The sequence below is a fragment of the Quercus robur genome, chromosome 3 (genome assembly GCF_932294415.1).
Source record: "Quercus robur chromosome 3, dhQueRobu3.1, whole genome shotgun sequence".
Classification (NCBI taxonomy): Eukaryota; Viridiplantae; Streptophyta; class Magnoliopsida; order Fagales; family Fagaceae; genus Quercus; species Quercus robur.
Window position 1 is genome coordinate 30,682,732 of NC_065536.1, and position 144,179 is coordinate 30,826,910.

Consider the following 144,179-nt stretch of genomic DNA (forward strand, 5'->3'; position numbering starts at 1 on the left):
GCACAAAATTCTTTCTTCAATATCTGTGCTTAATTTTGGTAGAATCTTACTTTAGCCACTTATAGTAAAGAATTAAGAAATCATTTTTGTAACTGAACATGCATTTGAATAGAAACTAAAGTGTTCATATATAATATCTCAGCAAAATCTCAAAATTAGCATTTTCTTTGTCCTTTAACATACAGCTAATAATTTGGTTTATAAACAATATGTTTTGTGTAGTTTTTTGGTTGGTATGTATGCCATGTGTTAAAAAAATGCATATATGTTTAGACTTCAATAGGATTTTTTTTTTTTTTCTTTTTTAGTTAGTATGGTTTATTAGGAGTTGTGAAATTGAATTAACCATCTATTGAATGGATAGTGTATAGAGAATATGTGTCTTAAATTAATGAGGTTGAGAAAATTTGTGTTCTAAGGTAGCTTAAACAAAACATAGTTTCTTATCAAACTTTGTGGTCTATATGCATTTATGATTTTTTTTTTTTTAGTTTCTTATCAAGGTTCTAAGATACATTTACTTTGTGCAGTATATAAATGTTGGGGTTGAACGAAATCTACAAAGGTCTATATTCATTCCTCATGAAAGGGACATGATAGGCAAAAAATAAGAAGGGGAAAAAAATTTGGCCGATTGGAAGGTAGCAGGAACAAATCTCACATCATTCAAATTCTTCATTTCTCTGTCTCTCACTTTGTCTCAAAAGGAGGATATTTATTCATCTACCTTAGCTGATGTTGAATCAACATCTTCAAGTGGACTTGGTCGGATTGTTTTAGATTTAGATATTTGAATTAGATTTGGTTTTAATTATGGTATTGGGTTTAAAATAAATTCTGCATTGGGCATTTGTATTAGATTTGGTTTTGTTTTAAATAATTGGGTTAAATTAGTTTTTGGTATCTGCCTACGGTGTTTGTAATTAAATTTGTAAATGAAGATGTGTTGGGTGTTTAGTATGTGGTGAAAGTTTATTTACATATTATTAAAAAAAAAAAATTATTTCTAACAAATGTAAAAAAAAAGGTTCCCGCACATGGTGCAGGTTAAAAGCTAGTAATAATAATAACCTCACTCAAAAATTCAAAGTCGTCTGTGGTATATTCACAAAATAGTGAATAGATGTCATTTTTTAGAAAATAGTTCTAGCACAATTAACATAGTAGGCCTCAAATTAATTTCGATTTAGCATTATTAGATCCCAATTACCTCAATTTCATAATTAATAGGCTCCTAATTAAGATAATCATTACCTAATTATCTTAATTAAAAAATGATTGCACCAATTACTCATGGATAATTAATGTTTGACCATCTAATAAGTGTCAAGCTAACCAAGACCAGCACAATTAAGAAGAATCAGCTATCTGCGAGAGCAGCTATGGAGACCGTAAGAGATAGTCCAAGAAACAAACCTCCTCTGCTCATCAATAAAATTGGCGACCACATTCACCACACAACCTATGGGTACATGGACTGAAACCTAGGCATCGTGGGTGGCATAGGTCTAAAGACTAGTTCAGTTTGAGCTTAAGCTCAAAATTCAAGGGACGAGCAATCAATAGGAGTGAGGGAGAGTCAAGGCCCCATCTTAAGAGAACCAAGGAAACCATCCACAGAGTGTCGGTGCCCCAAAATGCGATGTACAGTGTCATTCGACTCATACCAGATTTCATATTCCCCAATCATGGAAGAGATTTCAATCGAGTTGGGTTTCACGTGTGCCTAACAAGTACTTAGTTTGTCTTGTCATATAATCTCGTTAACGAATTTTATGTAGAGAAGATCCAAAAATAAAATTAACTTTATTTTGAAGTTCAAAAGATGGAATTTAAACATAATTAAATATTTAAATGATGAAATTGACACAATTATACTTTTGGGAAAGAAGTCACAGCAAACTAAGTTACAACAACTCCTGCAAAATAACACAAGAGTCAATGCCTCACTTAGAAACCTGTCTAGACTTATTCTTAAATGAAAAATTCAGTGTCAAGATTAAAATTTTAACCAAATGACCACTTGACATGCGTACATTTTACAAGAGTTGCTACAACTTAAATTTGCTGCAAATCATTTCCCATAATTTAATAAACCAGAAAAATGAACACACAAACACTATATTTATTTCAACGAATCAAAAAAGGCATTTGTTGAAGGAACGAATTTAAGAGTTACGGCCAAATACTGCTTCACAATAAGGTCTAGAGATGACTGATTACGCAATTAGGTCACTGACATTTTCTGCTGTCGACTCAAACAAGCCATGAACACCCGTACAGGTTTACGAATTGTTTTTGACAAAATCATCATAATCCTACACTAGATAGTGTATCATCATAATCCTACTCTTGATAAACTGGTCTTGGCCTTACAGGGTGTATATATGCTAGTGTAGATACTGCCAGCAGCATTTGCAGTGTGCACCTTCACAGCCTTCATGGATTTTGTCATTGGGCTAGTTGATCATTTGCATTAAGTGCAAGGCTGGACTGAGATGCCCAGGTTGCGGCATGCTAATTCTGATTTGAGGAAAAACGAGTTTGGGCCATAGTCGATAAATTCTATATTCAGAACAGAATCTTCAAATAGTACAATCCTAGATTAGTTAAACAATCCATATTGCACTAAGACATACAATAAAAAATTTGATAGTTCACAATATGATAATTCTAGAGCTGGCAACAAAAGGCACAACAGAAGATTAGTGGCTTTATAGTAAACTCTACTTTTTTTTCATTTCATAATTTCTCATCATCGTTTGAAATTTAAAAGAAAACTCACTGTTAATAATGACAATGACAAAATAATCCTGTCATAAATCATCAAATTTACAAATCAGTACCATACAAACATGGTAAAGCTCCGGTAAGGGTAATAGCCTAATAGGATAACTCTTCTTCCCTCATTTAACTAAGGCAGATGCCGCATCATGAACTAACTAGGGTCTAGGCCTCATTGTTTGAAGATGGAGGGGGCATTTAAACCAAATTAGTTGCAGGTGAGATATTATGAGGTTGAATACACAATACATGATTAAGTCCAACAGTACAGATATACCTCACTTAGGATTCCTAAGAACAATGATTACAGAGTCTCCACGAAGAAACATCTTACTGATGAATCTGTCCTTGTTAACTGGATGGGCTTTTTTCTTTCCTTTCCCAGTTTTTGGTACCTATATGGAGGAATACAAATGGTCAGTTGTAGATATGGAATCAGACAGAGTTGTAAATAAAATTATAGGCAAGGCTGAAGCCCGATTTCTATTAAGATATAGTGTGCTGGCACATTAGGTTCCCCAGTCAAATTATCCATAGATTATGGCACAGTGCAACCAAGTGCTTGAATTTAATTAGGGAACCTAAGGTTCTATACCTAAGTTTTTCCCTTCAATTAAGAGGAAAATGTTTTTCAATGAAAATCTTACCTCAGTCCACATTTCCCTGACATTTTCAAGAACCATGTTGCAGTGCCGATCAAATGCTCTGACACGACCCAACAGCTTTTTGTTATTCCGACAATTAATAAGGACCTGTTAGGCGAGAACAATTCAATTTAACACCTACTCAATATATAAACCTGCAATGAGCAAAAACAGACCCTGTAATGATAAGGACATTACCTGTGTGTTGTTTTTAACACTCATCATCAGCACAGAAAGTGGTCCAGTGTTAAATTCCTCTTCCTCATTCTTAACAACCTGCAAAAATAATTTTTGATAAACATTTAAGAAAATGATATTCAAGGTTTCTAGAAGAAATGACAGAGGGTATTGGACGGAACTCAGTATAAGACACACCAATAATGGCAAAAACTTGAAGGTCAATCTTAAAAGCAATAAAAAACAAAAAAGTATCAATTATTTAGCTCTATGGGGAGCTTTCAAACATTCATTAAATAATATGATTATAAAAAGCTCTTAGAAATTGAAGAAAAATTTTACTCACTGTAAAAACCCAATAAAAAGTATTCATTAAATTTGTTCACACTAAAATAAGATTATACAATACGACAACCAAAAGTTGAAAGTTTGTTTTGATAAGCAACAAAGAGTTAAAAGTTTGTTCTGACAAGTAACCAAAAGCCATATTGCCATAACTTGCTTCAGTCAAATTCAGTAGTAAAATTCTTGTAATAGAAATACATATTGTCTTCAAAAGATGTCTTACAAAAAATTTCAGGCTCTATGTATAATGCTGGCCTCTTAATATAAATTACAAGATCATGAAACAGTACGTATTTTCATCTTTTTCTCAAATTCATGTCATGTTTCACCATTCCATACCTAATTAAAGAACCAACATAAGGAAAATTTTCAATCATGGATTATTGATGATTCTCTGATGGATACTTGCAAAATGGGGATAAAGGAGCCGTAATATTTATATGGTACATGAATAACGCCATATGCAAAGTAAAGATGAAAACCTATTAAAACAAAAAATTGTAAAGAATTAAAGATGCACTCAAAAACCACAAAATCATTCAGCTCAAAATTCAAAATAACTTACATCTTCCTCCATTGGCTTGCTGGAAAGAGAACAAAGGAAAAAAAAATTCAGTCAGTGATTAAACTAATAAAAGTTACATTGTAAAACAATTGAGATAATTAAACAAAAAAAAAAGAGAGTTATAGAAATAAAATACCTCATCTTGAAAAATAAATGGAGCTTTTCGAGATTTTCTTAAAGTACCAATGATAAACCTCCTGGAAAGGAATACACCCAACAAAAAATTGATTAGACAGAGTAACAAGTATAACAAAGAACAACATATATACAAAAAGAAATTTTAAAAGAAAATATATAATGCCAAAATAAAAATGTACACCTCAAATCCTTGATTGGAAATGCAAGCTATGTTACATGAACAATTTGGTCTATTGGTCAAAAAAATTTGGCCTAGAAAATATCCCAACAATGAAACATAGAACCTATTCAACAGTTCATGAATATCCTAAGGGTCCATAACCATTCAAATAGCATTTGATAGAACTGATAAAGCCTAGTAGGAAAAGGGTGAAATAAGTTTCTAAAATGAGAAAAGTTGATAAAGTAAAAAATCACCACATAAAACAAACAAGAAATGCATCAAAAGATCTCCTAAGCATACTCTTCAGTTCAGGTCTCCAAATATTTTCAGCATTAACAAACTCAGGAGAACGAAAGTTTTATTGTACACATCATTAGAGGCTAACGAAGATCTCCAATATCCACAAAAATAATAAGAAAGTTTAAAAACATCAAAGCCCGAAAACAATTGATTCATTTTCTGGACATAGAAACTTTTTGTCCTAATGAAAAACAACCGTAATGTTCTGTTTGTTTCGAAATTAACAAATTCTCAAGAATGAATCATTTTCCAAAAAGCATTTTCTAGATAACTATCCCAATTTCCTATGTTTGGTAACAACCTTAAAATGAGTTGGAAAACTTTCATTTTAGTTCCCATATTTAGTTTGGCAGGAAAATTTTAGTGCTACATGGTTTTAAAACATCACACATTGGAGAACACCATCAAACAATCACACTTTAATCAAGTAGGACTAGTAAAACTATGCACATATGCACTAGAATCAAGTAAAAAACATGAAACACTAGCTCAAACTAAAGAAAGAATGTGTGTGTGTGTTAATGTTAAGCCTCTTCAGTTCAGGTCTCCAAATTTTTTCCGCATATAAAATCTCGGAAGAACGAAAGTAATTGTTTATTCATCATCAGAGGCAATATCAACATTTTTAAGTCTAATATTGACTAAATCTCAAAGAAGGGTTAATACAACCATAACTTAGAAACAAACTTAAAGAACATTCCCAATATGCAAGGGTAAGGCCAAAAAATTTCACTTCCCTTCGTTTTCTCAACAAACAAACAGAACAAAATCAAATAAATACAAAATAAATCAAACTGGAAAACAAAGAAACTGATTACCAAAAAAGATGGGAAAAAAAAATGGAAAAACGAGTATGACCCAGAAAATGTCCCTTCAGTTCAGGTCTCCATAAATATTCCTCATGGATTTTCTTTCTCAGAAGAACGAAAGTTTTTCAACTTAGATCATCATCAGAGACAAAATAAACAAACCCACATAATACACATATATATTAAAGATTAACAAAAATACAAACAAAACCCAAGATCTGAAACTACAAAAGAAAGAGAACTAAGAGGGAGTTTACCTGAATAGTTTTAGGGTTTAGGAAGATCTAAGTAGTGTTGTGAGAGGGATGAAAGCGTTTTTATAGGGCGGAACTGCAAAAACCCTAGCCCCTTTCTGCTGAGATTTTATAGTAAGAATTGTGTGTGTGCGGCTTGAACCCTGATTGGGAGCCCACGAATATTGGCCCAAAGTACTTTGGAATAAGGGTCGTTGCTATGGTGGGCCTTTCTGTTGTGTATTATTTATGGTAAATTCTAGGTTTATAGGTTATATATATATATATATATATATATATATTGTCTTTATCTTCTCCTCTTATAATTTTTAAGTTGATAAAAATCTTAATTTAAAAATAATCCAAATTCTAATCATTTTATTATTAATTTATTTTTTACTATTTTCTTACTTAATTTATGAATCTACTTTTTGTTTAATTTTTTTTTTTTTACGAATACTTCTTATAAAAATAGACTTTTATAGTTCTATGACCCTAAACGCTATATATAAGGTTTCTAATAGATATATACTTATTTTACTATTAAAAATGATGGCAGTCTTATTAAGCTATAGACAAAACAAGTCAAACGTTACAAAGTTGCTTTCTAGAGCAAGTTCTTCTCTGTGATGTATATTTTCCTTGTGTTTCTTAATAAAATTCTCAGTCTTACCATCGAAAAAAAAAAAATTTTAACTATCTTACAAATTTTGAAATCTAATCCTTTTATTATTAATTTATTTTTTACTATTTTTTTACTTAAATTATATTACTACACAATTAAAAAAAAAAAAGCAACATCATTTTTTTTTCATTGGATTTCCTCTTCAAACACAGTTACCTTTTTTTTCCTTTGGATTTTCTCTTCACATGCTACTTATTTTTTAGATTTAGATTTCGGCTTCACACTTCCACAAATTTATAGATAAAAAACAACTTCTTATTTGTTCTTATCAATTATTGCTTTATCAATAATTTGTAAATAAAAATAAGAGTAAATTGCAAATTACAACCCTAAAGTTTGGGGGTGATTGGATTTTACACCTTGAAATTTCAAAATTTGGATTTTACCCCCTATAGTTTGGGGTGTTTAGATTTTACCCCCTATATTTTAGGAGTGTTTGGATTTTATTCCCTAAAATTTTGAGGTGTTTGGATTTCACACCCTAAAGTTTCAAAATTTGGGGGTGTAAATTCCAAACAACCCTAAACTGGAGGTAAAATCTAAGTTCTAAAACGTCAAAGTGTAAAATCCAAACACCCCAAATTTCATCTCTATTTTCTCAAAAAAAATTACTTGTCTAAAACCAACTAACAATCACTAGCGTGAAAACTCACAAATTACTATCCCTTCATAGACAATTTCACCCAAACCATTTCCTCTTCTTCGCCAATCTGTTGAGTAGTTTAAAAGCAATAACCAATAGTTAGAATGGCCAACAAGCTCAAACCAAACCATAATAAACTAAATACACCCATGCCACAACCAAAGTCACGTTAATAGACCAAAACCAATAAACACAAAGATATAAAAAGGTAAAGAATTGAAATTGAAATGAATGCATGGATTGAAATGAAGAAAGCAAAACAGAAAGCTCAAACCAAACCATAACTAATTTCATAAAAGCTAGAAAGTTTATTAAGAATCAAATCTAATTATACTAGAAAAGTCCCAATTCAAAATATTCCTAATTTTGTAAATAAATCCTTGAAATCATAACCCAAAAAAATCCCCAATTTCAGTCCAAAAAAATCATGACCATGCAACAAAAAACCCAAAACAAATCAAACCCACAAAAATAAACCCTAGTTTCACAACAAAAATTCAAATGCAATTAAACAAACAAAACCACCCCAATTTGGAATCCATGATTTCAAAATCAAATACCGCAAAAAATAATCAAAACAAAACACAAATCTTGAAAACATAAGAATGAAGACACCCATCGTGAGAGACAAACGAAGAGAGAAAGATCAACCTATAGATCATAAATTCATTAATAGAGAGCCTACAATTAGCTTCAACTATTCATTATAGTAGATCATCGTTCCCCTCCTTTTTGAATTTGTGCTTCTATCAAGTCGCGTGATTGCTCTAGGCTTTGGAATTGAATGAGTTTTGTGGTTGGGTGCACTAGAATGGAGGAGAGTATCATTGGGAAGTTGTAATGAGTTATGTCTTAATGTAGATAACACACTGGTGTGGTCTCCACACTTTCGAATGTTCTACAAAAATGCCATTGAGCTCAGCTTTTTGCATCCAGAAAACACCAAAACATCATTAAGGGTGTAAAATATTTACCCAAACCTTTTTACAACCGAAATAAACACAGCCTAAGATGGAGTTCTTGCAACAAAGAATGAAAATTGCTTGATGGAATTTGAGTAAATGAAGAGATTTGTTGAATATTGCCTTAAATTATTAATTAGATTTAGTTTGTGTTTCCTTGATATGAAAGGAAAAGTTTTTTCTTTGGTGTGGTGATTCTCCTTGATATGGCAAGAAATGGGTACTATTGTTCGAGAAGTAATTGAATATTCTGTCCATCAAAGAAAAATATGTATTATTGCTAAGGGTTTGGTGACTTTTACTTAAGTTTCTTTGTACATGGAGAGTGCAGAAGACTCCTGGAAGAATATAAGTGTGTTTCTTTGAAGAGTAGTTTGGTAGTTTTTTGGGGTTGAAAGATTACCCTTCTTTATATGTTGAGAATTTGTTTGTTCTACGTGTGAAAGAGTTATTGGGTGTATTTGGATTTTGGGTTTATGAGTTAATTTGTATTTATGAGAGGCTTTGTTTGTTTGTTTGTTTTTTTTTTTTTTTTTTTTTTTGGGTTAGATTTGTAAGTGTTGATTAGGGCTATTTTTGGTGGCCCTTGATAAGGCTATCATTCGATATCAGGGTTCAAGGCAGATGTGACAATGCTCCAATCGACAATGTACGTGGTGGAAATCTTAGTGATGTGAGGTCTTTAAAGACGAGCTCATTTGTGATTGAGCCTCCCACAACAAAACATCCAATAACAAAGTGAAAACCGTTTATCTTTGTTGGAAACATGAATAGTAATAAAAATTATTCTAAGACTATAATCAATTTCACATAAATTTTTATAATTATTCTATGCAACATATCGTAATTGGATATTTGTCACTTTTACATAGATTTGTATTTTTTTTTTCTATCACTCATAATTAGTCATGTCGAATGGTTGTGAAAATTGGTGTGAAATGGACTGTGGTCTTAAATTTTTTCAAAAAATGGAGAAGTAAACTTGGCATGATGTGAATTGTGCTAGTTTGCTAATCTGTGAGATATTTTTTGGTTGGGTTCATTAAATATGGTTAAAAATAATAGCGTATATTAACTATTTGGGCAATCTATGTTGCATGAAAATAATATTTTACTTTAAACGTGAATCACGTCAATATTTTTCCTCTAACACTTAATGGCAACAACCATTTTGATACAATACTAGAAGGTTATGAAATAAATTGATAAGCTTTAGGGACCAAATTGACACGCAGTGCAAAGAATGGAGATAATAAATAATTAACCCCAAAATAGTAAATGATTAGCCTAATATCAATGCTCTATTGCCTAGTCTGAAATCTAAATTTTCAAACTCACAATTATATGTAATATTATTAATCCAGATTTTCAATCCTCGGTAACAGTGATAATTCTCTCAAAGAATAAAAAATTAAGGGCAAATAACACTCCCCTACCTTGAAGTTTGGGAAAATGATACTTACCCCCAAACTTAAAGGGAAAAAACATTTTTCCCCTTTGACATTCATTTAACTAAATTCTGTTAAATTGATGTTAAAAACGTTGTGTACTCACCTACCCTTTTGTTAAGAACATATTTCCAAAATTACCCTCCACTTATTCTTAAAAGTTTTACAAAATCCAAAATTTCAACAGTCATGCCTTCTCGCCCATCCTTTCCCGCTTCTTTGAAAACCTAGATTGATGTTGGGGACTTTTATTTACAAATTCATAGTAACACATACACCTCAATTGGTCCCCTACAACCTCCCATCCCATGGCCCAACAATGATTCCACAATGAAGACAAAAAAAGCTGAATAACCAAGTAAATGTTGACAAAGCCCTCAAAATTTCTTGTATTTTAGCATAACTGAGCCATGAATTTTTGGAATTTATGTGTAGATAAATTGTAATGTGCACAAATGGTATAATATTCACACAAAAAAAAAAAAAAAAAAATGTAAAGCTTTAATTTTGTTTGAAAAAAGCTCAATTTTTGTTGTTGTTAATGGGTTTACTTCAAAGTTCAAAGACATTTCCGTTGAATTGTTTGAAAATGCTCAATTTGTTTGTTACACAATACTTTGGATTTTACTCATGCTCTATTATCTTATTTCTTCTGCATTTTTTTTTTCGAAGATTTTATATTCGTTGAATGTCCTAAACCAAAACTTTGAAATTAATATAACTAAAAAATTAGTTTTTTGAGAAGTATTTTAAGTATTTGGAAAAAGCCCAAACTATTTCCCTTGTGTCTATAATGCTTGAAAGGTAATTTGCAATTCAATAAGTGGATGCTACTTGTCAATAATTCGGCCAAAGTGAGGATACTTGGCAGTAAAGAAGTAAATGCAAAAATGAGATTGACAGTAGAAACCAATAGCCATTGACACCTCACCTGACTTGCATGAAGAAAAATAATTGATTTGAACTTCTGGAGTTTCTCTTGTACTTTGAATAATTAAAACTAGCTTAATAAATCTATAAATAGATATCTTGTGTAATGAAAATGTGGTCTAACAAAATTGATTGCAATGAATTAAAAATAGCAACACAACAACACTTTGATAAGCATATATACATGCACCTATGTAAATTATGTCCAATTTACCCATGTCTGACCAACATTTTTGTGTTTATAGGGCACAATGGGGAAGTTTAAGCATGATTTGATTGTGCACTTGAAGGATACATTCTCTATCATTACAGAGGTGGACCCTGATAGGTATTGTCATATGGACATGTTAAATCACATATGTGTAAGTGTGTAATTGGTGATGAACATGAGGGGTACAAGATATTAGTTTGGTATGACATCCCGAGGACAAATGAAAGGTTAGAGATTCACCAATGACATTGACATGGTAACCATGTTTGATTTGTATGCTGGTGTTGTGCTAATACATTTATATGTTGAGTTTGTGAGCATAAATTGTAAAAATTTGACACCTAATGTTGTGTGTGAGGCATCTGGGTCTATGGTAAGCATTGATGATGTAGTGTATTCTGAGGAAGATGATGATATTGACCATGTTCAAGACTCAAGTGATGATAATGCCTTGAGTGATGATAGTGATAAACTTAGTAGTGGAGTTTTTAGTGATGAAGATAATGATGAGGCTAGTAATGGTTATAATGGGAACTGGTCCAACTATGATAGCGAAGACTATGATAGAGAATTAAATGACTTAGATATTGAAAAGAGTCATGTTGAGAAAGGGTTGTACAATTAGCAATATGTCCCAAATGAAAACGAGAAGGTAAGTCTTGAAAAAGGAGTGCTATTCAGGGATGTGTATGAGTTTAAAGCAACATTGAAGGACTGTGATAGGTGAAGGTGTTGAGATTGTGAGATTGAAAAATGAGAGGTCTAGAGTTCGTGCAATTTGTGCTGACATTAGTTGCAACTGGTATGCTTTTGCTTCCCCTACTACTAATGGTATTACATTTTAGATTAAGGTGTACACTAGTGACCAGACTTGTGTTAAAAGTTCAAAAAATACCAATGCCACATCAACATGGATAGCTCAAAAACAAGCTAAATCATTGAAGGCTAGTCCTAAAATGTCTTATGAAAGCATGGGAGAAGCTTTGATGGAAAAGTATGGGGTTGAGGTTGACAAAAGCAGATTGTATAGAGCAAGAAAGAGAGGAAAGAGAGAGGACGTAGGTAGCCACTCTAATAGTTATAAGAAGCTTGCCAAGTATGCTCAACTTGTAAGGCAAACCCCAATCCTAGAAGCTATGTGAAGATGCATTTAGATAGGCTTCATATTACACAAAATCCTACATTCAAGAGGTTCTTTGTGTGCTTTGAAGCTATGAGGAAGGGTTTTGTTGAAGGTTGTAGACCTTTTATAAGACTAGATGGTTGCCACTTGAAAGGAAATTTTGCAGTAAACTTACAGACCAAAAAATGTCCTTGTGGTGTCTGGGAAATTAGTGGCTTGCCTTGCAAGCATGTAGCAAAATGTATCACATACAAAAGGGCGGGCATTCAAGATTATTGTGATCCATTCTACTCCATAAGCATATACATTCAAGCCTATAGCCAAATCCTTCACCCAATGCTTGATATTGATATGTACCTAAGGGTGAGATGGAAACAGGCCAAGACAGCTTCCTCCAAAACGGAAAAAGTTGATTGGTAGACCTAAGAAGAAGAGAAAAAGAGAGAAAGGTGAATGTGCACCAGGGCTACAAGAAGGAAGGAGGTCATGCACTGTGAGGTGTACTTCTTGCAAAGAGTATGGTCACAACAAGAGGACATGCCAGAGAGTTGCAATTGGTAGTGCAGGTAGAAGCAAAGGGAAGAATGGACAAAATGCAAGTTGGTATATGTTTGGTTTAAGAAATTAGCTGTTAGAATTTGTATTTTGATGGAAGAGTGTTTTGTGAATATATTTTGTGTTTTAATTTAGAGCAAAAATAATGTGCAAGAACATCATAAGGGAGGGTCAAGAGTGGTTGAACATAGGCTGATAAGTTGTTTAGATTGCTTGTGGTCAAACAAACTATCATCCAATTTACTATTATATCTCATAATTAGTTGAATTATCACATCTTTGACTTTTATGCTTAATTTTTTATACAATTTTTCCATGTCATGTGCCAAGGAAACAAGTAGGGGTGATCAACGTGGCACACAATCCAGTCAAATAAACATACAAGCATCTTTGGCATCTGACATTTCTAGCAAGGCAAAAAGATTTACACATGGTGTAGTGAGATAGTGACCAAGGAAGAAAGGGAAGACAAGTTTTGAAAACCGACCTTGTAGGAGTGCAAGAATTGCTATTGATTGTTAGACATTTTGACAGCTTTTTTTGTTTGCAAGTGGAGTGCAAACTTGTTTTGGAACCCTTTTTTTTTTTCTTTGGTGTAATGTTGACGACTCTGATTTAAGTCAATTTGCTATAGCCATTTTTCTCAAATTTATTGGCTATAGGATATACTTGTCCAAAGCCGCTATATTTTCCTTTTGCTGCTTTTCTAATTTAACATCATTTGGTAAATCCAATCAAAAAAAAAAAAAAAAAACATAAGTTGGTAAAGAATAAGCTTTTGTGAGTTTGTTCACCAATCAATCAAATTGACTCTGAGTTTTTTATATTGATAAGTGACATTGAAAATTTCAAACTCATTTTTAAACAATAAAAGCTTGAAAGTTTCGGCAAATTGTTTTATTTCATAAATTTTGATCCAAAGTGTTGGTGGGAGGTGCGATTAAAAAATCTAAGAGGATCATCAAACTTTAAAAATATCAATTGAAAAGGTGCTAGAAGAGACTAAACAAATCCACTTAAGCAACATGTTTTATAATATGCTCTTTTCATTTTTTTTTTTTTTTATGTGAATGCTCTTTTTACTAACCATAGTTAAACTTTAGTAAAGATAATTACTAATATTAATAGAAGGGGGGGGGGGGGGAGAGTGTTATTTTTTCCAAATCTCAAGAGAAGGGATCGTTTTTTTTTTTCTTTTAAGTTTCGAGGTGAGTGTTATTTTTCCAAACCTTAAGAGAGGGGAGTGTAATTTGCCTAAAAATTAAAAGGATTTATCTATAATAACCTCTTTTTCTGAATTCTAATATATAGCCATATAATGTGGTATACTCTCCCATCCTTCAATTATATATAAAATTCTGTGACTCCTAATATAAAAAGAAGATATATCTCACAAATACCCCATTTTGCTCACAAACACGCCTACCCATGTGTCCCAGTCATTTTTGGTTTTTGAAGTGTCAAAATGTCCAAGATATGGCCCATATATAGGTTTGCATTCTAAGCATCATTATTTATTTATTTATTAAAACATCATATACTGGTCATGATACAGCTCTTTTATCTTTTATTTATTGTTTTGAATTTTGGTTTGTATTCTAAACATCATTTAATGACCATGAATTCATTTTATTATCTATCATTACTTTTTTTTTTTTTTTGAGAATCTATCTATCATTACTTTTAGATTGATGCATGCTTATCAAAAAATAAATAATGCTTAACAATTCTTCTCCAAAAAAAAAAAAAAAAAAAAAATTGCTTAACAATATTTTTAAAATATACATAAATATTTCATCGCTGTTCGTTTTCTAATTTTTCAATAATTGCATTATTGGCATATCATTCGATAGCAGTGCTTTTTTTATATATATATTCTCTCCCCCCCTCTTTTTTTTTGGCTGAATAAAAGACTACTGAAAAACAGAGGCTACAAAAGAGCCTGGGAAGCTTCCGCCAAGAGTAAATCAACAAAACAGGAGAGCTAAAACCCATATTAAAACTACCAATATACAGGAAACAACATTGTTGGGTTAAAAGATATTCCTACCCCCCACCCCTTCTTCCAACGGAAGCCTTTAGAATAATTAATAGAAGAGTAGCTCTCCAGATCATAAAACTTTCTCTAATCTCTAGTATGACACCAGGACACAACCTTACAGTAGACAAAACTTGCAAATACAGTGACCAGTTTTGCAGAGTATTGCAGCTCCTAAAAGGAACAAAAACAAATAGATCAACATGCTTACATGAACAAATATGCTTATTCATGTAACTGATACACACACATATATATATATATGTATGTACATATATTTTTTTTCATTTCTTTCTTATAAAATTTCTTTGTTACAAAATTACAGTGGAAGGCCACCAATATGTGTCAGGAAGAAAGAGGATGGCAGTTAGAGAATGCTAACCATGTTCGTGCATCCCTTATTTATAATAAGAACGTGAATATCAGAAACCAACGAATTTTCCCTAATCCAAAGAAAAGGCTCCATTGCAATACCTGCACAACTCAAAAACAAACAGATGATTATTATGATTATTGTTGATCTAAGATCACATGGAATGATAAATAATAACTGTCAAATTTGATAATTAAGATTATGTGCTGCTAGAATTGATACGCAATCCAGCAACCAGGATTAATCATTGATTGTTAGAGAAAGATAATTTTCTAAGACAAAAAGGTCTCAAACCTAGAATACTCAACAATTATGGAAACTATTTCATCAAAAACAAAAAACAATTATGGAACTAGACTCTTCGCGCACAATGGAGTGTGATCAGAGACCTCTTTTTAATTTTTTTAAATTAAAATTTATCATTTTTTCTTTTAGGGTTCCTAAGAAATTGGGTTATTTCAGATTATTTTATTGGTTAGTTTTGGCAATTGAGTTTCCGTTTGATTTTTTTTTTTTTTTTTTTTTCCAAAAAAAGATAAAAATAATAGAAAAGGTTATGAATTGGTGGTCTTTTTTTTGGGTAAGAACTCTTAACATGTAGGTAAGAAACATTTAAATTCAAATGATGAAAAATAACATAAATGAGAGTGGTGAAGTCGTGTGAACGAGGGTTCTGCTTCCAATTTTGTCTTTTAATCATTTTTTAAAATCTTTTTTTGTTCTAAATTTGTATTTTTTATAAAATCAATTTGAGCTAAAAAGTAGGGGCATATTTGGAAATAATGAAAAGTGAACACCAAGAGTCCTATTCCAATTATATCCATATATTTCAGTCAAAAAATTATATACATATATAGAAAGATTGTCATTTGGGATTTTTCTGAAAAGAAAATCTCTCTTTTCTGGAAAAAAAAAATTATGCAACACAATAATTTGAGTTTTGTGAGATACTTTTTGTCAACCGAAACAGGTGGAAAGAAACTTATCTTCAATTTAAATCAGGCCATGTCGCCATGATATTCATGCCTTTTTTATTACTTATATTTTTCCTAGTTACCTTGAAAATAATTAACACCAAGGGAAGCATATAATAAAATGGGCTACCTGTTGCTGAACTTCTCAACAGCATCAGAGGCATAAAGAACTGTTTCGTTGGCTTTCTCTAGAACCATATAAAGCTCCTTCCCTTTTGTAATACGAGCAATAACCCAAGCATTGTTTTTAGCTCTAATGCAAACTTCCAAATCTTTCTCTTGACCTGCATTATCATGTTCCATTCTACCTTTTTCCAAATCAACTTCTTCTCTAACCTTACTTAAGGCAAGCAAAGATTCCTGCAACAGTACAACACTTGAATAAACAGCCTAGTTAAGGTTTAAAATCATCTCACAAGAAATCAGCTGACCAGCAATAGGGTTTAAGCAGACAAGTAAGCATTCTCCATCTGAAATTATGTCATCAAGTTCCACGCTAATGCCCTAACATTAGACCACATGCAAAGCTAAAGGTTTGACTAATAGGTGAGACCTAGAGTTTAACCAATGTATAATTGTCAATGAATAATTTTAGATGCAATTATGGATGGGCACTAAATGATAAGATTAGTCCCATCACTAAGTAACCCTGTCTAAGCTCATACAGCAACCACAAGTTTTAGTCCCTAGGCAGCAGCAGTAAGTCTCACCAACATGGCCCTGGAGGCCTCAATTCAGATTTCATTTTCGCTCTAAAACTCACTAACATTTGACATTAACCTAGTATCACTTTTATTATTACTCCCAAACATCTTGCAATCACATGACATCACAATAATAACAACCAGTTCCACCAGTATCATCAGTCCCCAGACAGCATGATTACTTCAGCATGACACTGCAGGCAAGTATATATATACAACATTGGCCTTCAGGGTTCAGGCTAACTCATGGATATCTAGCAATTATATATTATCATAATCAACGTTAGTGCCATCATCATCATAAATAAATATATAATAATATTAAGTAATAAGCTTTATTGATATCAAAAAAGGGACACCCTAGTACACAGGGAGTGTATAGGGGTCAACAAATCAAGTACAAAAATTACAATAATCAAGAAAATCAAGAAAAAGAAGAGAATGATTGGTTTCGCAAAGCAGACAACCAATCCAATAAAGTTCTAAAGAAAAATAACTTGATGTTTGGTATGGATCTCTCATTATCTTCAAAACACCTACATTTCTTTCCCTCCAAAGACACCACATTAAACAATGGAGAATAATTATCCATATATGACCATTTCAATGACGACCGAACTGGCCTTGCTAGCAAGCTAGGAGCCCCACAACTGACTTTGGCATAACCCAACTTACTCCAAATAAACCCAAAATCATAGATTACAAATCCATAGCAACCATAGGCCACATATCATCATCATCCTATTTATACTATATTGACAATGTTAATGATGGTGACGTTAAAAAAGAAAAGAAAAAAGATAGAAAGTAATTGACACCCAAGGAATTATCGAGAAAATCAATAAGCTAAATTTATTCTCGAGCATCATTTTTATTCATTCGACTCAGTTAAAGAAGCAAATAGCTCAACTAAAGGTTGTCTAACAATGTTTCTTCCAAACATGGGTAATAAAGACAGAGGAGAAAAGTTCCAAAACAAACGAAAATGCTTCTCATTGGCTCAAATCTCAAAGCAAGAGATATTATTATCCTGAGGAAAGACCCAAAACATACCAAACAGAGGAAGAGATTTCACAACAATTACCATTCTGTAGGTTGCCATTACTTTTGACCTAAAAAGATATAATAAGAAGAAAAAAAATCCAATTATCTGTAGGCTACCATCGCCTTTTGATCTAAAAATATATAATAAAAAATATCCAATCAATTATCTAAAAATCCAATTGTCTGTAGGCTAAATCGCCTTCTGAATTTAAAATATATAATGAGAAAATGATTTGTATGGGAGAAAAGTTTTGAAAGAGGAAAATTTTCAGCCCAGGCTAGGGTACAAAGGCCCTATCACATGTGCATCCACTAAATTCCTTTAATTTTATTAAAAAAGGAAGACAGCAAACCAGCAGCTAATACTTCTTCATGCCATTGGAAATGATATGATACTAAGGCTGCGTTTGTTTCGCCTGAAAACACTTTCAGGAAATCATTTTACACCCTTGTGTATGTTTGGTAGCTACGGAAAATCAAATACGCTTTGACTGGAAAATAACCACTTTTGAAGCGTAAAATCATTTACGCTTTGATTTTACCTTCAAAGCGTTTCTGGAAAACACACCCGAAGAGAGAGAGTGAGAGCATACACCCAAAGATAGAGAGAGAGCTAGAAGGGAAAGTGAAGAAGACAACCGATCTCGTCGCCGGTATCAAACCCACCCACTGATCTCGTCGCCGGTATCAGACCCACCCACCGATCTCATCGCCGTCGCCTCCTTCAGACCCACTGACCGATCTCGCCATCATCGCCTCCTTCAAACCCACCCACCGATCTCACCGCCATCAGACCCATGTCACTGATCTTGCCTCCGCCGCCTCTAGATCGAACCCACCGTGACCCTCGTTGACGAGCGACCCGCCACCTCTATATCGAACCCAGTCGCCTCTCTCTCTTCCTTCTTCTCTCAATTTGACTGGATTTGATGAATTTTTTTGGTTTGGTTTGATATTATATATTTGTTTGGAAAATGAGAAAATGTGAGCATCAACTAGAAAATGTGTTTTCTATAGTATTTTCAAGAACACAACCAAACACTAAAAAATATTTATCAAAGTATTTTTTAAAATGCCACCAAACACTTGAAAATATTCTCTTTTTCTGAAAATACTTTCACCTGAAAATATTTTACACTTGGAAAACATTTTACATTGAACCAAACGCAGCCTAAATGAGGATTCTGGAAAAACCGAGATGTTAAACAAGAGTCAAGAAAATGTAAAGGACAGCACTCTCAACTCTTCGGGTAGTTCTTCAGGAGACATAAAAGGTGGGATTACCACCTCTAGACAACCACTGAGTGGATGCCTTTGGATTTATGTTTTGTGCATGACATAGTGGGATGGCCACAAGAAGTAGAACATGTATAATTCAAGAAAGATAAAAGGCACCTGAGTGCTATAGAAAACCTTGAATCCATGAGGCAAAGAAACGAGAAGAAAACTCTTTCTACTGAATAATTTGATGGGCAATAGGCTATAACACTCACTTATATAGGAAAACATTAGAGAAGCCCTAGGTTGGCTAGGAAACCTTAATTCTATCAGGCACGAAATAGGCTAAAAAGTAGAGACAAAATTGCTAAAAAAAGACAAAATAGAGAAAATTACAGAAAGCAATACTATTGACTCTAAGAAACGTCCCGAAATGGGGTCCCCGTTGGGACCTTAATTTGACTCTTAAACAAAAGGAAAAATTACCATAAATAGAAAATTTATTAATATGGAAGCTTAAATGAAGGAATCTAGCCGAAAAGTGGTGTAGGTTAGGATCATAAGGCTGTGAATTTTTTAATCCCTATGTCAATTCTCTTAAGGCCACCAAATTTCATGTAAATCAGCTACCAACTCCTAGTATTTCTACTAGTGACTTTTCACCTCCCAAACTTCTTGTGTTGCAACTTATGATAATCCCTCTGCTCAAGGAAAGCTTGGGCTGTCCGTTTAGCATCAGTGCATCTAGATTGTTTCACTGGGGTTGAACAATGAACCAACTCTTGCTACAGAGTTGCAAAAGCTATAACCAGTCCAAAGCAGAGATTAATCATTTTAAAGAAGTATAGCACCTCAAAAAGATCAATCACTTATAGATCAGAAGTCCTCAACATGTTACCAAGCTCATGTAACAGTAGTTTCACCACAATAATTCATTTTGTTAATCTTTGCTCTGGGTATCTACAGCTACAAAAGGAGAATATATTGCAAATCAATGTCATAACGGTCAAGGTATTATGCAGTCTCCATTCGAATTCACAATTGTAGTTTATTTATCCTTTTAACCAAAAAAAAATGGAGCTGGACATGCACCTCACATTTTGATGAGCGTGACTCACTCTGAGACATTAAACATAAGCATCACAATATTCTACTTGAGTCATACCTAGAATCCTTTACCCATAGATACAAACCTTATAAAATGTGAAATGATATAATCCAGGAAGGAAGTGAGAAAGTGTGAGGACCTCAACATTCTCCAAATGATCCTAGAATAATTATAAATAAACCTTTAAAATGATAACACTATTGCTTCAATCAATCTCCTCACATTAATCCCATAATAAAAATCTTGAATGGACGAAACTGTAAAGTAGAAACAAATTATCATCCAATGAGACTGAACTCTAATAAGATAAGGATAATGGGATTTTTCCTCCCTTAAATCATGTAAAGTTGTTGACAAAACATCCTAAAAGAACAAGAAGTAAAAATTAAATTATAAATATGGAAAATAAACATGACTGTAATTTTTATGCTAAAGAAGAGGACCAAGTAAGCATGCTGTCAACAAGCTAAACTATGCTAGGATGCTTTACCTTGGTTAGGGTTGTAACCTTTCCTGGTGGAGAAGCTCTGGATACATCTCTGTCACCATCTACTAGTAAATAGCGATACCCACTGACATGATAAGCATTCTCACCAGCCCATCCTTTCGAAAGTTTTTCTTCAATTTTCAACATCTTAAGTGATGCCTGACAGATTCGGCAAGAAAGAACATAAGATTAGCCACAGACAAGCTTCCAGTCTCTCAATGCAATATGTTGGTTAACCAATTTTTCAAAACCTTAAGCTCATATGAAAGGGGCCCAACAGTGTATTAAGGCCTCCAGGACACTAACACTCCCCCCCCCAAAAAAAAAAACTCTGTACAATGGTAGTTTACTTTCTCAAGGACAAACAATAGAAAGCTGAAAATATATGAGCATAAAGCAGAAAATTATCAATATCTTATAACCAAAAAATATGATCAACATCCAGCAAAAGAGCTCCAGAAATGAGCATCTAACATCAAACTAAAGTGAAAGGTAACTTACTCCAAGTCCAACTGAAGGATTAGTATAGAACTTTTCATTTACCTCACTGCATGTATTGACCTTATTACTTGTTACTCCTTGGGAAATGCACTTTTTTTTTTAAAGTACCATATGCAACCTCATACATTGGTCTTCTTTTCCATTAGGAAATGAAAACTTGATGCTTTGAATTTTTGAAATGCACACTCATTTTGGGACATGCCAGAAAAAAGAAAGAGAGAAAGAATGAAAAATAAAAATAAAAAAAGAGGACAATCGTTTTGGGACAGGTGGAGTAATAGTTCTATCCACCAAGGGAATTTTGGCTTTACATCATTCTCTATTCACAGAATAGTTTAAGGCTTGAAGAGGTATAACTTATTAATTTACGAGCATTTTCCATTTCTTTCCCCACTGCTGTTCTTTTCTGTCTTGTATTCACTTATTCCCTCAATTATGTTTATGTGCAAAGCTTTGCCAATCCCTCAATTATGGTTTACATAGATGAAACCTAAAACCATGTAAATTGTAATGCAAAAAAACATGACCTAAATTTGTTAGTAAAGAATTGGAGTCCGCCATGATCAGAACTTTCTCAGCAAGTGACAACATTTAAATTCTGAGTCAAGAGTTAACAGAAAGTCTTTCTTATGGTGGGAGCAGAATGTTAGATGCTCTGAGGATTGTGAACAATCTATCCTTGACATAAAGTCTTCCTTCTGTACTCTCCTTGATTGGAGTTTAGTTTTGCCATCTTGTTCTTGTTTGTCCCTCCTTGATCTTATTGATCATTGTAATCTAGGTTCTTGATTTTTGCCATTGTAGTACATTTCCAGTGTACTTGGTTGGCTTTTTATTCTTAATTAAATTTCTTCCGTTACTTATCAAAAAAAGAAATGCTCATTCTAGAAATGTCAATTCTCAATGTAGTGCATTTACATTAAACTGCTGAGTAATTCAGGATCATTCTTTCTTTGAACCTACTTTGTGAATGCTAAACAACATCATTCTCTATGTATTCAAGATGTCATATGAGCAAGCAAAACTGATGGGATGATTAGATGTATTTTATGTTTACTAATTACTCATATGTACATGTGTATATATGGATGTATGTAAGTGTGTGCATTCGAGTGTATGTGTATTATTCATATAGGCATTTTAGTCATTTTATAAAAACTCTCACATTTCCCACACGGTGGGTATCTCATGTTAGCATCATTCATGTGGTAATCATATTCCCCAGAAACATTGGAATGTGACATTCTTGGAATGTGTTATGTAATTAAAGAACCAAAGAAGAAAATCCAATCAATTCCTGGAGAATGATGGGAATCTTATCAGGATTCTGCAGACCAAATGGCTCCTCAATGTGTTTTTCATAAGAAATACGAAACAGAAGGAAACTAGTGTTGCTTTCAGTCGTTTATACTTACAATATTTGCTTATTTATAGGGATCTGTAAAAATTAACAACTTTATATTGAATCAACCTAGAATAGCCCCAATATGCCAGGAAAAAGGATGATGAATGTAATTGTTTGTCCCTTCAGACAATGCCCATGAAAACAAAAGCAGACCCAGTGAGACAAAGTGCTAGGGAGGAGGTTGAAAACTCTAAAGGGACACTAGAAAGATCCTAAAGAAACAAACTATACATATTTCAATAAAATAATTATATTCATTGGAACAACAATGTGGCACACTTAAGAAAGTATCACTACACACACACACGCGCACATATATAAATATATATATTATTAATAAGAAAGTATCACTTTATTATCAGAGGACAACAACTCCAATAAGTTAGGGTGGCAATTAAGGCACCAAATTGTTTAGGACAAGAATAAACAGAGGGATTCAGTAGAGGAAAAAAAATTCAGTAAAAACAGGTAGGAAACTAACATTTTCAAGAATTTGCTGCTTCACCACTGAAACACCTTGCTCCCCATTAAGAATGGAGGCAACAGGAACAAGAAGGATTAAGGTAAGGCTCCTATACTGATAAGCGCAGACATACACTCTCTCCTCTGTCTGCTGAAGCCAAATGGTTGGGGTGGCCAAAGTTGAACCGCTAGCTTCTGCACCCCATATGTCAGTGACAAGAAAACCATCTTTGCCTTTGGACCACCTGTCCGGCTGTAAGGGCCTTGCAATGTGATGGCTATTAACTCCACCAGGTGGAGAGGTATCCTGAGAACGAAAATTTTGTTCTGAAACAGAAGCAGACTGGGCCAAGATGGAGCCAGTGGCAACATTAGATGCTGTACTTCCTTTGCGTAAATAGGACCAGGAACTAACTCCAGAGGATAGAGCACGGGGTGTCAACCTCAGAACAGCATATGTAAATAAGTTTATGGTATCAACCTGACAAAAAATTTCATAAAGAAGGTTAGACCAGAAATTCGCCAGTGTTCATTATCAGAAGTCTGTTAACAGGAATGTTGTATGGTTACTAAGCATCTTGTCAACTTTTTGGATTGAATTAAATAGTACATAATATTAATAAAAAAGCATCAAAGATCAAATAGGATTCAAATATCCATACAGGAGAAAGAGTAGTAGACACTAGCAGGTCCTGAAATAAAATCAGCGAGTAGAATTGTGTGTTCCCAGCAAAAGACTCTAGCATCCTGACAAGCGACTGCAAAACAAGATGTACTCATTAGAAATAGGTGAATATAAAAATTCATGAAACTCAATTCATAAGAATATTCACTATAAATCAGTCTCAATGAAATTAAAGAAAATGAATTAACAATTGTTTAGACCCACCTTTCAGATATATATATATATATATAATGGTTGTAGTTTATAGCTAGGTTAAACCTAAATTCTTAAAGCTACACAAAGATGGAGAAACCTAAAAATTTACTCGGGTATTATGGCCCAAAAATTAACATATATTTGAATTCCCATCTAGAAAAAACTACACAATCTTGCACGAGATCAACCACAGATAATTCCCATTTTCCCTTAATCCATATGTGGTACTTCAATACACTCCTTTTTCTTTTTCTTTTTTAAGAAAATGATGGCTTTTATAGATACAAATTATATTTAAGCAAGAGAATGAGATTTAAAACCGTCTAAGTAGTAGCACTATGGTTCTTGAAAGGCGTTCTGATTTAATAATACATGAGTTTAATCAGTTGAAAACAGAATTTTTTTGACAGAATTTCTGCGTTTGAGAATGGTTTTGAGAAGTATGATTTTTTGGTGGAAAATCAGGAAACCAGTCGAAAACATAATTTTTGACAGAATTTCTGCAGTTAAAAAATGATCTTGAAAAAATGATAATTTCAATAACAATCAGACAAATTACTTATGACCTGAAGGAACATGGAATATATAAAAAGACCATTAACACCAGGATTTTTCAATTACTATATAAAAAGATCACAAAACCCATTACTGCAAATGGAATGGTCCTTGATCCAACAGAACGAAAATTGTTCCACCACGCTTATAAATCTGACTTAAAAAGAGTCCAAACCACTAGTAACCAAGCATACCAGAAAACAAATCTTCATAAAAAAAAAGACAAAAAAAGAAAGTCTAGGCAAAGTCCCACACTTACAGCTTCAAACAAAATACTATAGGTTAATCATGAAGATATTTACGGTACATCTGGGTTGGGAATATAGATGAGTATTACAGGGAATATAAGAAAATAAAATGGAATAACTATTCCTATCATTTTTTTGGTAATAACACATGAATAGAACTTTGAATTTGTATTTCATGGTTTGGTACAACATGATAAGATGGTGGAATGGAATCATACACCAATTAAATTTCTTAAAATGCCTGTATAAAATTATTTTTCACTCTTTGTGAGTCTCATTTAACATCTTATTATGTATAAATTGAACAACTGTAGAATTAATATCTATTAATTACAAATGGTATATTTTATTTTAATTATATTAAAAAAATAAAATAGTCTTGCACTATTACGGACACCAGAAAGAGAAAGAGGAGAGCAGCAAAGCTTTTAGGGAGTGGTCACCAACAATGGTTTTTTGGGGTTTTGTCTGTTTCAGTTAATATGCGGGTTAAAAAGTAGCAATTGTGGAATTTTTGGTAAGGAATAATTATTCTTCCGTTTCAATCCTAGGAATAATTATTCCCAGTAATAAAACATAACCCAACAATTGAGTGGCAAATTTGAAGGAATAGCTATTCTATCCTTGAATCTATTCTTGTGTATCAAAGATGCCCTTAGGAATTTCAGTTGCACATGACTAATGAACATAGTTCTTAAAGACAAACCTGAACTTCAATTGCAGCCTCCCGACTTACAGTCAGCATCTGCACAGTTCCACGCTCCTTTAAACAGTCACGGAATGATGGTAGCTGGAGTTTCTTTCCAAGAAGAAAATCTGCCTCAAAAGAGAAAAGTTACAAGGTATGAGATATCGCAACTTCAGCATTACGTGGGTAGCACAAATCCAATGGAGAGCATTTGATACAGCAACTTCAGCATTACCCCAGCAGCAGTTATCCAATAGAGACCGCTTTTGACATGCTGGCAATTAGTGACTTACAATGAAATATTTTGAACCATAGACTAAAGAAATGTAGATATAGGTTAATTTAATAGGCTTATGATTGCATGATAATTTACCACTTAGATAATCCATGATGAAAGGGTACAAATGAGATCGAATTAATCCTCCAGCAGGTTCTTTCTCAATCAATGTTCTAATGGATCCATGAAACATTAGAAACAGAGAGTGAACTTCTTTAAGAACCTTTCGTAATGCATCAATCCGCCATATAGCTTCTGACTCATTCTTCTCCACTACCTTCAATAAAACAGAGCATAACTTAGAACTACTCTTAAGAAACTTCACTAAGCTTATGAGCAGGCATTCAAACATATTTCTGAAAAAATTAAAATAAGATGATACATACTGAGCTCCATATGTTCTTCACAAAAACTAAAAGTCTTTCTTGTGAATTATTCCCTCAAAGACACAAGCATAGAGGCAAATCTTTCATGTTACAGAGTCACATACACAAGCAATGTATGGAGGAAAGATGGCACATACATTCTGACAATGAAAACCTCCAAAGGAAAAATAACAGTTGAATAAGCAACTTCTCAAGCCCTCTTTTCCATAACTAGCAAACAGCTCCTGGTATGCCGTATGACAACATCTTATACTAGATATATAGTTTAAAGGCGTAGATTTAAGTGAAAAATATTAATCAACTAAAGGGGAATAAAAGGGCTAAGGTTTTAAATTAATTTTGTAATGAGGGAGACAAGTCTACAATTTTAGATGCAGATTGTTAAAATAAAATGACGCAGAGCAACACCATAACAGATCTGCATAGAATATGACATATTACCTTCTAAGCATTTTTTTGATAGGTAAATTAAGATGCATATTACCATCAAAGTATGATAATAGTAACTACTTTATCAACCTATTCAGTACACACACACAGATATATGTATATATCTTTTTTCTTTTTTCTTTTTTCTAAAAAGCCACAAAAAAAGGAGATAGCTTACCATAACCATCCAGATATCTGGTTCTGCCTCATAAAAAACATGAGAGTGCCTCTCTGCTTCTATGACCTCACAGGCAGCCTCAGGAGAGAAAATTCTGCATTAAAAAAGAGATGTTGTACCTTTAAATTAACATCAAGAATAATAATAATAAAAGAAACATATTGAAAGTGTTAGGGGTCAAATCAATTTACTTTAGCTTGTAATAGGATTTGAAGGCAAATATACTCGAGTAGGATCATGCCTTTTGCAGAAACAAGTCTCTTACAATTATAATGATTAGAAGACAGTTGTATCATAAAATTGTAATTGCTTCTTTGTAGATAAACTCAAGTAGGTGCAGTAAACTGCTAGGGTATTATGAAAATGGAAGTAAAAAAAAAAAATCTCCAAAACAAGCTTCTCTCATCAAAAAGAAAACAAAGGAAAAAAAAATGGCGTACGCACACGTGCGCGCACGCACAAGATTCTACCGGTTTCTCCATTTATTTTCATTATCTCTATATTGATTGAATTCTGATTTCTCTGCTTACTTCCCCCTTGAATTATCATCATTATCACAGAGACAAAGCAGAAAAGTATAGGTTTAGCTTTATAAACCAGAGGGAGTACTAACCTTGTAAACGTGATAAGTCCTTCGCTCAGCCCTATTACAGAAAGCTGTGCTGAAAAGGGCAAATCAGCAGGAAAGAAAAACAAAATCTTGTCGAGCTCCTGCCCCTCTTGTTGTCCCCTTCTCAAATCAAATATGCAAAATTTTATGCCTTCAGCGGCAGTAGTAGCAGCTGACATCCCCATTCTTTTGTCCACAGTTCATAAACCTTGACAGGGAAAGGGAAGAAAAGAAGAAAATGAATGAGATACAACACAATGAACAGATAATAAAGGATTTATCAAACAATTAAATCAAACCAATAAGTCTAGAGGCAAAAAAAGTTCACAAATGCCAAGTTGACAAGTTGTTATTGCTTATTGTTAGGTAAAAAAAGTGATGTCAATGATGCGCGCCCAGACGAGAACCAGTAAAAAATTGAAACCTCAATTGCTGTGAAAAAATTGTTATGCCTGTAGCATTTCTCTAACAAGATGAAAAATCATGACCAAGATAATTCACCCATATTGGTTATAGTCACTTTTTCAAATTACATCAAACCCAAATCAAATCATATCACATACTTACCATAAAATAAAAGTTGGGTCCTAAAAGCCGTGGTTGTACCAGGTCCCAAATTACACTTTAGATTAAACTCTATATTACCAAAAAAATGATCTCCCCAAACACACACCTGCCTGGGGGGGTGCCTATTTATTAGTAGTAATTTCAAAATTTTAACGCAAAATGACTGATCTAAGCTAAAACTCACAGAGTCATTTTCACAAACAGTTGGAGCAAACTCCAAGTGGCATCTCCACAATTATTACAAGCATATTTGAAAGACTCTATTAAGAACATCCCAATAATTTAGAGTAGGAATTCCCAAATGTACCAGTATGGTTAATTAACAATCATCAGTAAATAGAAAGGAAATGAGAGTTGAAGATGAAAAACGAAAGTAAGTGTTGGAATTTAAAGGGGGATTCTTGAACATACCACAATTTTGAGCCCTCACTGTGTCCGCTGTGAGTTTGAGATTTTGAAGATCTCGAAGGAGGGCAGCCAATTCGGATTCCTAAATTCCAATTGCAAAAAGCTAATTGTGCAAAGAATGATTGAAATTTCGGCGGGAGTAAATGTAAATTGATGGAAGTAACGCCTATTTGCAAAGGTATAGGGAAGTATTTTGTCGTTGCGTTTGCATTGGAGGGGAATTTGAGGTGAGAGAAGAAGTTTCTGAGACTTTGAATAGTAGGTACTACGTCGGTAGATCAGATGGGGGACCCACTTCAGATCAGACGGGTCATCTATTTCCTTTTTTTTTTTTTTTTTTTTTTTTTTTTTTTTTTTTTTTTTTTTTTTTTTTTAACTATATTTTTACAATATTTTCACAATAAATTATAAATATTAAATTGTTTATTTGCTTCATTGGGTCATTTACTCTCCAATTATAAACATTTTATGGATGCCTTTGGTTTTATTTTTTTTTCTACTACTCGTAGGCTAGGCAACTAGTTCATAATTTAGCAAAACATGTTAATGTTTATTCAGCGTGGATGGAGGGTGTTCCTTCACAACTGCATAATATATTTTTAGGTGATTTTGGCTAATTTTTCTTTGAATCAAGTTCTTAAGTTTATTTCTCTAAAAAAAAAAAAGTGGCAAGTTGTTATTAGTAAACAAAAAAAATAATTTCAGTAGTAAATTTAAATTGGAACCAATAATAATTTACTACTATGATTTGTTGTAAAATATTATGGAGTTTACTTTTTTATATCTGAAAGAAAAGATTTTTTTTTTTTAATAGTTAGAAATACTATAAGTTATAATTATTTATGTTGTCAACTTGAATGAAAAGTTTGAAGATATACTCTCTATATGTGTGAAGCCTGTTACATTATCCATAAGCTTATCTTTGTACTTCTTCTTAATGCAGTGAATAGGAAAATTGCCTGTGAATACAGCAACAGTCTTGCAGATTCTGTAAGATGATTAATATCTATATATTGCTTGATAACCCTTTGAATTTGTAGAACTGTTCATAATTTTCAATTTATTAGCTATTTAACTCATAACTCAACAAAAAGAAAAAAAAAAAAAGTACAACAATTAGAAACGTGGTATTCTATGAGAAGTAATCCTTAATGGATGTTATTAGTCACTCTAGTGCATGCCTTGCGGAAGAATAGTTGCCATTGTGTTGAGCATCCATGGACCTTTTTCCATGATAAAAATCAGAAAATAACCCAAAAAAAGAGGGTTGTTAGAATGAAGTTAGGGCCTGATCAGTGAGATGCCTCTTGCAAAAATTGTATCGTAATGTCTGATCTGTGCAATTCTCACCAGTTACTAAATATGGGTATTTTAGAGGTTTGTTAGTTTTGACCATATATTATTTATGTAATTATGTTAGTGAAGACTGTAGTTTTTGATGTCACACTTGTATATCTCTTTCTCTGTCTTCAAACTTTTGTGCTCAATATAGGTAAGGTTCATCCACTATAAGTGAATATTACGTGTGATATCTGAAGCTTATAGCTTGTTGGGATGGATGGGGAGTAGAGTAGCTAGAGGGAGGGAGAGTAAGTTAAATTACCTTATTTGAATATTTTTTAAGGGAGGTGGGGGAGGTTTTAGGAGGGGTTTGGAGGGATTCTATCTACTTCTAACCTCTCATTTTTAATTCCCCAAAATTAGAGAGATTTGGAGGGAGAGTAGACCATAGAAATGCTTGATCAAATGAATTACCAAATCTACTATAATACCCCAATTTTATTTTTATGATTATCACCGTACTTTGTCATTTTTAATATAGAATTTATGTACTATATGTGTGTGCATAGTAAGATGAGAGTAGACAATTTTGTGGTGTTACAAATAGGTGAGAAAATTAAAGTTTTAGTGCATGCAATTTAGTGCAGCAATTAAAATAAATAAATAAAAGAAGAATATGTTTTATTGGCTTATTGGAGACTAAAGAGATAAGCTCAAATGGATTTTAAACTCCAGCCCACTACCCCACCAAGCCCACATCTTTGATGTGATAAAAGATAAGATGGAGGAAAAGATAAATTAGGGTTTTCATAATAAGGGTTTCATTACTAAGGAGGTTAGGAGGTGTATTTTTCCTTAGAGTTAATTGAAGAGGCAACCAACTGTTCCAGGTATGACTTATCATTTGTTAAAATCAGAGAATTAAAAGAGTTAGTGCTGTATAGATTGTTAAAAAGGGGTATTTTCCTAGAATTGTTATTTACACTATTAAATCTTAGATTGCCCGCTGCCCATGATGCGGGTTCTTGAAAGATTCATGGAATTTCAATTCCTAATTCAAGAACACGGCTGTAAAATTTCAATTGTGGTTAATATATATATATATATATATATATATATATATTATAGGATGGCTTTAACGTTGTTTCGTTGGGTATATATATATTAAATCTGTACTTCCTTTTCATTAAGTGCTTTCCCAATCTTTTTCCCCAGGTTATTTGGAGAACCATACACTCCAAGTAACTAAGGACATAAGTAGCATACCATCTTAGTCCATGAGAAGATGTGTGAATGTAGATCCCCTGGAGTTTGCTCACATTTTGTCGAAGTCCAATTTCTCTGATTGATGGATTGATGGCCTTGGTAGTCTTTGCCTAGACTTTGACTAGTCCAAACACCATGAACCATTCGGGTTCAACACTTTCTACAATTGTTTCAACTGGACTTTCAGAATGATTCAAGTGTAATAAGTAATTATGTATAATATGCACAGGTTTTATTCTTTAGGTTCTTAGAAGTTAAAGGTTTTCAAAAGTTATATTTTTAAAGCTTATGTTTTCTAAAGTTTATCGAAAGCATTATTTTTATATCATTGAAAAAGAAACTTCAACTTTTAGACAATGTTTTAAAGAGAAATTTTGAATTTTAAATAACGTTTTGAATGTCCAAATTTCATTTCAAAGATGATTTCTAAACTAAACTATTTTTCGAAAATAATTGAGTTTCAAAAGTAAGTTTTCTAAAAAGATTCTTGTTCTTTAAGTTTGTTTAAAACCAAGTGATTTCAAAGTCATATTCTTATTTTTCAAATGGTATTTTAGATGTTTCTTTTAGCAAATTGGGTTTTCAAACTTACTCAAGAATTGTAAAAAATATTTATATAAACTTTTCAATTCTTATTCATTTCCTAAGAGAGTCAAGCATCCTTTGATTTATGTTCAATTCGATATTGTGATATTCACTATGCCTTTATATTTGGAATAATTGTTAATATTAAGAAAATTATTCTATTTTGCATATGTTTTGTTTTGTGATATGTGACTCAAAATGAATGTTTTTAGAATTGATAAGATAAATGTGTAAATCCACTCATAGGATAGTATGTGAGAATATGTGTTGATCCCTCATCAGTAGGGGTTAGATGTTGGTATCCGCTCATAGGATTGTATGTGAGAATATGTGATGTGTATATGTGACACTATGCTTTGATCAATTATATGTATGTGTTTTCTAATGATTTTTAGATGTGATTACATATGTATTAAGTGATTCATTATATGTTTTGGAATAATTAATTTTGATATCATTGAATGAGCTTGTGAAAAATCAAAATACTCGTGTTTTGCTTGACTCTATTCCGTTATCTATTATGTATAATTACTTATTACATGTGTGGCTCACTCCATCAATTACTGTTTTCAAATTAAAGTGTAGTTGAGAATATAGAACCTTTGGATCGCTTTGTAAAGTGCAAGGTAGAGTGTGGAAGTTGTAGGCGACTTCAATATTACTTGAAGACTTATAGAATTTTAGTTACCTTTATTTTGTAATTCATGTCTTATATAGTGGAAATTATTTCCAATTTGTGGAGTTTAGATTTTGGTAAGAGGTTTTTTTTTAGAGTATTGTTTCTTTGGAGTTTTAATTTATTTTGGATTAATTATGTTTATTGAGTTATATAAGTTCAGCAAGTTAGTCATGCATCTAAATTCATGGCCCATGGAACATAAATTTAGATGCATGACTAACTTGCTAAACTTATACAATTCCATAAACATAATTAATCCAAAATAAATTAAAACTCCAAAAAGCAATACTCTTAAAAAAAACCTCTTACAAAAACCTAAACTCCACAAATTGAAAATAATCTCACTATATAAAACATGAATTACAAAATAAAGGTAACTAAAATTTTTTAAGTCTTCAAGTAAAACTGAAGTCGCCTACAACTTCCACGCTCTACCTTGCACCTTACAAAGCGATCCAAAGGTTCCATACTCCTAACCACACTTTAATCTGAAAACAGTAATTGATGGGGTGAGCCACACATCTAGTAAGTAATTATACAGAATACACAATAAAATAGAGTCAAACAAAACACGAGTTTGATTTCACAATTTCACTCAAAAATATCACATATTGTTTTCCAAACATATAAAGAACCACTTAATACATATATATAATCAAATCTTAAAGTCATTCGGAAACACATACAAATAATTGATTAGAGCACAGTGTCACATATACACATCACATATTCTCACATACAATCCTGTGAGCGGATACCAACATTTAACCCCTACTGGTGAGGTATTAACACATATTCTCACATACAATCCCGTAAGTGGATTTACACATATATCTTATCAATTTTAAAAAAAACACTCATTTTGAGTCACATATCACAAAACAAAATATATACAAAATATAATAATTTTCTTAATATTAACAATTATACCAGATATAGAGACATATTGAATATATCACAATATTGAATTGAAACAGAATCAAAGGATGCTTGACTCCCATAGGGAACGAATAGGAACCGAGGAATTATATAAACATTTTACAATTCTTGAGTAAATCTGAAAGTTTAATTTGCTAAAAGAAACATTTTATAATATCATTTGGAGAATAGGAATATAACTTTGAAATCACTTGGTTTTAACAAACAAATTTAAAGAACAAGAACCGTTTTAGAAAACTTACTTTGAATCTCAATTATTTTATGAAAATGGTTTAGTTTAGAACTCATCTTTTAAATGAGATTCGGACGTTTAAAACGTTATTTAGAATTCAAAGTTTTTCTTTAAAACCTTATTTAAAAGTCGAAATTTTTCTTTCAATAGTGTAAAAATGCTTTTTGATAAACTTTTAAAAATGTAAGCTTAAAAACACAACTTTTGAAAATCTTTAACTTCTAAGAACCTAAAGAACAAAACTTGCGGATGTTATACATAATTACTTACTACACTTGAATCACTCTGAAAGTCCAGCCCAAAAAAACTTCCAAACGGTCTTAAAACACTCTTAAATAGGACCTATAATCAATCATGAAAATATACTTAATATCCTCTACAAAATATAAAGCTTATAGAACTATACAAATAGACTCACTAGGATTAAACTTTGCTGAACTAATAATACTTTTAACACTATATTGAAGTTTCTCTAACCACTAATATTCCCTTGCATTAATTGAAACTCATATTGCCATGAGGAAGGCAGTAGCCAAAATATCATTGACCTAGGATTTAATATAAAACCCCAAAGAAAACGTTAATTCATCCTAACATATATAATCAAAGAAATGTGGCAAAACACTAGCCGAATTTATGCTATACCTCAAAATGACTAGTTACAATTAAAGCTCATTGTAGTTGTTAATAAAGCATAGATCTACCTAGTAAATACTCAATGTGGGACTCATCACACATCCACACACATCACACAATCAATCAAATTGGAGCATCACACCTGATGCCATATTCCCCTTGCACATACAATATTTTGTTGGAGCCCTATAAATTCTCCAAATTGCTTGCCATTAGCAAAATTAAGAAACTTTAGTTTAGCAAATTTAGTAATAATCTTCAATTAAAAAAAAAAAATTTCTAAAACTTTGAGAGAAAGAAAGAGAGACCTGATTCAATAATCTTCTTTTTGATTGTGAATTCAACAAATTACACCCTGTTGCATATACATCGTATGTACAATGTGGAAATCTTGAAATTTTCAGAAGGTTCCAGCAACAGTTAAGCCCTAGAATCTTTAATTGGGGAAATATGATAGTAATTTCAAGGAGGATAGTAAAGTTGCTATAAAATATATCTAGACATTCTGAATTGGGGAAGCAACCAGGGGTATCCATGACTTTTGGAAATTCATCACAATCAAACATATAGAGCCTCCTAAGATTTTGTAAATTAGAGATGTTACTTGGAACATCTTTCATGTTTTTTAAACTTATTGATAACTCACGAAGGTGAGTTAGATATCCTATTGATAAAAGCAACGCTAATCTTTCCATTCCTTGCTCAAGACCTTCATAACCAAAGAGATAACCTTTTAAGAGATTTCAACTGGGGTTTTCTTCGTAAAATTCTAAGACTTTGGCAATCATTGAGATTCTAGTATACAATCTTTTCAAGAAGTCCAACGGACTGATGAACCTCGACTAAATTTATACATTTATAAAGCTGCAACTCTTTTATGTTTGGGGGAATCACTGATAAGTCAGATATTTTTGTAATATTTTTACAACGTGGGAAATCCATATATTTCAATGTTTCGAATTGACACCTTTGCAGAAGAAGAAATTTTCTTTGAAATTTATTAGTAAAAAGAAAACAAAATAAGGCCAAAAATAAAATAAAAATAAAAATAAAGCTAAGAGCATAGATTAAGAAATAATAAATGTTTATGAATTATAATACACACTTTTAAAATAAACGAACATTTGAATTGTCTCTTTATAATTTGTAATACATCAGTTTGTATGTTCAATGTAGTAAAACTTGTAACATCTATAGCACTACACATTTTTTTAAATTTAAAAAAAAAAAAAAACATTTGTCAATAGTTCATTGATTTGCACAATAAATTCTTTTATGGTTATGTGTACATTTTTAAATATTTGTGCACGATTTCATTTAATTTATTGAAAAAAGTTATAGAAATTTTATTTTACCTCGAAATGCATGGTTTGGTTTTAGAAAAAAATAATATGCACCTTAGTTTATTCTCTAAAGGTACTTGTTAACAAAAAAAAAAACCTAATAAGAATTTATAAATGCTATGATTATACCTCGAAATGCTTGTCCAATTCAATGTGGCTCTCTAGCATGTTAAGTGCAACGAGTTTTGTAGGTTTAGAGGTGGATGGCAAGGATGATAAAGTAAATTCATTCCAATCAAGTAACACTAACCCATTGGGAAGAGATTTAAGGTCTTCACAAATTACATTACGAATTGTCAAATATTTGAGACTTTTCATCTTTCCCAATTGCATCTTTCTTGGTTGTGGCAAGGACAATGTTCTACCTCAAATTTCATCTAATCCCTAATTGGACAAAGAATCACATGAATTACGTTTGACAACGGAACATATGATTATTAAATTTAAAACAAAATCATCTTCAACATTAATAAGATAAATCAAACATACTGAGAAAAACTTAATTACATTTGCATTGTGAGAAAAGGGAAAAAGTAAATCAAAAGGACTTATACCGTATCTCCATTTAGTACTTCAAGAGCATCCTTATAACACAATAGCCTTCTATGTTTTTTTGACACTTCTGATTCTTGTCGAGCAATTTCCAAACTCATTTGTCATCTTCCTAGAATAAATTATCTATAAGATATTAATTCTCTTGTTAAAATACGATTTTCTTTTGAAAGTAAGACGGCAACTTTATTAAGAACAAAGAACAAAACTGTTCACCCTCACATGTTATATTCTCTACCCCATGCACATGCTGCTATATTTTCTACTCCAAAGTCTCAAACTTATATTCTCCATCCCATGCACATGTTATATTATTTCATAAAATCTTCTTTAAAATGAAAGAAAGTGCTTTTAAAATATATAAAAAAAAATGATAAAGGTAATTAATATTATCAATTTATATTTCCTGTTAACAGATTCCTTTGACATGGAATAAAGTTTGATTTAAAAGAAAATATATGTTTATTCATTCAGAACCATCGGAATCTAGACTAGTGTGTGTTTGGCATTAATGAAAGTTGCTAGCTTATTTTACTATTCAGCTTATTTTTGCTACTATTTATAGCCCCACTATACTTTTTGGTACTATTTATGGGTCTCACTGTACTATTTCAGCTAACTTTTACCTTTATCTACATTACTTTTGTAAAGTTTTTATTTACAACTATTTTGTATTAACTTTAATTCTGTGCCAAATTTGATTGTAATTTTGTTCAATATTATGTACCCTGTATTTCATGTGGGATTTCATTGTATGGGTTTTGTGTGAGAGAGGGTGTGAAGACTCAAGACTACTTTGAAGATCAAAGGAGTTTTCGCAGGTAGCTCGCTAGAAGACTTCCTGCGAAGTGAAGCCATGTGCTCAGCACATGACAGGAATGAGAAGAGTCATGACAGCTGGTTTTTGCGAGTATTTCGGGGGTAAGACCTTCCTGCGAGATACCTGCGAAATATTCTGTTTTGCTATTTTGGCATATTTGCTCCACAATGTCTTCACCCACACTATATATATATCATCATTACTCACATATTATGAGGAGTGTTTTTTAAAGAGAAAACCCTAGCCATAACCATTGAGAGTTAGAGATTGTCATACCTACAATCCTCTACGTAATCCATTGTGGTTTTCCTCAACTCTTACCTCTCCATATCCAAATCATTGAGAGGTTGATAGCCAAAACACTTACCACACCCATCCTGAGTGTAAAGTGAGGTTTTGGTGCTAGTGGGAATTATTGGAAGAAGCCATTTGTTTAGTGGATGCAATCGAGTTGAATTGCATGATCTAAAGAGCTAGAGAAGACAAGGCTTCATCAAGTCAATTGGTATTAAGCGGGTGCACTTCTTGTGGTTTCATTACCTAAGTGTGATTCTAGACCCTTTTTGAGATAGATCAATCTCAATCGCTTAATGCTTCTCCATACTTTGATGGGAGTAATTATGCTTTTTGGAAAGTCCGTATATGGGCATTTCTATGTTCCATTGATGATAGTGTTTGAGACGCTATCGAGATAGGATGGACTAGGCCGGAGGCCGCTAAATCCACATGGGATAAGGCAGCTCTTGCGGCAGCTAATGCTAATAGCAAGACTTTAAATGCTATTTTTTGTGGTGTTTCTCCTGACGAATTTCACAAGATCTCTCATATTAAAATTGCCAAGGATGCATGGCAAATATTGGAGACGACCTATGAAGGCACCAAAAAGGTGAAGGACACCAAGTCGAAATGCTTACCACACACTTCGAGGAGTTGAAGATGAGTGAAGACGAGTCATTTGACTCATTTTATGGGAAGCTAGATGAAGTGTTGATTGGGAAATTCAACTTGGGAGAAAAGACTGAGGACTCCAAGTTTGTGAGGAAGATTCTACGATCATTGTCGGAGAGTTACGGTGCAAAGGTCATTGCCATCGAAGAGAGCAAAAACCTTGATGAGATTAAAATTACCTATGAGCTATCTCTACCATCTCAAAGGAAGAGCAAATCTCTTGCTCTCAAGACAATCAATGAGAGATTGGAAGCTTAAGAATCCTCGGATGAGGATGAAGTTGAAAAGGATGTGGTGTACCTTGCTAAGAACTTCTGTAAGTTCCTAAAGTTCAAGTGAAATGGAAAGTCTTTTGAGAAGGGCAAATTCTCAAATTTCAAGAAGGACAAGAAATACTTCAAGAAGAAGGATTCAAAAGATTCCTCACCATCTCAAATGGTCACGTGCTTTGAGTGCAAGGGCATGGGCATGTGAAGATAAAATGCCCCACGTATTTGAAAGCAAAGGGTAAAGTCTTTGCAACCACCCTGAGTGACTCGAATGGTTCCAATTCTGATTCGAAATAAAGTTGTAATAGAGAAGGAAATTACTCCGCATTTATGGCCATTGCACCCATAGACTCATTAGAAGATTTAAGCCTTCTAGTGGAAGACGGTGAGCACATCTAATTAGAGTCTATAGGAATTGGGGAAGAATCCGATGATGAAGATGAAGGAACCAAGGAATTGCAAGAACCCTATAATTCTCTTCTTGAGAAAACCGGAGAGTATGCTAGAGTGGCTAAGGTAGCCTTCAAAAAAATGAAGATAGCTAAACAAGACTACAAGAGTATACTCATGTGGTGCAAAGAAACAAAGTGTGAAGTTAAGGCATTGAATGGAGAACTAACCGAAGCCTACTCCAAGATCAAGTTTCTTGGGCTTGAAGTGATTCAAGCTAATGCCAAAGTGGAGCGCGTTGCCTCTAAGAAACTTGATGAAGTGCTTGCACATCAAAAGCCCTTTTCTGACAAAAGCAGCTTAGGATATTCCAGAGAGAGTAGTTCAAGTGCCAATGTGTCAAAGGAGATGAAATTTGTTAAAACCAAGGAACCAATGATAGCGACTCCAAGTGTTGAGAATGTAAAAGTGGAGAAGAAGCCAAATGGAACTTGTATGTTTTTAGATCCCTATAAACTAGATTGTTGAACCTAATTAATTAATCAAGTGAATACTTAGGTTTATTATTCAAATCTAGGTTAAAACAAAACAATCATATCATGTAAAGTAGTGGAAAAATAAAGAACATAATGATATGATGACCCAAGAAAACCAAACCGGTAAAAAACCTGAGAAGGATTTAACCTAGCTATCCTCAAGGTAAAAAGCAAAACCACTATGAAAGAATTAAAGTTTGTACAATAAGACTTAGACCACTAACATCCTATTACTACCTCAAGTAAAAAACTTACTACCATAACCCCATAATAGCTCTGAGTCCATGGACTACTTCTTTCCTTGGCCTTTGCAACACAAGCACCCACACTTGTGATAAAAAAAATACAAACTCTCCTGTTTGTGACTCCAAGACCACCCTTGAAGGTTTAGATTATCAGCACCTTTGATGACTAGAGAAGGCAACAACTTTTACAATATCGGATCTTGAGATTCTTCAAGGAATAGCATCGGTAAAAGATATGAGAGAGTTTTTTGGATACAAAACCCTAGATACAAAAGGGGCACACTCTTCTCTCTCTAAAAAGCCTTGAAAACCTTACCTAGGATTAGCTTATGATGTCCTTTAAATACTGGAAAAAAGGGATTGCGATTTGGGCTTCAAACGGATAAATTATGGCCTTTTTACGTTTGCTGATTTTTGTTGATATGCGACTTTCGATCGATCGAATCTAATTTTCGATCGATCGAGCCTTGCAGAAATTGAATAGTAATTTTCTACAATTATTTGATTCCAAACTTAATTTAACCAAACTTTGAGCAAGTCTAAACCTAGACTAAGTGTTTTAATTATGATTTGCCAACATATACAAAGTGAAGTTCTAATACATTAATTCCTAAAGTCTTAGAACCTAACAAAATTGCTCAAAAGGTTTTAACAAAACCTCAAAATCCATTTATGGCCAAATCCAAGGCTAAAGGGAAATCTCTCCCAAAGCCTCAAAGAGGTCCTCATGTTCAACACTTCTACCACGATTGTGGAGTTCGAGGACACACAAGACCTAACTACTATAAACTTCATGCATTGAAGAAAGCAGATTCTCAAAGGCTAAGAGGACAAGGAAAAGGGAATTGGAATGCCATGCAATCAAAAGGGCGAGAAGCTGATTCTGGTTTTGGTGATATGATGAAGATAATAGATACCATCACTTCTTGTTTGGCAAGCTTCAGCCGAAGGTTTCAGAATCACAGCTCTAGTACCCAATCCTATAGGGATATCACCCCAAACGCACGTGCCGTGTGAGTGAAGAAGGGTACACATGCATAAACATTAAACCATGTCCATGCATCAATTCTTCCTATATGATGTGACTTTGATTGGTTATTTGCTTATGTTTCTCATTTTAGCACGTTTCTTTTCAAGTTTGTTTTGTACTTGTTGTTTTTGTTGATCTTACTTTTCATATTTTGTTTTTGAGTGTGTTGAAAAATTCAAAAATCCACAAAAATTGAAAAATCTCTAAAAGGTTTGATCGCCTGTATTGTGTTTATCACATGAGTTTGGCCTAGTACCTTTGTACTAATGGCGTAGTGCATTTTCAAGCTAAGCTTGTCATGTATGCACATCTATCTTTGTGAGAAAAATCTTGACATCTATGTATGACTATTGTAAATCGATCTTCAAGTTTGTCATGAATGATTAATCAGTGGTCTTAATGGTTTTGATACATGTATAGACTTGTGCCTATATATCTTTCCACTCCTTTATGTTTTTGCTTTATAACTCAATAGATGTCAAATCTTAATAAAAGATAATGAGCTGCAAAAACTGTCGTACATACTAGTATTTGATTAGGAAAAAAGGAAAGTGACTTGTATTGAAATGTATGGTGCCCAAAAAGCCAAAGGCTTACTCTAAAAATTGAAATATCAAAAATTTCAAGCATTAATCTCAAAATGAGATGTATTGTTCATAAATGATCAAAAAGTTATGAGTTGAAAGAAGCCAAAAGTAAAGCTTCCAAGATATATAATCATTTTCTTGTGGGAGGTCATATATGTTCATTTCTATATTTGAGATAGACCACTTGACTTAATTCTAATTGTGTATGACTTGATTGAATTGATCGTTGAAGTTTCACTTTAGACTAAGGACTATTCCACATTTGATACACACACAAAGCACACAAGACTTTTGTTCAATGAATGCTTATTTCATTTGTGTGATTGTACATGTTCAAATATGATGTGTATACTCAATTTCTTGTCGATCAAACCCAAAAAGATTTTTGAGTTTTTTTTTTTTAAAAAATTTTATTATTTTTTTAATGATTTTGAAAGTGTTTTTATGCTTTCGTGTTTTGAGTTTCTGTTCAAATTGCATTTACTCATGTTTTTCATCAAAAACTCCCTCTGGGGCATTTTTGTGAGAAGCTCGCGACTAAACTCTTCCCGCGAAAATGGATTAGGCAAAAAATGAAAACACAAAATTTCAGACAAAAACTCTCGCGACTATTTCGCGAGTAAAGACTACCCGCGAAAATTTTTGTGCTTCAGAGGCATTTTTCGCAAGTAACTTCACGAGAAGCTAACCCGTGAAAAAACACGTGTTTTCAATTTTAAAGGGCTGATGTAGATAGTTTTTCAAACACAATTGTTTTTCCCTCACTTTGCCTCCCCTCAAGCCTCTCTCTATCTAAAACCTATTTTCACTCAAAAACCCAACTAAATCTCAAGTGCAATCATTTCAAAATCATCTCTAAGGCATGTTTATTCAATCTTTTTTATTTATTTCCTTAGATTATGTGGAAAATTCTAGGTTTTGCTTGAGTTGGGTTCATTTTTGAAAAAGGGTTGGAAACTTTAAATTTTGTAATTTTTTTTTAATTTCTTGATTGGGCTTTGTCCCATTTGGTTTTTTATTTTTTTTTATTATTATTTTTTTGTGTGTTTATGTTGGTCCCTTGTGACATTTTAACATGTATTTAGGCAAGATGCACACATGTTCATGCATTGTTTACATGCTAGCTGTGTTGATGCATACCAAGTTTTTGATAAAATGCCCAAATGACATTTTGGTGTTGTTTTGGACTCCAATGAGTACCAAATTTTGGGGATTACCATAATTATACATGTTTATCATGTTTTAATCATTGGGTATGTGTTTTACACACTTTGACCAAAATGTGCTTAGTCATGCTTTGCACATGCATCACATATGCACACTTGATGCACGCACTTGTTCACTTGTCATGTTTTTGCATTTCAATCATGCTAGATTTATGCTCTTACATGTTTAGCTCATACAACATGATTTTGTGACGTTATTTATGTTCCTTTTAGGACTTTTGTGTTTATTTTATGGACTAACTTGGTACTAATCAAGTTTGTGTTATTGTCTTTGTGTTGTTACTCTTGCTTCTTTGCTATGTGACTGTTCTTTTGCAGATGTATCGTCGTTCCTCTCGCGGTAAAGACCATGTGATTGGCCTTATGTCATCCCCTGTATCAAAGAGGACCCAACATTCATCCGATGACTCCAATAGCGAGAGATTCAAGATTCCCTTGGATTCTCACACTTTCTCTAGCATTTTTAAGAATGCACCTACTGTAGTGGAACGGATTGTAAGGTTTGACACCCTAGGATCCACTTTTATCCCTAAGATTTTTGCGGACAAAGATTGGTCAAACCTATTTGGAAACTTTGAGGATACGGTTGATGAATTGGTTAAGGAGTTCTACTTGAATGCTAGGTTCACCAGAGCTGAACTGAAGTATTGGGTTCGAGGAAAGGATTTTATAATCACTTCGGACTATCTTGCAAAGATCCTTCACATCAATCAACCAACAAATGTGGATATCTCTTTATATGATGATAGACTTCCTCCAGTGACATATATTCTTCACATTCTAGGAGTTGATCATGACGTCTCAACCAAAAGCACGTCCATTGGAATTGCGAAGTTTGGACCAGAACTAAAAACTCTCACACTGATCATGTTTTCCAACCTTTATCTACTGACCAACACTAGATTCATCAATCTTGGAAGAGCACAATTTTTATGTGATCTCATCACAGGAACTCCGATTGATATTTGCACTCACATTTTCCAAACTATGGGGAAAACAACAGGATGGACAACAGCACAAATGTGTCTTCTTTTCTGCAATCTTATCATGAAAATCATGGTAGTTAAAGGTGTTCATCCACCAAAAGATGGAACTATCCTACTTCGTCAACGCCCAATATCCTTGGTGTCTCTCCAAATGAGGCAAAGTCACTCTTTTGCTAAATTGGAAAAGCAAAGTCCCTCCAAAACACCAAAGAGTGAATCTTTCCCACATGCCACTCCTTCTGGTCATTGCTCAGCTGTTCACACTACCCCCGGGCATCCCGAGACTGCATCTCCTCACACTTGAGCTGTAGTCTACTAGCACTCAATCAAGACCATCTAGCTCTCATTCCGATAGGTTAACTATCTTGGTTGAGGGTTTGCATGAACATATTTCAGGCCTTGCTAATGTTATCTATTCCACCAACAACCAGGTTCAAATGCGTCTAACAACCATTGAAACACAGTTAGATGAGATTCAACATAAGCTAGAGGAGAGCCTTTAGCTATTCGTGTCAAAAAGGGGAAGAGCAACTAACTATATAGTTTGGACTATAGCATATAGTAAGGGGGAGAGCATCATAAGAAAGGAAGTGTGCATATTGAAAGGGGGAGTTTTGTGGGCTCAAAAGGAGAAAGTTGATACACACTTTTGGATAGTCAACCATTGTTTGGCTAGTCTAGTTTACAGCTTATTAGTTTACTGTCCAGTTTACAGTTTGTTAGTTTTCCTTTATAGTTTTTATAACTCTTGGATATTTACATTGCTTTCTTTTAAAACTTTTAAAGTACTCTAGTTTAAAACTTCACTTTATTTTAGTACTTTGTTTTTGTATCCTTGCTTTGTAGCGTTTTTAAGTACTTTTAGATTTTGTTGCATTATCTTTAATACTACACACTTGTGCCATTATTGGATCTTGTATCCCTGATGAAAATACTTCTTGTGTTTCGCATTGGTTATGTGTTGGACATGCAATTGATCTTTGCATTGGTCTTAGTTGCATTGCATGTCCGAATGATCATTTACTAGTTAAATGATCATTGTAGTCATTCTTTAATGACTGGTCTTGTTTGATCAAGTTATACTTAATTGTTTATATATTGTTTATTATCTTGATCAAATTTTACTTGCTCATATACATACTGTGTATGCAACTTGTCATAAGCTTAATAAAAGTTTTGTTTGTGTGCGAGTGTTTCAGGATACAGGTGTATACGTGCAAGTGATTCACAGCTTCTAGATTAGGTGTGAGTGAATTTTTCCAGTGTTCTTAAACTCACATTTAAGTCTAGAGTCTGTTGTAGAGGTTTTGTCATGAAATAGCCAAAGGGGGAGATTGTAAAGTTGTTATTTACAACTATTTTGTGTTGGTTTTAATTCCGTGCCAAATTTGATTGTAATTTTGTTCAATCTTATGTACCCTGTATTTCATGTGGGATTTCATTGTATGGGTTGTGTGTAAGAGAGAGTGTGAAGACTTAAGACTACATTGAAGATCAAAGAAGTTTTCATGGGTAGCTCGCGAGAAGACTTCCCACGAAGTGAAGCCATGTGCTCAGCACATGACAGGAATGCAAAGAGTCATGACAACTGGTTTTCGCAAGTATTTCGTGGGTAAGGCCTTCTTGTGAGATACCTCCAAAACATTTTGTTTTGCTATTTTGGCATATCTGCTCCACTATGTCTTCACCCACACTATATATATACCATCATTACTCACATATTGTGAGGAGTGCTTTTTAGAGAGAGAACCCTAGCCATAACTCTTGAGAGTTAGAGATTATCATACCTATAATCCTCTACACAATCCATTGTGATTTTCCTTAACTTCTACCTCTTCATATCCAAATCCTTAAGAGGTTGATAACCCAAACACTTACCACACCCATCTTGAGTGTAAAGTGAGGTTTGGTGTTACTGGGAAGTATTGGAAGAAGCCATTTGTTTGGTGGATGCAATTAGGCTGAATTGCGTGATCTGGAGAGCTAGAGAAGACAAGGTTTCATCAAGTCAGTTGGTAGCAGGAGTTTGGAGGGCTCAAATACATAGGGTAGACTAGGTTTGGAGGGTCTTTTGTTATTCGTGTACTCCAACTCATTCTCTAGTGAATTGATTTACCGCTTAGAGGGCGGCAAAGAGGTTTTTCACCAGATTCTTCGGTTTCTTCTTCGATAACACATTGGGTTGCTATCTTGTGTTTGCATTCTTCTTCCCTACTCTTTTAGCTTTCATTTCATTGTTGCTATTTGATGAATATGGCTTAGAGTAGTTATATTGTTTGTTTGCTCGCATTTACTCTATTCTGCACTTAGTTTAAGTTAGAGTAAAATCAATCGAACTGTAATTTTTAATTTAGGGGTCTAAACAGCTCTTGTGTTTTCACACAAATTTGAGCTTTCAACTTTCAATAAAAAGTTTTTTAGTTTTAGCTAAATAAGCAGATCCTAAACAGACACTAGATATGCCTGATTAATTACTAAACTCTCAATGAAATAATAGTCTATTGATTCTCCCAAAAAAAAAAAAAAATTTGTTTTGGGGGGAAAGAAAGATATCTCATTGGTCGTTCGTAGAATTCGAACCCAACGATGAAACATAAGATTTGGTATAAAGGAATGTGAAATCATAGAAAACATGTATATCTTTTTCCTTTTAGAATTTGGTCACATCATATTATTTTATAGTAAGCACTACCTATACCAGCTTCAACAACTATAGAATGTAAGTCCTTTTAAAGTAAGCACTAAGCAGCACACGGAGAGCGCATTATTATTGTTAGGTCTGTGCTTGTGTGACATGGAGAAACATGGTTAAGAAAAATTATTGTTTTTGTTAATGCATTTTATTAGTTATTTATAACAACCAAAACTATTAAAGTATGAATTAATTAGAGCACCAATATTAGTTGTGCTAAAACAAATACTATTTTGACACAGAAAAAAGTATCTATATTAACACATCATTTTACAGTTCACCTAAATTACAAATTCTAGACTAGATATGCTTGATTAATTATTGAGAGTCTCAATGAAATAATAGTCTATCGATTCTCAACAAAAATAAAGTCCAGTAGAAATCGAATCCCTTGACGAAACATATGATTTGGTACAAAGGAATGTAAAATCATAGAAAACTTGTATTTTTTTTTTTCCTTTAAAAAACTGGTCACATCATATTATTTTATAGTAAGCACTACCATTACCAGCTTTCCAACAACTATAGATTGCAAGTCCTTCTAAAGTAATCAGCATATGGAGAGAGCATTATTTAGGAATGGCAACGAGTCGGGTTCGGGCCGGGTTTTTCCATATCTAGACCCAACCCGTGGGTTTATCTCAAAAACCCGAACTCGGCCCGTTTATTAAACGAGTTTTTTTTCTTAACCCACAAACCCGCCCTGTCGGGCCTCCACGGGCCCCGTGGGCCCCGTCCCTCTTGCCCAACCAAGCCCAAAATCAGAAACACAAACTTCGATTTATGATTTTCCGGCCCAAAATCACAAACACAAACACAAATCCAAACACGATCACAAACATAAACACAGAAATCCTAAACACAAATTTTAGACCTATGATTTTCCCTTTCAAAATCACAAACACAAACTCACATTGAGAATTTGAGACGAACTAAACCCAGAAAAAAAAAAAAAAAGAAAAAAAAAAAGAAAAAGATGGAGATCGAGGTGGAGCGAGGCCGTGAGGCCATGTGCGAGGAAGATGAGAGGGGAAGAGAGTTGTGCGACAGTGAGATTGGCGATAGTGAGGCTGAACGGAGTTGAGAGAGTAGAGAGCTGTAGGCTTGTGACAGTGTGGCGACAGTGTGAGATCGGCGACGGACTGCCTATGCTTGACTGCTTGTGGGCTTGTGGCCGTGTGAGACAGTGAGTGAGAGAGCTGAGACAGAGTGAGTGAGATTGTGAGCTGGAGATGTGAGGCTGAGGGCGTGAAATGGAAATAAGATTAGATTATGAGAGGCGGCTGGGTTAGGGAAAATGGGAAATAGGGTTTACATTACAACTATATATATAAGGGGGGTTTTTTGTAATTTCAGGGTAACCAGGTCATAAACGGGTCGGGTTTCGGGTTTTTTAATAAAAACCCGAACCCGACTCGGACCTGCTTCGGGGGGGGGGGGGGGTTTAAACCCATATCCGACCCTATTTTTTATCGGACCGGGTAAAATCCAGCCTATTAGGGTTGGGCCGGGCCGGGTATCCACAGGTCGGATTTAAATTGCCATCCCTAGCATTATTATTGTTTCGTCTGTGCTTGTATGATTCGGAGAAACATGTTTAAGGAAATTATTGTTTCCGTTAATGCAATTTATTTAATTTGTTTATAAAAATCATAACTATTAAAGTATAAATTAATTAAAAAATATGTAGAATATAGCTTGATGATAGATTTGTTTTACAAAGATGGGTTTCTCAACCCCCAAGGAATATTTGGGTAGCCAGTTCATTAGTTTAGGATGTAGCATAAACTTGAAGTTTTATGTTCAATCTATTACTCTGTTGATTTATGGTGTTTCAAAGTTGTTTTTTGGATGAGGTGATATTATATGAGACTACCCTCCCACACAAATAGTAAAATAGTCTCATTAAAAGGCTGAAACTGTACCAATTTTTTTATTAAAAAAAGAAAAGAAAAAAGAAAAATAAAACAAAGATGGGTTTCTTAAGTCAAATTTGTATCAAGCTATGTAATTAACTGACTCAACAAAAAATGATGAACAAGTTAGAAATCACCATCTTTATTATTATTATTGTTGTTGTTGTTGTTGTTGTTATTTTTATTTATTTTTTGAGAAAGAAGTTAAAGATCACTTGAAAAATTAAGGAAAGGCATGCATAAAATTTGAGTTCCGGTCTTTAGCTCAAATTTGACTCAAACTCAATAAAATAGTGAATAACCAAACCTTTTTTTTTTTTTTTTTTTGAGAAAGGTGAATAACCAAACTTAATTAAGCACCTTTGTACTCATCTAGACTAGTTACGTTTACAAATCTAAAGGTGGCATAGACATTTCTTTTCCTCCAAACTCAATTACAAAGTGAATAACCAAGCTTTTTTCATTGGTTCTAACTAGGAATAACTTTACATGCACGTACCATAACTTGTAACTTCTCCAAAGAAGGAAAAAGCACAAAAAAAAAAAAAAAAATGAAAAGAAAAATTCCATATCTCGTGCAAGACACTCATAGTCAGAGTTATAGACTTGACCATAGAAGATCCCGCGCAATTACCTTTCTCAAGCAAGTTACTTCATCTTGCCAAAACCATGCTATTGCAGGAAATGTGATGCATAATTTGTGATTCATTCATCACCCTCCACTGGCAGTAAAAAGACATTATGCATTGCACTTAGGAATTAACTATAAAGAATGTTTTTAATTTTGTAAGGTAGCATGAAACACAAAAAATTGCTTCCAAGCACATTTTGTTTATTTAATTGATACCATTTGAATCAAATAGTTATTCACTACTTATTCTAATCCATTCTACATCTTTACCTATAAAATATGGAATCTATTTCTTTAACCATGGAAAATTGAGATATTAATTCCATCTGATCAAGACGTTAGGAATCATAAGCTTTTGCATATGATGCTTTTCCTTGCAACAAAATTGATTCTTTCCTTAACTCTTTTTTGTGAAACACGTACATGGCAACTGCTATGAAGTTCACCATTTTATTTATTTATTATTTAATTGGTAGATATTGGGGAGGAGAGATGTGAGGTTAGAATCACATACATAAACACTACAAATAACGTCACATTACTGCTCGACAATCAATTAATTTAAGTTCAAACCATAGTCATGAAACACCATAAAATTTTACTCATTACTTATAGAATTCTTGACGAACTATATGCTTGACAATTTTAACAAATCTTTAACCAAGACCTACTCTAAATTCATCCACTCTCTTGGATCAAACTGTACGAACTAACCATATTCTTGAGATTTTCTATCCAAATTTAAAATTAAAATCTCTCTTAGTGTTCACTATTCATCTTTAAATTGACAAATGAATTATTGAGAATATGGGGAGACTTGTTTTATATATATATATATATATATATATCAACTTCCACACACTTTTCTAAATTAGGTTAATTATGGAATTTCAACTTAGTTGTCAATTAAAATTGTTATAATTAGAAACCCCTCCATTAATTTCTAGCCTTCAAATCAATTTGGAGAAATCCTAGCTTTACATGTTTTGCTTTTCCAACAGGAAAAAATGACCTAATTTTTTTGAGTCAAATTTTATTTAAAAAAACAAATTTTAATTAAATTGTAGTTAGTATTCTTTTCAAATACATCACTCAAACTCTTTTAGAAAAACCAATTTCAAATACACATCTTAAAAATTGACATAATTTAGCAACAAATTTGGTTGTAACTGATGACTATAACTCCACTAAAGAATCTAATATAACTATATATATTTTGAAAATCCATGGGACATTATGCAAGTTATCATACTTGAAAGGCTTAGGAGTACATATTGAAAATGGATTATTTGGGTACCATGACTGGTAAAGAACTGAAATGAAAAGGAAGATAATAACTCTCACTGTGGATTTTGGGGATTGTATTTGTATCACCAATCAGTGGCGGAGCCACTTGAGGACCCAAGGGGGCCTTGGCCCCCCAAAATTTTTGAAAAATTTTATAATTTTTTTAAAAAAATATCTTAAATAATTTGAAAATTCTTTAATAATCTTGCCATTTTGGCCCCCCATCCCTGATAATATACCTATATAAAGTCTAAAAATAAATACAATTTTTATTTAAATTAAATACAATCTACAAATACATGTCAATAAATTACAATAATTACACATTTAGCAAATTAGCATCTTTAAAATGAAGGTATTTTAACAATTATCTCAACAAATAAAAAAGAAAAAAAAATTCTAATTTTCATCCCAATACACAGCCACACAGTTGCAGCAGTCTTGCAAAACAGAAAAAATCTTTCTTACAGACTTACAGAAGGTGACCAATGGAGTGACACTCGTGGGATATCTTGACTTATGTAGTTTGGTGAGCTGTGTTGCGTACATGCTAAACATCATTCTGCTTTTCTTCCTCATAAAGTCTTCTCAACTTCTTCAAATATTCATCGAAGTTGGATCTCAAACACTTTACTAGTCATATGAGGAGAGAATAATAAGTTATTATTTTCAAAAGTAAAAAGCGAAAAAAATATTTTAAAAATAAAATAATGAAACTTTCTATTAAATTTTATGAAAGTTTTAATAATAGAGTCTCATGTAGGAAATTTTTTTAAAATTTATTAAAAAAAATTAGCAATATAATAGAGGTCCATGTGAAGTAAATTACCTTAATAATTTACTTTAATAACATGTTGTGTTTACCCTACATGAAAAAATTAAAAAAAAAAAATATATATATATATATATATATATATAAATATATATATATATATATATATATATATATAATATTAAACTGGTTGACATTTTTTGGTGTATTCATAACATTTAAGATTCAAATTTCTCCTTCCTATTATAATTATTGAATTATATAAAATAAATATAATAAGATTAAATTTACTACTCACTCATATAAAAAAAAAAATGGAAGTAATCTATTTAATTGAAAAGAAGGGGACATAAAAGAAAAAAAAGAAAATGAGGGATTAGTTTACATTTATATATAAAATAAATATTATAATATTATTTTTCTTCCATAAATATAATAAGATTAGTTTTACATCTTATTCATGTGAAGAAAAAATAATAATGAAATTAATCTAATAAATTGACGATGAGGGGGTAGTTTTTTAGTTTCCATTTATATAAATAAATATAATAAGATCAGATTTATATCTCATATATCCGCAAAAAACAAATTATGGAATCAAACTAGTAAATTGAACATTCTCAAAAAAAAAAAAAAAAAAAAAAAAAAAAAAAAAAAAAAAAAAAAAAACTAGTAAATTGAAAATAATCCAATATGTATCTTGTATGTGAAAGAAGCATCAAGTTTATATTTTCAACAATAATTCCGGATCCTATATAAAAATTAATGATACTTTATCCAATTAATGGGGTAGCACCTTATTATAATATATTTATATCATCTCTTACTTAAAATATAGATATATAATACATAATCTATATATATATATATATATATATATATATTATATCATTGGAATAGGATTATTGGGTGTAGGGATGGCAATGGGGTGGGACGAGGCCAAAGGATGGGGTCTTCGTCCCCGCCCTGCATGTTTTAATCTTGCCCTATCACCACCCTGCCCCGTATGATGGGGAAAATTTTTTCACCCCATCCCCACCCCTTGGGGCCCCGCGAAGCCCTGCCTTACCCAGTAAAACTCTACTTTTTGTTAATTTGCCCTACAACTAGTACAATTTTTTTAATGAAACCTATTTCATTAATAAAAATATACTTAAAATTTTAACTAAATTTATCCCATCAAATCAAATCAATTTTTAGAAAAAATTGAATAATATATCCAAGCGTTTAACAAGACAATCACCACCAAAAAAAAAAAAAAAAAAAACTCATGGTATAACATATAACAAAATAAAGAAAGAGAACCACATTAGGTAGAATAAAATAAGTTAATATTGATACGTTTGTATAAATAGTAGGGTTTTAGGTTATGAAAAATTTACAATTATAACCCTTAGCAACGTGGGGCGGGCGGGGTGGGTCTAAAAAGTCTAAACACATCCCATCCTTGCCCTGTCCCATGGTGGGAGTCTAAAATCTTGCCCCATTCCCACCCCACCACCTTTGTAGGGTGAGGAAAACCCATGCGGGGCGAAGCGAAGAGGGGCAGCTTAAACAAGGCGGGGCAAAATTGCCATCCCTAATTGAGTGTTCATTTTTCTATACTCTCTCCAAGGTACTCTAAGACATTTTTAACATTAAATTAACAATAAATAAGAAAAAAAACATTAATAAATTAATAAAAAGAAAATTGAAATTTCTCAAAGTGAGACCACGCCATAAATCTGTAAAAATTAGCACACTAACTCCATTAGGATTTTTTTTTTTTTTTTTTGTGAGAATCAACACCAAGCCTGCAAAAAATTTATTAAGAACCTGAATAATCTGCAAGAACAAGAGAGTCTATTTCAAACGGAACATCCTCCATTCAATAAAATTAAAAAAAAAAAAAAAAAAAAAAAAAAAGCTCTCTAAGTTAAGGCATGTGCCACGGCATTGTCTTGCTTAACAATGTGAGAGAAAGAAAAACTCCTAAGTGAGTTACACTAAAGTATCCTTAACTAAATGACCAAAGGAAGAAGAGAACATATCCCCTGTTTTGACCACATAATCTTTTTAAATTTCATATATTTCCATGTTTATATGTGTATGGGTGTGTGGTTTTTAGAATTACAAATGGTGTTAAATTTTGTTTATTTAAATTGACAAGAGCTAATAGTTTAATGCCAATAAATTAGGAATTGGATCTCATTAGAAAAATTTAATTCAATTTCAAAATTAATTTATATCAAGACATGTTCGAATTTGAAGAACTAGGTAGTATTCTAAATGTAGCAAAAGAAACCAAAAAAAATGGGTCATCAAAGTCATTATATTTCTAAAAAAAATGAGAAAAGAATTCTCAAAAATAAATCTATTATTATTATTATTATTATTTGGATTGAAAAAAAAAAGAATTATATGAATTGAGTGAAACTCAAAAAGGATAAAATTCAACAATTCATAATCAAATGAGTTACTAATCGTCCATTAAAATTTGATCTATATTTTGGGAAAATAAGCATCATGTAAGGGAAGTTTGTGGTGTGCTTGTATTAAAACCAATTTCCTTGTCCCTTTTATGTGTGTGTGTTTATTTCTAAAAACAAAAGGAGTAGTATAACTGTAACTATAGCATAAGTATAAGGGCGAATCAACATAAAAAATAAAATAAAAGGTGGTGTGTTATAACTTCCCCATACGTGTTAAAGGTTTCACACAAAACTTAGAAAAGAACGATGCTGGATTGCTGGTATTCCAAAACAAAAGTTCCAATTTAGAATATATTTATGTGTATTACCAAGACATAAAAGGCAATAATATTAAGTAAGTTATTACTTTTTTATTAATGAATAATAAAGAGTTACACCGCGTAATCTTGTAAATTCTATGAAAGTTCCAATTAATTTGTCAAAATAAAATAGAAGCTTTATACTAATTGTTAAGAAGTTGCACTGAGCTTTATAATTCAATGGAATTATTCCGTTTTCTCTGCCAGAAAATCTTGGGTACAAATCTTCACTATCACTTATGGTAACTTTGCAAAAGGAAAAAACAAAAAAAGGAAGTTGCCATGCAACTTCTTATCAAATTTTTTTAAGACAATATATACAAGAAATTGTTATAGGTTCTACAATCTACAATATCTACAAAGTTCTCCAATTGCTCTTAGCGTTACTCATGATTTCCTATACCTTCCTCCCAAAAGAGAAGACATTGATTCTGTCATTGCACTCTTATTATTTTTTTTTCAACTAAACTATCATTCTACATTTTAGCCTCCCCTCTTTCTCTGTGCACTTATTAACCTTCATTGTCATGTCTACTTTGGGGCTGCCAAAATCTAACAAGATTGTCATAAGGGACGGAACTAGGATTCGAAGTCAAGGGGGGCAAATATAATTTTTCTTGGGCTTATTTTCTAAAATCTTAAATATATACCTACTATTTAATATTTTAAAAAAATTTGGGGGGGGTAGGGGTGTGCATGGGTCGGGTTGGGTCGGGTTGAGGGGATTTTTTGACCCAATCCACCATGGTGGGTCAAAAAAAATTCAACCCAACCCAACCCATCACATAAGTCCAACCCAACCCAACCCAACCCACATGGGTCGGGTTGGGTCGGGTTGAACCCATGGGTTTGACAAATTTTTTTATTATTATTATTAAATTGAGTAGAAAAAAAAATATATTAATATATTAAAAAAACCTAAAGATTAGTATCAATGTAACTCCTTAAAGGCAAATAACACTAATGACTAAACAACAATAGTAATTTATTAGGATTTGTGTGAACTAATTGGCTTTTATATAGGATAGGAAGAACTGGTTATTTAAAAAAATTTATTAATTATATAATATATATAAAATATATATATTAAATTAGTATTAGTAGGAGAAACTAAGGAAATGCTGCTCTACAGTTGGTTTTTTTTTTAAAATTATTAAATATATAATATATATTTTATATATATATATATATATAAAAGTGCCCTACAATTGATTTAAAAAAATTATTAAATATAAAATATATTTTAAATATATATTAAATATGGGTGGGTCGGGTCGGGTTTGGCGGGTTTGTAATTTTATGACCCAAACCCAACCCGACCCGCCATAAAAAATTTTTTGTAACCCAACCCAACCCCCTAAGCCTTAAAAACCGACCCAACCCGGTGGGTCGGGTTGGGTCGGGTCAGGTTTGGTGGGTCGGTGGGTTTTCTGCACACCCCTAGGGCGGGGGGCACAGCCCCACTCTGCCTGTATGTGGTTCTGTCCTCCATTTCTTATTAGTATGGAAAGTTGCTCCCACAATATCAACTACCACCATAGCTCTAAAAGATATGGATGGTTAGGTAAATTCAAATTCGCATCATATTAGGTTTTTTTTTTTTTTTTTTTTCGAAAAATGTGTTCAAAAAAATTTTCAATTATACTTAACTTTCCATTTCTTTTAGCTTTAGGAACTTCTCTTTCAATCTCAACATCCACATCAATGGCTCGTTTCAGGGGAAGAATCTGATTTTTCTCCTCCTACATGAATATATGTAGTGTATGTTTGGATAGCAAATCTCACGTCTGCGTCCGCGTTTTCCTTCTTTTTTTTTTTTTTTTTCCAGCCGCATATTGTTGACTTTTCAGCTATGAACAGTGACTTATATACTGTTCACGGGTCCCACAAACTCCATTTTTTATCAACTTTTTCATTAAAAATGGGTCCCACGGTACTATTTACACATTTAAAAATTATTTTGCTACAGTGTTTTCTGTTTTCAGTTTTCAGTTTTCAGTTTCAGCAAAATAAGTTCTATCCAAACAGACCCGTAGTTATGATCATTTAAATGGATAACCTTGTAAACAAATCCAATAATTAATAGTTGTTATTGACATAGTATACCTGTTCATGTTGCAACTGCTTATACTCATGATCTTCAAACACATGAATGGCTGTGAAATTTTGTTTTGTAGTCAAAATGTTGTTTGGATTGATTTTTATCTGGAACATGTATGTTTTTCCAAGTAAATTCTTTATTGGCTTTGGAACAACATCCTCATCATCATCCTCATCCTGTCATAGGGGTTTATATATACACACACAAAAGATTCATTTGTAATACCAAATATTTGAAAGATGTATGGAAATCTTAAAAATCATGATAAGTTCATAACTTCAAGAAGTTTTACAAAGCTATAAATATTATACGTTTATTTCCGTAGTATAGACTTGTGTAGCAGGAATACGAACAATTTTCTCTGCTTCCTTGTCAAATACCACAAATATTGTGCTGCCACTTTCATCCTTGACATGTAATTCTAATCTGTACCTGAAGTTTTTGGCAAATGTGTAAGTTTCCACAGTATATATTTTATATGTAATATATTTAATCTTTTTCATAAATTAGAACTAACCTTAATGATGGAGAAGAAAATCCTTTCTTGCAACCTTCACACCAAAATGTAGATCCAATTCTTTTAGCCTTTTTATGACAATCAGTGCATGAAATATAATGCCATCCATTTTCAGCATTTACTTTTTTCACAACAGCCATACAATAGAAAATCGGCGGGCCTATAGTAATTTTTTTTATTAGTATATAATACATGTAACTTTGTTATTAATCAAATACTTATTTAGAGTTTTAACTTACCTGAGATTTTGATTGCTCAAGAAATTTTATAATTTCGCGTATTGTCCTCTTATTTTTTCCACTTCTTCGGAATCCCAAGTGGATGCAATCCTGCTGATAATCCAAGTTGTTGTAAACCTTTGTTGCATAGGTGGAAGACAATGAAAGTTGGTCTTATTACATAAAAGAAAAGTTAATAGTCAGCATAGCAATTAACCGAACCATAAAAAATAGCATAACGAACTAATATATTCTTACTCATGAATGCTTTCACAGTTGTTGAAGTAATTATCAAAATAGTTGATTTTGATCTATCCATGCATACATCTTCTGTGATACTTTCTGCAAGGTCTCCCCACAATGTAATCTGAATTTTACGTTTCCTGCATTTTTGGTTATTTTAAGCCTTTTTTCATTATTTGATAAATTTCCTATTATTAGTATTAAAAAATCATTTGAGTCAAACGAACCTTTTGTCTTCAATCTTAATGATCCTTCTCTTCGATGGCTTTCCATTTTTGTCATTCTCATACACGGGAAATGGTTGACACTCTTCCAATAGCATCTACATAATTTACATGATCAAATATATCAAGGACATACAACTTGATTTTTTTCCTTTAATCAAGCCTTTCAATTATATGAATATAGAGTTAATATAACAAAATTTATAAGCATCAATACCTGTTAAGTGGACATTTTTGTCACACCGACCACTCAAATGTTCAAATGGAACAAATTCAAATTTATATTTTGGGATTGAAGGATGGTCTGATCCTGCTGGTTTAACTATTGTTGTTGCATAGAACTTGATCATATGTTCATTGGTGACTATTTTGTAATCATTCTGGTAAGGAATAACACCAAAATTCTTTATGTAATAGATGTTGCCTGCTTGTAATGATTCCCTAAATTGATGAACAAATGCATCCTTGATCCTTGCATGTATGTGATTGCCCTTATACAATCATGAATTAAACAATCAATCATTATTACTATTTAAAAAAAAAAAACAATATCATTGACATTTTTTTTATTTATTTAAAGTTGTCTAGTTTATAATTGACGTATGGTTGTATGAGCATTTGACCTGTTCATTGAGCAAGACCACATAATCTTTGTTCTTGAGATTGTAGAAAAAAAAAAAAAGTTGTCTAGTTTACAGTTGATGTATGGTTGTATGTGCATCTAACCTGTTCATCTAGCAAGACCATATCCAATCTCATAAAATCTTTGTTCTTGAGATTGTAGACATCCCATAGTCGTGTGACTCAAGCCTTAATCTTCCAATTCTCTTTGTTACCATTGAGCTCATGAAGTAAGCTATAATCACCTTTCATCTTACCTATATTGAAGGTATAGGCTGATTTAATAAACTGTGTCAAAGTAAATAGAAAAATAGATTGAAAAGGGGAGTTTGATACTAACACTGATTAAGAGACGTAAAAAATTAATTGTGTTTGATGCAAATGAAACCCAATGTTTAAGTGCTTAATATATAGGGAAAATATCATTTACTAATGCAATGAGTTGGAGCTTGAAGGGCTTGAGTATTATGGTAGCTTAGCTGCTTAGGCTTGGAGGGTCTAATGCAAACTTGTACTGCAACTATTCACTAGTGGAGGTCCGACAATGGTGTCGTGGAGAGGTTTTTACGATGAGGGCTTTGGTTTTTCACTTCACACATTTGGTGTTTCCATGTGGTTTGCTTCTCTTTATTCCGTTTTTCATATTGCTTTACTTGTTTTAGTTGCTACTTGAATATGCATGCAATGTGAAATTGGCTAATTACTTATATTGGACACAAGAGCGGCCCAACATAATTTGGGGCCTAAGGCGAAAAATTTATGTGGAGCCTTTAATATGTAAATATTAATTAAACAAAATTATTTAATACTAATCAAATTAAGGTTAATTTGATACATTAAATACATAAATAATACCAACTAAAGTAATGTTAATTTCATATAGAGAATTGAATATCATAGTTGAATTATAAATATTAATAAAAAGAAATAAAAATATATTGCGATTAAAAAAGATACTTTATTTTGGATATAAGACGATGTATAGTTAAATAAAGTTGTAATCTAATTTTTAATTTTATATTTTGATTTTAAGAGAGAGAGATAGATATTATTTGGTGTGTGGCTTTGTAGGATATTAGTTTACAAAAATCGAAGTGTCAAACTCTCAGGGGAGATTAATCTATAATTGATGATTTAACACATTTGCAACATCTTTTTGAAATATTTTAGGGTTTCAATTGAGTTAAGGTTCTATTGGTCTCATAATTTGAGAGTCTTAATAGAAATGAAAAGAAAAATGTGCTAATTAAAAGTACTATAAAATGTTCAAAATATAATGTAATATTGTCTCTCATTGATGAACTTCATCAATTTAACTAATGAATGTTTATATCACTTTTTTGTGATTAATAACATGATAATTTGTAAGCCAATAGTAAAATTTGTAGTATCCTTAACATCACTAATAAAAAAAATGTACAACCTTTAGAAAATATATATAATTTTATAAAAATTTGGACCTTTAACTATGGAAAGTGAGGTCTTTTTTCCTAAGAAAATTTTTGTTTTTTGGTGGGGCCTTAGGCCTTGAGCCGGCCCTGATTGGACATTAATTGTTAGTTTAGGCTATAAGTGAATAAGCCATAAAATTGGGTATGTGGGATCTAAATATATACCGAGTGTGTTAGGTAGCATTTTTTTCAACTTGTTCTTGATTTTTCTCTAACGTCTACTAGAAAACTATTTCATTCAAAACAATATGTAATTAAGTCAAATTAGTTTTGGCGATTGTTGTCTTACCAACAAATGGAAATATCTCTTCAAAAATTTCTTGGATAAATTGATATTAAGGGTAGCTGATCATTAAAAACATGTTAGAAAATAAAATATGAACATGAACTAAATTCAAATTGTTTAGCTTGTGTACTACAACTGATATATATTGTTAATAAAGGTAAATGGTATGTAACTCATAGTCATAGATCTAAGAACTATCACTTTGAAGCCCTTTTTTTTTATCCAACTAGGAAATCAATTTTGGGCTTTTAGCACAAAGACATATGGAAAATCTACTTAGGTAAGGAAATAGACCTATTGAATATCCACTTCTAAAATACTAGCTTAAATGAATCTATTAAGAAATTGGGGCAAAATTTTATAAAGATTATGTGGGAGGAACTTCTAAGTAATTGATTAGATTATTGATCCTATATTCTTATCTTTCTAACGTTGACCCCTTATAGCCTAACTAGCTCCCTCATAACAGATATGATCAAAGTACAAAAGTTTGATAATTTCAAAAAAAAATAAATAAATAAAGCTCTTGGGAGTTGCGGCTTAACTGTAAAACTAATTGGAGATAACAAAGTAGTCATTAAATACGTACTCTTTGCTTATCAAAAAAAAAAAAAAAAACGTACTATTCTTTGTAAGCCAAACCACATTTAATGCCAACTTCTTCTAGAGCTACCCTCCATATTTGCACCTTGTTCATGCTTTACCAAACTTTCTCTTTTGGTTAAGCACTACTAATGAATCTATTTCATAAAAAATTGGTAGCATAAACTGACCCTTTATCACACAAAAATCCATCCAAATTGCTAATAAAACCACTACGAGTATCATCTCCTCTGAAACACAAGAACACATCATATTTGCAGTGTTGGGTAAAGGAGGAAGAAGAGCCTCTCAGAAAAGCCATAGTGATAAGAGAAGGGAGAAATAAATATGTGATGAAATTAGACAAAGGAAAGTGGAAATGGGAACGGCAAAGTCAAGCAAATTGCTGGTACACTTTTTTTTTTTTTTCTTTTTTTTCTTTTTTTCTCTCTCCTTCGTCTTTGTTTAGTCTTTTCTTCTGTGCTTTTTACAGCCCCACTCTTCTTTATTTGAATTTGCGACCGGATTTGGAGGGAGCAGGAGTGGATTTATACCAGGGGATTGAAATTGAAATTTTGGGAGCGAGAGGAGGACGATCGTGGACGTTGATTTCGTACGGGCTATGGACGGCTGTGATTCGTTACTGGGGTTTTGATTTTTATTTCTGATAAGAAGTGTATGTGGCGCGGAAGAGAAGGATCGTGGCCGTTGATTTTCTGTGTCATCGACGGCAGTTGCTTTATTTAGAGGGATTAGTGCGGATCGATGACGTGGCTACTGAGATTTTGTTATTGTGGATAATTGGATGATTTGACTTTTTTTCCGTTAAATTTGAGTAACTTCTAGAGGAGAGAGAGGTCGGGCAAGTGAAACAATGTTCTGGACTCTCGGCCTTAGCATGTGATGAATTTTCGAAACTGGTATTAACTGCTAATAAATTGATATACATATTTTGCCAAGAAGTAAATGACAACTCAAAAAATACGCATGGGGAAAGATAAAAAGAGAGAGATAATGAAAACCATGATACAAGTTAGGCTCGAATCATCCAATAATCCTAAGCTACACAACCTACAAGTATGACCCATTATATATTGATCTTTGTCAATTTAAAAAATCATATGCCACTTGAGAAATAAAAAAGACTTGCATCTTATTTTGTTGGTTATCAACAAAGAGCTTAAAAATTTTTTGGTAATGCCTCGTTTGAAGAATGGGAGCAGTGTGGAAGAGGATGCAATTTTGGAAATTGGACCATAGGAAGAATCAAATAGTGAACTTACAGATGAGTTCCAAATTTTTCATTCTTTAAACCAAACACAGTGGTGCACTTCTCTTCAGCCATGTTTGACTCGTTATTGACAACTTCTAGGCCATCATTGAAAAGTCTTCTGTTATCAGTTCATTACAAAACACTTGAGGGTTCTCGTCAATCAAATGGTATTATGTTCTCATGAATTGAGTCATTACTTCAAATTCATTTGCCTTCAATCATCACGTATTATAAGAACTGCAACATATATAACAAGGTTAAGCTTGGATTTTTTTTTTTTTTTTTTGGGTAGGTATTATTAAAAGAATCATGCGATACATAAAGGCTCTGCTTGATTAGACAACTACTCAGAATAAGCAACTACTCTTATACAGATTATAAATATCTTTAGAGCCAAACAAACTCGGAAATAGTAAATCTACTGTTCTATTAGTACTAATGTACTATCAAAGAAGTAAAATAGTGTTCTTGTTAATTACATCATAAAACCCCAAGTTTGTATCTATACATCAATCCAGCCAAAACCAGGAAAAATAAATAAAACCAAACCAAAACAAAAACAAAGTAGTCAAGCTTTCATCTTTGTGTGTCTGCTGCTCGAGAGACAACCTCCTATCCTCCTGTTTGATGCAAAAAAATTTCAACTTGCTGCTGATGCTTCTGATGAACAATATAATAGTAGAGTTCAACCAATAAATGTCAATACAGCTGTGCCATTTGTGAAGACCAAAATCACCAGTACCCTCTCTGTACCACATTTAAAAAGGCCTCCTTAATGGAAAGCCTAATAACAGTAGTAATAAGCCAATGCTAACAACCAGCATGTACCTTGCACCAATCTCTAGATTTACAAATAAAACAAGTGTCATGCCACTTAGATTTTCTTTTTTCTTTTTCTTTTTTTTGGTGGAAAGGAAATTATCATTAACAACTAAGCAACCTCCAAAAGGAGTAAACATGACGGTCATACATCTGATGGGGGCTCTACAAAAACAACAAAATCCTGAGATAGAAGGGCTCCCATTTTAGCTAGTGCATCAGCATATTTGTTGGCTTCTCGGTAGCATTGTTGAACTCTAACTAGACAAATCTCCTTCAATCCTTCTCTACAGTTAGCCACAAAAGCATCATTACCATTTGGGTTCCCAACTTCCTTTTTCAAGAGATCAACAACCAGCTTTGCATCTAGCTCAATTTCCACTGCCGGCAATTTGAGGGAAATACATAAGTGAATCCCATCCCTCTAAGGCCCAAAGTTCTGCAGCAACGTTGCTCCAATGGCCCTCGCATAACCTCTAACCCATTAGATTTTCATTTGCCACATCCTTCAACCATGACAGGAACCGACCAATCTTGACATAGCAAAAGTTGTCTGCCAAGGCTAGGCTGCCCCTGCCCAGTATATTTAAACCATAAATAATTTCAAAAGAAGAAGTTGATCATCTGATATAAATCCAACTACGTGTCCACTATAAATAATATGGAAACTTCTAAACCCAATCATGTCCCCACCAATCTTTTTTCTTCAATAATCACATTTAATCATTAAAAATAAGCATAGATAAATCCTAGATTTTTTGGTGGCAATTATTATTTAAAACTAGTTGTGAACTCGCGTGTTAAGCATGATAATTATTTTATGGTAGTTTTATTAATTTTTTTTACAATTTAGACTAATTTAATAAAGAGTAATGTATTTTGTAATCATATTTTTGTTTATTATAAGAACAATTATAAATGTAATATAGGAACAATTATGAATCATAAATATAAATTTTGTAGTACCAAAATGAAAACAATACAATAATTTTTCTCAGAAAATTCAAAAGGCAAGTTAACAAAAATATTCATTTTTTAATAAAAAGTTATTTATAAGATTTTGTGAATAATTAAAAAGAACATAAAATTTGGAAATTATTCTTTTAGTTTTAAACAAACTTTCTTAAACCTTTTTTTTTTTTGCCTACAATCTAAAACATTGTAAAACGTAGCTAAAAAAATAAAAACTTAACAATGATTATTTGGATCAATTAGGAAAACAATTTATTGTTGACAATCTATTTTAAGGTTATTTTCTTTGCAATTATTGTGATTTGATCCACCCCCAACATATTATCAAATAAACAATTATTAGCAAAATCTAAGAATTAAATTTCTATATATGCATTGTTATAATAATAACAATAAAAATTGTAAAAGTTAAAATCTGTCACCCATCCAATTATTTTTGTCTGACTAACCTTTGATTATAGAGTACTTCTAATACAACTGTTAAGAGAATTTCGTTCACCACAAAGATTTTAAAAATAAACAAAAATTAGTCAAATTTCATAGTTTAACATCTAAATTGAGCACTATAAAAAATCATGCTATGTAATAGAATAAATACCAAATTACAATAAATACCAAATTATCCAAATCATGCTATGTAATAGAATAATATTATATTTTTATATGTTTTATTTAATTCTTTATAACGCAATATGGTAACATTTAACAATCAAAGACAACCAAAAATAAATAATAAATAAATAACTAAACTAAATTACATTAACCCAAAGTAGAATTTTAAAGAATATAAAAAATTATCAACCTAAAGTGGAGATGCAAGAAAAAAAAAATCCTCCAAAAAATTGAGAGAGAGAGAGAGAGAGAGAGAGAACAACCATTTTTTATGAGCGAAAACTATGCATAAAATGATAGAAATAGTGACAAATTTATAGTAAGAGAGTGTGAATAAGAAGAAACAAAAATAAAGGAAGATAAAGGAAAAGAGGAAGAATGATATTAATGTAGAGAGTAGTGGGAAGATGAAAAGATAAAGTGGGGAGAAAAGTTGGAGAAGTGATGGGGAGATGAAAAGGGAAGGAAGGGAGAAAGGTTGGAAAAGTGTAAATATTAAAAATAATAAATGTTAAAAATAATTATACCAAAAAAGAAAAAAAAAAGATAATAACGTGGACGCTGATGTGGCTTAACAAGAGCGTAGCAATAATAAATACTACACTTCAGCTTTTAGATATATATATAGATATAAATTAAAAATTAAAAGTATTACATGATCATGAGGACATACCATTGCATTGCACCTAATCCTGCCCTTGATTAGAGGACTGCTCACAACAAGCTGATCACAGCAGAACTACATGATGATCGTGATGTGGGCATTTATTCCAAGTCAACTTCAAATTTATTCTTCTTCTAGTAACCAAGCTATAAGCTACATCACATGATCATCATTAAAGAAGCTCTCACTATCTTGTGGATAAAGACCACCAACTTTCCACTTGAAGGAAAGTTTAGAAAGAAGGGTTACCTCAAGTTCCCAACATGGCACCTCCAATTGCAATATGGTTGAAGGTGGATCAGAATTAACACACTTAACCCAACTGCTCATATTTGACGGTTGAATCATGGTCTCCGTGGTTACTAAACTCTCTGTAAAACATCTTGCCACTTAGGCCAAATCAGACTCTGTATACTTATATGAGTTATATCATTTAAGTAAAGAACAAAATTTGAACCTTATACGTAATGCAGTTAAAATCAGGCTAGAGGTTAAAGGGAACATGCCAGAGGATGATAAAAAGGTCAAAGAAGTAAACCATATAGCTTAACATAATTTAAATGACCAAGAAAGAGAAAAAGTCATACAAGCAATATCATTGACTCATGATGAGAGACAGAAAAAAATAACCTATGGTCATATCCCAAAAATACTTTCTTATATCTTAAAAGTAAGTTTCTCAATGCAACCAAGCTTCTAATAACCCACGAAATCACCACCTAGGTTGATAATAAAATGACTTATTCAAATAACTTATTCTAGCTGTCTCCAATCTATATCTCATTTTCAAAATTTGCCATCTTTGTCTCATTTTAAACTCCAAAATTTTCCCATTCTACTAAAAACTTAGTAGTCACATATTCAATTTGGGTCTTTCTCAAATTATTCCCAATATTCCTTTAACTAATCCAATAGCCTAAAAACCCATATCTCAAATTTGCAACTCCATAGATGAACGTGTCAAATTTCACATCATGATAAAAACACCAAACAATTAATTGAGATTTGAATTATAGTTCTCCACCTAAAGAATAAAACTCATATATCATCAAAGCATTCAACAAAAGAGAGATCATAAATTTTATAGATAACTTCATGTTTTTAAAACTAAATTCCAATCATAAAAAATACAGATACAATTTTTTTTTTTTCTAGAAAAGGAGTTTAGATCACAAATATTTTCTAACAAAGGAAAGTGTTAATATCAACCATAGTGACAAGTTCCAATAACATGAAGAGATCAAGACATGTAAAAGCTGTGAGCACCTATGGTATACTAAGATTAAATTCAAATACAATTAAAACCTAATGAAACTTACACACAAAATGGGATATTTAGATTAAAATTTACACACAAATAACTATTATCATAAAGATACCACAATCAAACTTGGCCCAAGTAAGTTATACATATACGTTTTAGGATTGATCACACATATATTTCTGTAAAAGTAAGTGGGATTATGCACCTTAAATGAATTTATCTTGTATTGGAATTTTGGAGGTGTATCCATGGATATGAACCTCCAATTATTGACATCTTCATGTTGCAAATGTTTCGTGCAAACCAATATCAATGACGTTCTGTACATGCCCAAACTTGTATTTGTATACACACACACCTACACTGTCAAAATTAAACATTGACACATTCTATATTTTACAAAACCAATTACAAAATATGTAGGAGTCATTTGTATCAACTCTTTACCTTTTCTTTTCATGTACTTGCTACTTTTACAAAATAGAGAGTACACTAACCTCTTTATAAGACAAACTTTTCTTGTTTCCTAGGTTTCTGGAGGCAAGTTCAAATAGAAATTTGATCTTCTATTTCTATATTTGAAATATGGAAAGTTGAGCACTCTTAATAATTATATGAATTGTAGTTTGTCAACATATGGTATCATTGAGTGTGTTGAACCTCCTCATACAAACATGGGAGGGATGTAAAAATCACGACTTATAGCCATAAATTACTTGTTGCATGTACTTTATTTGTATGACTACTATAGAGGATATATGGCATGAGTTTGTGCATATACGACAGGTGTAGGTGCATCTTGTGTAGTAATACATACCAACTTTGTCCTAGCCTTGATGTACCGACAATGGTATAGAATCCAAAAGTTAAACACTTTGTTCTTTCAATTAGCAACAAGTAGGATATAGTGCAGATTGAGACACATTGATAAGAACATTTGCATTAACCCCTTGAAGACATCAATAATCCTTTGACAACATGCCAAGTACAATTCACTGGAAAATCCAATTTATTCAGAATCCAAGCATTTGGAACTAAAATTTAAATAGTTAACTTGTTACTCAATTACCATGACACTAATAGATAGGGTAGGATACATTTCCATGGCAATCCTATTTTCAACACAGGATCATTATATATTACCTGTTCCCTAAGGATGCAACTCTACGTAGTGGATTACACAAATTATTAGCAACATTCAATTCAAAATTTTTTTTTTTAAAAAAAAAATCTCAAATAAATAGCATAACAAATATAACTCTAGCAAGAGGATTGATAATATAATTGACATGGTTATGCTTCTCCAGAAAATGAATCATCACAAGGCAAATAAATTGTGTCAGAAATCTACATGACAACATTTGGACATTTGTTCTGTTACATATGTAGCCTAATCAATGGGGTACATGAGCTGTTTGCGTGCAATTTTTTGCATTACAGCTTTACAAATACAGAAATGCATTTCACAATTTTTAATTACACCTTAAATTATAACAATACCCATGTACACCAATTACATAATTTGGGATTTAATTACCAAAAATTACAGGAAAAGAATTATTAATCAACCCCTACTTATGAAATTGCAGTTGTGGTCATGTATGCAAGTCCTCACTATGGTAAACAGTGTTTTCACACTATAATTATATGAAACAATAGTACACTTAGTGGCAGCATAACTTCTTGCTATTCTGGACCATGACAAACACCAATGCCTCCACATGACACACATTAACCTCATTTAACATCTCCAAACAAGTGTTTGCACTACACGGAATGTTTAGTATGTCATGATATAAACAATGTATTTATTAACACATGTATGCAGAGGTAACATGTAATAGAAATAATGAACAGACCTTAATTGCCCCTGAAACATGTGGTAGTAATCTTCTTGTTCCAATTAACCAAATATTGCAAAAATCTTCTGCAGTATTGTCAGATTAAAGTGGCGTTGAAACAATTGACAAAACTAAGATATAAGATTTGTTACACAGGTGACCAAATACACATTTGAATCATAAGACAACCAGCCTTAGATTTAGGTGAGAAATGGTTATAACTTATATAGTCATTACCTTATCACTCTCCCAATATGTTAGAAAACTAGTTTGTTTGACCGCAAGCCCCTTACTACACTCTCCATTGTTGGGCAAGCTCAACTACTTAACCCAAGGTAACTTAACACTTTCTTCATCAATAGTCAAGTTATCCTGTTGGAAATTTGGCCTTTTACATAGTATCGATTTCATAATTAGACAACCCTTCTTGCAGTTCATCGCTCCTGCTGTAACTGAGCATACGTAGTGGACCCATCAAGGCCTCAAGACCTGTTGTGAAGTAATTGGTTAAATGCACTATAGCAGGGATGATGAATGGTTGCGAGGTTCAACCTACGAAGTCTCACATGGGGATTAAATGGCTACAAGCCCACAACTCTTACATTATCTTATCTTCTAAGATAAATTGCATGTGAATTGCAAGATTAACTTTTGCATTAAAATAGTATGCAATTTATTATGTTTGGGGTTTAGCAATATATAATCAAAACTCTTTACCATTTCTTATTATAGTTAGATAAATCACTTTAGTCTGCTTTTCTCTTTAGTTGTTACCTTTTTATACCATAGCAAAATAATAGACAAAGGTGAGGAAGGCATGGAATATGAATCATTGATGAGGAAAAGAAAGCTACAGAAGAGTCCATATTTATTCAATTTCATAGTTTGTTTCATGGGATACAAAACAGTGGGTAGAGGCAGAGACAGTAACAAATTAAGGTTTCACCTAGAAAGTAAAAATGGAGATAATGTATAGTTTCATTTCTAATACCACCCATCATTACAGTAACAAATCCTTTTCTAATAGTTTCAATTGTCACAACAAATTCAGAGACAACAGAACAGGTGCAAGCAGCAATCCAGTCTTACCGACTAAGAATTGAAAACAAGACAACAAGTCAAAGTTTGCAGCGGGAAAAGCATTGAATATAGTAGTGATGAGTTGGGGATTTTCAGTTGAAATGGTCTTTATCACACATCTCCACCCAGTCTCCTTTTAATCTGTTGGAATTGTTGCCATATGTGGGTATATTTATCCGCACAGAAAACATGTATTTTGTTATTTGAACAATTCACCTCCATTATTGTTTCCTAGTTAATGATTCAATAAGGCTGGAGATGCCATTGTAATTATTCCAAGTTTTGTACCTATATAAAAAAACATGTCATGTTAGAGCTGACAATTGGGTTGGTATGATGTTACACAAGTTACTGATACCATTACTGCCAACGATCTGGAATCATGTTTGATGTAATAAATAAGGATATCTTGACACTAGAAGACTTTGATTTCGAAGGAATTTCCACTTAGGCCATAAGCGCAATACAAAAACAACAACTTAGGGGTCTGAATTAGATTTGTCATAAAAAAAAAAAAAAAAATTTAAAAATGCTTGGAAATACAAGAATCATAGGATAAAGGAAAAGGTAGAACACACCAGAACCAGTGTTTGAGATATTGCCAAAAAAATAAGGGAACTCTAGGATGCAGAAAATATTCAATAAAGCAAAAGACTTAAAACAGCAAGTAGAGTATCAATTAACGACGTAAAAGGCTTATGAAACTGCATGTAAGCCAAAAAGTTATGACGTGGTTACACATGAGAAAATAAGCCTTCACACAATCATTAGGGGAAGAGGCTGACCAAGCCTATTGAAATGCCTTCATACTTTTTTTTTTTATTTTTTTTATTGAAGAAGTCTAATGAGTTATGAAGTACTAAACAAAAGTTCTTGAAAAGAAATAATTTTGGACAGACAATAATATGCTAAAATGAAAGGCTTTATATAGGAGCAAAATGGTATTCGTATCCAAAGACTTTGCTGATTATTAACATGAAAAAGTAACTGCAACTCTGAATATTGACTGCTGTGTGCTTTTCCATTTTTTCCCTTGGTTTGGCAGCTATTATTGCAAACAAATTTTCCTCTATATTTGTCACACTGTTGACTTCCCATATTATGGATGTAATGTTTTAGGACAGATATGAATAGGCTTATATCACTAGCATTTTGCTTGTTTACACCATTAGTCATCTGCAAGAAAATTCCTTACACCATGATGTCTTATTTTTTCCATTATGTCTGTGTCAATACTAAATGTTCATGTCATTGCCTTAAAAACCTTCACTTAGATGACTTTATACCTTTTCATAAGGTGTTCATACATTTATTCAAATATAATTAAGAAATCTTCACTTTATATGGCAGGTATTAAATTTGCTGGACCATATTTCTATCCATATGTTGAGAACCTATAGGGCCCTTATAATGACAGCTAAAACATTACAGTTCTAGCACCAAGGTAAATCATGATTTATGCAACTAGATACATAAGTATTTATTAGATAAGTAGATGACATCATTTGCCTGCATACCGAAGACGCCCCTGATAGCCACATTGTAACGGCTGCAATATCTTGTTTCCATTAATGCTCAAGCTGCCAGCAGCTAACATGACATAGCAGATTGTCTGGCTCCTGAATGAATAGGCCATAAACTAAATGAGAATTTGTAACAACATATATACAAAAGAATACAAAACACACACAAGCAGGGAAAATAAGATCATCACAACAGAGAAAAGATAAATTACTGAATCAATTGCAAAATAAGACATGCTTCTCATCATGTCTAAGTTGCTTATCGAATATAGATGTTCAAGGCCCATATATGCGTTGCAATGCTCACAAATAAAATTACAAAATTATTATAAGGAGTAATGATTATAGAATATTAAGCATCCAAAATCAAGATCTTTATGTGTTTATCATTCATTATCCTATAGAATTACTAAGCCAGACTAAATAAATTGCACCACAAATGCCTTACTAGGCAAACTAGGGAAACACCCAAAGGTCATTCTTTGCAATTCAATTTTAAGCCTCATATCTCCAAGTTGTTCTTCTTCTATTCATAAGGCTTCAACGGAAGTATTACACTTGCTCTCACCTTGAAATTCCCCTCCTATTTAACCAAGTGTTAGCTTTCCCCAATTTTCAGACTATTCAAAGCAGAAAAATAGGAATATATAAGTCAAAATAAAACCAATTGGCACAGCACAACTATAAGGAACAATATTAATTGAAGGAGTTCAATAAAGGGGTTTCAAACCCATAAAATTTGCTTTTCCTACCTCATAAAGGTATAACACTCAATTGTTAAAAAATGAATGTACATCCAAACATAATCAACTAGTTGCTAACCCATGCGATGCATGGGATAATCAGTTAAATAACTATTACAAATATATATATTTTTTATTTAAAAAAACATGTTCTTTGATTACAAATGTAGGATATTCCACATAACACATAAAGGCCACACCTTGGTTGCTTTATGGCAATGAAAACATTATTACCAACATTCCAATAGCTCATAAGTCATAGCTTCAAACACAGATTTGGCCACAATCTTTATTATCTAATAAAGATGAGAGTAGGACCTGTAAAATAAGTATTATAAAGTTATTAACATGTAAACAGAATAATTTATAACAATAATAGTTTTATACTGAATATATACATTTTTTTTTTTTTTTGGTTTAGCAGTTATTAGTAGAACGTATTTAGTTTAAATTTCTTTATTAGTTCTATCATTTCAGTCAAAAAAAAAAATCTTTATTAGTTGATTTAAATTTCTTTATTAGATAAGAAAAGAAAAGCGAGAGTTATATATTAATCTAAACTCTGTGATTGGTTTTACATAGAATAGTGACTCTAAATTTCTTTATTAGATAAGAAAAGAGAGAGTTATGTATTAATCCAAACTTTGTGTTCGGGTTAAACTTATCTAATACAGTATTCTTTAAATTTGATAGATTAGATTGTTATAAAAAATTTAAAGTTATTTTTGTTACATTTATTTTGGTAATAAGAGGGATAAGAATAAGATGTTCCCAAAAAAAAAAAGGTGGAGTAACATTGAAAGAAATTTTTACATTGCAAATACTTTGAAGGGATAAGCATAAGTTTAAACATGATAACTGATAAGCTTAAATGGAACAAAATTTAAAATAAGAACAATAGTAAAAGCCTTAATATTGTTCACATTTATTTATTTTCCAGTACAATTCCAGCAACAAATGAAGCATCAAATTAATAACCTTTCCACACATTTTTTACCATTTAGTTTCTAACAAAACCAAAAACTCAAACTTTGCTCATTCAATCAGTTCCCAATTGAACCAAAAATAAATTCCAATTTCCCTCATCATTCCCTCACTTAATCCTCCATTTTCTCAGCAACCAATCAAAAACTTCATCTTTCTAATTATGCAAACTGAATAATCCCCTTGAGTCATACTCTTTTAAAGAAAAATAACAAATAACAAAGCATATATAATCACAACTTTCTCAGGAAACAAACAGAGATGGAAAGCGAGAGAGAGAAAGTGAGTTAGGACAAGAAGGAAAGAACCTTAGCATGCGGATTCAGGAAGAGGCGACACGTCAGCCCAAATCGAGTCGTCACCGGAGGGAATGGTGGTGCATTCGGGTACAGAGACCTCCACCGCCGCATCATCTGCCACTTTTTTGCTGATTGATGCTTTCTGGGTTATTTACAGTGCTTTGGATTCTCTCTCTCTCTCTCACTGTGTCTCTGAGTCTTTGCTTTGCTTTGGGATTGTTGGTCTGCGCAAACGCAAAGTGCTTTTCTTAACGAAGAAGACCCAAGTTTTTTCTTTAAAATAAAACCTAAGATATCAAAAAATTAAAACAAATCAAATGGTAGAGAACCAAAGTCTGATTTATGGATTCAACAACACATCAAACCATAACAAAACCAATTACAACAAAACTTAAATCTCACCATAAAACCATAACATTGAACCCAAAAAACCAAAAATTAAACATGCATAACAAAATGAACAACACATATTCATTACAAAGCAAACAAAAAATAAAAATTAAATTGCTACAAAACCATAACAAAACAAAAGGGCCTAAAACAAAATTGGAGCAGAAAATTAGTAATTCCGTAAGACCCAAAACTGTAAGCAATCTTTTTTGTAATTTTCGTAATCTATAAAATAGCTTGACTTGAATATGAAAAGAGACAAACAAAATCATATGAAATCAACATGTTCTCCAAAACCAAATAGGATCACAAAAACGTACCAAGCTTTAGAGTTCAAGACTTGAGAGGGATGCTCTGCGTTTAAGCCAAAGAGAAACGAATGAGGGGCAACATGAAGAGAGAGATAAGTATTAGGTTTCAAAAAAAAAAAAAAGGAAGAGATCTGCGTTTAAGCCGAAGAGAAATGAACAAGGGGCAGCATGAAGAGAGAGATAAGTATTAGGTTTTGAAAATAGTGTTTTTAATTTAATTTTTAATTTTTTAAATATTGTACTGTGCTGATGTGGAAAATTGTGGTACCAGCAGAGGCTTCGGTTTTATAATAATAATAATAATAATAATAATATTATATATCTAGAATATATAGATTAATCTAAAATGAAAATTTTTATTCATTCATTCCGATTTTCTTTAAATTAATGCCTTTTCAAATTGGGTTTGTTCCTAATCATATGAATGAACCAATTAATTTAGAGCAAAAGGACCTTAAATGTAATAATACTATCTTAAATTATGTTTGACGTAGTAAGTGGGGATACCTCAACACTAGAAGATTCTAATTTTGAAGCTCCTACCAATGGAGATTCCACTTAGGCCATAAGCATAGGCCTAGACCTCCTAAATCAGATTTTGGAGAAACAATACTACAACATCAACAACATAGGGGTCTAAATCAGATTTGTCATAAAACAGTTTCAAAAATGCTTAAAAAATAAGAGAATCACATGATAAAGGAAAATTTAGAACACACCAGAACCAGCATTTGAGATATTGCAAAAATAATAATAAGGGAACTCTAAGATGCAAAAAAATTCAAATTGTACAAAATGAACAATCAATAAAGTAATTATTTATCACATGAATATGACTTCACACAACGAATTAGGAAAAGAGGCTGAAGAAATCTACTGAAATGCATTCAGACTTTGTTTTATTTTATTGAAGTCTAATGAGTCATGAAGAACTAGATGAAAGCTCTTGAAAATAAATAATTTTGGAGAGGCAATAATATGCTAAAAAAAGGATTTATAAAGGAGCAAAATGGTCTTCATATCCAAAGACTTTACTATTAACTTGAAAAAGGAACTGCAATTTTGAATATCAACTGCTGTGTGCTTTTCCATGTTTTCCCTTGGTTTGCAGCTATTATTACAAATAAATTTGCCTCTTTATTTTTAACACCATAGACTTCCCATGTTATGAATGTAATATTTTAGGACAGATATGAATAGGCTTATATCACTAGCATTTTGCTTGTTTACACTGTTAAACATCTACAAGATTGCCTTGTTAATTTTTCAAAATTGCCTTGTTAGACATTACGTCCGTGTTGATACTCAATGTTCATGTCATTGCCTAAAAATATTTTCTTAGATAAATTTATAACTCTTTATAAGTTGCTAATACATTTATTCAAACATAATTAAGAAATCTCAACTTTATATGACAGGTATTAAATTTGCTGGACCCTATTTCTATCCATATGTTAAGAAGCTGAAGGGCCTTTATAATGACAGCTAAAACATTAAAATTCTAGCACCCAGGTACATCATAATGTACACAACTAAATACAAAAATTATTTATCAGATAAGTAGATGACATCAATTGCCTGCATACCAGAGACACCCCTGATAGCCACATTGTAACAACTACAATATCCTGTTTCCATGCTCAAGCTGCCAGCAGCTAACATGACATACCAGATTAGCTGGCCTCTGAATGAATAGGCCATAAACTAGATGAGCATTTGTAACAACATATATACAAAAAGCATACAAAACACACATAAGTAGGGAAAAGAGGTTAAACAAGATGAAGTCAAGCAATTGGACAATGTAAATATATTTAGCTAAGCCATGTTAATTACTTGTCAGTAGAAAAGGCATCTACTTAAGTATTTGGAGAAAAGAACCTACCAATCTTACTTACTTGAAAAGGCTGAGTCCAAATAGTAATCATATCAAGAAGATTAGCTTTTAGTAAAGGCAGGAAGGCAATAACTAGGAGACCATTCTATAAATTGAACAGAATCATAAGGAGAATCTGCAAAAGGTATTCAATGCAACCAATCAGTATTGAAAGAAAAAAAAAAAAAAAAAAAAGAGGCCAATCTACCCTTTCTCATAACCAAAAAAAAAAAAAAAAAAAAAGACCGAAGGCCTTGTAAAGCATAAAAAAAAACAATGGATTGCATTAAATTACAAGTATATACTATAAGGGAATCCTAAAATTTACCCATATGATGAATAACTTAGACACTATTACATGTGTATAGCAATGACATCAAAGATCATCACAATAGAGAAAATATAAATTACAGAATCAATTGCAAAATAAGTCATACTACTCATCTTGTCTAAGTTGCTTATCGTATATAGAGGTTCAAGCCCATCTACGCATGGCACTGCTCACAAATAAAATTACAAAATTATTATAAGGATTAATGATTATAGAATATTAAGCACCCAAAATCAAGATCTTTATTTTTATTTTTTATCATTCATTATCCTACAAAGTCACAAAGCCAGACTAAATAAATTGCACCACAAATGCATATTGGGCAAATTATGGAAACAACTAAAGGTCATTCTTCACAATTCAATTATAAGCCAAATATCTCCAAGTTTTTCTTCTTCCATTCATACAGCTTCAATGGATGTATTACACCTACTCTCACCTTGATATTCCACTCCTATTTAACCAAGTGTTAGCTTTCCCCAAATTTCAGACTATTCAAAGCACAGTAATAGGAATATATAAGTCAAAATAAAACCAATGGCACAACACAACTATAAGGAACAATTTTAACTGAAGGAGTTCAGTAAAGGAGTTTCAAATCCCATAACATTTGGCTTCACTACCTCATAAAGGTATAACACTCAACCAATTAAAAAATGAATGTACAACAAAACAAAATCCACTAATCTAAAATGACAAAATTTCATTCATTCATTCCAATTTTCTTTACATTAATGTCCTTTCAAATTGGATTTGTGCCCAATCATATAAATGAACCACTTAATTTAGAGGAGAAGGATCTTAAATGTAATAATAGTACCTTGGCAAGTTTCTTAGTAGTTGAATCAAGAATCTTCCATAGCATAGCAGACATGGATTGAAGTCAGCATCTCATTTACAAGGGGACAGTATCCCTTCTTGTTTCATCTTGGCCCATTTTGCAAGGCTATGCCTACATTATTGCACAACATCTTGCCACATAGTCAAAACTGTTGCTACCCATTGCTGAAGTGGACTCATCCAAATACTTCCCCTGGTTTGCTCTTCAGTTACCCCTGGAATCCCAAGTGATCTCAAGTAAAAGTCATACTGTTTGTTTAGATGACAGGCTAACTGATTTATGCTGGCTTTAGTGTTTGAAAACAAAGCTTCCTCTCGTGCCACCCAAAGTATTTTCATTGCCACTACTGCATACAGTGTGAAGTTATCTTTGGGAATTCTTTCAACAAGTAACTCACTTGGGGGGTCAATTATACGTTCAACAAATTCCATAACAGAGTGAGCTTGGATCATTTCGACTCGAAAACCACCACAATACCATACTCCTTTGGCGTAGGGGACAGGTTTGAAATAGATGTAATAGGGAATCTTCTGCTATCTCACAGAGAGGGCAATGGGCATCTTGGTTTTTTGAGAATTTGATGCGCATTTGCTTGAGGGGGTGGAGCAGGACCTCAACTCTGCTTCAAAACATTCTCAATCTTTCATCTACATCAGAAATCTGAAGGGGAGGACATATGCATGCTACATGCACCCCGCAGCTTTCTATGGAAACTTTTGCTAATTTAGGATTACAATCTGAAAATTCACATCGAAGCTTAACATCATTACATTCATCTAAATTTATTCTTTTCAATACTCTTGCTCTGATAAAGCAAAACCACATAAAAGATAATGATGAATCCATAAAAATTTTGTGAGACTCAAGCAATTCTTCAAAACCATAGAATGAAAGATAGGCAGAACAATCAAACGATTCCAATGGATCTGACAGAATATCCTTCCGTTCCACATTGAAAGCAACACATAAAGCAACTGATGGAAGTTTCCGACCGATCCTGAATGATACGGAACTTCCAACACTTTGGTGGTTAAACCACGTTGGAATCTTAGTTCCTGGAAGTGTAAGGTTATATGTATCTCTATCATCTTCATCATCAAGTTCAGATGTGGAGTCCGTTTCAGATATAGCTTCATCGAGTTCAAATTCCGATACAGATTTGTTGTCCGTTTCATGATTAGAATCCGTTCCAGATAAAGAGCCCGTTTCAGATGCAGCTTCATCAAAATCAAATTCTGATTCTGATTCAAAGTTAGCTTCAGATACAAAATGCTGATGATGTATCCTCCTTGCACATACTAAACTTTGTGGAAGACCTATAATTTTTCCAAACTGCTTGCAATTAACAAAATCAAGAAAATTCAATTTAGCAAAAAATTGAATAATATAATATATTATACTTGGAAAAGTTAACAGAAACTGTTTAAGAGAGACCTGATTCAATAATCTTCTTCTTGATTGTGAATTCAACGAACTGCACCCTTCTGTTTGTACAAGTTGTATACATGGTGGAAGTCTTGGAATTTCTCGTAAGTTACAACAACAGTGAATAACAAGATGCTTTAATTTCGGAAATATGTTAGCAATTTCAGGGAGAGTAGTGATGTTGCTGGAAATGATAAATAAAGATTTTAATTTGGGGAAGCAAACCGGAGTATACATAGCTCTTGGTAAATTTTCACAATCAGATATCCAGAGCCGCCTAAGATTTTGTAAATTAGAGATGCGAACAACATTCAAGAGATTTTAACTGGAGGTTTCTTGGTAAAATTTTAAGATTTTGGCATTGGTTGAGACACCACGCTTCAAGCTTTTCAAGAAGTCCAATGGACTGATGTACCTCAACTAAATTTATGCATTTATTAAAATCCATCTCCTTTATGTTTGGGGCAATCACCGATAAGTCAGGTATTTTTGTAATATTTTTACAAAAACTGAAATCCATATATTTCAATTTTTCGAACCGACACCTCTGTAGAAGAAGGGACTTAAAAAAAAAAATTTATTAGTAAAAAAAAAAACTTTAAAATGATAAGGCTAAGAGCATAAATTAAGAAATAATAAATGTTTAATTTTGAATTATATTAAACATTTTTTCAAAAGAAAATTATTAAAGATACAATAAGTTTTAATATATAAGATTTACAAACTTATATAACAATAAATGCGATTGGTGGATGCATATTTGAATTGTTTCTTTACAATTGATGACACATCATGTTGTATGCTCAATTTAGTAAAACTTGTAACATTCATAGCACTATTCTTTTTTAAAATTTAAAAAAAAATGTCAATAGATAGTTCATTGATTTATTATCTATCAATTCATTATGATTATGTGTACATTTTTTAATATTTGTGCACAATTTATTTTATTTATTGAAAAAATGTAAAAAAATATTATTTAATGTAGTAATAGACATTTGGTTTGGTTTTAGCAACAACAAAAAATTGTAACTTAACTTGTTTTCTAGGAGCATTCATTAACAAAAGCCTAATAAGAATTTATAAACTCGAATGATCATACCTCAAAATGCTCATCCAATTCAATGTGACTCCATGGCATGTTGAGTTCAACGAGGTTTCTAGGTTCAAAGGTGGATGGCAAGGAAGATAAAGGAAATTTATTCCAATCAAGTAACCTTAACCCATTAGGAAGAAATTCCAGGTCTTCACAAATTACATTACGAACTTTTAAGTATTTTAGATTCTTCATCTTTTCAAGATTCAACCGCATGTTTTTTGGTTCAGGCAAATGCACCGTTATGCCTCGAATTTCATTTGACCCCTAATTGAGCAAAACTTTAAGTAAATCACATTATACAAGATAATTCACCGAAAATATAATAGATTGTTAAACTTTAAACAAAAGCCACACTCATAAGCTTATATTTTCATAAAAATTAAAGGAAAAAAAAAAAAAAGACTAAATCCACTTGTGAAAAAATAGGAAAAGGTAAATCAAAACAATTTATACCGTATTTTCAATTAATACTTCACAAGCATCCTCATAACACAATAACCTGCTACGTTTCTTGACCGCTTGTGGTGATTCTTCTCGAACAATTTCCCAACCCATTTGTTGAATCAAGTCATGCATCGATAATTCGCCATCTTCAGTAACAGTTATGAGACACTTCTCAATTAGTCTTTTAATATCATAATCTGGTTCATAGAAATTGATGCTGCTTAGTATATCTACAACACGATTCTTGTGGAATCCTTTAAGGAAACATGCAATATCAAGAAAAATATCCCGTTGAGCTTGGTCCAATCCATCATAGCTTATTTTGAGTATTTCTTGAATAGCTCCCTCAGGAATTATTTTATATTTCTCTAATGCACTTTTCCATTCACGTTTAGTTCTTTTATACAAATTTGCACCAATTATTTTTAGAGCTAAAGGAAGGCCTTTGGCATAATGTATAAATTGGTCAACAAGTTCAAAATATTCTTCCTTGGCATTATTTCTTCCAAAGGCATGTTTAACAAAAAGCTCACGAGCTTCATGTTCATTTAGTTCCTCAACCTTGTAGTACGTTACATGCCAATCTTTTGGAAGAGTATCTAGCAAGCGTCTATCTCTTGTTGTTATAACGATTCTACTTCCAGAAGCAAACCAATCATAATTTTCAAGCAATTTATCTATTTCATCCAATTTTTCCACATCATCAAGAACTACAAGAATCTTCTTACGATGAAGCCTTTTGATTCTCACATTGATTCCTCTAGATATCCCCACCTTCAAATTTCTATTCCCTGAGATTTCATAACAAAGTTTCTCTTGTAGTTGGAGTATGCCATCATTTGTCTTCGACCGTTCTCTAACATTCTCTAGAAAGGTGCTTCCATCAAAATTATAATGAATTGTGTTGAAAATAGCTTTTGCAATTGTTGTCTTACCCACTCCAGGAAGGCCATAGATCCCTACGATGCAACAACTATTTGAATGAATATCTAAACACCGATTTATGACGTCCTTTAAACGATTATCTATCCCAACTGGATATTTTGCAACAAATAATTTCGCGCAACTTAATTTAGCACTTGAGATCACTTTATAAATTTCTTGGATAAATTCAAATTGAGCACAACTGCCAATAAAATAGCATTAAAAATATGTATTAGGTTAGAAAAATAAATTATTAACAAGATCACTTCAAAAACATCTTGGATATATTCAAGATGTTATGTTTTTTCTATATAATGGAAATATTATATACTCTGTAATTGAAGCTAGGCCTTACAAGTTGTGATAAAGCCATATGACGACACTCTTTTTGCAGCAAGTGTGAAGTGACTACACATACATAAAAAATAAATTTGCAGAATAACTTTTGGGACAATTTTAAGAAGTTTTAATTAGAAGCATAAATTTTTTAAATTGTTTCAGTATACACCCATAGCAAATTTATTAAGACATCCAGTACAATATATAAAATTTATTAAATTATAAAATAATCAACCATCTAGTTATTATCAACAAAATATGTGCAATAATTTTAATTTTGTATAACTACTGTCGAAATCAAATCAAATCATATATATTAGGTCTCATATACCATTCAATACAATATTAAAAGTTAGGTCCTACAACTAGTGGTTGTGTCAAGTTGTTATCTTCTCTTTGTGACAAGGGGCTAAAATTCTTATGAATTATTAAGATAGTTTACTTTAAATTATACTCCATTATCAAAATATCAAGTGCCTTATTAATTATTAGGATAGTTTATTTTTAAGTAAAACTATATTACCCATGTTTTAAGAAATTTTAAATTATGTATCTACTAGAATTCTATTACCAAAAGTTTTAGGTAATTAAAAATAAATTTAATATTAATTATATTTATTATACATCATAATTTTTATTTAATATAGTAAAACTTACGCATTACACCTCATCAAAAAAAAAAAAAAAAAAAAAAAAACTTACGCATTACACACCATAATTTCGCCAAGTGGCTCAATGTTGATGTCATTATTACAAGTCATAAAATAAAATGTGTCTTTGACATGTGGTTCATTAATTATTAACCTAGTTAATGGTTCATTAATTATTAACCTAGTTAATTTACTTTAGGTGCAACTCTATTAAAAATTCAAACGGCTTCTAATTATTACCGTAGTTTCAGTGAAATTAATAAATATTTTCTTTTATTTACATAAAAGTTTTAAATATACTATTTGTACTTTATAATTATATATTATTTCTTTAAAAAAAACATACATTATAATAATCACCATATTTTATCTAAGCTAAAATCTATTGGCAATGATTCAATTTTTTTTTTTTTTTAAATATTACCCAACGAAATTTTACTACTAAGAGTATCTAGAATTTTAAGAGAAAATTCATTATGTATTTTATATTAATTAATGACTCACTAATTATTACAATAGTTTCAATGATATTAATATATATATATATATATATTTTTTTTTTACATACAATTTTTAAATATACTATTAGTACTTTATAATAAAAATAGCACCATACACTATGTAGTTGCACCAAGTGGATGCCTTCTATTTTTTTTTTTTTTTTTCATTTTTCCCCTTATTTCATTTGGCTCACTTGAAGTACATTATAATTCTATAGTATTTATTTAAAAAAGTACATTATAATAATTACCATAGTTTCTCTAAGCTAAAATCTATTGGCAATGTTTCAAAAAAAATTAAAAAGGACAACCCAATAAAATTTTACTACTAAGAGTTTCTAGAATTTTAAGAGAAAATTCAATTTGTATTTTATATTAATTTAATAACCTACCATTATCTCAAAAAAAAATAAAAAAATAAAAAGAACTGACCATAAAATTTTGTTCTAGTAATAAAATTTGAGCCGTACACATTATTTTTGCAATATGTTGCTTAAAGCATCAACATTAGATATTCTAAAAAAAAATTTAAATTTTCACACATTAAAATTTACTTCATCTATTTTAAGACACCACTTTAAAATATCTCATACATTAGATCTCTTATTTTAACACATCACCCAATAAAATAAGTTAAAAAATTCCATATCTTTTATTAAAAACAAAAAACAAAAACACCCCCAAGCAGTAGCGTCCCACCCACCCACTACCATTGCCGAATCCACCCACCCCCATCAACCCATCCATCAAAACCCATAGGCTAACCCACCCACCATTGAATCTGCCCATTTGAACCCATCCACAGCCTAACCGTTAACCCACCGACCACTGATCCACCAGCCATCACCATATGAACCCACACATCAACATTTGAACCCACCTACTGCCGAACCCACCCATCAAATCAAAGCAATGAAAAAAAAAAACCCATTGCAAGTGGGAGATTGGCAGCGTTGTGAGGCTGAGAGGAAGAGAGGAGAAGCATCAAGAGTGAGAGAAGAAAAGAGGAGAGGTTGAGAGAGAATGAGAGAGGAAGAGATCTTTTTTTTAGAAGAAGAGAGGAAGAAATTTGAGTGACAAGAGAAGAGAGAGAAAAGGAAATTAAAAAAACAATAAAAATTTTACAATCCTTATCCATACACTTCCAAATTTGAGATTGTATTATTTATCCATGTCAAATATTTTGGCATATAGACCATTTCATGTGAGATTTTTTTGGTGTGCCAAATGCCAAATATTTGACATTTGGCACATTGGATACTAGTGCATTAGAAGTTGTATAACATAATTTTACCCATGGCGACTCGCTATGAATTCATTAAAATTGTTAACCTAGGTTTTTTAAAGAACAACTCTATTTCAAAATATTATAAAATTAAAATACTATTGTGATTAAAACTCCATTATAAAAAATTTCAAGAAATTTAAGAGTAGAATTTACTTTAAATAGTTTTATAATTTATGATAATTATTGGTTTTATAAAAATTTGGTCTTACCTGTGTACATTCGCCATTTAACTTAAATGAAGTTTATTTTTCTTTTATGTTATTATCTATTTTATTATTCAATTTTAATAATATTATCAAAATATTTTATTCAACTTATATATGATTCTTGATCAAATCGTTCATGTCACATGCACAATATTATAGTTGTCACATGTCAATCGACGCAAAAGACATGAAATTCACAGATTTGAGGAAACAAGTTATCAGAATCCCACTTTTGACGCTTTGACAAATTTCGGAAAACTTTCTAAACAATATGGTAAGAGTCTTGATCATATATTCTTTTGCTTCTGTCGTTGATCTTTGTAGCTTAACTAGCTTAGTGGTAGAATGTAATAAAAATAGAATTCTTTCATAATTTGGTCCCAAGAAAAAGACATCAATGAACAATTAGAGATAACTGTTTTTTTTTTTTTTTCTTTGGATGAGAATTAGAGATAACTGTTAATGCTATAATATAGTGATGATAACAAATAATTAAAAATCATAAAAGTCAAAGAGTAGTCAAGAAAAATACATACTCATCCTTGTAGGGCAAACCCGATAAACTACCGGCTTCACTTAAAGCTGCCCTCCATCTTTGCACCTTTTCCATATTATTCTTGAATTTTTCTTCATGCATCTCTAAAGCTTCTCTAAACTTCCCTTTTTGATTACGCACTTCTGAAGGATCTACCATATAAAAAACCGGAAGTACCATTTGACCATTTTTCTTACACTCAAGAATCTTAACAAGTTCATTCAAACACCAGGCGGAAGATGCATAGTTTTCAGAGAATATAATTATCGAAATTCTTGAACATTCAATGGCTTCAAGAAGCTTGGCAGAAATTTCTTCTCCCCTCGGCAGGTCATCATCTATGAAAGTGTTGATACCCATCATATTCAAAAATCCATTCAAATTACTAGTGAAATTCATGCGTGTATCTTCACCTCTGAAACTCAGAAACACATCATAGCTGCATCGGTTGTTGAAAGATGAGGCTCCTATGTTGGTCATGAGAGCCGTCATAATTTGGGTATATAGATGGTAGAGTAGATCTGAAAGGAAGAGGGGTAATCAATTAGATTAGACAAAGAACAAAGGTAAGTGAATGAGAAATTGTACTGGAACTGGATTTTTGAAATTGATTTGAGAGAGAATAGGAATGGCAAGAGAGTCAAGGAAATGAACGATTATAATTTATTAGTGAGGCCAAGATCTGATAGAGACCAACCGGTCAATTCTGAAAGTACTTTTTAAAGCGTGTGAAAGTAGGAACAATTTATTTATGGAGTTTAGCTGTTACATTCTGACTCAGTTTCAACGTTTGAACTTCGTAGATTGGACCCTGAAGGAAATTACGAGGAAATTGTCTGCTTTACCTACATCTAGACGACTTGCAACTTTTTTTTTTTGGGTAAACCGTAATTTTATTAAAAACTAAGGCTCCTATGTTGGTCATGAAAGCCATCATAATTTGGATATATAGATGGTAGAGTAGATCTGAAAGGAAGAGGGGTAATCACTTAGATTAGACAAAGAACAAAGGCAAGTGAATGAGAAATTGTACTGGAACTGGATTTTTGAAATTGATTTGAGAGAGAATGGGAATGGCAAGAGAGTCAAGGAAATGAACGATTATAATTAATGGGTTATGTTAATGAGTGTCTTTAAAGTATTGATTAAAAATTTAATTGAAGAAAGTTTTATAAAAAATGAAAAAAATTGTCATATAAAATTTTTTTTTAATTAGATTTTTAACGAGTGCCTTAAAGATACTCATTAATATTTTTCATAATTTATTAGTGAGGCCAAGATCTGATAGAGACCAACCGGTCAATTCTGAAAGCACTTTTTAAAGCGTGTGAAAGTAGGAACAATTTATTTGTGGAGTTTAGCTGTTACATTCTGACTCATTTTCAACGTTTGAACTTCGTAGATTGGACCCTGAAGGAAATTACGAGGAAATTGTCTGCTTTACCTAGATCTAGATGACTTGCAACTTTTTTTTTTTTTTTTTGGTAAACCGGAAATTTTATTAAAAATTAAGGGTCTATTTGATTAGAAGAGTAGAAAAAGTAAGAAGATGAAAAATTATGGAAAGATGAAAAATATTTAGTTTTTCCTCGTGTGTATTTGGTTAGAGGAATGAAAAAATGGAAAAGTGAAAAACTCTTTTGTTTAATTTAAAAGAAAACTAGTAGGATAGAAAATATAGTTTATATAAATTGACTATTATACACTTGTTACATAATAGGTAAAAAATAGATTTATTTATACTTATTAACGCTCTGTTTGTTTCGTTAGAAAATTTTCTATAAACATAATTTTTTACATTTTTTAATGTTTGATAACACAAAAAAAACTAATCAACGAAAAACTATTTTAGTCAATAAAAATACTTTTTAAAGCTTGTGAAAGTAGGAACCATTTATTTATGGAGTTTAGCTGTTACATTCTGACTCATTTTCAACGTTTGAACTTCGTAAATTGGACCCTGAAGGAAATTATCAGGAAATTGTCTGCTTTACCTAGATCTAGATGACTTGCAATTTTTTTTTTTTTTTTTTTTTTTTGGGTAAACTGGAAATTTTATTAAAAATTAAGGGTCCGTTTGATTAGAAGATAGAAAAGTGGGAAGATGAAAAATTATGGAAAGATGAAAAATATTTAGTTTTTCCTCGTGTGTGTTTGGTTAGAGGGATGAAAAAGTAAAAATGTGAAAAACTCTTTTGTTTGGTTGAAAAGAAAAATAGAAGGATAGAAAATATAGTTTATATAAATTGATTATTATACACTTGTTACATAATAGGTAAGAAATAAATTTATTTGTACTCATTAACGCTCTGTTTGTTTCGTTGAAAAATTTTCTGTAAAGATAGTTTTTCACATTTTCCAGTGTTTGGTAGCACAAAAAAAACTAGTTAACGAAAAACTACCTTTATTCAATGAAAAATCTTAATAAAAATAAGGCTTGTTTTCTATAGGTTGTTTTCCAAAAAAAAAATTTTGGAAAACAATCTCTCTCTCATGGTACCCTCTCTCACTCTTTCTCTCTTTCTTTTTCTTTCCTCAAACCCTCCCTTTTCTGAAAACTGTATCATTTATCCTTATCTCTTTATCACCCTTTCTTTTCTTTCTTTTTCTCCCTCATTCAAGAAGTGCTCTCATTTTTTTTTTTTTTTCTCCAGCTCTTGCTCTTTGTTTTTTTTCCTTCCTCCATACACGTTTGTCCTTATCTCTTTATCTCCCCCTTTTTTTCTTTCTTTTTCTCCCTTATTCAAGAACATTCCAGCTAGTGCTCTCATCTCTTTTTTTTTTTTTTCCTCCAACTTTCGCTCTCTATTATTTTTTTTTTTTTTACTTGATTCCAGAACAGTCGTTGTGTTTGTGAAAAGGGTAGGTGGGAGAGGGCATTTGTGTAATTCCATAGTGAGAGCACTTTTCTCTCCACAATTTTCCTCCCGATTTGGGAGGATGTAAATTGTGGGCCCTGGAGAGAAAATTATCTCCTGGGTTTTTCATCCTCAGCATTTTCCTTCTTTTGCCAAACAGTATAAAACACTATTTTCCACCCTATTTTCCTCCCTTTATTTTCCATCCACCCTATTATCCCCCCAACCAAACACAGTGTAAAGCAGATTACAAAGTCTAAGATAAACTACTCCCCAATAATCAACTAAAAGTTGCTACAAAATACAAGAGGGGGGATGGGGGTGAACAAAAAGGCCCATGGGGGCGTTAAAATGATCTTTTGCCAAAAGATCCGCACAATGGTTTGCCTCACGGTATACGTGCTTGACTCGGGCTTCCTCAAAATGACGAAGGAGGGACCTGCAATTAATAATAATAGCACTATAAGGATGGGTAGAGTTACGCTCAATATTTTCAGAGGAAAGGAGATTCGCTACTGCCAGGGCATCCACTTCGACAGTGAGTTTTTTGATGTTTTGGTTTTTTGCAAGCATGAGGCAATCCTAGAGGCCCCATAATTCTGCTACCGTGGAGTGCGTATGACCAATCTTTCTCGAGTAGCTACCAATCTAGGAGCCACTAGCATCTCTAATAATGCTAGCTGCACTAGCACCGCCCGGGTTTCCTCGAGCCAAACCATCTGTGTTCAGTTTGAAGAAGCCTGTAGGTGCAAGTTTCCAGCCAAGGAGATGAGAGGTTCTAGGAGAGTTGCGCCAGTTGGTAGAGAGGGTGAAAAATAGGTCAGTGGAGGTGGAGGCAATCTATTTAAGGATGCTATTGCTTTCAAAACAATTTCCTTCCATGACCAGTTTATTTCTCATCAACCAAATGGACCACACAGCTACAAGGAAGACGACACACCAGGGGATGTTAGAGAGGGTTGTGGGGTGTTTATGGGAGGCCATCTTTTTAAACCAACCGAATGTGTTGCTGCAGTTGAAATCGTTGGGTAAGGTGTGATCAGTGAAGTGGGCCCAGATGGGTGAAACGAGAGGGCAGTCTCTTAGGATGTAGAGAGCTGATTCGGCTTTGAAGTGGCAAAGTGGGCAGGTAGCATCCTGAACAATCTGTCTCGTGTTGAGTAGAACTTTGGTGGGAATTTTCCCTTGGCAAAGTTTGGATTCTAGGGATGGTGGAGATTTTCCAAATCCATTTCCAAGTTAGGGCCAACGGGGCGATCAGGGAGTTCTTGGATAAGGCATAAGCTTTGTTGGAGTTGAACTGGCCATTCGGCAATAGGTTCTAGGTCGAGAGGTGAACAAGGTTAGATTGGAAGGGCTTGGGAGTGGCATGAATGGTGTTGAAGATGATTATAGGAATGACGAAGGAGAGCTTGTTGAGAGACCAATTTCTGTCACGGTCCTAGACCTCACTGACTATGAGGACACTCTCGCATACGTTGAGTGGACCTTGGCAACATCTTCCACAAAAAAAGAAGACCGCTTGCCCGTCTAAATGGTATTCAAAAAGCTTTGTGTAATGGTTCTAACCACTCTCTTTCTATCTTGGAAAAAAAGTTCCTTAATGAATACCACCAAACCTTCCACTTAGAAGAGGAATTTTGGGCTTTAAAATCGAGAACTGACTGGACCTTACTTGGCGATAAAAATACCAGCCTTTTCCACCTTTCAACCATCTACCGCCGCCACCGTAATAAAATCTGGTGTCTAAGGGATTCAGTGGGCAATTGGACTTACAACCCCATTGAGATCAAATCTGCGATCCTCGCTCACTTTACCACCCTCTACACTTCGAAATCTTTATATACTCCCATCTTTATCCCTAACCCGTGAAACCTTCACCCTATCACCTCTCACATCCTAGATTCAATCTCGGGAGATGTCACCGATGGTGAAGTCAAAGACGCCTTGTTCTTGTTCAAGCCCACCAAAGTGCCAGGCCCTAACGGTTTCAACCCGATTTTCTTCCAAAGGCATTGGGACATGGTGGGGCCCTCCTTCATCAATTGCATCAAAGAGGTTTTTATAACAAGAAAAATTCTCGAGGATTGGAACTTAACGCTTATCTGCCTCGTGCCTAGAGTCGATAAACCAAAAACTGTCCACCAATTCCGACTGATCAGCCTTTGTAACCCTCTTTACAAAATTGTCACAAAAATCCTCATTCAAAGGTTAAGGCCTCAACTTGATGACCTCATCCACCCCCTGCAAGCGAGCTTCGTCCTCGGTAGGAAAACAAGCGACAATACAATCCTCGCTCAGGAAGTCATTCATTCCATGGCAACCTCCAAGAGTATAAAAGGTCTCATGGCTATCAAAATTGATCTGGAAAAGGCTTTTCATAGAATGGATTGGTGTTCATTAAGCACATGCTCTACTTCTACAATTCCCCCTCCCCTCCCCCGGATAAACTTGATAATGGCCTGTATCACCATCTCAAATCTCTGGGTTTTGGTGAACGGCGAGAGACTTCATCTCTTCCCCCCTTCAAGAGGAATAAGGCAGGGAGACTCGCTCTTGCCGTACATCTTCATTCTTTGCATGGAGTACCTGGCACACCTTATCCAACAAGAGGTTGACCTCAAGAATTGGGTTGGGATAAAAACTTCAAGAGGTGGCCCAACTTTCACGCACCTTTTCTTCACCTACAACCTCATCCTTTTTGCCAAAGCAAGCAAAAAAAAAAAACTGTAGCACCATAAAAACCATCCTCAACCTTCTGCTCCCTTTTCGACCAAAAAATAAACTTCTCAAAGTCTAAGATATATTTCTCTCCGCACACATCGCCAAATATTATAAATGTCGTGGAGAGAGAGTTGAACATTAATTCTTGCAATGACTTCGAAAAATACCTGGGCGTCCCGATTCTCATAGATAAAAGAAATAACAGAGCCTTTGCCTTCCTCATTGACAAGCTCCGTGCAAAACTCTCAAACTGGAAGGCGAGCTTCCTTTCCCTAGCTAGTCGTATTACCCTCATAAACACCATCTCCATTGCCATTCCTACCCACGTCATGCAATGCTCCATGCTTCCCCTTAAAGTCTGCAGGGAGATGGACAGAATCAAAAAAATATTCCTTCGGGGCGACACCACCACTAAGAAAAAAATCCACCTCCTGAGCTGGCAATCTTCACAAAACCAAAGTCTTTGGGGGCTCTCGGCATCAAGGAATGACTTGCAACTTTACAAATACAATTACAACACCTATAAAAAAAACATATTGTGGGCCTAAAACTAGAAAACGTGTTTTGGGCCTAAAATAAGAACATGTTATGGGCATACATGTTTAGCAAGATCAATTTAGTAAAAAAAAAAAAAAAAATGTTGTCGGCCTAAAATGGGAAACCTGTTGGATGGGTTTGAATGATCCAATTATCAATTATTAATAAATACTTTTTATTAATAAGAAATTTGAGGTTCAACTGGTAAAGTTTCTGATTATTTGAGTTTTTTTATTGAAGGAAGAGAGATAATCTTAATAAAATATTGTATTTTATTTTTAACAACTCTCTACAATCAATTGCTATTCATACCAGTTTACTATAATTACAACACCAATAAAAACATGTTGCTAAAATACAATCAACATTGTGAATGTTTTAATTAAGTTTTTGGGTTGGATAGTTGCTAGTTAGGCTAAACTTGCTAAACTGATTGGGGAAGAGGGGGGGGGGGGGGGGGCGCTAAGGTTTTGAAAAGGGAGCTCAACTACAAAAATAAAATATATAGTAATTAAAAAAAAGTTGAAACTCTCTAAAAAAAATTTTAACTAATCAATTGTAGCTTATTATATATTTGTTCATGAAGCTATTAGATTTATATATATATATAATTGTTTTCAAGAATCCAAGCTATTGCAAGAGAACAAATCTTCTCTTCAAAGTTTCTAGATGACCATAAAAACTAATAAAGTGCCAAACAACACCCTCTTGATTTACTAGGCATCAATGTGATGTGGAGAAATTCCCATGTTAGGAGAGGGGGTTGTAGAATAACCCCATGGGTGGAATATATATATAAAAAAACTTAAACATAACATTTGTTGTAAATACACTCTAGTTAAGCCACATCAGCGCCATGTCATCATTATTTTCTTTCTTTCTTTTTTATTTTTTGATTTACCAATTGACATTTATTGAGTCTCTTCTTAAATTCATATGTTACTCTATCTCCAACTCTATTGTGTGTGTCTCCATTAACCCAAACTCTTCAACTATTGCTATTATATGGAATTCTAATAGTTATCGATAGATTGCAACCTCCTCACTTCTTTTTTTTCCCCTATAAATTTTTCAATTGTTCTCTCTCCACAAATTGATTGATATGGCCTTCAATGATATAGTTTCTTGAATGCAAGAGACGGAGAGTGACTCTAGAGCTTGCAGACAAAATTGAAGCAAATAAGAGGCGAACATTAGTCGCCCAGGTCCAAAGGGTATAAACTCAAAATGAGTTTTGTTATTTGTATTATTCTTATTATTTATTTCCATCTCATTACTAGAAAAAAAAATGTAGGTCAATTTTGGGATTTCATGATGAATGAGATTGAGATTTCATGGTCTCAAAACTATTAAAATATATATTTGATTTTTCAAAGTTGATTTGAGTTGGGCATTTGATCATTTTTTTTATAAATTGCTTTATGGTTGCCCTTCTCTAGACTGTAGGAATGTTACTCTCAATATGTTTGCTATAATGTTTGATAATTAACTTCAATGTGATGTTTTCGTTTTGGTCTTTGTTTTATAGTAAGTGTCATTCCTTTTCATCAAAGAGAAATTGCTATTGTTCTCTTTTTCTTGTTGTCTTATATGTTGAACTAAATTTCATTTTTATCTCAGTTTCGTTTGTCAATTCATCGACAAATGTCAACGATCAGGCCTCGCAATCACTGGAAGCTTTTTATTCTATTGAAGATTATACCAATCAATTGGTAACCATTCTTTTCTTAGAACCTTTTGAAGGAAAGGGGAATAAATTTTTTTTGTTGCTTTTCATGGGTGGTACTTGATAATTTTCTTTTTATGGCTCAATATGTTGGGTTAAAATAGTTTGACCCCAGTTAATTAATTCAATTATCCAAGTTGATTAATTAGGTCAAATTACGTGCAAACCATGGAAGTACTAACAAATCACCAAATAAACTAAATGCAACGGAAATTAAATTAACACGGTGATTTGTTGACAAATGGGGAAAATCTTTTGTAAGGCAAAAATCCGACTGGGTGAATTTAGGGTCACAATTCCCAAGAATCCATTAATAAAAAATTAAGCGATTATAAGTATTAGGAATGTTACCACTACCCTGGTCTATCCCAAAATAGCAATCTACAGTTGAACATTCACTTCAATACCCAATTGGACTTGATCTTATAGTAGCCTTCTTTCATTTGTTGCACAAATCTCCAACCTATGACCAACTTCTTTGCATGGATCCTAATACGTGACTAACTCCAGCAACTTGAATGGTTGTTGTTGGTTACAAAGTTTTTCACTTCATCAACAATGAAGATCAGGAAGTACTTGGTTACAAAACCTTATGGCGTACAAACACAGTAACTTCACACAAAGGAAGTATAAGTTCAAGGTCTCCATATCCATATAAGATGGCTTTTAAAATCTACCTTATATATGTCTAGGGTTGTCAGAAAAGAAACCGTTATCAAATAAGACAATATGGGTTGAATTTCAGATCTGGAATTCTAAAATCATAATTATCAATAGATCACGCTTACGTTAAACTTGTTTTGTGCTTCTTCATTTAACCTTGATAGTAGTATCTGTTGAGCTTCTGTCGAGACTTAATGAATTAGCTTTTCTTCACTTGTTTCTTGGATCAATCTTCATGTCTTTAAAGATACCACTTGATATGTTTTGGCAACATACCTCTTGATACATTAAACCCAACTTAGATCAACCCAACTTAGATCTACCCAATTATAAGTAGAGTACGTTTTGTCAAATGATTAACCAATTACATAGAAAATATGACCCTAACACAATACACATCAGCTATATTAGATTTTCATTTCCTTACACTAATAATTTGTTGTTTATTGTTTAATTTGACTGTTTGGTGTCCTAGAAATTGTGGGAAAATATAAGAGAAAAGAGAGTAGAGTTTGAATCTTAAATTTTTTTGTTATATGAAACTTGAGATGTAACAATTAATTTTTTTTTATCTTACTTTTAAAAAAAAAAAGCAAACTCTAATTCTTCAAAGTACGTCAGCTTAAGTAGACTATTGTGTTGTGTCTAGAATTTTTGTGTTTGGGAGCTTAGTTGGCCTGTTTGGTTGACGAATAACTTTGGGGATTGTTTAACTTATGAGAAATTGTTTGGTATTTTAGGAGTGAGAAAATTTTAAAAAAATTGAATTATTTTTAAATTCCATTAATATCTAGCTTTAAGCTAATTGTTGTGTGGATGGAAAAACTAATTGGTTCTTGATTTTGAATATCTATCTATAATATTGTGTATATGAACAATAGTCAGGTTTTTAGTTTTAGATTTAATTTTGAATTATGCTATTTTTTCAACAACTTGATTTTCTTTTTAGAATTTTCTCGTCTTGAATATCTAGAATACTATGTACGTGAGTTTTATACAAAACTTAACAATACTATTTCTTTTGGATTTTACTATTTCTTTCCTTATTAAACACAATATGATATAGCTAATGTGTTCCAATGAAGGCAAAAACAACTGCTATTTTTGGGGCATAGCAACTAATACAATATGATAATTTACCGCAGCCATTTAAAGTTCATAACTTGGAATGCTAATAGTCATCTTCTCCAAAGCAAGAACAATTGGCCAAGTTTAGCAAGTTTGCCACCAACTTTGACCATGTCATGGCAATACAAGTAATTCACTTACTTACAATTCGTATACACGCTATTTTGATTCTCTGTGGGAATTCAGAACATGGATAAAATGAATGTATGTAAGTGGGTGATTGTATATGGACACCTTGATAAATTTTTGTTGTGGACATGGGTTCAATGGCACATTACTATTTGACAATTTGGTCTTTGATGGAAATTGGTATACACTAATAAATTTGAATATTTTGCTGAAGTAAGGTTTGTTTAAAATGTATTTTATTTATTTGCCTTATTGCAAATAAGTTTTTGTACGTGATGATTCTAACCTGCAAAACTTCATTTTACTTTTTTTTGTGGTCTTACTCTTTTTTGTTGGCAACTAACTAGACATCACTTTTAGGAATTAAGGATTTAGCAACTGGTACAAAGGTTGCACCTGAAAATTTGGAAGAATTAAAATATGATACAATTTCATCATAGGTAGAAAAATAGGAAATCTAATGTTGTGTTGGCATGTCCCTCCATTATTGGGTTACAAATATCATATCTAAAAAAAGCCCAAAATAATAGAATGATATATATAAATATAAATATATATATATATATATATAAATATATATATATATATATATATATATTTGTAAAAATAGAGAGTTAGAAAATACTTTTAGAAATAGTTCAATTTTTTAGGAGAAAATTATCTTTAATAAATTTTAGAGAATAAATTATGGATTATATAATATTACAAAATAATTATATATTTCCATGCATTGCATGGGTCTATGACTAATGAGATACTAATAGTTTATCTCCATCAATTTCTTGTCTCTTATGAGGAGGAATTTCCAAAGGTGAAAAAATATTAATACTATCAACAGCTTCAAAAGGATGTTTAGTTGGAGAAGAGAAAATATTGGAGGCTTCAGCAATAGAAGACTAGATTTATGTATGAGGCGTTTCTAAGACCAGAGGGATTTAGTTTGACTCGAAAAAAAAAATCTGAGGTATTTGAAATTATTTCCATATCTACATCAAAATTTAAATCCCCCTTAACAACCTTCTACTTATTTGTATGACTGTATTTACATCCAAATTCAAATCTCCCTTAATTATCTTATGATTATCCATATCTAGAATATTTTTCAAATTTCCTTCCATAATCTTTTGCTTATCCACGTCGCCTATCAGTTGTTGCATAGGACTAAACCACTGTGACTTATCTTCCTTTGCCGTTGCTGTAGCTTTTGTATTTCAAACAAATTTTTTCAAAAGAAGGGTTAGGCTTATTTGATAGAATCACTAAAGGATCATTGGGGGAATCAAAAATATTTATGAGAGGATTATCCAGTGGTTTGGATTTTGAATTTGGAGAAAGGATAAGGGTGGTTTCAAATATTTTGGATTTGGGTGGGATAGCATCCCGCTAAAAAATAGAAACCTGTTAGGGATTAGGGGATTTTGAATTTTCCTTCTCAACAAAATTTCTGCCGGGGCCATCCAGTAGACGCCTAACTGCCATCTCATTGGATTTTTCGACTAACAGAGGAGAAACATGTATTTCATCATCGTCTTCCTCTCTTGGCTTGAATTGGCTAAAAGACTCTTCTTCTTACTAAACTTTGGAGCCATAGCAGGAAGCCATGCACCAAATTGAAAATCGTCATCATCCGACAAGAGACAGCCTTCTCTAATCTTTTTTACATTCATGATCCTCATGACCGAGAATACCACAATGGTCGCAAAAGAGAGGAAGCCTCTCATATTTGAAAAAAGACTCACCCTTTTTCCACATCTTCAATATGAATCATTTTTCCTCTCATCAAAGGTTTTGTGACATCAATATCCACCCAAGTATGAAGAAAGGGCCCTAAGCTAGAACATTCTTTGGGGCATCAACCATAACAGGAGTAGCAATCTCATTAGCTATACGAGTACCAACAACTCTATTCATACTTTTAATAGGAATGATAAAAATCCGAATCCATAAAGGAGAACATTAGGAAAGTAAAATTACCAGGGCTGAGATCACCATTGAAATGCTTCAATAAAGTAAGTATTTTATCAAAAGACCAAGGACATCTGTCTTGAACTCCAGTCATGTTCTCCTCCTTGGCAAAGATATCCATAAATAAATTATTCCCAACTTCTTTAATAGTTACACCATGTGAGTAGCGCCAAAGTTGTTGAAGAGTAGATTTAAAATCCTCCTTGTTAAAATATTTGTTGGTTTGTAGCTTGAATAGAAGACTAAATTGGGCTTGTTGTTTAGAGAGAACCACTTCCTAAGAGCTAAGAGTTGGGGATAATACACAAAGTAATAAAGAAAGAACAATGTGAACACAAAAGACAAACAGAAAATTAGATAACTTGGAGGCACAAAATTGTTATCCTTAGATAACATTTGTCCCCACACTTTTGTTTCTAAAGGGCTATCACAAATTTGTCCCTAGGATACAACCAAGTTGTTGGGTTCTATAGATAACAATTCTGGATAATACCCCTATTTATACCCATAGGGTTATATTCCATCAAAAGGCACGTATGGAGAGTTAAAATCTTTCATAAAACCATCCACAAGGCTTGAAACCTTTTCAAACATTCAGAAAATTCAGTAGAAAATTTAGTTTTACAAGTCTTGATTAATCGAGAAGAATCAAGCATCGATTGAGGGCTCTTTTCGATCGATTGAACAAGAATCAAACCCCGATTGAATCAGGTAGAGACTCCAGGTTTATTTTCCTCATCACTTCAATCGATTGAGCAAAAGCTTCGATTGATCGAACATATTGAATTTTGAATTTCATTTAAAAAATTCTAGAACTTGAATTTTCACTTTATCAACTTTATGAAACAATATTCTCCAAACTCAAACATCATTATTACAACCTATCTATGTATTTACCTATATATATAACACTAACAGCCAGAACCCCTTTTTTATTCTTCTTCAAAGAGGAGAAACTTTTTCCATAACTCCTCCATTGAAGCATCCATATTGGATTTAAAAAAAAAAAAACCCTATGTAATAAGGAAAGGAAAGGAAAAGAAGGAACGAAGGTATGAAAAAAAATTATGAGATAAGGACGGATGCATTGTGACAAGAGCCAGACACAAAAGCCACTAATCCCCTACTACAATCTGATACTCAAATTTAAGAGGTCTGAATCTTATGTGACAAAACGTAAGTTGGTTTCTTTTTCTTTCCAAGACTACAGAAAGCTAGGGAGAGAAAAGTTTCATTTACTTTGGATACAAAAAAACACATGTTTGAAAAGTTAATTGATACAATTCATGGACCCACGCATGGTATGGGTATATAAAATAATTTGTAATGTGAAATAATGTATAATATGGTGAAAATAATACATTAGATTTAGCTTTATTTAGAAGAAATATACTCACTTAACCAAGAGGTATTCTAACACTCAATAATTTTCTCTTTTGAGTCCCCACTTCTCTTTCTCGATTGCATATAAGTATCACCCACTCTCCCTATTTTTGCAACATTTTCTCCATGCATTTTCTATCACTTAATATTTACAAATGTATCATTATATTATTCTGGGTGTGTTTAATTATTATTACTCATTTTTTATGTGGTTCATATTCTTATAACTTGTTTCATAATGCATTATGTAATCCTAAATTTTCAAATTTATCATTCAAATTTCTCCTTCTATTAATGAGATTATTATGACTATTAACACTTATCATAAAATTATAATATTTTCTTATTAAAAATCTATATATATATATATAAAAACTGAAGTCTAGTATTTATTGTTGCTATACTTCAGTTAAGTTGAATCAATGGTCATGTCATTTTCATTTTTCTTTCTAATTTTTTCCCATAATTTTTTGTACTATTAAATATATCTTCTAATTGTTCTCTAGCCCCATCTTTTATAGCTTAAATGAAATGCCTTCCACCATAAAGCCCAATCTGAATAGTCTTTCATGCTTTCACAATTTTACAAGTTGAACTTATTAACGCCAATTTCTCTCACTCCCTTGGCTCTTCATCTCCTCATTTAACTGATTCACTTCTTCATACGTGTTCAATTGCCACTATCCTTTAAAAAACAAAAGACAGTATATTTGAAATATCAAAAGTCCTATATAAATAAATTATTAATATTGAAACAACTGAAACAGTCATTAATATCCACGTCAGTTAATTACAACATGCTACTAACTCCGCAGCTCGAACCCTTTCCCCCCTAGACGTGCCAATTCAGCTACAAGGCCTTTGGCATTGCTTTGGAGAATCTAATTCTTTATTATACCTTTTTAAAATATTAACATTGAAACAACTGAAATTATAGTTGTGGGGGTAAAATTCGCCAGTCAACGTTGGGCCATAGTACTTGTACTAAGCCCAACCACATTAAGAAGCGAAAACACGGGCAGAGGACCCCCCAGCCCAATCATGTTGGGCCGGGCTTGCTTAGGGGCGTTCGAGGAGGAGTACCTCCTCGGACGCACCAAATGGGAGTCCGATTCACACCCTGTACATGGTGAAAGGTCATCCAAAATCAAGGAAGAATGCAGGACGTTCGGGGGGGGGGGGCAACCACAACTGCCGCATTAAATGCAAAGAAGCTACTTTTCCAGCCGCATTAATGTGGAAAGGACATGAGAACAGAATTATCTTGGCCAGTGCAACTCACAGAAAAGAAGGAGGGTGTCCTATGGGACAGGCACTCGAGTGGAGGCCCAGATGATTAACAAGTGTAGGGTCCTTATCGTAGGAGGGATGCTATATAAGAGAAGAAAATCCCCATGGCCAGGGGATCGGAAAAAGTAGAGAAAAAAGGAGTTGGAGGAAAAAAGCATAAGATACAGCCCCACGGACTGTTATCCCGGGAAGCTTAAAGGAATATCCCCACGTCCATATGGCTGCATGGCTTGCTTATAACTACGTTCACTCTGTCAAGACCTAGTTCTGTAACCTACTCTCTATAAATTCATTGTTGAGGGACTTTTGGGCAAGAATCGCTTGCCTATTGGGCCAGAGCCCCCAAAAACCCCCCCTACAATTGGCGCCGTCTGTGGGGAAAACTTGTGTCTCGACAAGTGAAACAGTAAGGGATGGAAGGATCAGGTTCGCGCCAAACTGGACGTGCAGAATCTCAACAACATGACAACTTTCTAAATCTCGAATGAGCGAAGGACCAAGATAATCAACGAGAGGGCAATGTGAACACCTCTCACACGAGTAGAAGCCGCTCAAAATGGAAGGATCACGCGTCCCACCAGCACAACGAGCGAAAGGCTCTACAGCAAGAGATGGACGATTTGAAGAAGAAGCTGCGTCGAGCCCAGCGAAAACGTCCTTCACCCGTCTCGGACACTAGCAGTGGTGAGGACGGTGAATACAGATGAAGGTCGAAAACCCCTCCGAGCGAGACATTTTCCTATGAGGAAGAACGGCCTCGCAAACGCGGCCGCAAAAGCCCGTCTTACCAAGGCCTGGCCAATGACGCCATGAGCAAGGCCCTGGATCGCATCTCCCAGTCGCCATTCACACGTAGAATAGAGAGGGCGATGCTTCCTCGGCGGTTCAATCAGCCAACGTTTGCCATATACAATGGTCGAACTGACCCAGTGGAACACGTGAGCCAATTCAACCAGAGGATGGCCGTCCACTCCAGGGACGAGGCATTAATGTGTAAGGTGTTTCCATCCAGCTTGGGACCCCTGGCAATGAGATGGTTTGATGCCCTCCCGCCGAATTCCATAGATTCCTTTAAACAGCTGACGCAGGCTTTTGGTTCCCGTTTCATCACCAGCACTAGAGTCCCTCGGCCCCTCGATTCCCTCTTATCCTTATCCATGCGAGAAGGAGAAACGCTGAAGGCCTACTCGGACAAATATTGGGAAACATACAACGAGATAGAAGGAAACTACGATGACGTTGCCATTAGTACATTCAAAAAGGGGCTGCCGACAGAGCATGGCTTGAGAAAGTCTCTCACTGGGAAACCAGTCACCAGCGTGCGACAACTCATGGACAGAATAGACAAGTACAAAAGGGTCGAGGAGGACCAGCAGATTGGGAAGGGAAAGGCGAAGGTTGTCCCTCAGGAGAGGAGGGACTTCAGGTCAGACCGCTTTAACAGCAGTAACAAGCCGAGGAGAGATTACATGGAACAGTCCGGACCTACTGGGGCTCAGGTAGTCCACGCTGTGTTCCGAGAACCATTGCACGAGATCCTGGAGAAAGTGAAGTGCGAACCCTTCTTTCAGTGGCCGAACAGGATGCCAGGAGACCCCTCAAAACGCAATCAGAATCTATACTGTGCGTACCATCAAAAGCCCGGTCACACCACTGACGAGTGCAGGAACCTGAAAAACTATTTGGATCGGCTTGTCCGAGAAGGAAAGCTAAGGCATCTATTGCACCGCCCTGAGCAGTCGAATGTCGAAACCATACAAGGCGCATTGAGGCCACCCATAGGCACGATAAATGTCATTCTTTCCGCACCTAGGAGAACCGGTTCCGACCCGTTCAGAGTAATGTCAGTGGGTAGGTTCCCGTCAGAGCCAGGCGAAAGAGGATCCAAGAGAGCCAGAGCGAGGGCCCCGCCATTAATCGGATTCACGGAGGAGGATAAGGAAGGAACTATTCAACCCCATGAAGATGCCCTAGTCATGACGCTCAGAATAGGAGGCTATGACGTGAAGAGGGTGTTAGTTGATCAAGGTAGCGCCGTGGAGATAATGTACCCAGATTTGTATAAGGGGCTGAACTTGAAGCAGGAAGACCTGTCGCCATACGATTCACCCCTGCTTAGCTTTGAAGGAAAAATCGTCATCTCAAAAGGCATGATTAGGTTGCCTGTGCAAACAGACTCAGAAGTAGTAGAGGTGGACTTCATCGTGGTGGATGCATACTCCCCCTACACAGCTATTGTGGCCCGGCCATGGCTTCATGCACTAGGGGCTGTGTCGTCAACCCTGCACCAGAAAGTGAAATACCCGTCAGAAGGTCGAATCAAAGAGATAGTAAGGGACCAAGGAATGGCCAGACAATGCATGGTGTCGGCAATTTCTCGACGATCAAGCAGCGAACCTTCCACTTCAGCCTGGAATAGCTTATAGCAATCAAGGACCCCGGTCCTAACTACGGGTAATGGAGGACCAGTCATGGAGGTGAGCTGTGAGGAGCTGGAGAAAGTGCTCGTCGGATCAGACCCCGAGAAGTTTTTCCAAATCGGCTCGGAATTACCAGCACAGGAAAAGTCAGCGCTAATTAACTTTCTTCGACGGAATGAGGACGTGTTCGCCTGGGATCCTTACGAAGCCCCCGGGGTTGACTCAGACCTCATACGCCATCACCTTAATGTTAATCCGGCTATTACGCCGAAGAAGCAGCCTCCCCGGCGCCCGTCAAAGGAGCATGCGAACGCTGTGAGAGAGGAAGTCGCAAAATTGAAGAGAGTTGGGGCTATCAAGGAAGTATTCTACCCCGAATGGTTGGCAAACACAGTCGTGGTGAAGAAGAAGAGCGGGAAATGGCGGGTCTGCGTAGACTTCACGGACTTAAACAAGGCCTGCCCGAAGGATCCTTTCCCGATGCCGCGGATAAACCGACTGGTAAATGTGACTATTGGGCATCCCCGAATGAGTTTTTTGAACGATTTCCAGGGCTACCATCAGATATCCTTAGTTGTCGAAGACCAAGAAAAAACTGCTTTCGTCACCCCAGTTGACAACTATCATTACAAGGTGATGCCCTTTGGCTTGAAGAATGCAGGGTCGACCTATCAAAGGATGATAACTAGGATGTTTGAGCAACAGATGGGCAAAACCATCGAAGTGTATATAGACGACATGGTAGTAAAGAGTAAATTGGTGGCCGACCACATCAGAGACCTCGGCGAAGTGTTTCAAATCCTGAGAAGGTACAAGCTGCGACTGAACGCATCCAAATGCTCATTTGGGGTGGGATCGGGGAAATTCTTGGGCTATATGGTAACTCACCGAGGAATCGAGGTTAACCCTGACCAAATAAGAGCCATTCATAGCATGCAGCCTCCTCGGAATCCCAAAGAGGTCCAGAAGCTTACCGGCATGATAGCTGCTTTAAACCGCTTCATCTCCCGCTCAGCGGACAGATTCAGGCCCTTTTTCCTCCTATTGCACAAGTGGAAGGGTTTCGAGTGGACTGAAGAGTGTGATTTAGCCTTCCAACAGCTCAAGGAATACCTCGCCCGACCACCGATCATGTCCAGTCCCGACGCCGACGAGGTGTTGTACGCATACATCGCTGTCGCCGCTTATGCGGTGAGCCTAGTGCTAATCCGAGAGGACGACGGCAAGCAGCGGCCTGTGTATTACGTAAGCAAATCACTACAGGAGGCGGAGACCCGGTACCTCCCCCTCGAAAAGGCAATATTGGCCGTCGTGCAAGCTACACGGAAGCTCCCCCACTATTTTCAGGCACATACAGTAGTTGTGCTAACCCAACTTCCACTAAAATCAATCCTCCGTAGCGCCGACTACACAGGAAGAATAGCTAAATGGGGAACCATCTTGGGCGCCTTCGACATTAGATACATGCCTCGCACCGCCATAAAGGGTCAAGTCCTCGCCGATCTGGTAGCTGAATTCGCGGAGCCCACCTTAGAAGGGGTGGAAATGTCAGGATCACAGAGTGCCGAAAGGAAATTGGTCGGCACGATCTCTCAGCAAGAACACGATAAGTGGAGAGCATACATAGATGGTGCAGCAAACCAAAGGGGCTCCGGGGTGGGACTCGTTCTAATCTCTCCCGAAGGTATAACCTTAGAAAAGTCGTTGAGGCTTGGATTCTCGGCAACGAATAACGAAGCCGAGTATGAGGCACTGCTGGAGGGGATGTCTATGATCCGAAGAATGGGTGGGAAATGCGCGAGCATATTCTCAGATTCGAGACTCATAGTGGGACAAGTAAATGGGGAATTGGAGGCGAAGGATGAAAGAATGTGAGGGTACCTTACCCGGGCTAAACACCTGCAGGCCCATTTCGACGACTTCCGTTTAACGCATATACCCAGAAGTGGGAATACCCATGCTGATTCCCTCGCAACACTGGCCACCTCCTCGGCTCAGCCCCTTCCGCGGGTTATTTTAGTTGAAGACCTCTGCCGCCCAACAGAAGAGTAGCCAAACGGTATTCGAGTACACAACGTCGGGGAGGGACCAAGCTGGATGGACCCTCTGGTTCGGTTCTTAAAGCACGACTCCTTACCGAACGATAAGGTTGAGGCTGGCAAAATCAAGAGGAGAGCTTCTCGATTCTGGCTGTCCGAGGATTCCAAACTTTACAGACGCTCATTCTCAGGGCCATACTTGTTGTGTGTGCACCCAGGGGCTACGGAACTTATCCTAGAGGAGTTGCATGAAGGGATTTGTGGAAGCCGTACAGGGGGCCGGTCCCTCTCCCACAGGGCCATGACGCTGGGTTACTGGTGGCCGAGCATGCATAAGGAGGCTCTGGAATATGTGAAGAAGTGTGACCAATGCCAAAGGTTCGCCCCGAACATACATCAGTCGGGCGGAGTACTTAACCCGTTGTCCAGCCCTTGGCCATTCGCACAATGGGGCCTAGACATACTAGGGCCGTTCCCCAAAGCTGCTGGGAACAAGAAGTTTCTTCTCGTCGGCACCGATTACTTCACGAAATGGGTCGAAGCTGAAGCGCTGGCAAACATTAGAGATGTCGATGTCAAGAAATTTATCTGGAAAAATATTGTCACCAGGTTCGGGACCCCGCACACCCTGATCTCGGACAACGGCCTCCAATTTGACAGCAAGGCTTTTAGAGAATATTGCAATGAACTGGGGATTGTCAACCGATACTCCACGCCAGCCTACCCGCAGAGTAACGGACAGGCGGAAGCCATCAACAAAACCATAGTGAATGGACTGAAGAAGAGGTTGGACGACGTGAAAGGAAGGTGGGTTGAAGAGCTGGCCCATGTCTTGTGGACGTACCGCACCACGCCTCGCAGGTCCACGGGAGAAACCCTCTTTTCGTTCACCTATGGGGCCGAGGCCGTCATCCCATTAGAGATAAACTTTCCCTCCCAGAGGACTACTGCATTCAACCCAATTGCTAACAACGGACTTCTAGAGAAAAGCCTGGACCTCCTCGAAGAGAGAAGGGAAAGCGCAATGGTGCACCTAGCTTATTATCAGCAAAAGCTCAAACAGGGTTATGACGCCAAGGTGAAGTCAAGGCCTTTGACGCCCGGGGATCTAGTGCTGAGGAAAGTCCTGGGCACCGCGAGGAACCCTGCATGGGGAAAGCTTGGACCAAACTGGGAGGGCCCATACCGTATCACCTCTGTGGCCGGCATTGGAGCGTACTTTTTCGAAGACTTGGACGAACGTGTAGTGCCACGTCCGTGGAATGTAAATAACCTGAAAATGTACTTTTATTAATGACAGACACCATACTTGATGCCGTGTTACTGTACAGCTATTTGGGATGAATGTTAAACAGAACCCAAGTCCTGCATGGCTCCTCGGACCACAGACTTGAGGGAAATTAACCACTCCGCGATTCTCGATGAATGTTAAACAGAACCTAAGTCCTGCATGGCTCCTCGGACCACAGACTTGGGGGAAATTAACCACTCCGCGATTCTCGATGAATGTTAAACAGAACCCAAGTCCTGCATGGCTCCTCGGACCACAGACTTGGGGGAAATTAACCACTCCGCGATTCTCAATGAGTGTTAAACAGAACCTAAGTCCTGCATGGCTCCTCGGACCACAGACTTGGGGGAAATTAACCACTCCGTGATTCTCAATGAGTGTTAAACAGAACCCAAGTCCTGCATGGCTCCCCGGACCACATACTTGGGGGAAATTAACCACTCCGCGATTCTCAATAAGTGTTAAACAGAACCCAAGTCCTGCATGGCTCCTCGGACCACAGACTTGGGGGAAATTAACCACTCCGCGATTCTCGATGAATGTTAAACAGAACCCAAGTCCTGCATGGCTCCTCGAACCATAGACTTAGGGGAAATTAACCACTCCGCGATTCTCGATGAATGTTAAACAGAACCCAAGTCCTGCATGGCTCCTCAGACCACAGACTTGGGGGAAATTAACCACTCCGCGATTCTCGATGAGTGTTAAACAGAACCCAAGTCCTGCATGGCTCCCCGGACCACAGACTTGGGGGAAATTAACCACTCCGCGATTCTCAATGAGTGTTAAACAGAACCCAAGTCCTGCATGGCTCCCCGGACCACAGACTTGGGGGAAATTAACCACTCCGCGATTCTCAATAAGTGTTAAACAGAACCCAAGTCCTGCATGGCTCCCCGGACCACAGACTTGGGGGAAATTAACCGCACCACGATTCTCAATTAGTGTTAAACAGAACCCAAGTCCTGCATGGCTCCTCGGACCACAGACTTGGGGGAAATTAACCGCACCACGATTCTCACTAAGTGTCAAATGGAGCCCAAGTCCTGCACGGCTCCTCGGCCACGGGCTTGGGGGAAATTAGCATCGCAGCCGTTTTTGCCTAATTATGAATTATCGTAATTTTAACATACGCATTCATTTATACTTAACTTTCAACAGTAAATGACAAAACCGACATCCATTCATGATGAAAACACAATAGAATAAAGCAACGGTATCTGAAAGGAAATAACTTTTATCATTCAATCTTCAAAATAGTTCGGTTCACAAACATTAAACAATGCAAAACAAAATGAAACACTAAAAGCAAAACAAAGGAATTCCTATACTACTATCCTAAGAGCCCTGAGTCAGAGCAGGCTGATCATCTACTGCTTGGTACTCCGGGGCAATCTCCTTGGCCTGTGCAAGGATCTCGCTGATGCGAAGACTGTCCTCGAGTGACTTGCCCTGCGCGACCTACTCCGTGCCCCCAGTCTCGGGAACAGAGGAGTCTGTGGGAAGAGGCTCGGTGGAGGCAACCTCGTCAGGAACCTCGCGTATGTCCTCCGGGAAAAAGATGTTCTCAGCCTTCCTGAGATCAGAATCTGTTGGGACGGCTGCACGATCCAGGGCTACACCCCAGGACATGGCGATGTATTCCCTGCAGACGGTGGCAACCTCCTCGGCCAGTCTAACCTCAGTATCGTGGACTCCACGTTCATATGAAGCCGCCACAGCCTTCTCAGCAGCTTCCCTAGACAAGCGAGCCTCCTCCTTGGTCCTTGCAAGCTCAGCCTTAAGCTTTGAAACCGCCTGCTGCTCCGCCGTCAGCTTATCCTCAGATTGGCGGAGCTGTATGCGCAGCTCGTCAGCTTGCTTTTCAGCATTCTTAAGGCCAGCTTCTGCACTCGCGTTAGCCTTCTTCACCTCCTTTAGTTCATTACTCTGATGATCAAAATCCCTTTTGAGATCGCCAGCGGCCTTCTCAGCTGCAGAACGGGACTGAGCCTCCCTATGCATGTCCTCACGAGCCTTCTTGGCCCACTCCTCAGCAACAAAAATTTGTTGGGTGATCTGTGCTCAGACGGAAATAAAAACACTATTAAAACTTGACGATAAGAGGGTACTCAGTATGGAGACGAGATAGAAGATTCCACTTACCATGGCCATGTCCCTCTTCAGTGATATGAAAAGTTCTGGCTGAAGAATCTTCCTGAGACCCTCCATATCACGAGGCAAGAAAAGAGGCTGCTCCAGGGCCTCGGCCAAGAATGATGCCTGCCCTCGTTGGGATTCCCACAGGGTCGCATCCCAGGGGATTGGGGTGCCGTCTAACTCGATCCGGGGCGACCATGTTCGTTGTTCCCTAAGAATGGCCGCCTCGTCTCGGCTATCAGTGGACCTAGTCCTTTTCTCTCGAGGCTCTTTCGTTTCCTTGCCCTTCTTTTTAGGCCCAGCTTTTTCACGGGCAATCTCTCCCTCCTCAATCTCGTCCACAGGCCTTTTTCGCCTTAAGTTACGCATAGGCTGCAACGCCGCATCCGACGAGGGAGGGAGAGGAGGAACAGGAGCTTTAGGGGCAGTTTGTCCCTTCGAGACGTCCTTGGAGGTCTGCCCCTTGGTCCTGTTAGATAGAAGGCCCCTTAGGCCAGTCCTTGGCTGCAGATCCATTCCTTCTTCTTCTGTCTCTTCGTTGATATCAGGCTGTGCGATGACTAAACCAGTATCAGGAGCCGCTGAGGCGCGGTCTAGATCGGCGTCAGAATCCGAGAGCTCTACTACTCTAACCGACGCCTCTCCTTCCTCGGTAAATTGGAACTGGTCTATTTGTTCCTCCAAGGATGAATGCGAAGAACCAGCCTCTTCCTCCGGGATAACTACTGGGGGAAAGGCCCGTTGGGGAGGTAGCTGAATAGGAGGTAAGTCTGTTTCTGCGAGGAACCCTGGTACGGATACGTCAATGCGTGCCAATCTCGGACTGCCAGCCCTTATAGCTTAGCCGGCGTCCACCAGGGATCGAGTGAGGGGAACGTAGTCCAAAATCAAAGGAGCCGACCGCAGTTGTCCGTCCTCGCTTACGAAGATCTCGGACCTTAGGAGGTAATTTAGATACTGGATGTTGACCAAGCTCAGCCGAGGTGATGTTCGCTCCTTGTCTGCAAAGGCCGTTAAAAGGTTTATGTTAGTCCGAGGAGACATAGAACCAAACCAACAAGTTTAAAAAAGAAAAAAGGGGGGAGAGGAGCTCAAAACTAAGGTCCTCCCCACGGAATCTAGTTCTATGACACCCCACCTGGCGTCCCCGCCCTAGTCGGACAGTGAAGGCCGTCATGCCATGGTCCGGAGACGATCAAATGGTCGTCCTTCAAGCCTTTACTGGACTTTGGGAGGCAGGATATCAACCTCACTTCGTCAGTCCTGGACTTTAGGTAGTATGAGTCGCCGAGCTTATGGCATTCATAAAGATGAACCACGTTGTGCCATGAAAGGTTGAGGTTCATCTGATCGTTTAGGGCGTCGGCACACCCCAGGATCCGGAACAGGTTCGCGGTGCTTTGATGGGGTGCCAACCTATGACCACGTAGGTAGTCCCTAGTTATTCTCCCCATTGGAATCGTCATTCCTCCTTCCACGAAGGCTATCATTGGAATTGCGACTTCCCCTGTTTTCCTCTTGAACAAAATGTCCTCCTGATGGCAATACTCTAAACCTACCTCCGGTGGAATACGATACTTCGCCCTGAAGCCCGCCATACCGGCCGGAGAATCTACCATTTTCTCAAGCCTACCCATCCCCTCTAATCCTAAACAACTTGAAGGCAGTTTGATTAATGAAGAATAACGAAGAAGAAGCGCGCACTTACGGGTAAGAAGCTCGACGGAGTCTTCAAGAGAATGGCGGCAAAAGTGAGAACGGAGGCAAAAGTGAGAATGGACTGAAGGAGAAGGCTCTGAGATGTTCTGGATACTGGAGTGTTCATCAAAAGTGAGTGACGAACGCCTTCAAAACCTTATATACTCAGTAGAAGTTGGACAGGCATACTTCCGTCTAGAGCTGGTGAAACGCTGTCCACCGTAGATCCGGTCTTCAACCGTTGGATTGGATGAGTGTAAAACCCCAAAAGCTGCAATTACTTTCCCCTGGGTCATTAAACGCCCTCAGCATTAATGAGGCACGTGAGGGCGCACCCCCCCTACACGTGCGAGGCAGGAATCCACAACGAACTGTCCATTAGGCATCAAAATCCCGTCTTTCCTCCTCGGACCCAGGAGGAAAAGCCGGAATTTTGAGGGGCTATTGTGGGGGTAAAATTCGCCAGTCAACGTTGGGCCATAGTACTTGTACTAAGCCCAACCACATTAAGAAGCGAAAACAAGGGCAGAGGACCCCCCAGCCCAATCATGTTGGGCCGGGCTTGCTTAGGGGCGTCCGAGGAGGAGTACCTCCTCAGACGCACCAAATGGGAGTCCAATTCACACCCTGTACATGGTGAAAGGTCATCCAAAATCAAGGAAGAATGCAGGACGTTCGGGGGGGGGGGGGGGGCAACTACAACTGCCACATTAAATGCAAGGAAGCTACTTTTCCAGCCGCATTAATGTGGAAAGGACAGGAGAACAGAATTATCTTGGCCAGTGCAACTCACAGAAAAGAAGGAGGGTGTCCTATGGGACAGGAACTCGAGTGGAGGCCCAAATGATTAACAAGTGTAGGGTCCTTATCGTAGGAGGGATGCTATATAAGAGAAGAAAATCCCCATGGCCAGGGGATCGGAAAAAGTAGAGAAAAAAGGAGTTGGAGGAAAAAAGCATAAGATACAGCCCCACGGACTGTTATCCAGGGAAGCTTAAAGGAATATCCCCACGTCCATATGGCTGCATGGCTTGCTTATAACTACGTTCACTCTGTCAAGACCTAGTTCTGTAACCTACTCTCTATAAATTCATTGTTGAGGGACTTTTGGGCCAGAATCGCTTGCCTATTGGGCCAGAGCCCCCAAAAACCCCCCCTACAATAGTAATTAATATCCACACCAGTTATTTAACCTTTACATATACATAAAACTATTTGATTGCTTTTGAGAAACTGATTCTTAGTCATATTTGTATCAAGTCTTTGTTCATGACCCTCTTAATAATTGGCATCTTTTCAACTTCAACGTTGTTCCGCAAATGTTAGTTTTTGCAAGCACTAATGCCACCCCTATTGTGAATTACTTCTTTAGGTATCTCTAAATCTCAATCATAAATAAAGTGAAATGGTTCTACTAAATAGTGCTCATATTATTTATTGACTATGTAGGCTGTTCATATTATATATCCACAAGTTGATCATGTATTATCTGTTAAATTACAAGTTTAGAAGCTGGATTATTTCTTCAGGTTTCTCGAAATCCCAATTGTAAATAAAACTAAATGATTCTACTAAATATTGCTCGTATTATCTATTGGTTGTGTATGCTATTCATATTATCCACCAATTGACAAGGATTATCTGTTAAATTGTAAATTCAGAAGGTGGATTATTTCTTATGGTATCTCTAAATCTCAATTGTAATTAAAATGAGATGGTTCTGCTAAATAGTGCTCATATTATCTATTGGTTGTGTATGTTGTTCATATTATTCACTGGTTGATCACATATTATTTGTTAAATTGCAAGTTCAGAAGTTGGAATCAAATTTATTGTCCCTAATCTACATTTTCTTTTGTAAAAAACATTTTTCCATTTTTTTCCTTTCCTTTGATTTGAAATGATTTTTTTCTAGAATGATGGCTTGTAGGTACTATGAAGTCTTCTTATTATGCAAAATTGAGAAAAAGGATAATTCATGCATCTAGGAGAAATCAAAATTTTGCAAGCAATATTCATGCTCCTGCAACTCATTTAAACGAAGATGATGTTGTACATATCTAAAGACTGAGTTCCTCCTGCTAATAGTCATTTCAGTAATAACGTGTCAAACATAGAACATTGTAATGACATGCTGCATTTTTCTATTCAAACAGGTGAAAATCTAAATTTTATAAATGTTGTTAGCATGCCAAATTATTCCATAATAAACATTAACTTATAATTCAATTATGATCTTAGGAAGTCACACATGAAAAATGGTGATAGTTAACTTCAGTAATACAATCACTTTAGCTTTGTAAGAGTGAATCTTTTAGGGTTAATTTCGTATTTTCATATGACTAATCAAATGGTAATAATTTCCGTGATGATGCAATACTCTGTCGCAGAACTTGCTAAGAAGTAGCTGGCAAATAAATATTATATAGAATCGTTTTGTAATTTCTCCAAAATAAACAGATTCTAGCTTTCTTTAAAACTTCATGAATCTCTTTTAACTTCAATGTAGAAATAGACAAAGAACATGTTAGAGACAATGGAGAGTATGATTTTGGATGAATTGAACTAAGAGTATTTAATATTTATAACTGGGAGACTGGGACATAGAAATATAAATATTAGAAGACAGAGTAGTTAGATGATATTTTATATTTGGCAGGTGGCCGCCCAAGCTGGCAAACGCTTACCTTTGGCGTTTAGACTTTGGAGTGTAGCTGATGCCCACCATTTTCTGAACTTTCAAACTTTTGGACCCTGGAAACTACGAAGAATTCTCCTGGGTGTAAAATACTCTGCTTTTCACTTTTAGACCTGGTTGAATTCATCTGTATGACCCAATAACCAATCAATTATTATAGTTTATGTCTTTATGAAATGCATATATTTTAAATTTTAAATTACAATTATTTCTATTTGCAGATACGGTTGAAATCTTTGAGTCTATATTCGTTGGTGATGTTGTTGGCTTTAGACCCATGTCAAAAGACTCAAAACATTGTATTTAACCATTTTTAAATCCAAGTTGATTATTAGATATGTTATGGAAGCTTTAGGTTAAACACATAATTATCAATATCATGGAAGTGCGGAAATTTTAAGAGACACGATATGATGACCTATGAAAACTAATGAAATGAACCGTTTCATAGTAAAAAAAAAAAAAAAAAAAAAAACCTAGGGGACTTGGCCTTATCAATCTCAAGGTGAATAGATTCACTATTAGATAGAGACTTACCGTTAGAATAACCCTATTTGTGGTAAATCTAAGTACAGTTTATGTGAACCTACAATCCATAACTCCAAGACAACCCTAGAAGGTTTTCTCCGACGTAGACCTCTAGTCCACGACTCCAAGATAACACTTGAAGGTTTAGATCTAGCACTCTAGATGACTGGATTGCAGCAACTTCAAATCTATTATAGTAACTAAAAATTTAACCTAGCTATCATCAAGGTAAAACCGATCCACTATGAAAAAATTGAAGTTTGTACAATAAGACTTAGACCACTAACATCTTATTGCTACCTCGAGTAGAAAACTTACTACCACGACCACGTGACAGCTCCGAGTCCACGGACTACTTCTTTCCTTGATCCAATGCAACCACAAGTACTTCCACTTGTGACTTTGAGACTCCACTCAAAGGTTTCAGATTTTCTTTAAATTCTTTATGCAGCAACTGAAGCGATCACCAAGTTCTTAACATGAATCTCAATCTTGATAACCCTAAGTGTGTATAAAGATAAACATCTCTAGATCTCACTAGAGATTCAACACACAACACATCAAAGATTTCTAAAACGTAGTTAAGGTTTTTCCTTTTATACTTGGAGTAAAACATAAAACCCTACACATCAAACCAGGCTTGGGCTGAGTTGGAAAATTCTGCAGAAAATTAATCTGCACAAGGTTCGATCGATCGAGCCTAATTTTGGATCAATCGAGCCTCGCAGATTTGGACCAATAAATCCTACAATCAGTCAATTCCAACTTTTAAAAATAAACACACTTTGAGCAAGCCTAAACCTAGACTCTATATTTTGATCATGGTTTGCTAACATAATACATAATGAAGTTCTAATACATTTAGTTCCTAAAGTCTTAGAACCTAACATATAGATTGATTTCCAATAGTGACTTTAAAATGAGAAGACACAAAACCTTTTAGATCTCAACAGAGCAGCTCCAAAGTCTTGAAAAACATGTCTTAGGGTTTTTTCTTTATATACTTAGTGAAGTAAGTCTAAAACCTTAATTAATTGATGGGTTGATGGGCTAAATTTCTTAAAGTAGGTCTAAAACTCTAATCAACTGATGGGCTGATAGGCTAAATTTCTGATTCTACATATATGCATTTCGATCGGTCAAACTTAAGTTTTGATCAATCTAAACTGTTAAAATTTATGATCCTTGAATCACTTGAAATCTTGTTCTTGCACACTGAAGAGTGAGTAATAACATCGTCTAAACATTTTTGTTGACTCTATTAGCTATAACTAGACCATTTTTTGTTCACGTGTTTGTCAACACAACTATACAGATTTAAAACCTGAGAGATGTCATTATGTTATACATACATTTATGATGACTGATTTCGCCCAATTGAATTCGATTAAAGGTAGTTGGTGCTGTGTGTTTGTATATCAAAGATTCAAAACACTCCTATGTTGGACTTGGGGGACAATATATGATTTCCAGCTTGTAAGGAGTGTAGTAATTAGTAAATCACTAGCTGGATGAGTATGAACATGTCTATTTCTTAATGCTAACTTTGTCCCATTGCCTCCTTAAGAAATGTAAAAATGGTTTCGCCATGTTCGTAGATTCCGTCGGGTTATGTTCCCAAGTGTAATCAATAAATGAATAAATAAATTAGGCTTTCATTTGGTTTGGCCACTACACCTCGTTAGTCTGAACTTTATCTCGGGTTTTTATGTCTAAATCTATCAATGCCTTAAAATTAAGATATCATATTAGGAAACAGTGGTTCCTAATATGAGTGCATGTCATACGTTGATAAAATTTCAATGAGCTGTGATGTGTAAGTTGTAATACTCTGTTTCAATTTTTTTTTTTTTTTTTTTTTAAATATTAAGGCATAGCACGGCATCCATAGTCTTCTCCCTACAGTTATCTGAATCGCAGCCTACTAATGGGTCTAAGGAATGCCAAGGTTTCTAACATATACATACCCCTAAAATGCTAAAATCACTTATTACCCTTCTTTAAAAAAAATCATTTTTGTTTTAAAAAACTGAGTATTACAAATAGTGTGATGTATGAAACCTGAGATCTTCGAATTTAGGACATGTCATTAAAGTCCATAGAGCCCACCATCTGAGAAGTCCCCGAGAAGGACAATCAAAGGATATTTACATACAATTGCATAGGTTATTTTTCTAGTTAATGTAAAAAAAAAAGGTTTATTTTCCTAGTTATAATCTTGAAAAGTAAAAATTAATTCAATAATCAACTAGTCTAATAACCCAAAATCTAAGTTTGGAGACTACGTTATTTAATGAATGGGAAAGAATAGGTACCCATTCCACGAGTCTAAATCTTCTGTACCACTTTCTCTATACCACTTTATATACCACGAATAAAAATCTGCCATGTATACACCAATTTAATTAACTTCCTATTTTATGCTTTTTCTTATTTCACTTACCTAAAATAATAAAAATAAAATTCCTCACACATCTTAGCACCACCACCGAACTCTGCCACCACCAACATGGCCATTCCGCTGCCAACACAAACATCATCACCACCCTCAACCCCCAGTAATTTATGGCTATTCAAGAAATTGGAAATTTTAAAAACGCTTATGTGTGTGTGTGTATATATATATTCCTGAGCTCTAACCAAACAACATGCGGTAGATTTGCTCTCACCCTCTGTTTCTCTCATTCACTCCTCTTAGATTTATTTTGGTTGGATTTTTGCTGGCTATAGTTGTTACTATTTTGCTTGGTGGTTGAGCTTAAAGAGAGAGAACGATAGTAATGTCTTGTGGTTGTGGTGCTGGTGCTTCAGATCCAGCGTGACTGACCTTGGTGGTGCTGCTTCAGATCCAAAGAGAATGGCATCGTAACTGACCTTGATGGGTTTTTTATTTTTTAATTTATGGTGGAGTGATGGTGGTTGATGGGATTGAGAGGGGTGGTGGGATTGGCTTGGGTTTCCAGCGGTGTGTAAATCAGGCGAAAGTGGTGGCCGTGATTGGTGACGTGGTGGCTAACCGTTGATGATGTTAGTGAAGGTGGGTGGCGACAGTGGTGGTGGCTGGTAGGGTGGTTTAGATTTTTATTCATTTTATGAAACTAAATAAGAAAATGCTGAAAATTAGATTTGAATTAAATGGGTGTACACATGTCAAGATTTTATTGGTGGAGTATAAAATGGAGCAGAAAAAATGAGACAGAAGATTTGGACTCCCATTCCACCTAACTTGAAGGTTGGTCTTCAAAAAATTAAGACAAAAATGCAAAACTTGCATTTTAAGTTTCACCTTTCAGATCTCTAATTTTATATTTGTTCAGTTGAGTTCTCTAAGTTTCAAAATTGTTTAATCAAGGCCTCCTATTAGCTTCCATTACATTGCTTTGTTAAACACACCCAAAATTGCATAGTTTCAGTAATTTCAGAATATTTAATAAATAAACCTATTATTTTATTTTTATTTGAAAGAAAAAATTAAAATACAAATTTCACCTTCTAAATTTGACTGAAATTCATTTTAGTCCTCTAATTTTATTTATGTTCAATTGAGTCCTTTAGGTTTCAATGATATTTGAAAGAAAAAATTAAAATACAAATTTCACCTTCTAAATTTGACTGAAATTCATTTTAGTCCTATAATTTTATTTATGTTCAATTGAGTCCTTTAGGTTTCAATGATATTTTTTTTTAGAGAGTTTCAACCTATGACGTCCGCTCCTAATGATAACTCTTAGACCAAGACACCAATCAGTTTTCGGTGTAGGTGGGGATTGAACCCCAAATCTCTTATTCAACCATCAGAGACTTTATCAATTGAGCTAACTGGAACCCACGGTTTCAAATATTCAATTCAAGTCTTTTCATTCAATTCTGATAAAAAAAAAAATGTTATTAAGGAGGAGTTTGGATTCGGCTTATCTTGCGTCCACGTTTGCCTTCAACGCGTTTCAGGCTTTTTTTTTTTTTTTGGTAGCCGCACTTGTTGACTTTTCCACAGTGAACAGTGCATTTGTGCACTGTTCATGGACCCACAAATTACACTTTTCAGCAACTTTTTCATTAAAAATGGGTCCTACGGTACTATTCACACGTTTAAAAATTATTTTGCTACAGTGTTTTCAGTTTTCAGTTTTCAGTTTCAGCAAAATAAATTCTATCCAAACAGACCCTAAGTATGCAATTAACTAATAAAAAAAAAATTGAAAAAAAAATTCACATAAAAAGTCTATGGCTTTGAAACAGCTACGATCTTGAGCTCCATATTAACATTTCCTAACCAGGTCCACATGGTTCCAACAAACTTTATTTATTTATTATTTTTTTTTTTTTTTGAGAAATGGTTCCAACAAACTAGAACAGTAAGGTAGACTTGAAAAAACAGCAAATACTTGTTGGTTCATTCGTACCATTAAATGTCTAGGCACTAGGCTAGGCTAATTTTTGTCCAAATAATCAATTTCATCATAAAAATGCGATCAATCACCTTGATGTGTGTCTGCAGTGTGCACATGCAGATCAAATTAAATAAAATTAGACAGAAGCAAGCAATAGTCATTTATAAATAAAGGAAAATGTTAACGAATGTCTTTAGGGTATTGATTAACAATCTATTTAAAGAAAGTTTTTATAGGAAAAGAAAAAAAAAAACAATTAATGTTTTGACAGTCTTTTTCATTTCCCATAAAAGTAATGTCAAAACTTTTTTAAAATGGATTGTTAACCAATACCTTAAGGGTACTTGTTAGCATGGGTAACGACGGCTTTTATAGCCAAAACCATAATCATCAAATTTTATAATGCCTCTTTTGAAGAATGAGAGCAGTGCAGAAGAGGATGCAATTCAGGAAAATAAGACGAGGAAGAATTAAATAATGAAGTTACTGATGAGTTCCAAAATTTCATTCTCAAATCTCAAGACCAAGCCTGGTGCTGCACTTGTGCCCAGCCATGTTTGTTTCATTACTGACAGCATCTAGGAGATCATTGCATAGTCTCCTATTATTAGTTTATTGCCCAAACAATTTTTTTTGATGTTCCTCATCAATCAAACAGTGTCATGCTCACATGGGTTGTGTCAATAGTTGAAATTCATTCGTATTAAAACATCCAAAATTATCATAAACCTAACAAAAATATAACAAGAGAAAACTCGGATACTTTTTTGGGTAAGTATTATTAAAAATTAAAAACAGGCAATACAACAAAACCTCTACTTGATTACAGGAGTACTCACAACAAGAAATTGGTTTCACATAGACAGTATAAAATATCTTAGCCAACCAAACACCAAAGAAGCAAACCTACTGTTTTTACTACCAAAGAAGAAAAATGGTACTTTTCAAGTGCCTTCTGTCTTTGGTATATCAGATGAAAATAACATCATAGAAAATCCAAGTTACTCTCTATACATCACCACAACCAAAACAAGCAGTAAATCTTTCATCCTTGTGTCCAGGAGATACTACTGCCACACAACTTGGGATTTAATCACCACAACATGTGGAAAAGGAATATTAATCAACCCCTATATATGACATTGAAATTGTGCTCGTGTGTATACAGGCCCTCAGTACATTTTTTTTCACTGTATACTTATACAAAAACATGTACCGTTAGCAGCAACCATAACTTCTTGCTGTTCTGGGCAGTGCCAAACACCAATGCCTCCACATCATGCACATCAACCTCACATGGAATCTCTGTTTGCTAGCACAAAAAATTTAATGTGTCATATTGTCATGTGTAAATGGAACTTTTTATAACACTTGTATGCAGACCTTTACATATCAGAGTGTAGATACAGCTAACCAGATCAGGAAGCAAGAGCAGGGAACAAGAGTATGATCAAGTCATAACAGAGCAGTAAAACGGCAGTATAATTGTATTAGATTCACTTAAGTGATGACACGTGAGAGAGTTTGTTACTGCACTTGTGAAGATTGGTTTCAAGTTAGTTAGTTCTGTTTCTGTAGTTAGGTAGTTACTTGGTTCAATACTTGTATATATATACAGATTTGTACTCATTCTTTCTAATTAATGAAAGTACAGTTTTCCTCTCATTCATTTCGTGATATAACATGTAAAAGGAATAATGAACAGATCTTAATCATGTGGCTATAATCCTGTTTTTCCCATTATTTATCAAAACTAATCCTGTTACACATGAACATACTAAAATATGACACTTGTTACACATGACCAAATACATTAAAAATCGACTAGCTTTAGATTTAGGTAAAGCAGGCATGGTTATTATTTCCAAGATCATTACTTTACCACTCTCATTATATGTTAACAAGGCTGTCTGTTTGACAATAGGTCCCTTACTATTCTCTCCATCAGTGGGTAGGATGTTCATCTTAACTGGAGCTACCTTATTACTCTCCCCATTGGTGGGCAAGTTTTCCTGGGGAATTTTGGCCATTTTTGTAGGTATGTAAATGTTGACTAAACCAATGGAGACTGCCAATGACAATCCTCCTTGCAATCCTTGTCTACCGGTGTAATCAAGTATACTTAATCGACCTCTCAGCAGCTGTTGGGAAATGCTGATTGGTTAAAATGCAGTACATCAGTGGCTGAAGAAAGGTTGCTAGTATTGGACTCTGAAGCCCCATATGAGGAGTCGATGGCTACAACTTGTTAAAATTCTACTATAATGAACTGCACATGAATTGCATGATTAACTTTTCCATTACAAATTTTCTCTATTCATTATATTTTTAATTTGATTAAAACCTAGTAATAGTGGCATAAAACAGAACAAAAAAATTCATGGAGAAAAAGTCCTTCAGTGCTTATATTTGAACGATACAATATTATCACATGCTAAATCATCTACTTAATCATTCTTCATCAAAAACTTCATACAAAGAACCCATATCATATGGATTGAAAATCTATAAACAAAACCCAAACAATAAAACTATTCAAATTTTTTTTGGGTTTCCTAAATGCCATGGCTTCACAGTAGATATACAGATAGAGGACTAAATAAGAAAGGAGTAGTAGTAAACTACAAAACCGAAACACGATCTACTTAGGTCCAATTAAGACTGTTTAAAGCAGCATAATAAGAAAATAGAACCCATTGGCACAAGCACAACACAAATATAAGGAAACAATACTAAACTGAACCTAGTTTCTTCCATTCATCACAAAGGTATAAACGCACAACCGAATTTTGCCATAAGATAAATGGGCTGGGCCTGGGATAGTATTATGAGTGGCATTGGTGTTTTTCACGGATTGTATTTGTTTTCTCTCTCCTTTTCTTGTGTAAAGAAAGAAGAGAACAGAGCCCATTTTTATGAGGCTTTTATGGGGCCCATTTTGATAGGTTATGGGTTGTAATTGAACAACGTATCATCTCTAAGGCAAAATTAAGCTTTAGGCATGGATGACATGGCCTGGTCCAATCACAAAAATTAGTGTTAACTTTACGTGCTTCTTACGATAATAGTAGAGTCTGGTGAGAGAAGCAAATATTGGGCATGCTTTAATCTATTTTAATAATAAATTTCATTACTTATCAAAAAAGAAAAATACAATGAAGCATATTCAGTCAAGCTTGGCCTAGGGTAACCACATGAGTCATGACTACTCCCATATCGAAATCAAATTATATTGCCAACAACTTCCTAATTGGTATACTAAACTGTATTTAAGCATGAGGACCTTCAAAAGAAGCAATGCCAATAAAGACTATTCTGGACCTTAGCAAGTGATAAATTTTCACAAGTGTTACGAACTGCTAATAAATTGATAGACCAAAGTCCAAATAGACATATTTTGCCAAAAGTAAAATGACACCTCGGACAATATGGGGGTTAACGGGCAAGGAGACGCATTCAAGTCCACCTGGATGTGTGAGCAACTTATTAGGAAAAGAAAATAGAAATTGAGAGAAATAATGAAAATCATGATACAATGATTCTTGTTTGGAGAATATGAGAAATTCGTATATTTGAATGTTTTGAAATGACAACTCACAACTCTCAAGAAGATGAAAATAATTTCAAAATTTATTAGCTTCAACAAAATTTAAAATACTTCTTAAAGAAATAACAGTATATAAATGTTAATGAGTTCCAATAAAAAAAATGTTAATGAGTTGAACGTAATTGATGCAGTCGTTTAAGGCTAAATAAGGAAAAAAAAAAAAAGATAAAAATGCTATGTTCACAATATTTTTCATAACACTTTTACAATAAATCCTAAATAACAGATTGTTATAGGCTGTTATTGATAGCAAAAAAATAATTTTAGTAATGGGTTCTATTGTGAATGTGGCATTTCTCCACAAAAAAAAAAAAAAGCAATACACAAAAAAAATTTACAACATTTTTCAGAATAGTTGAGTTGGCAAACTTTTACTAGTTTTCACCTAGGTCTACTACTAACATCACTCTTTTACTTACCACTATCTATCATTCTATCACATCAACAGTTATGAAAAGTTTTGTCAAATTTTGTGTCTACAAACTTTCTATAAATAAATAAATCTACATAGTTCATGTTTAATTGGTAATAATTTTGCATCTAAACAAGGTAACAGAGTTTAAATAATATTTAATTTTTTTAAAGTCATATATAAATATATAAAATGCATCAATTACAATTTTCATCTTAAGCCTCCAAATGCATCAAGCCACCCTTAGTTAATGATCATACCTCAAAATGATCATCCAATTGAATGTGGCTTCTTGGCATGTTTAGACTTGAGAGCAACAAGGTTTGAAAGAAAAAAATTGGATGGTAAGGAGGAGAAAGAGCATTCAAGTCAATCAAGCAAACTTAATGCGTGGGGGGTGTTATTTAAGTTCACCATAACTAACATTACAAACTTTCAAATATTTGAGATTTTCAACCTTTTCAAAATCCAATTGCATGTATTTTGGTTTAGGCAAGCACATCATTATGCCTTGGATTTCATCCAACCCCTAACTAGAAAAAATATTAAGTACATCACATTATACAAAAGAATTTGTAATAAATAGAATAGACTGTTAAATTTTAACCAAAAGCCATGTTTATATTTTCTTTAAAATTAATTAATAAATAAATAAATAAAATAAAGAAAAAAAATATCTAGCACACATAAAGATGCAAAAAAGAGAACCAAAAGAACTTATAACGTATTTCCAATTAGTACTTCAGAAGAATCATTGTAACACAATTGTCTACTCTGCTATGTTTCTCTAGCACTTGTGGTGATTATTGTTGAACAATTTCCCAACCTATTTGTTGTAAGACAAAATTTAGAGTTGCAGCGAAAACAAAACAAATATAAACATGCCTTCAGTTAAGGTTGTCAAAATCGAGATCCTACGTAGGATCGTTGGAGGTATGTGGAATCATAGAACGTAAGATCGGATCGTGGATCGTAAGATCTTACATTATTTGAGAAAAAAAAATACACATTAGTGTGTTAAAGAATCACGTAAATTATACATTTATTGATATAATTATTATACATTACTACATCCATTTGTAAGCATCATTTAAAGTGGCCAAAAATCTCAAATCGTGACACTCTATTGGGATATTTTTTATTTGAGTCCAATTGACACACTCTCTACATTAGAGTAGAAAAAATTGGTTTATTGGGATTTAATTTTTCATTTGGGTCTAACTGAGCCTTCTACCAAGTTAAAAAAAATTACAAGAAACTAAGGTCGTTTGGGATTGTCAAAATTATACGATCCTACCGATCCTGAACGATCACTAAGATCCTTCAAAGATCCAAATCGTTTTGGGCAGGTGAGATCATAAAATCGTAGGATTCATATCGGGATTTTGACAACCATGCCTTCAGCCATAGTTGTTTAAGTGGAGATGATTTGGGATAATGAGGTGGAGGAGAGGATGGAGGAAGCAAGGTCTTGGGATTTTGATTGCGAATCGACGGTGTAGGAGTGGGGGAGCATGGTATGGGTCAGTGAGGCTGAGAGAGTCAGTAGAGACTAGAGAGTAGATGGCAAAGGCTAGGGTTTTTGCTTTTTATTCAGAGAGAGAGAGAGGGATTTTTGAAAGTTTTAAATGAGAGAGTGAGGCAAATGGCGCCCTTTTATGGGGGAAGAGGTGGAAGTGTCACTGTGACTGTATGTTGCGTGAGAATGGGGCTCCGTGTAGTGCCTGTGGGGCCCTGCACAAAACGCGGATAATTATTCATGTTTTTTATTTATTTTTTAAATTTTGCTAGCAATTTTTTTTTTTGGTTAAAAAATTACTTTGAGTATCTAGGAACATCACATAACAAAGACAACAATTTACTTCTAATTTGTCAAATAAAATATTTACAAACAGTTAAAAGAAACTACACAAAAACCATCTTCTTCAATTACATAAAATTTCTTCATTATATTGTCCACACTATCTTGTTGTTATCCAAATAAACTAAAACCTAACAACAATACAAAATATGACAAATTATACTATGATTTCCAAATTAGGTCACAACAAACATCATTCATTAAAAGCATTTAAATTACTTGCATCAAGGAACACATATGAATTAGTTGATAATAGAATAATGGGCGTACAAACCTCCTGTAAGAGATTTGTAACTCTCTTGATTCGAACTCCTATAGGGTAGTTGTTAGGTTGTATCTTTTTTAACGTCAAAGATTAAGCAAGACTTGTGAATACCTTTTTATAGAAATTTTCTTTAAAAAAATTTCATTGATTTCATTTTTCAGTTGCAAACATTTAAATTAAAGTAGATGAACATATAAAGATAAAATTATATGTAAAGTTAAAACTACCAAAATGAATATGTATAAATAATATTTTTGTTTTAATTTTTCATTGATTTATTATTTATTTATAACATCAAAATTAAAGTAGATGAATGTGTAAAGTTAAAACTGTTTAAGATGAATTTGAAAAGTCAATATATTTATATATATTTAAGCTTTTCAAAAAAAATTAAAGATAAAAAATAAGAAAAAAATATTGAGGTGACTAAAAAGAAATGTAACAACAATAAATATTGCGTTTCAGTTTTATATATATATATATATATATATATATATATAGGGTTGGGTTAAAATTATACCCGGTGTAACTTTAAGCAATGTTACACCACCGAATATTTTTTAATTGAATGTGAATATTGAAAAATCCACTGTTAGATTATATTATCTTCATATATTCTCCATGCTTGCAAAATTTCAAGGTGATCAAAGATTAATAGCCATGTCATCAATCAATTATTAAAATTCAAGTTTTTATAATTTAAAATAATACATAAAAGATGAGTTTATGGATCAAATGGTAAATAACATATGACTGATATGAAAATTGGCATGCATGTTAAGAACATATGAAATATGTAATTTAATGGTTGGATTTTCAATGTATTAATTCAATAATAAGTCATTGGGTGGTGTAATATTGCTTAAAGTTATACCAGGTGTAACTTAAACCTAACCCATATATGTATAGATTAGTGTCATCTATAATCACATAAACATGATATAATAGCAATTTTAAAATGATGCATAAATCAACTTAACATAAACATTATATCATAAAAATCTTAATAATAAGTTGTTCTTGTTTCCACTTCAAATCTTTTTCTTCTTTGATACGTTCTGTTTAGTAGTTTGGCCGCGTTTGTGAAGTATTTGGATTGGCATATTATTATCATCTGATTGTAAATCTTCAACAATTTTGGCAGCTGTCAATGCATCATATTTAACAGAGGTTTCTGATACTTCAATTGGTTGATTGTTGAAGGAGCTGTGATTCTCTGATTTTCCTACAAATGCAAATTTGTTTTCCTGCAATGATTGACAATTTGGTTAGACAGAGCATCGCATTATATACAAAATATTGTGTTGTTAATATCGTTTATGATGATTTTGATGGCAATTGAGATGTCATGAATATGCTGAAAATTAACTTATTATAAGAATGAATTAGTTAACAATTACCTTTTGGATTTCAACTTCATATGAGATATTCTGTTGTATGAGATATCTGGCTCATATATTCTTGAAACCGTGTAGTCCTCTCTTCCATGTTTCAAATTATATTTATCAAGAATCAATTGGAACAAACATTCCTTGCCAACTATGTTCCCAATCTCCCAAGGTAGGCTATTATCATTCAAATCCTGTATAAATGAAAATGTCATAACTTTATAAGGTTATAAGAAGAGAAAATATGATGTATTGTGTGTGTATATATATATATATATATATATATTTAATGTTGTTGTTTCATAACACAAATGTACAATTTGTATATTTTAATTACCTTTTCTTTCATCTCTTCAAGTTCTTTTGCAGTCTTAGATATAATTTTTTCAGCCCCTCTGTCAAACAAAATGAACGTGTTGACCCGGTTTCATCTTCTACTTTGGTTTGTATCATAAATCTATTTCATTTGCAAATTTGTTAGTAGAAGTGTGTGTATATATATATTATGTGTGCGTGTGTGTGAACTTTAAAATACATTTTTAGAATTGCTACTATATATTTGGCATTCAACATCATTTGTGGTTAACCTTGGTCCTGCAGATTTAGGCTCGACTTTACAGCGCTCACACCATTTTGACCTTTTTCTTGCATTTAAGACATGCATTATAATACCATCTGCATCTATTATTGACATTAAAGATTTTGGCTTGGCATGTCACCACTATGACCTGCAATATAAAGGTTTTTTTTTTTTTTTGAAGTTATTATAGAACTACTAAATAATCATATACGACAGCGAATTTAAGCCGAATAAGTACAATTGATACCTCTGTCTTTGAGTTCCATTCCATGTCCTTTAATTCAGCTCTCGTCTTTCTATCATGTAGGGGAAGTTCTCCATCTGCTACTCTAGGTGATCCTTTTATTGTGTTGTGCAATCTATTCATAATATTTTATATTATTTTTCGTTAGTTTGCATAATTTAAAAAAAAATAAAAAATAAAAGTAAAAAGCATGGTAGTATTTTCACTTGTCTCGAACTCTTGTAACCTCTGGAATGTCCAGGTTGACATAGAGCTTTGTTGCACATGTGGATGATACATGATAGTCACCTACAAAAAGTTAAACAGTATATATTAGGATTATTGATCTTGAGGCATTATATATATTTTTTTAAATTGCTTAGTGAAATGTTTTTTTGGAGGAAAATAAATTCATTCATTAAATAAAAGTGCAATCCTCATTCACAGGCCGTGCACAGAAAAGGCAAAAAAAAAAAGTACAAAAGAACAAGAAATAGGAAAATAAAATCCATATAAATATTTAAAAAAACATCAAACAGCTAACTAAATTACTGAAGTACAAAGAATCCATGATATCTAATAACCCCTCAATCCAGAAGGATACAAGCAGCGAAGTTCACTTATAACGTTTTCAAAAACAAATGTTCCAAAACCCTCTAAATTATCTCCAATTTATTAACAACGCCCACAGGTAAAGGGAAAAGAGAAAAGAAATAAGTGCAAGGCTAGATAAGTACTCTTAATAAGTGTGAGGCAAACCCCGTTGCACAAATTCATCCTCCAATCAACTAATCTCCTTAAAAGAAGCTCCCAAATACTTCATGGGAAGGGAAGAGATATGGCACCCAGTGCATCCGCCAACTCCTCAATATTTGGAATTGGAACTTCTCCTGCCGGCACAATTTCAGATTTACCCAAATTAATTCACACTTTAAACTGCCTCAAAACACACCAAAATACAACGAAGATACCAAATATGCGTAGAGTTTGCATCTCAAAAAAGGAGAGTATCATTTGCAAAATGGAAAAGAGAAATAACCATTGAGTCCCCTTGGACATTATCAATAGAAAAACCACTTAAATAACCTCCTGACACTGCTTTAGTGATCAACCTACAAACAGCAATGGGGAAAGCGGGTCTCTGGGATGAATACCCCTACTACTCAAAGAAACCAACTGGAGCGCCATTTTTTAAAACTGAAAATTTAACAGTTAAAATACAAAATTCTATCCACTTTCTCTATTTTTTCTCAAAATCACGTCGTTGAAGCACGTAAAATATAAAGCCCCAATTTTCATGATCATCCGCCAAGCTTACACAACTCCCTCAGTCTACTAGATTTTAGGCGGCTATCCACACACTCATTGGCTATTAGGACCAAATTAAGAATCTGTCACCGTTAAATGAGGGCATTTTGCTTATCCGACACTATCCTACCCAACACACCCTTAAGACGATTGGCTAAGACTTTAGCTAGAATTTTATAAACACTACCCACCAAACTAAGTTTCCTGAAATCTGTCAGTTCAATAGCTCCGTATTCCTTTCCCCTTCCTTCAACCACAACACCCAAGATTTTGTAGCTCCCTGACTCCTTTTGGCACTCTGGACCTTTGTGTTCTCACTCTACTGCCATTTTCCCTTGAGATTCTATATCAAATCCTCAGACTCCTCAAAGCCATCCACAGATGCTCCTAGAAACCAACTGAACCTCAAAATGTGCTGCCTTACTCACTCCACCACATCCGGAATCTCCTCCTCCTAACTATCAACTTTCTTGAAAAAGTCTCTCTCAGGCCTGATGAGATGGCTTCAGTGTAGAGTGTAGACCCACTAGTACTCTTAAATTGAGTCCATATCAAGGCGTGTTACATTTAGCCCACTACACCCCAGCTTATTTCACGAACTTAAAATATATATATATATATATATATACAGTATTTTTTTTTTCCTTTGCTCGTGTCTGTCCCAAAAAATGTCTCTTCACATCTTCGTTCATACTCACTATTAATCTCTTCGGACCCTTCCCCAAACTGTAACACCTCTCTTCACAAGTTGAGAGATTTCCTCTCTCATGGGATGCTTTCCTTTATCATTATCCATGAGAGTTTTCAGAGGAATGCTTCATTGTGCCTTCTCTAATCACCACCAGATATCTTTCATTTGCAGATAAATCTTTCTGACACCCTCATTCTCAAGCACCACCGCAAAGGTCCTGCCGTCTTGGACAGGGCTAGCCATTTTTCCCCAATCTCATCAGCCTTACTCGATTGATTCAACTCCTTAATGTAGAGATCTGCAGCTGCAGAAGCTTTGTCAAAATAAATGTAACCAAAAAAAAGTATCTTAAAAAAATACTTTGTTATAAATCTCACCACACTCAAGTAGAATACACAAAAGAGTTATGAATAAAATAGATTGTATTGATGTTTAAAAAATTACATGCTACACACACCACTCTTCATTATTTCTCTCTTGCTATTTCACTCACACTTGTTGAATACTACACTTTCTTTGTGAAAAGAACACTAACTGGATTACTACTCTACTTATTGGATGAATTTATACAATCTGTAGCCTTATATAGAAAACTACCACACTAAGGAGACAAGCAAGGAAACAACATCCTAAATTCACTTACCAAACTAGTTGAAAAGGTAGAAAAAATGCAAAAAGAAAAGTCAAGAAAGGAAACACTTATTCTTCTTGAACTCCTCTTCACCTATTTTGACACATGCAAACATTTTAAAAATTTATCACCAACCTAATGCTCTAGAGTCGGTGATGACTCTACACTTCATAATAACAGATTGCTCTGGTCCTATCAATTTTCGTAACTCAAAATCTGAAGCCCCGTCATCCACTTATCCTTTGACCTTCAAGGATAATCACCATTCTCCTTCAGCGCCCTCCCTTGAGTTCAAATAATGCCCAAAAGCATTGGATTTCTTATAGTCAGCATCCCCTTCTCTAGTTGTAACAAATTGTTTTTGGTTCCTCTTAAAAACCACATCCTCATTGTTTTTCAACAGCCACCTTGAGGTATTCTTGTCCATAAAGACTGATGACATAAAATCCTTTCCTCTCTCATATATTTGGTGATTATAGACCAATCCTCCCTCCTCTAAAACAAGTTGAAAAGATTTCAATTCGATTGTGAGGATGCTACCCCCCCCCCCCCAAAATAAAAATAATAATAAAAAGGAAATGACATGCTAAGTGAATTGTTACCTTTGTAAGCTTTCACAATAGTTGAAGTAACTATTACAATGAATGGATCTCGATCACTTTTGTAGAAATCATCATCTATCTGCAATGCAGTTTTTCCCCACAACTTTCTTTGCACATATCTGTTCCTGAAATTGTGTATGAGTAGGTTTGAAATCAGCTTCTTCATTATCATTTTCATTTCTCTTATTTTGCTTTCAACTATTGACTTACAATAGCTCATAACATTTGACATGAAAATAAAAGCATAACTTACTCTTCTAACAACAGTCCAATCTTTCGAATTTTTGTTAGACGGTCATTTAAATCGATCTCCTCAATGATTCCAATAAATTCCAATCTGCCAATCACATCTGCTAATGCCATGATATTAATTCAAATAGAGTTTGTATTGATTTGTCAATTGTATTATTTTCTCTAACTCAAAATATATTTGCAGATGCATGAAAGAAAAGGATGTATTGAGGACAAATTGTACAATAAATGTTGTGTGAAATAATTTGTAAAGTAATAAGAATTACCGGTCAAATAAGTTGTGTTGTGGCAACGGGAAACTATTGTTTCGTAATCAGCAAGTTCAAATTGGTATTCAGGTATTGAATGATAGAGTCTATCGATTTTAGAGACCGATGTTGTTGACGTGAAAAGAATTTTTTGTGGGTTATGTACATGACGATACTTCCCTGTATATTCCTCTACACTGAAATTTTTTATCACATACATGCATCCTTCATTTAAGAGAGGTCGGTAACGCTGAGCCAGATTCCTTCTGATACTTGCATGTAGTAGTTTTCCCTACAAAATATGCTTTCTAAATTTATTTGTCCATACTTAAAAAAAAAAAGTAGTTATTTTCAAAAATTGAATTTGGACTTACCTCTTCATCAACCAATATCATATCGAGACTGATAAGGTTATGGTCGTTCACTGTGTTAACCGCATCACACATTCATAAAACTATAATTTCACATTCCATTTGTCTTTCTCCATTGATATCTGCTTCAGAGCTGTATGCTCTATGTTGATTTGATTTTGTAATATCTGCACAAACTTTACTTTAGCAAGTTTTACTTATATTTATTGGGAAAATCTATTAATTGCAACATAGGTGACAATCTATTTTTCATTACATACAATTACAAATAATAAAAAATAATGGCAATTGTTACCTCTAGGTAAATTGTTGAAGATCTCCTTATATACAATATTTTTGTATAGAAATTATCACCTTAATCTTTTTTTTCAGTAACTACCCTAAGGTCATTTCTACTTGTAACTCTGGGATACAAAAACATATAGTTGTCCATGATTGAAGACAGGTTTATGTAGAAAAAGGCCAACATGTTGCAAAGATAGACCGTAGCTTTTATTAATTGTCATCACAAAGAAAACAGATACTGGAGATTGTCTTCTCTTTAGTACAAATGGTGATTATGACTTAGAAGCTGATAAAACAATTCATAGGATAATACTTTATCTCCAACATGAGTTCCTAATATGATTTGAACTTGTAAAACCCATTTTGACAATTGAGTGAGAGTGACTAAAAGTCTAGTATTACTGCAAAGTCCAACACTTTGGTTTAAATAACAAAGTAACATTATTGGCAATCCAACTTCCAACCTGAGTCAATGGTTTGGAATACTAGGAAACTTCAACGAATTGAGAACCTCTTTTGTATACACTATATCTTTGTCCAAAATGTTACCCGCAACTTTACATAATGAATTTGCACTATGATATGAATTTACAAAAGGTACAACGGATAATATTAGGGGTGTCCATGGAAACCGGCAACCTGCCCAACACGTCCCCCGTCGGCATCCGACCCGTCGCCACCCGATCTGACAACTCCGGCGGTCGGACGCGGGTTCCGACCTCACTAACCCGACCCCAGCGAGTCGGTTGTCGGTTTTTAATTTCAAAACCCGTGAAACCGACCCAAATCGAAGTCCATTCAAAACCCAGCCATTTTTCCAGATTCCGGCCCCTTTTCCAGATTCCGACCACTTTTTTTCCATATTCCGGCCACTTTTTCACTTAAATCAGTCGATTTTTGGCACAATAAACACCGGATCTGGCCGAACCAGTGATTTCTCATCACGATTTGCCAGAAATCTCGCTGGATTCGACAGGATCTCACTGGATCTTGGATGGATCCGATAAGATCTTGCCAGATCTAGCGAGATCTCGCCGCATTTCAAAGCATTCCGGTGATAATCGAGTTCACCTGAAACCAACCACCACTCGCCAGCAACCTGAACCGACTAACTCGTTACTGTTACGGGTCGGTTGCAGGTTGAAAAACCACCCATCCGATCTTGTACAGGTCGGTTGCAGGTTGGGCAAAAACCCGACCCGCCCGACCCATGGACAGCCCTAGATAATATGTACGTTTTCTTTGGGCAAAAAATTGCTAGTTTTTTTTGGCCACTTGGCACTTTCTAAGTGTTTTTATTTTGCCACTTGCCATTATATGAGACAATCTAGGGTATTAAAGTTTTGCCTTTCTCTCAATTTATGCTATTATGTATAATATTAGGTTAGATTAGTTTTTTGTGGTGAAGCATTTCCATATTCACATTGATTCTTTTAGATACACCCATGCACCTTCAAATTTCTACCCCTTAAGATCTCAAAATAAATTGCCTTGTGTAGTTGGAGTACGCTATCATTTTGTGTTAAGTCCACATATTTTTTGGCTTAATTTTGTGTCAAATTTGTTCATATGTTTGCTTAGTTCTCATGTATTTTGGGGGTTAATTTGTAATTGAGTAGAAGTACTAGAGCCCTAATTAGAGTTGTTGGTGAAGAAGGTCGCTCCTGCAAGATTCATGCTAGGCCATGAAATGGACACATGGCAAAAAAGGAAGATCTTTCTTCAATTCAAGTTGCAGCCAAGTTGTGCCTGCAACTTGCTCATGAATAAAATTCCAATTGTTATTCTTATCTCTTGACCAGCTCATTTTAAACATAAAGAACCCATTCCAATCTACCAGACCAACAAGAGAAAACCCTAGAGAGCAGATTGTGAGCCTTAGAGAGCAACATTGAGCTTGTTTCTTTAAGAGAGAGAGAACCCATGTCAATTGAGTGAATTCTACAACATTCTCTCTCATCTTTCCCTCTCACCATTTCCATACCTATAAAAAGTGATTTTATCCATCACTAGTGGAGGTTTGACGATGGTATTGTGGAGAGGTTTTTACTTTTTATGTCAAGAACTTTGGTTTTCCACTTCAAAACACATTCAGTGTTTTCATGTGGTTTGCTTCTCTTTATTCCAATTTTCGTATTGCTTTACTTATTTTAGTTACAATTTGAATATTGGCTAATCACTTATATTGGACATTAATTGTTAGTTTAGCTTATAAGTGAATAAGCCATAAAATTGGGTATTTGAGATCTAAATATATGCCTAGCGTGTTAGGTAGCATTTTTTCAATTTGTTCTTGATTTTTCTTTAATATCCACTAGAAAACTATTTCATTCAAACCAATATGCAATTAAGTCAAAATTAGTTTTGACGATTGTTGTCTTACCAACAAATGAAGATATCTTTTCAAAAATTTCTTGGATAAATGCATATTGATGGTAGCTGCCAATTACAAATCATTAACATGTTAGAAAATAAAATATGAACAAGAACTAAATTAAAAATGTTTAGCTTGTGTGATTGTGTTGGAGATTGTGGGGGAGATTGTGATGCCCCAATTTGATTGATTGTGTGATATGTGTAGGTGTGTGATGAGCCCCACATTGGGTATTTACTGGGTAAATCTGGGCTTTATTAACAATCATAAGAAGCCTCAATTGTGACTAGTCCTTTTAAGATATAGCGCCGATGTGGCTAGCGCTTTTCCTTGGGTCGTTACATATGGTATCAAAGACGGCCCAGTAACCCCATGTAGGCTCAAGACACTACCCTACAAAGTGGGCCCTAATGAGGACGTTAGGGATTTAAGTAGGGGAAATTGTGATGCCCCAATTTGATTAATTTGTGTGATGTGTGTGGGTATGTGATGAGCTCCACATCGGGCATATACTACGTTGAACAGGGCTTTATTAACAACTACAAAGAGCCTCAATTTTGACTAATTCTTTTAAGGTATAGCGCAGATATGACTAACGTTTTTTCTTGGGTCATTACATATGGTATCAAAGTCGGCCCAGTAACCCCGTGTGGGCTCGAAGACACTACCTCACAAAGTAGGCCCTAACGAGAACATTAGGCATTTAAGTGAGAAAGATTGTGATGCCCCAATTTGATTGATTGTGTGATGTGTGTGGGTGTGTAATGAGTCCCACATCAGGTATTTACTGGGTAAATCTGAACTTTATTAACAACTATAAGGAGCCTCAATTATAACTAGTCCTTTTGAGGTATAGTACAGATGTGGCTAGCGCTTTTCTTTGGGTCGTTACATATGGTATCAGAGCAGCAGGGGTTAGATGTTGGTATTCGCTCACAGGATTGTATGTGAGAATATGTGTTGATCCTTCACTAGCAGGGGTTAGATGTTGGTATCCGCTCACAAGATTGTATGTGAGAATATGTGATGTGTATATGTGACACTATGCTCTGATCAATTATATGTATGTGTTTTCTAATGATTTTCAGATGTGACTACATATGTATTAAGTGATTCATTATATGTTTTGGAATAATTATTTTTGATATCATTGAATGAGCTTGTGAAAAATCAAAATACTCGTGTTTTGCTTGACACTATTCAGTTGTATATTCTGTATAATTACTTACTAGATGTGTGGCTCACCTCATCAATTACTGTTTTCAGATTAAAGTGTAGTTGGGAATATAAAACCTTTGGATCGCTTTGTAAGGTGCAAGGTAGAGCATGGAAGTTGTAGGCGACTTCAGTATTACTTGAAGACTTATAGAATTTTAGTTACCTTTATTTTGTAATTCATGTCTTATATTGTGGAGTTTAGATTTTTGTAAGAGGTTTTTCTTTTTAGAGTATTGTTTCTTTAGAGTTTTAATTTATTTTGGATTAATTATGTTTATTGAGTTATATAAGTTCAGCAAGTTAGTCATGCATCTAAATTCATGTTCCATGGATTTGGGTCATGACAGTGTCGGTGTCAAAGCTCTAGGTTATGATTCTGTAGACAATTAGGACTTCTGATGTTTTTGTATAGGATGTGGAAGAATAGGCTTGAATCATTGGATATTCAATGCTTATTTTATGGGTTTGATAATTGTTAGAAGTAGTGTGTCTATATGCTTAAAATCATAAGAATAGTAAAAGCTTTAGTATCTCTTGTATACTATGATTTTTCTTTGAGGTTTATCCAACTCTAAAGTGTTGTCTGTTTGGTTATAGGAAAATGCCACCCCACAATTCTACCCCTTCTAGTTCTGAGCCAAATCTTGAAAACCTTGAGGGTGTTTTTAATGCTATTAGAAGTCTTGTTGAGGTGGTGGAAAAACATTTAGTACTAGTGGAACAGCTAAGCCCGAAGATGCTGAGGTTGAAGGATGTACCATTAAGCAATTCAGGAAAATGGGTCCTCCTTCATTTTTGGAAAACCCTAATCCTACAAAAGCAAAGACTTGAATAATGCAAATGGAGAAAATATTTGATGTGGGCTAGGGAGTTCGTTGATCCCATCAAAAAATGTCTTCAACTTCTTTATACTTTGATCTAGAGCTCAACTCTCAAGCTCTAGGTCTTGTCCTATCTCTTCTTGTTCTACCAACTTCATTTTTAGTCAATCTTGATCCCTTCAACCATCCTCAAAGTTTGTGTTTTTGAGCTCACAAAATCAACTCGAGAGGTGCTTTTGACCAGGAGAACAAAACTCGAAGAGCCACAACCTCACCATGAAGGCAACTAATGCCAATTTTTTGTCAACCTCATTTACTTGTAAAATCTCTATGTTAAAATATAAATATTACATATATAATATTTTCATAACAAATTTTATGTGATAAGTTGTTATTAGTTATAACTTAAAATCACTATTTGCCTACCAATAACTATCCGTAACCATAACTATACATGACAACTTATGTGAAAGTGTTTTGAATTTTTATTTTTTTATTTAAAGAACAAGTGTTGTGTATAATATCCATCGCTCTTTTTTCATCACAACCCCTCCCTAGTCTCTAATGATTGTAGCCAAGGGACAGACCAACGATATTTGACGTGGACGGCCTTGATGCACCTTGAGCTTTCACCGGAGGCTCCAATACCGCCAGTAGACTAGAGAAGACGCAATCTGATCATGTACGGACGTGGGCAAGAAATTCATGCTGACGTGGGACCACACCATATATAAACCCCTCCTTCAGATCCTCCACACGCACGCCCCAACTTCCATAACCGTTCTCTCTCTCTCTCTCTCTCTCTCACAAAATTCAGAGAACAAAATTACCAAAACTGAATCCTCACTAAAAAAAAAAGCTCATTCGGAATACAAAAATTCAAAAAAATCATTCACAATGAAAGTAGCACTGAGCAGAGCGAAGCGAAAGCTCGAGACAAAACCAGCAACGCTCATCAAGAAGAAGCTCCGCTCGGAGCTACCTCGCCGGAGACGATCACAGATCTCTCCGATTCTATATTCGTCTCTGAATTTAGCTCTTCCTTGTAAGAATTCTGGTTTCTCTGCTTTTCCGGTGGACTCTAGCTCTTTCTCCTACTTCGGCAGCGAAGTTTCATGCGATTCGAGCAGAGTCTCCGTTGGATCGGAGAACAAGCCGAGTTCGAACTTGAGGAAGAGAAATCTCGGTGAGATTGAAGGCTCTGGAGCTGTGGTTAAGGCCAATGCACCTGTTCGTAGAGTTACCAGATCGTATTACAGAAGGAAGGAAAATGAAGGTAAAGTCGGTGAAGCGGAGGTCTCTGAGTCGTCGTGTGTGGAATCGAATTCTGAAGTTGATGCTGGAGTTTTCGTGGAGAGAAGCTCCAAGTTGAAGAGCAAAAGTGGAAAACTAAATGAAATTACGGAAGAGATTGAAGGAAATGAAGGCTCCGAAGCTGTTTCGAAATCGGAGATTTCTTTTGTTGAGCAAGTTTCCGATGGAATTTTGAATTTCAGTGACGGAAATGTAAAAGCAAATTCCGAGTTCAATGAAAACGAAGTCGTTTCGGTTGCTTCTGCTGCTAAGTTAGCTGAGGAAGCAACTGAGCAAGTTGAGAACAGAGCATCAGAATTTGAATTTTCTGAGATTTCAGGAAATTTCTTCGACGCGAATATTACGGTTCCGAACTCTGAGTCCACGATTGATCAAAAGCAAAAGAGCTTCGAATTCGACTCCGATCTCGCTTGTACGGAGCAATTCTCATACGAAGACGTCTCCGAGTACTCGTCTAGCTTCCAATCGGAAAATTTTCTGGAAAGTTCTGACCTAGAGTTCTCGGATTACTCTCCATCTATTTTCTTCGAAACTGGAAGCGAATTTTCGGAGCGCTCGGAGGGAGATTCAACTCCTTCGCGTACTTTCTCTCTGCTCCTTCAGTACAGAGAGGATTTCTCGCGCTCAACTACTCCTCTTGACACCAAAATTTCTTCACGCCTCGAAAACGAAAATCATCATCAATCTACTGTAAGCTTCTCATGCAATGCAATTCGATTGGTTTCTGTTACTTTTTCTTCTTTTTTTCCGTTTGTTTTCTTGGCAACCAAACAGAGTAGTACAGTTTGCGTGTTTTAATTAAAATCTAATTATCTTATTTAATTTAATTTTAATTATCGAATTTTGCTTTTTATTCAAGTCCGTGAGGAGGTTCGAAGATGAGGTGGACGAAGAGAGCTACGTGGCATTGAGAAACAGAGAAAGAAGGCAATTGTTTCCATACAACTACGCAGAGGAGTATTGCTCCACCACAGACTACGGCGATCTCGTTCTTCAGCTACGATCACAAATGGTCCACTGGATCGTTGAGGTGAGTGAGTGAGTGAACGAGCGAGAGAGTCCACGTAACCACGTCTTCGTTCATGTTTTCAATTAATCGCCGTAGTTGAAACAAACACGTTTTAGTTTCAGTTAGAGAAGGGGCAAAGATTCTCTGCATTGACTTCTTTTCTGCATTCATTGCTCCTTCCAGTCGTTTTCTGACACGTCAGCTTTTATAAAAAACTGAACGACCATGCACTTTCTCTCGTTAAATGTTCACTCTCATGTTAGAACTTGGAACCAACTAATAACTCGTTTTGCACTTCTTCTATTGGCTAGCAACTGATAAAGAAGCTGTATCTGATAGTAGTACATATTCCGAGGGTGATTTTGTCATTTGCATGCATTTTTGGTGCTATGGTTTACGTTAGCATTTCCCTATTAACTGAATGAACAGAGTGTGGTAGTTGCCAATAGGATCTAGGCTGGCACAGTGTTGAGTGTCAAAGCTTGTTGGACAATTTTTCCTCACGAGTTTTCGCATACATATGGAGGGTATGATTCAGTGTGGAAAGTAACCTCAAGTGTCTATATATAAATAATAACTCGTTAATATTTGTTGCACACAATTAATTATTACAAATATAGCACAATTTAAAATTTTAACTAAAATTGTATTTTGAAAACATGATTTCAAATGAAGTGGTGTGCACACTCCATACACACCAGTGTGTAATAATTAGCGCTCATTTTAATTCCTCTCTTAAAAGAGTAATTAGTTTCACCAAGGTGTACTAATTGTTTAGTATATATAAATATGATTCAAAGAATCTTATAACTGCAAAAATATTGAGCATGTACACACTTGTCTAGTGGCTGAATTTCAAAATTACAAATTGGGAGCACTTGTGGATCCCCATTCCCATCGAAGCTCATTCAAGTATTGGTTACTTAACCGATGTGTTATAATGGTTGCAAAGTCTTCCACGAATTGGTCGCTCTTCTACACTCTTTATTCTAGAAAAAAGAAAAAAGAAAGAAAGAAAGAAGTGCACCCATTGTCTTTTTTACTTTTTATTTAAAAGATTTTGATGCTTATTGTATTATTGTTAGTTTTGTTACTTGCTAATTTGATAATTTGTGCAATTTGGTATGAATGGGCAGCAAAGTACTGAAAAGGAGCTTCACCAGGAGACGATGTTCCTAGGAGTTACCCTCCTTGACCGATTCCTAAGCAAAGGTTTCTTCAGAGACAAAAGACACCTTCAAATTGTTGGAATAGCCTGTCTTACATTAGCCACTAGGATTGAAGAGAAACAGCCCCACAACAGGTAAATCACACTTCTCTCATCTTTCCTAATCGTACTTGCAAAGTTCCCCAGAAGCATATATAGAAAGAACTCTTAATAGTCCACTTATATTGGTTTGTGCCATAGTAACAGGTTCACTATTAAATGGAAATGATATTTTACTACAATGTGTATTATTGCCATGTGACAGTATCAGGGAACTTTAGCCATCTTCTGGAAAACATAGGTAGAATATCTTAACGTGTCAGTTCATATGTCAAAGAGAATATAAGGCAGTTTCATTTCTTATAGATGGTTCCTATTTAGAGACTTCTAGTAAAAATGAATTAAAAAAAGAAGAGTTACTGTTAAATTTATGAGAGCTCTAGCTCGTGTTCTTGTCTTAAATAGCTCGAATACCCACTTTTTCCAAATTCTCTGTCCAATTCTGTGTTCAATTGCAATAAGTCTATTCCAACCATGTTCTCAATCACACAATGGTATGATGATGACAACTGTCACTTAATTGCTTCGGAAGCTAAGATGATTAGTAGAATCGTCAGTTTTCCCAGAAGGATGAGAATTTTGATGACTGTAAATTTTCTGATGGGAATTGTAGCGTTCAGGAAAAGTATTTCTTCATGGGAAGCAATGTGTACAGCAGATTCGAAGTTGTGGCCATGGAATGGCTGATTCAAGAGATCCTCAACTTCCAGTGTTTCTTGCCCACCGTTCACAACTTCTTGTGGTACATCCTTTTACCCCTCATTGTATTCTTAGTAGTCTTGAGTTTCGCATTGAGCAATTCATCTTTCTGTTTTAACTACTATTTTAGCCAAAAAGTTTTAACTGCAGCTTGCATTGTCTCCACTACCTATTAATGCCTAGTTTGAAACACATCATAGGTTCTACCTGAAAGCTGCTAAAGCTGATGCAGATTTAGAGAAGAGGGCCAAGTACCTGGCAGTACTAGTTCTTTCAGTCCAAGAGCAACTATGCTACTGGCCCTCAACAATTGCAGCAGCTCTTGTCATATTGGCTTGTCTAGATAGCAGACAATATGCATTCCAAAGAGTACTTGAGGTATACATATATGCTTAGAACATAGCAATACTAGCTTTATTGAATTTTCTGGTCTGCAGCTTCTAACTGCTGCATCATATAATTGAGCTGGTTTGGGCCACCGCTGATAGCCTCAGGCAGTGCTTACAGATGCCAATGAACAGTAGTAGTGGGCTACACAACTCCCCCTCCCTAATATCCTACCACTTTGCTTAAAAAAGCTATTGGCCATTGCTTTATAAACTATAATCTCGATTTTGTATATAAAACTGTGTAAAATTTCCAGTCTTGCTTTATAAAATTTGTTTAATCTAGTCAAAATTTCATAATCTATAAGTTCTATTATTGCCCATGTCCTCTTTCTCAGGTTCCACCTCTTTCTTTTCCACTCAATTCTCATTTTAGTTCCTGGAAATACTAGAAAATCCCCTTTAGTTTGCCCTAACTGGCGTCACTATGAGATTGTTATCATATAAAATGCATCAAAATCTTCAGTTTTTCACTTAGTTAACATGTGATTTTGCAGACTCACATCAGGACAAAAGATCACGATTTACATGAATGCATAGAGGTATGGAAGTAAAATGAAATCCTCTCTTTCGTTCTACTTTTCTTCAGTGCGATTTCTCAGATTCAAAGTTGCAACAAGTGAACTAGTCCCATCCACTAAGGCATTGCTAAACATGAGAACTTTAATAAAAAATTGTAATATCATCATTTAATTAGAATTTAGCTACAATGTTTCCTGATATTGTGTTTGTTGCAACAGAACCTCGAGTGGTTGTTAAGGTACATATGATGGCATGCTAGCAGGGAAGGGACAGTAAACAAACATTGTTGAAATTTTCTTCACCCATCCCAAAGGCATGGGTGAAAATGTAGCTCAAGGTGATCTTCTTTCTAATACCTGATTAATAAGGCAAAAACCTGATTCTTTTTTCAATGTAAACACATACTGGCTGCTTGTTTTACACTTCCCATAAAAGTAAAAATTCTAGCTGTACGTTCTTTCAGTAAGCCCTAAACATTCAAACTTGTTCATCTGTTCGTATGCAAGCAATGAGAGGCAGAGGATTACTTCCCATAAAAGAAAAAAGAAAAAAAGGCTTTGTTTCTTATGTTCTCATTCTGCGTTACAAAAGATCTTTGATCTCTTCATAGGCAGAGTTAAGTGGTTGCTGTGCTATGCATCAAAAAAAAAAAGTGGTTGCTGTGCTTAATGTGGGAGCATATATGCTGTAAAATGTCTGTCAGAACGACAAGGACGAGAATGACACGGTTCAAATATTAAGGACTAAAATGAAACACTAAATTTGTTGGGGATCAGCATGAAACCACCCCAAAAATTCAGGACCAAAAGTATATTCAAGGCTATTTTGGTAATCTAAATCATTTACTGTTAACTTTTAAATGTGGTGTTTCAGTGGAAACAAAGCTATCCACACCATCTAGTTTTCTGATGGGGGGCATGCTATCATAGTTCATAGTTTTCGTGAATTAATATTCCTGCCAAGGCTGTGCTTGGAAGCAACTTCCTGTTCCATTCCTTGAGGGCAGAAGCTTATGGTGTTTGCAAGTCTAAATCTTCATACAGAATCCCCCCACTCACTCTCTCTCAAAGCCTGGTAGTGAGGATTAGTTTTTGGGCTAAAGCATTTTGTTCAGTGGCATTCAAAGCTACCATGGAGATTGGTTGATATCCTGTCAAGTGATAAAACTAGTTTTGGGATTCGGAAGTTGCCTAATTAGATGCCAATTAACCCGAGTGTAGTGCAGCTTAATTTAATGCAACCCCATAATTGCGTATCATCAAGCTACTTGAAACTAGCTTCCTTACCAAAATGTATTAGCTTTTAAGAGTGTCCCTGACACCACTATTTCGCACTCATTGTTGAGTCCAAAAAATGATAGACCAATACAAGCTTCTTTTTTACCCCTGACATGGATAGTATCAAAGTAATATGTCCATTCATGCATTATTCAGTGGCAATAGTTCTTACAATTTCCGGAACAAACACAATGCCAAACTTTCCACTTGATTCCTTTTAGATGTTGGATTATGATGCCCCACCAACCGTTTCATCATTCCTCTTCTATCATTCTTTCGGCTAAGTGATAGAACCCTAATCTTTACACACTACCCTCATGGGCATTTGCAGCCTTTAACTTGCACCATATTGAGCTGCCCTTTGTAGCCACCCAATTTGACCATTACCATTCTTAGCAGAATAGCAGTCGATGCATCAGATTTCATTTCAAATAATTTAGAGTGTAAGTCACCAACATCCCCCCTCTTATTACAATCCATATGTGTACGAACTTATTCAAATCATCATGTATTGAGCTGGCAGTAGTAAATCAAGCGAAAAATAGAAGATAGAAATACACAACCACAAAATTTGTTCAATGATTCATGAAACAAGACCCAAGAAGACATTTAATTAGCAAATGAGATTAACTTCTTGGTAGACTAATGGTCCGTTTGGATTGAGGGAGAGGGAGGGGAAGTAGAGTATAGTTAGCTGGAAATTAGCCTAGTTTTCAGACAACTATACTCTACTTTTCCTCCCTCCCCCCTCTAACCAAACAGGACATAAGAGAATTTGGAAGGAAAAAAACCTAGAAGCAATATATACCATAAAGGAATCGTTTACTTAAGCAAAATCAACATTCTAGTTGGAAAAATTATAAATAAATTCATTACCAGGAACAACACACAATTCTATAGCTAAATGGAGGACAGTAGCATTTCAATATTTCAGCTGACAAAGGAGGTTACTTCATATAAACCAAAAGAACAAAAATTTCTATTTCAAAATGAAATTTATGATGGAAGTAGTCTAAGACTGCTATCCACTAGACTTAAGAGCAACTCCTTTCAAAGGCAGTTGTACATTTCTTACCTATATATATATATATATATATATTTTTTTTTTTTTTTTTTTTTTGAGTTAATTTCTTACCTATATTTGAGTTCAATGGAGATGTAAGGAGCAAGCCACAAAATTTAAATTCACTAGAGCAATTAACATGACCCACCATTGTACAACAGGCAATCTATGTCACTGAATCTTTGTACTGAAGCATATCACACAGCAAATTGAAAAGTAATCCAAATGTATTGGAGAAAGGAAAATCCAAAGCAGTTATATCATTCCAAGCTTACTATCATAAGCTGAATTGAGCGGAACCATTGGAGGCTCTGCTGTGGAAGACCCGTCAAGATGCATCTGTGCAAAATCATTGATGATCCCTGTCCTTTGCCTATAAATTATCTCATTTTTTTCCTCCTCAGCCTTATCGACCTTCTCCTTGGTCATCATAGTTACATCCTCAGCTGCCTTTGTAACTGCACCAAATGCACTTGAAATCCAAGAAGCTCCAGTTAATAAATAATGATTGTTTACAATAGCAGATCCTGCTCCGCTTGCCTTCTGTTCAGCAGCAGCAAAAGCAGATTTTGTCTTCTCAGACACATGGAACCACTCATCCATCTCTCTCACCTTTTCATTGACTATTGTGGTTCCAATGCTTAGCTTCTCACTCAGGCCAATTTTACGGTCAATGGAAGCAACTGTGGCAGAGGCATTTGATGTCAAGTGATGTCGTTCATCAAGGGCTTTAGTCTTGTTAATTGCGTCCTTTCCCAAGACAAAACCCTTAGCAAGCATGGTGCTCACCACATCTTCAGCCTTCTTAACAGCAGAGCCAGTAGCAGCTGGCTTTTTCTCCTTTCAAGAAGAATATATAGAAAGTTCAGAAAGAAGGAATTGCCTTTGGAAAACCTTTTTTTTTGGGGGGGAGAGAGAAGAAGTTACTTCATATAAATCCACACATATGCAGCATTAATTTTAAATTTCACCCAAAGAAGGAAAGAAAGAGAGAAATATCTCATCTGAAGTGTTCCAGACAGAGAAACACAGCAGTCAAGCAAAGCAAACCAGATTCAGTGTAACTTCACATAGTCACTCTCTTTTGAAGATGGTTAGAACTTAGAACACCACTAGGCCGCAAATGTGGTGGTTCAATATACACTCTGTCAAGTTCATAATTTTCGTTTATTGTCTAAATTAATATTTATTGCAATGCAATAAGTATTTACTGATAGAAAAACCATTTCACATTTTAGAGATTAGACACGTGTGAATGGCCTCTACCAACACTAAAACATCTGAAAGCAAGAGCCTATACCATATGCATTTAGTTGCTGAAATTTAAATAATAGATGTGTGTGCATGTGTATCATAAATCATATATACTACTTGAAAATATAGAAGTTTAGCTCATTGCTAATTTTTGCCCTTTAAATATCTGAGATCTAGAATATAACTTCAAGTGTTACTATATATGGCAATCTCCATATGTGACCAAATGATGCACATTATTTTATTTCTTTTGGAACTGTAAAGTCTCCAATATTTCATAAGATCTGAAGAAAAATAAATAAAGAATATGAGCCTGAACACCAGAAAAATGGACAAAAATTATTCTCCTACTTGCTATTAGCCATATTCCACTAAATTTACACGTCAAGTGTAGCACTGGAGTGGGTAATCATCCTTAATGACGTGAATATAAAGATATAATTCTCAACAAGCTATATGATTTACCGGGCTTGGTGGGATTGCTTCAGGGGGCAGCTGGTAATTCTCAACAGGTGTAATGGAGACAGAAAGATCAGCTATTGTAGCTCCCTGGGTTGACATGTAAGAAAATTTAGAATAGGTACATATATATTTTTAAAAAGTAAAATATTCAAATGCTATCCAACAAACATAAGAGTGTTAGGAAGGCATGCACGAATGATGCATCCAAGCTTGCCTTGAGTTGTGGTCAATGCCATCAAGTGAGACCTTGAGGCCCACTCCTTTAGTGCTTCTACTGCATTAGGCCTGGCCAATGCCTTAAGCTGACTGACTAATGCAGTACTGTGAATGAGTTCTACACAGAGGACTAACACTAAAATTACCCGGTGTTGTAAATCTTCAGAGTTTTACTATTTATGATTTTATTTCGTTTCAAATTTTTTGATTTTTAACGATAAGGGATTTTTAGGGCTCATGTATTATCTCAACACCTTCCCTGGTCTCACATAATTGACTTATGAAACTTTCTGCACAAGTATAAGAACTAATAGTTCAAACACCATTATGGACAGACATACTGATAGGAGTGCTGCTGTATCTGCTCCCTGTGAATCCTTGAAGGTAACATAGGCAAGCCAGGTCTTATCAGTTTCGCTGCCAAGAGTATAACCAAACTTTTTTCAGAATGACTTTTCTGACAACTCTAATGTACATATAATTCAAACATATTGACCTTTGCATTTCGACATAGTGAATATCACCCGAAAATGAAAAGAATTCTCTGATATCCCTCTCAGAAGCAGCTAGTGAAATGTTGCTAACCTTAACCGTTCTTATCTGTAAGGTGTAAAAAAAGAAATAAATCTGGTTACTTTTTCACCGAGGGACTGATGCATCAAAACAAAACTTTATGGTCATGTACATTGAATTAAGTTGAATGCTTGAATGCCAGACAAATTTTACAATTGGTTTATGACAAAAAAAATCTTTTTAAGTCCAAGTTCTTGACTGATAACCTGACAAGTTGTTAGTGAAACTAACAAATAGGTAGATAAGTGATTGAATTGAAACCAGACTTTCACTTTAAAAAATTACCAACTCTCATTCACAACCTCAAAGAGACCTCATATGAATATGAAGGCATAGTTCTTATAATTATTGGTGGTGCTACTGCTAGTACCAATACTATTCTTGCTGATGCTGAAAAGTTCCAAAAGAAAATACATGCATTCAAAAATCCAAATATAAAAGCAGGATTTTCACAACTAATATCCAGATCATGAATAAAATTCTACTGTTAATAGCAGTAGCTAGTGTTATGCCTAATTTATTTTTACCATCACATCTGAAACATTGATTATCCAGTTTGGTGTCGTGGATGATTGGGGACTTGTTTCAATCCCCTGATCAGTATGGTCCTTTGGGACCTGCACAAAAAATCTACATAAGGTACTTTTCAAGGTTAGAGGTAAAACGGAAAGCTTTATAAGCAACAATAAGCAAGAAGCATAATACAAATTAAGTCATACAAGGACAGAGTAGAAATCAGTTATAAAGAAAAGGAACATATGCAAGACAGGATAGACTACAGAGGATAAGAGAAGTTGGCAAAAACGTATACTGAATTAATTGAAAATTCATAAGGGAGTGATATGATGGAGCCATGCTATATCATTGGATGCTAAAATGCATCACTGGGACAATAACGAGTATGGTAAATATTCAATTCAATTTAATCCGATTTGTGGAGCCTAAAGCTCATGTTCAAAATTCACAACAACTTAGTGAAGAAATTAGTGTACACGAGATGATAACTAGTAATTATTCAGTACTTTGAAAGCAATACTCCCTACTCACACACACATAACAATGGATCAGCAAATTATATTTACAATTCCACCTCATTATTCATGTGAGAGGAGGTAGCATTGCTCTAGTAATATATACTAAAGAATTTTCCACAATAAAACACAAGCAATATCTCTTAGTCACAAAGCTATAAAGAGCAATACAAAAGAAACATACATTCTAATTTCATTTCTTCCCTTGAATTAAGGTCCTATTGTTTAGTTCAACGTTCATGTAATTAAAACCAAGTACATTTGAATAGTCTAACCTATTGGTCCGATCATTCATATTCCGATTCCATGTTTGCTTGCCTACTTGGCACTTGCTAAGAAAATTAAGGACAGAAAAATTTTATTAAAAATAAAAATAAAAAAGAAAAAGAAAAAGAAAGAAGAACAGAGTGTCTAAAGTTACATTTGGTTTGTCTCTTAGACATAATCAAGCATAGAAAGAAATCTTAGACATTGGCATCAAACACAAAACAAATCTATCAACCAAAATGGTAATGAGCTACAAATCATGATGGATCTGACTAAGACCCAAATATTACTAAAATTATATGACACAAAAAACACGTAAACTCACCGACATTTCAAGATTGTGATAACAGTAGCCAAAAAAAGGGACCTCCGGTGGGAGAGAGGAGAACGTAGAAGAAGTGATCTGATAAGCTTCAATGTTACGGAATCCTAGTAGAAGAAAGCATTTGATTTGAGATTGTGTTTTTTGTGTTTGTGTATTTGTTTTTTTCTATTATTATTATATTTTATGAGTTCGCGCGCTAATCACGAGAGATTTTCTGTCTGGGTTGATCGTGCTTGGATGGTATGGATTGTTCCACCAACAAGAGTGGCCTAATACTATATATTACCTTATTAAACTAGTAGTATTTTTAGATTTTTTTTTTTTTTTTTTTTTTTTTTTTTTTGTGATGATCATTACACTATATATATAAATTACATATTTTTCACTCTAAATTATATATATTTTTACAATTTACTCCATAAACTATTGAAAGGCAGGAACAAACCCTTAAAAATTATAACTTTGTAATACCTAATTCTCATCTGTTTTGAGATCAAGTTTATCTAAACGTAGCATTAAAAAAATAATCTACTCATCCCTCCAAAACATTTGGTTGAGGGTAAATTGGTTTTTTAACGCTACATTTTGTTAGACTTAATAGAGAAAGTGATGGGAAGGAGTAAAGTGTTGTTATACAGGTTTTAGTTTGAGTGATCAATGGTGCATTCTTTTAGTTTGGGGGTAAGTGTAAAATGTGGTATAGTTTAGGGAGGAAAAAAAATTTAATTTTCTTTTTTATTTTTCCTTTAAACTTTCAAAATATTATGAGCTATATCAAACGAAAGTGATTCATAATCCCAAGTCTTTATAAACTTTATACAACTTTACCATCTTGCCATCATTTGGCTTTTAGTTCACGGAATCTTGTCATGATTAGAGACTAATATCTATCACTTTCTGTTTAATGTGATGACATGACATTTACCATATTTGATCAAAATTAAATTAAGTTTTTTTTTTTTTTTTTGAGAAACCAATAATTAAGTTAGAGAATTAGAGTTTCGGCTTTGTATTATTTTCTATATTTTTCTGAGAAATTGTAATTTTATTTTAACTATGATGTAATTGCAATGTTTCCATTAAATTACTAAAATAAGTAATATATCCCCCTTAGTACTCGGTAATTAAAAAATTGTCGGTAACAAGTACTTTGTCCTTTCGATCCTTGCCATTAGGATTTCCACCAAATTTAACATATGGATATGTCTTTTTGAAAAAAACAAACAGGGCATACAGAAACTTTAATAGTAAGGATCAGATGCTTAATTATTATATACAGTATATCAATTATTAATAGAGAAGATTGTTTGGTTTAGAAAGTTAAGGAGCAATTATCACAGCACCATAGTTTAAGGGTAAAGTGTAATTAACCTACATTTTTAATGTTTTTTTTTCTTGTCCAAAATTTTCATATGGATTTC

General features: G+C 34.4%; 7 protein-coding genes, 1 long non-coding RNA gene and 3 other non-coding genes across 49 annotated transcripts; 2 read left to right on the forward strand and 9 right to left on the reverse strand.

The window, feature by feature from the left end:
* Positions 1-2,105: 2,105 nt before the first annotated feature.
* On the reverse strand, positions 2,106-6,344 carry LOC126717758 (uncharacterized). 4 transcript variants are annotated; one of them, XM_050419608.1, is made up of 7 exons: positions 6,183-6,344; positions 4,652-4,712; positions 4,516-4,534; positions 3,627-3,704; positions 3,432-3,536; positions 3,062-3,179; positions 2,106-2,523 (listed from the first exon to the last, which is right to left on the reverse strand). In XM_050419608.1, exons 2-6 carry the CDS (start codon positions 4,654-4,656, stop codon positions 3,063-3,065), a joined length of 324 nt encoding a protein of 107 aa, XP_050275565.1. In that variant the 5' UTR covers positions 4,657-4,712; positions 6,183-6,344; the 3' UTR covers positions 2,106-2,523; position 3,062. The 4 variants fall into 4 exon arrangements, with proteins under 4 accessions (XP_050275565.1, XP_050275566.1, XP_050275567.1 ...); XM_050419609.1 differs by having other exon boundaries at positions 2,106-2,565; XM_050419610.1 differs by having other exon boundaries at positions 2,106-2,583.
* On the reverse strand, positions 5,114-5,197 carry LOC126720092 (small nucleolar RNA Z159/U59). The gene has a single exon (XR_007653256.1). It is a non-coding gene; the product is annotated as a small nucleolar RNA Z159/U59 (small nucleolar RNA).
* Positions 5,645-5,728, reverse strand: LOC126720091 (small nucleolar RNA Z159/U59). The gene has a single exon (XR_007653255.1). It is a non-coding gene; the product is annotated as a small nucleolar RNA Z159/U59 (small nucleolar RNA).
* LOC126720093 (small nucleolar RNA Z159/U59) lies at positions 5,984-6,074 on the reverse strand. The gene has a single exon (XR_007653257.1). It is a non-coding gene; the product is annotated as a small nucleolar RNA Z159/U59 (small nucleolar RNA).
* Positions 6,345-14,682: 8,338 nt separating the features above from the next.
* On the reverse strand, positions 14,683-28,486 carry LOC126717759 (vacuolar fusion protein CCZ1 homolog B-like). 3 transcript variants are annotated; one of them, XR_007652746.1, is made up of 12 exons: positions 28,259-28,486; positions 27,284-27,488; positions 26,671-26,764; positions 25,774-25,954; positions 25,636-25,674; positions 25,419-25,528; positions 23,692-23,787; positions 23,049-23,510; positions 20,665-20,820; positions 16,231-16,460; positions 15,136-15,227; positions 14,683-14,927 (listed from the first exon to the last, which is right to left on the reverse strand). XR_007652746.1 is itself a non-coding variant. In XM_050419611.1 (11 exons), exons 2-11 carry the CDS (start codon positions 27,463-27,465, stop codon positions 15,197-15,199), a joined length of 1,581 nt encoding a protein of 526 aa, XP_050275568.1. In that variant the 5' UTR covers positions 27,466-27,488; positions 28,259-28,486; the 3' UTR covers positions 14,683-15,196. The 3 variants fall into 3 exon arrangements, 2 of the variants coding, with proteins under 2 accessions (XP_050275568.1, XP_050275569.1); XM_050419611.1 differs by having other exon boundaries at positions 14,683-15,227; XM_050419612.1 differs by lacking the exon at positions 25,636-25,674 and having other exon boundaries at positions 14,683-15,227; positions 28,259-28,485.
* A 6,174-nt stretch (positions 28,487-34,660) lies between these two features.
* LOC126717760 (TMV resistance protein N-like) lies at positions 34,661-83,461 on the reverse strand. 31 transcript variants are annotated; one of them, XM_050419628.1, is made up of 18 exons: positions 83,361-83,461; positions 82,351-82,915; positions 77,917-79,033; positions 77,467-77,727; positions 76,374-76,911; positions 74,919-76,271; positions 73,790-73,903; positions 72,399-72,503; positions 71,901-71,934; positions 71,200-71,477; positions 70,108-70,225; positions 69,159-69,260; positions 66,799-67,929; positions 66,580-66,647; positions 64,926-66,487; positions 63,706-63,827; positions 63,466-63,609; positions 60,798-61,781 (listed from the first exon to the last, which is right to left on the reverse strand). In XM_050419628.1, the coding sequence occupies exons 2-5, from the start codon at positions 82,839-82,841 to the stop codon at positions 76,657-76,659; spliced, it is 2,124 nt and encodes a 707-aa protein (XP_050275585.1). In that variant the 5' UTR covers positions 82,842-82,915; positions 83,361-83,461; the 3' UTR covers positions 60,798-61,781; positions 63,466-63,609; positions 63,706-63,827; positions 64,926-66,487; positions 66,580-66,647; positions 66,799-67,929; positions 69,159-69,260; positions 70,108-70,225; positions 71,200-71,477; positions 71,901-71,934; positions 72,399-72,503; positions 73,790-73,903; positions 74,919-76,271; positions 76,374-76,656. The 31 variants fall into 31 exon arrangements, with proteins under 31 accessions (XP_050275602.1, XP_050275585.1, XP_050275580.1 ...); XM_050419623.1 differs by lacking the exon at positions 83,361-83,461 and having other exon boundaries at positions 66,799-67,050; positions 67,651-67,929; positions 82,351-83,132; XM_050419616.1 differs by lacking the exon at positions 83,361-83,461 and adding an exon at positions 73,478-73,575 and having other exon boundaries at positions 82,351-83,132.
* LOC126717763 (uncharacterized) lies at positions 54,393-55,423 on the reverse strand. Its single transcript, XR_007652747.1, has 3 exons — positions 55,286-55,423; positions 54,980-55,150; positions 54,393-54,615 (listed from the first exon to the last, which is right to left on the reverse strand). It is a non-coding gene; the product is annotated as an uncharacterized LOC126717763 (long non-coding RNA).
* Positions 83,462-98,221: 14,760 nt separating the features above from the next.
* LOC126719511 (uncharacterized) lies at positions 98,222-99,178 on the forward strand. Its single transcript, XM_050422054.1, has 2 exons — positions 98,222-98,755; positions 99,044-99,178. Exons 1-2 carry the CDS (start codon positions 98,222-98,224, stop codon positions 99,176-99,178), a joined length of 669 nt encoding a protein of 222 aa, XP_050278011.1.
* A 22,934-nt stretch (positions 99,179-122,112) lies between these two features.
* On the reverse strand, positions 122,113-126,571 carry LOC126719512 (uncharacterized). Its single transcript, XM_050422055.1, has 7 exons — positions 126,399-126,571; positions 126,043-126,316; positions 125,778-125,874; positions 125,525-125,649; positions 122,520-122,601; positions 122,317-122,428; positions 122,113-122,217 (listed from the first exon to the last, which is right to left on the reverse strand). The coding sequence occupies exons 1-7, from the start codon at positions 126,468-126,470 to the stop codon at positions 122,113-122,115; spliced, it is 867 nt and encodes a 288-aa protein (XP_050278012.1). The 5' UTR covers positions 126,471-126,571.
* A 5,125-nt stretch (positions 126,572-131,696) lies between these two features.
* On the forward strand, positions 131,697-136,791 carry LOC126717764 (cyclin-SDS). The gene is made up of 7 exons (XM_050419648.1): positions 131,697-133,097; positions 133,267-133,437; positions 134,553-134,719; positions 135,297-135,425; positions 135,583-135,760; positions 136,266-136,310; positions 136,509-136,791. The coding sequence occupies exons 1-7, from the start codon at positions 131,799-131,801 to the stop codon at positions 136,536-136,538; spliced, it is 2,019 nt and encodes a 672-aa protein (XP_050275605.1). The 5' UTR covers positions 131,697-131,798; the 3' UTR covers positions 136,539-136,791.
* Positions 136,792-138,726: 1,935 nt separating this feature from the next.
* On the reverse strand, positions 138,727-143,000 carry LOC126717765 (binding partner of ACD11 1). Of its 4 annotated transcripts, none has more exons than XM_050419649.1 (6): positions 142,759-142,998; positions 141,663-141,752; positions 141,059-141,162; positions 140,904-140,979; positions 140,350-140,433; positions 138,727-139,470 (listed from the first exon to the last, which is right to left on the reverse strand). In XM_050419649.1, exons 1-6 carry the CDS (start codon positions 142,762-142,764, stop codon positions 138,886-138,888), a joined length of 945 nt encoding a protein of 314 aa, XP_050275606.1. In that variant the 5' UTR covers positions 142,765-142,998; the 3' UTR covers positions 138,727-138,885. The 4 variants fall into 4 exon arrangements, with proteins under 4 accessions (XP_050275606.1, XP_050275607.1, XP_050275608.1 ...); XM_050419650.1 differs by having other exon boundaries at positions 141,663-141,765; XM_050419651.1 differs by lacking the exon at positions 142,759-142,998 and adding an exon at positions 142,442-142,463.
* Positions 143,001-144,179: the final 1,179 nt, after the last annotated feature.

Bases quoted from the DNA above. Each gene is read 5' to 3' on its own strand.
- LOC126717759 (XM_050419611.1), bottom strand. From the start codon at position 27,465: ATGGGGATGTCAGCTGCTACTACTGCCGCTGAAGGCATAAAATTTTGC. The intron at 25,955-26,670 runs GTAAGCTATCTC...GTTTTATTGAAG, and splicing joins CAGATATCTGGATGGTTATG to GTAGTGGAGAAGAATGAGTC. The intron at 16,461-20,664 runs GTAAAGCATCCT...GTACTGTTGCAG, and splicing joins AGGTTACAACCCTAACCAAG to GAATCTTTGCTTGCCTTAAG.
- LOC126717758 (XM_050419608.1), bottom strand. The intron at 3,537-3,626 runs GTAATGTCCTTA...CTCGCCTAACAG, and splicing joins GTGTTAAAAACAACACACAG to GTCCTTATTAATTGTCGGAA. The intron at 3,180-3,431 runs GTAAGATTTTCA...TCCTCCATATAG, and splicing joins TCAGGGAAATGTGGACTGAG to GTACCAAAAACTGGGAAAGG.
- LOC126717765 (XM_050419649.1), bottom strand. The intron at 141,163-141,662 runs GTAAAAATAAAT...TACACCTTACAG, and splicing joins TCAATGTTTCAGATGTGATG to ATAAGAACGGTTAAGGTTAG. The intron at 140,980-141,058 runs GTCAATATGTTT...TACTCTTGGCAG, and splicing joins CACTATGTCGAAATGCAAAG to CGAAACTGATAAGACCTGGC.
- LOC126719512 (XM_050422055.1), bottom strand. From the start codon at position 126,470: ATGTGTGATGCGGTTAACACAGTGAACGACCATAACCTTATCAGTCTC. The intron at 125,875-126,042 runs GTAATTCTTATT...TGGCATTAGCAG, and splicing joins CAACACAACTTATTTGACCG to ATGTGATTGGCAGATTGGAA. The intron at 122,602-125,524 runs GTAACAATTCAC...AACTTTTTGTAG, and splicing joins TATTGTGAAAGCTTACAAAG to GTGACTATCATGTATCATCC.
- LOC126717760 (XM_050419628.1), bottom strand. From the start codon at position 82,841: ATGACGGCTCTCATGACCAACATAGGAGCCTCATCTTTCAACAACCGA. The intron at 77,728-77,916 runs GTATAAATTGTT...TTGCTCAATTAG, and splicing joins AAGTATTAATTGAAAATACG to GGGTCAAATGAAATTCGAGG. The intron at 76,912-77,466 runs GTATGATCATTC...CTTCTTCTACAG, and splicing joins AATTGGATGAGCATTTTGAG to AGGTGTCGGTTCGAAAAATT.
- LOC126719511 (XM_050422054.1), top strand. From the start codon at position 98,222: ATGGAACAGTCCGGACCTACTGGGGCTCAGGTAGTCCACGCTGTGTTC. The intron at 98,756-99,043 runs GTGAAGAGGGTG...ACCCTGCACCAG, and splicing joins TCAGAATAGGAGGCTATGAC to AAAGTGAAATACCCGTCAGA.
- LOC126717764 (XM_050419648.1), top strand. From the start codon at position 131,799: ATGCTGACGTGGGACCACACCATATATAAACCCCTCCTTCAGATCCTC. The intron at 135,761-136,265 runs GTATACATATAT...GTGATTTTGCAG, and splicing joins CATTCCAAAGAGTACTTGAG to ACTCACATCAGGACAAAAGA. The intron at 136,311-136,508 runs GTATGGAAGTAA...TTGTTGCAACAG, and splicing joins ATTTACATGAATGCATAGAG to AACCTCGAGTGGTTGTTAAG.